The following is a 133,365-nucleotide window of genomic DNA, read 5'->3' on the forward strand; positions in this document are numbered from 1 at the left end:
ATAGCTGATTCGTTGCGATCCTGCACTGGCGACAGCTACCTGCAGGAAGCTGTTCCAGGTCTTCTGGAAGGCACTTGGATACTTCAAACATCCCCCGCACCGCCGCAGAACACCAAAAAGAACGGCCCGAAGCTGCATTAGAGGCTTCCAAGCCTACTAAACCTAGAAAAGTCGAACCAGCCCCAAACAAGGAGTTTATTACGGTTGTTGAGCTGCAGCGCGCAAAGCGGCAGTTGCGCAGAGAGCTGGGGTCGGATATCAGCGAAAGCAGCGACGACGAGGTAGTAGCTGTTGAGTGACAGTGATGAAGAGAGTTGCATGGAGGTGCTAGCCAATTGATTGAAGCTTTTTCAACGACTGGTAGTTGAGTTATTGCAGAGTTAAATGAGATTGGTGATGCCCTCATGCGTCATTGGAAGATGGCCGCCAAGGGGGGGGGTGGCCGCCAGGGCGGGTCTCGACTTAACCTGACGCGCACAGGCACACAGTCAGCCCCTTACTGAACAACCACTCACGTGTGAACAGCTTCTTCTAAGGGGGGTTGGGAAAAAGCAGCAGGGGCCCTAGGAAAAGGCGAGCAAGCGGCATGGGTATGGGCATAGGATACATGTGTGTCTATCCATAGAGAGGCAGCGACATGAAGGGTGGTGGTCTTTGAAATGGGCTGAGCAATTAGTCCCGAACCACGTCGGAGGATTAGAAGCCGGGCAGTATATACAGAGAAAAGGAGAAGGGAATATTTTGGCAACGACGAATACAATATAAGAGAGCGTCACGACATGTTGAAAGAATACAAAAGGGCATTTTGGCGCAATCACGTCTACATTACATCGGCAACAGAGCACGGAAGAACTCGGGTCTTTTGATTGAATCATTTCATTTTTTTTATTTTTTTTTTGGCTAATCATTCAAAGATCAATCTTTGACATGTTCAGATCTCGACCTATGCAGTTAAAATCAAATCGCTTGTGATGCTTTCGTAAAACGGCAACTCTGGCCGTGGCGTCTTTCCTGACGCTGTGTGGGCTTCTGTTGTGACTCGCGGTCATCTGCCAGCCGGCTGAAGTCCATGCAAATGTTTCTAGTGACCGTCGCGATTTGCGATGAGCCCTCGTTGTCGGGGTGCGGTACTCGGAACGATGCCCCATGCACCCTGATATTGTTCGTAGATTGCCGGGCGACGACCGAAGCGATGAAGGTGAATGAATGGACCGCTCGCTTGTGGGAGGTTTCGTCCCATTCATTCAGCATGGTACCTGAGAACCCTTGGAGTGCGTAGCCTCACGTCGTTCGGGGCCTCGCTGATATGGCGTCGCAGCACAGCAGCTGATCGCTAGGTGCGGGACGCCAACGTCCGTGGAGGTGCCCAGCCGATGAGCGCACTCCAGGCCTCTAGACCTGTGCAACCACTGCGAACCTCAAATATCGCGGTGGCCGCTGCTCAACCGTCGCCGGAACCATCCTCGCTTCCGAGCACAATGATTGCAGGATGAAGACTTCATCGTGATCGCTGGCATTGTTCAAGTCGAGGGTAGGACCTGAGCACGGTTGGCTGTCGGCGTTCTCCTCTGTGATGGGATCGCTGTACATTCCTCACGTGTACCGTAAAGATGCCCAAACACCGAGTGCGATGCCAACAGCCAGCAAGGTGGCGAAGACAAGGCGGATCCGGACAGTGAACATCCTTCGCGAATGGAACTCATTCAGCATCGTCTTCATCGTGGTGGTCTCGTCCTCCTGGGGAAACGGGAAGTCCGGGATGGGCTCTCCAAAGAACGAGCACAGCGGCTCCCACCCACTGCCCAATTTGTACTCGAGTAGTCGTTCTGCGGGCACCTTTTCTCGGATCGTGTTGTAATGTGCCTCGTACGCTCCCCTCATATTCTTCAGTATGGCCTCTCGTGTGTCTGCCTGGAAGTATTTGGCGAGTAGTTGCCGTGCCGTCCCGTGGTCGGATCTGTTCGCTATTGGCTCGAGGAACCTGGAGAACAGATGACCGGAGGTGGAGAAGAGCGGCGTGATCAGGAGCTCGTCAGGGTAGGGTTAACGTAGTTCACAAGCAAGCGGGCCACACAAGCGAGCGGGCCACTTCTTATCGCTGCTTATGTAATGATTTTCCCACCTTTATAACTTCTTTATCTTAAGAGATATAACGTAATCCACGGGTCACCCGGCCACACGGGTCACCCGGCCACTTTTCAGGTACTCGTACGACAATGTATAAGATAATTTAACCACAACGCCTTAAATCAATTGAAACTATGAGGAATCCTCTTCTTCAGAGGCAGATACAACTTTCTGACACGTACGAGCATTATGGCCGGGCTCGCCGCAGACGCCACATCGTCGCGCGCGCGTTTCTGGCCTCCTCGTACGACCAGTATTCTGACTCGTTTCCGCCCTTAACTGCTCCGTCGCGTCGATTTGAGCCTTCAAATCTTTTGCCTGATCAATTGTTAGGGACCCTCCTTTCTGTAGCTGTTTTCTTTTCGTACGACGACGGCGGCTAAGGCGGTCGTTTGCATCTCGAAGTTCGGCGAGGTCATAGCGCATAAGGGTCTGCTCGTGTACCATCATTGTGATTCCTTTATTAAGCTGCCGCAGGCTCTCAATAATAGACGAAGGAGAGCTATTCTGGTGTCGTACGATGCGATTTTTAATATACTCTGTCTGCGATTCGGCCTCAATTGGGTTATTCGGCGTCTTTGAAACCCAAGGGGGTGGCAGTCCAGCAGAGGAACCTGGCGGTGTTGGCGTGTGAAACTTCACATCCAGCTGCGAAATTACATAATTCGGGTCGTACGGTACTAGGCCAGTTGCTCTAAAGCCTGCCTGGATGTTTGACTTTGTTATCGCAGCGTCGTACGCCTTATAAAAGGCTGGGAGGAAGTCCTCCTTTGAGATGTGGGTAATATGCGCCCGCATAAGACCCTCGATTTCTTTACCGTACGCCCGTTTGAGAGGGCTAAAGCACCCAACATCGAGAGGCTGGAGCTTATGTGATGAATGAGCAGGCATACAGAGCGTCACAATATTCTGTCCCTTGCAGTAGAGCTCGAAATCGACGGAATGGTGGCTCTCGTGGCCGTCGAGGATAAGGAGGCGGTAGGTGCCCTTCGTACGACTCTTCGTATGGAAATCGAAGTGTTTTACCCATTCTAGACCTCTCTCGTTCGTCGTCCAGCCGTTATCTGAAAGCGCGATTACCCAGTCGGCCGGTAGAGGGCTATTCGCGGTCCAGGAGTCGAGGTGGACCTTCCCTGCGAATATGATATATGGTGGGATCGAATAGCCGTACGACGCGATGCCCTGGATTACTGTAACCCATTCCTGATTGCCTTGTTGTACGGCTCTTGGCCTACCGCGTCGGTCGGAGGTCGTAACGACAGTCTCGGCGGAGATCTTGCCCATCGCGAAGCCCGTTTCGTCAAAGTTATAGATGTCGTCATCGTGGATCCCGTATTTCGCGACTATGTTTCGTACGAGCTCAAACCACGCGCGATACGCGTCCGGATCTTCGCAAAGGACCCTCTGGTAATCGATTCTTCGATTAAAACGCGTACGGAGCTCTGGTCGTCGTCGTACGAAGGTTGAGGCCCAGTTCGTCCCGACGCGTCCCGCGTCGCGTTCGCGGAGTAGTCGATCCGCCATTTCTCGCACACCACTTAAGCGCGGCGGAAACGATCGCGAATCTAGGTCGATTATGTATCGTACGATACTGTCCTCTTCGTATGAGGTCAATTTCTGGCAGGATGGTCGGATATCGCGTTTTGGCTGTACACCACGTCGTCGGTCTTGGAGGGTCGTACGAGGGACTTTGTAGATCTGCGCAGCCTTTCGTACGCTTAATTTTGGGTCGGATTGAAGCGCATTTAGCGCAAGAATAAGATCACTTTCAATTGATTGTGGTGGCATAGCTATTCGTGGAGAAAATGAGGAAAGAAGAGAAGTGGCTTAAATTGGACGAAAGTGGCCGGGTGACCCGTGTGGCCGGGTGACCCGTGGATTACGTTAAAGGTCTAGTTAAGTTTATTCGTAAACGATAAGAATAATAAAGCTAGTTACACTAAAATTCAAGATCTAAATACTGGTTTAAGTAGTAAATTAAGAAAAGTGGGGGACAGGCTACATAAGTTTCTAGTTTAAGCGTAATATATTTACTTTAAGAATTATATATCTTAGATCTTAGTAGATTATGCTTATCGTTTACCAATAGAATTCATTTTAGCTTTATAACTTCTAAAATAAAGAAGTTATAAGGGTTTAAAAATCCCTATATTAGCGGCGATAAGAAGTGGCCCGCTCGCTTGTGTGGCCCGCTTGCTTGTGAACTACGTTAACCCTAACCCTAACCTACCACCGGAACTTGACTGTAAGCGCAGTCAACTTCCTGCCGGAATGACGGTCAGGGAGCGCTGCGTAGGGCAATTCAGGGGCTTAGAGCAGTGGTCTACGTGATTCAGCGGTTTGGCGATGTAGAGATTCAGACGGTTCGACCACCATTGTTGATATCATCAATTGAAGGCTTAGCCAGTTCTTTTGGTAGGAGCTTCTGTGTAGCTGGAAAAGGCGATAGTGATATGAATGAATCCAGCTTACCCGATGTGAGTCGGCTAAGCTGAGAGAGTGTATCCAGTGTGCCTCAGTGTGCTCAATGATCTTGGCAACTGAGCTCACTGAGCGCCTGCTCTATTGGCCTCGTATCTTGTTCCTCGTAATGGCTGCCCCGCGTCCCGTGCGTGGATCCAGTTCTGCTGGCTTATCCGGGACACTTGATCAGGCTGCGTCCCCTCTCGCCTGCCCAGTGGAACTCACTCCCTGTCTCTCGTCTCTCACATTTATTATCTTCGTCTCCAACCTAATTTTCCCCCTTTAATTAATTACCCAACTACTCGCTCTCTCCCCAATATGGGCTCACGACAGTCGCGCCAGTCAGCTCGAAGGAAAACTCCATCCCCACATCTACGTGGTGGCCCCTCACCTGGTAGCCGTCGTACATAATCAGCTTCCGGGGTGTGTTTGCCACGACCAGAGCAACCTCCTCATCGGTGATCTTGGCCGTCACGGACCCGGCCCCGTCGACGAGCTCGACGTAGCGGACCGTTCCGTCGTAGATATTGCGGACAGCCATGGCGGCCGTGTAGGAACCGCTCGAGTAGGTGGTGTTGATCTTGACGCGGACCGTGACCTCCTTCGACCCAACTGTTCCGCGCGTGACGAGATGGATGAGGTTGGCGCCCATGTACCGCGCCGAGCGGCCGTCTTTGGGCTTATAAGTGTTGACGACGGTTCCGTTGACGCCGGTGGCCGACCCGGTCCGCTCGATGTTGTCGAACGTCATCCACCAGCGCTGGCTGAGCCAGGCCTGGCTCGCCTGTGCGTGGCCGATGTCGACGTGCGCCATGCGGGTCCAGTAGCGGCCGAAGACTTCGCCGACGGTGATGTTGTTGCTGTCCGGGGCACTGTCGAGGACGCGCTGCAGTGTGTGCAGAGGGGTCTCGTTGGCGTTTTCCGGATACTGCACCATCAGTTGCCTCATGGCGTCGGTGCCCAAGCCGGGAATGTGATCCGGGTTGTTGGTAAGGTATGTGAAGAAAGGCCAGGCCTGGTAGTAGTTCTGTGTGCCGTCGGGGGTAGCGTCGACGATGACCCGGTACGACTCGCCCACGACCCTTCCCAGCTCTATGTTTGTGAACCAATCCCGCCCGCTCTGGTTGTGCCTCGCCCTGGCGGCCTCGCACAGCGGCGACATGACGTACATGTCCGCGACCCAGTTGGCGACCGTCTCCCACCAGGACCTGGCGTTCTGTTCCTGCTCCCATGCCCGCTGGTGGAAGTGCAGCGCGTGACCGTACTCGTGGCTCAGGAGGAATGCATCGTTCAGGTAGGTGTCCTCGACCTGGATCCAGGAGGCGCCGTGCTCTCTCGCCACGTTCATCACGCCTGCGACCCGGCCGTCGCCGATCTTTGGCACCGCGTCGATGTTAGTCTTATAGTAATTGCTGAACCGCTCCTGGCCCGGGTAACCCCGGTTCAGGTAGTACGACAAGCCCGTGGAGCGCCAGCCATGGTCGCCGATGAGGCAGTCAAAGGTACCCTCTAGCGTCCTGAGGGCCTCGTCAACGGCGGAGATCGGGCTCCTGCTGGCGTTGTAGAAGAGCCGGAAGTGGGCCGAATCTCTGTAGGTACTGCCGCCAGGCCCCGCGTCGGGCTGCGGGGGGAAGATCTCCGGGGGCGGGCCCGGCGGGATGGGGGGTGCTAGGGTACCATTCCCTGGTGGGTTGAGATCGTATGGCGGTTCCGGTTCCGTACCATTGACCGGCAGGGTGTCATTGGCGGCTAGAACAGACCTGGCAAATAATGCACAGTTTGTTAGCGGGGATGTGGTTTCCGCCCGAATGCTTGGCCGGCCGCGCGAGGGATGTATCGCATGCCCGGAGGCGCCGGTGACGGCTTGGAGTAGAAGTGCGAGAAGAACTTGGGTTGACAGAGCCATCGTGGGCGACTTCCAGCTACGCTAGCACGTGCTCACGGCTCGTTGAAGAGGGTTGGGAGATGGAAAAAGGCAGTCTGGTAGGTAGGATGAAGCCTTTGGAGCCCAGCTTTTAACATAACGTCGAGAGGTAGGTGAGTCATTAAGATTTCTATGTTACGTGTATTCAAGGATCCATTTCTTCTCCAGCCCCGTTCGTATTGTTCCCCTGGTTTTGGTACGCTTAATTTAAGTAAACAGGCCCATTTTCATGCAAAATCGGGCCTCGACGAATGACAGACGAATACAGTGCATTAACCGAATGTCATCCCATTGCCGATCGCTCGGCCTTGCCTAAATGCGACAAATACCACAGCCCCTTTCTGCAGCCCCACGCGAAGATTGGCAGCGTCATGCGACCCATCGGTCTCTCACAACCCTGGCTTCCAAGCAACAGGCGGTCGCAATGACGGAGCTCGTGATTATGTAATGATCATCCACGCAATGATCCAACTCCGGGGATTGGCACCGGGGAGCGTGTGACACATCACCCGCACCATCAATTCAAATAAACCTCTCACATTGCCCTCATGGCGACTCGCTTTGACCTCCCCCTTTCCCACATAAGCCCGCGGACATACGCGCCACCCACCAAGGTCCAGGTCAGCCGCCCTTCGGGATCCCCGCCGGCACGCCTGAGAATGTACGGTATGCAGGTCAAGTACGAAAATCCCGACGCTTCCGCCCTGGGCTAGAAACAATGTCCTGCCGCTATGGGGTGCTGTCGCGTTCAAGATCTGGTCCCTGAGCTCTCGAGCTGTCCACCAGTCGGCTTCTTCGTGTATACGGCCCGAGCGGCCGTCACGAGAAGTCAGAGCTTTATCTCGACCTGTCTTCACAATTGTGTCCTCCTCGCCCTGGATTTGTCTCCTCCAAGGAGTATTGCAGGACTCGATCAACCACATCAGACACGGCAGAGAAGTGCTCCCGGGCCTCACTTCGACGGCCCTGGACCGTTGGCTCAAATCCCAAGCCAATCTCCTATTTGGCAGCCGAAACGTGCTTGTGCCTAGCTAGTTCTGACATGCCAACCGTTATTGTCAATAAGAAGGGAAGGATCGCCGCGCCCATCTTTGCCAGTGGGTTGGTTTTAGGCATCACGTTCTCATCCGGCAACATATCCATCGCCTATACTTTGACAGCAGCGTTGTTGTCCCCGTCCCTCGGATATTGAGACAAATCACACAAACTCCACACAACACAACCACATCATCCAAGATGAAGGTCACTCCCCTCCTCCTCCTCTCGCCCCTGGCCGCCCACGGCCTCACTATCCTCGAGCCCAAGGGCGAGGTGATCCCCAACTCGTACATTGCCGTCCTGAAGCCCCTCTTCGGCACCGCGAGCGTCGACAGCGTGGGCGCAAGCATCGAGCAGTCCATCGCCGGCGCCGCCACCACGGCCGGCACAGCGCAGGCGACCACGGAAGACCCCATCTCGCTCGGCAGCTTCGTCGCGATCCCCCTCAACGCAACAAAGGAGGCCGTCAAGGCCCTATCCGGCCTCGCGCAGATCGCCTACATCGAGCCCAACTAGAAGGTCAAGACCCAGGCCGTCATCTCCCAAAAGGCCCCCGAGAACTGGGGCCTCGCGCGGCTCTCGAGCCGCACCCCGCTCGCCACGTCGTACAACTACGACGAGCGCGCGGGCAACACGTCCTTCGCGTACATTATCGACACGGGCATCAACGTCAAGCACAGGGACTTTGAGAAGCGCGCGAAATTCGGAAACTCGTCCATCGCGGGGCAGACGGGCGACGGCCAGCGCCACGGCACCCACGTGGCGGGCATCGTGGGCTCCAAGACGTACGGCGTGGCCAAGAAGGCGACGTTCATCGCGGTGAAAGTGCTCGACGACACGGGCAGCGGCACCATGACGACCGTCATCGAGGGCCTGCAGTGGGCGCTGCAGGACGCGCAGAAGAACAAGCGCGTGAAGAAGTCGATCGCCAACATGTCCCTGGCAGGCAGCCGGTCGCAGGCCATGGACGACGCGATCCAGGCCGCGACTGTCGCGGGCCTGCTTATCGTCGTCGCCGCGGGTAACAACAACACCGAAACTGCGGGATTCAGCCCCGCGGCCGCGCCGGGCGCGTGCACCGTCGCCGCGACGGATATCAGCGACCGCCGCGCCGGGTTCTCCAACTGGGGCGCCGTGGTGGACATTTTCGCCCCCGGCGTGGACATCGCGAGCACGTCCAAGGACGGCGGGTCGGTCCGGATGAGCGGGACGAGCATGGCCAGCCCGCACATTGCCGGGCTCGCGGCGTACTTGCTGAGCATCGGCAAGTACAGGGCGCCCGTCGATATGTGCAACTACATGAAGGGGCTGGCGACAAAGGACGTCGTGACGGACCCCATGGGGAGTGTCAACCTGCTCGCGTACAACGGGGCCGTGCTGGCCAAGAAGAAGGGCACCGCCTGAGAGTGTTGTACATGTAGTCGTTGTTTCGTGCGAGAAGGCCCTCCCTGGCTGGTTCAAAGACAATTCTTGTATATATCCTAGGGAGGTAGTCACAATCACCCAGATTTCGTCAACACACAGGAATACCAAGTTCTGAGCACACTAGTGATTGTTCGCGGCCTGCATCGCCACCAAGCCCGATACGAACAAGTACGCGACGAACATTGCGTGTCTTCTCTTCTCTTTGTCAATCTCCGCGGTTCGCGATATATCAGTGCTGTTCCAGGCCACCCGGCAGGTTCGTGGACTCCCAAGACTAGACTCATTTGCTGTCTTCTCTGATTAACGAGCCAATGGGCCGATCGAGCGCCCAACAGTGGCTGTTGAACTGGGTCGACAGAACATTTGAAGGGACAAGAGGCACAAGGATGCATGTTGCAATGTACATCTTCATTCTTATTTACAATCTGCATGTCAGACAGACATCATGTGGCTGGACGATGTCACACCACATCCCTGATGGCTGTCCCGTGTCCCTGATTCCGGGGGTCCAAACTCGCGCAGCCGGGATACTTCTCAACCATCTACAACCTCGGCCGCAGCGCCCTCTTGGCAGCACTAATCACACCCGTCGAGTTACCAGCAGCGGGGACCAGAGGCAGAACCGTCAGCACCGGCGCGCTCCACACGTCCCAGTCCGCAGCGACGCTGGGCTCTCCAAACGGCCGCAGCGCTGCGACGCGCATCCGGTACCGCCCGGGTTGGATCTTGCCCGTCTGGTTCGCGCTGTCAGGGAACCCGTCGTCGTTACCGTTGCTCTCGCCGCCCGCGGACCCGCTGGTCGTCGCGAGCCGCCCGAGCCACATGTACTGCTTAAAAATGTCGCGCGGGAGGTTATACCTGGGAAATGCGAAGACGTCGGACTCGTTGTCCCGGGCCGGGTCAAAGTACGACGCCTTGCCAGAGAAGGTCCACGCCGCGACCGAGCCGACGTACCCGTTGCGCCCGGGGACGGGGGGGTACTCCCACTGCTTGGCGTCCACATCGGCGGCTGTCTCGGTTGAGCCTTCGGCACCGGCCTCGTAGATGTCCCAGCGCACCTCGGCGGTGCCGTAGCTCGTCGATACGACGAGCACGGGGAAGTCCTGGACGTCGCGCGCGAGGTCAAAGGTGTAGTTGCTCTTCTGCTCGACGGGCACGCCGCTGCCCGAGGTGAGGATCTTGGGCGTGCCCTGGGGCCGGGCAAAGACGCCCGGGACGACGGCCTTGATGTCGGCGGCCGCGCCGGCGTAGGGGATCGCGAGGGTGTGCTGGCCGGTCTTGTCGTTGCTGGCCTTTATGATGACGCGGCCGCCGTAGAGCGGGATGCTGGCGGCGTCGACGCCCGTCGGGACGGAGAAGGTGAAGTTGGCAAAGCCAGTCTGGCCGGGGGCGAGGGTCAGGGAAGGCGGCATGGCGACCTCCGGGACGATGCGAAGCGGCTTAAAGTCAAAGTACCCCTTGAACGACTCCCTACCGAAGCCGGGCTGGCCCTCGATACCTGGCGTCCATGAGTTGAAGCCCGCGGCGGGCTCGAGACTGAACTCGTACGTGACTGGCTCTGGTCCGGTGTTGGTCAGCTGCGCGACCTGCTCAGCGTTGAAGTGCGCCGTGTCGTTGAGGGCAAACTTGCGCGACTCGAAGGCGAGCTCGGTCGTGGCGGCGAAGATGCGACCCGCGTGAAGGCCGCCCGCGCCTATCTGCACGGGAGGAGCGAGGAAGTCGGCGCTGACGGACCCGTTGAGCCCGTCGACCCAGGGGGCAGAACGGGCTGTCGACATGATGCGCGCTGACAGCTGCTTGGCCCAGTCCGGGTTGCCGCTCTTGCGCCCGCCGTACTTACCGACCCAGAGCGCGGCGACGCCTGCGACGTAAGGGGTGGCCATGCTGGTGCCGCTGAGCACCCGGTAGCCGCCGCCCGTGTAGCTGCTGAGCACCTTAACTCCGGGGGCGGCGACGTCGGGCTTCATCTGCATGTCGTAGTTGGGACCCCACTGGGTGAAGGCGGCCGGTCTGCCGGCGCCGTTGGCGTCGCGGAGCCCGACGAACCGCGTCGTCTCCTTGTCGAAGCTCGCCGTCACGCTGCTCTGGTTGCCGGCCATGAGGACCTTGACAATGGCCTCGCCCGCGGCGGCGTCGATGACGGCGACCTTGGTCGGCGCGCGGTTGGTGGGTGGCACGTACGGGGTCGCATTGTCCTGGTAGAAGAGGATGTACGGCGCGTTGAGCGAGGCGAGGTTGGCCTGCTTGGTGTAGAACGGGCAGCCGCCGTTGCGGACGAGGAGGATCGACTCAGGGGTCAGTCCCGCCGGGGCGGTCGCGACAGGCTGGCACGCGTCGGCGGCCACGGCCGGGTCGAGAGTCAGGGGCACGATGGGCCAGCCGGCAATGGTGTCCGGAAAGAAGTCGGGGCCCTGGCGGCCGCTGGCGGGCAGGTATGCGGCCTCGCTGTTCTGTGCGGCCGTGGTGTTGCTGCCCGACTTGAAGGAGATGGTAAAGGGGTACGCAGGTACCATGTCCGGGGCCGTGGCGGCGACAGTCAGGACGTTCTCACCAGCAGCGCCATTGGACATGAGGAACGCCCCGTCCTCGCCGTCGTTGCCGCCGGCGACGGTGACAAGAACACCGCGGTCGACCATCCTCGACGCCAGCTTGGCCCACGCGCTGTGGGTGAAGCCGCCCTTCTCGCCGACCGACGCCGTGATGATGTCGGCGCCCGAGTCAAAGGCCCTCAGGAAGCCCTCGATGACCATCTCCTCGTTGCTCTGCCCGTACGCGCCGATGATCTTGTACGCGAGGATCTTTGCCTCGGGAGCGACGCCGACAAACTGCGCGCTGCGGCCGGCGACGATGCCGGCGACGTGCGTGCCGTGGCCAAACTGGTCGTTGGGCTCGTCGTCGGGCTTGGCCGGCGAGTTGGGCCAGTCGCCGTCGCCGACGAGGTCGTAGCCGCCAATGACCTTGTCAGACGGCGACCCGAAGCCGCCTCCGAGCGCCTCGTGCGTCCACTCGACGCCGCTGTCCACAATCGCCACCATCGCGCCGGCGCCCAGGATGCCCTGCTCGTGCAGCTCCGCGACGCCCGTGAGGCCGTGGAACGTGTAGTTGGCCGCCGCCGAGTCGTCGGCGAAGCTGGGCCCTTGCTCGGGCAGGCGCAGCGTCATGATGCTCGGCGTGTACACGGCGGCGACGGGGGCCGAGCCGGTCTGCTCGCCACCGTCGAGCACGCGCGATAGAGAGTCGGCATCGCAGGCGTCGCACTCGACCGTCAGCGCTGGGAAGAGGTCGTGGTCAAAGGTCTTGGCCACGCGCATGCCCGGGGCCGCGGCGACGCGGGCCTTGACACGCTTGCCGCAGCCGAGGGTCTTGAGCTCGACAATGAAGCGCTTTGGGGCATCGGTGGCAGTGCCGGTATTGTTGTTATTAATGTTGTTGTTGGTCGCAGGGGTCGCTGCGTTGACTGCGGTGCTGGCGAGGAGCGTTGCGGTCGCCAGCCCGGCGAGGTTGTTGTTCAGGAACCGCATCTTGATGCAGTGGTCCTCACTATCCGAAAACGAATGTGTGAAACGAGTGTAAAGCTCGTCGCAATGTCGAGCGATGCTAAAGAATGTCTGGATGGTGATGAATCGACTTCCACGCTGACTGAGGTCGGGCAGCCCAGGACATGATATACCCCCCGGCCCCTCGTATTCCGCCCGTCAGTCGAAATGAGCACCACAATGCGACATAGTGATCAATGGCGCACCCCTGTTTCTGCATTGAGCCTGTGTTGGAGTCTCGCGCCTGGGTTTTCTCCACATGTGCCGAACAGCCGCTCAACTGCCGGCGTCATGGGTGGAGCGCGGGTAAGTCACAGGGAAAAGCATACGAGATCTTGGCGGCAACCCTGGCCCCTGGGGACGGACTACGGAGGCACATGACTCGCTGCTTGCCATGTGGAAGTTCTGAAGCACGACCAAGGACACTGACATCTCCTCTCGGGACTGCAAGGCACGATCTGTCGAGTTACATCGATCGACTTCAGCCCTCACAGTTTCAAGCCCTGCTCCGAGGATGCTATTTAAAGCTGGCTCGCAAGGCCCAACCCATATGACCAGACCCTGGGTCAAGCGAAATCGGCAGCACGTGAATTCCTTTTGTGGCTCAATTGATCCAAGCTTTCTGGAGTGCATCTTGCCGTATCCGGAATGGACGGAGCAAATTCGTAACCTAAAAGAGAGCGCGTTTATTTTCTATGCCTGCCGAAAGTTGTTTCTTCCCCTGACCCTCCATTTGAGTACGAGTATCTTCTTTTTCTGTTCATTTCTTTTTTTTTCCCGCCTATGGAAGCTTGCAGCGGATCTCTTTCAATCGCACACGCCTGTTCTCGAGCTGGAGCACTAAACAGGGACATACTATTGCCCCTCGCACTCTTCCTTTTGGGGGGGGCGGACAATACATGACCAGTATTCCGGCCCACCTCAACGGAACGTGCCGCCTCCGGAGCGTGGGCTTGCCAAGACCCGTCGCGGCACGCACGGGGCGCCGGGGGACGTGCTCTTCTACACGAGAATCCCCAACTGCGCGAAGCGGTGGGCACAATAAACAGGACAGCTCCAGTGGAGAAATGGCCGCGAGGTGTCCGGTTTCCTTTGCTCGCCGCCTCGCTGCGCGCACGTGAAGCCTGACGTTAGAAAAGGCTCTTGACGTCGCAGCTTCCCCTGCAGGCTAGCATCCGTATCCGAGCCCACCCTGCTCCTCCAGGAGGCGGCAACATGAGCTGCGATAGGTGACTCCATACACGGGGCAGGCATTCCCCGTTCCTGTTCTCTGTAGAACGGAATATTCTGTGAGTGCCTCTGCCTTTCTCTAAATGAGGCAGGGACACACTCAGGGTAAAACCTGGGCCAGATATGCTTCCTACATGTTTGCCTCCGTGTAACAAAACGTGCATACGTTAGCTCAAACCGCCGCGACGTTAAGAGACCAAAACTCTAGGACGACCATCGGAGCTGTGGAGGAGAACGGGGGTGGTTGTAGTATGCGCCGCGATGGCCGTCGTGTTATTCTAGCCCAGCGAGTAACAGAGCCCTTGCACAGAGCTCCCAGTCTGGCAGCAGCACAACTCCATTTCGCAAATCTGGAAACGCCACTGCCAGGTCCGTGTGCGGGAGCCGCCGGGCAGCACGGAAGGCGATTCTCTCGAGCATTGTGCGGTTCGCGCCATTCGACACACCATTCACGCCATGGCATTATCCGAAATGTCGACGCTCTGCATGATCGGCACGGCTAAGCTGATGCCTACTCAGTCTTTCGGTACATGAGCCCGGGTCCACCTGAACCGAACCGAGCACACTCCCGTGTGGCCTCCCCTGCCGTCCCCGGCCATGGGCGCCAGTGGCGTCCGGCAGCCTCGTCTTCTCGACACACATTGCCGCGCCACCGGCCAAGTTCCTCGAGATCGTGCTCGAATCCGGCGCGGATAGGCACCTCCCCGCGGCCAGGAAGAGGTCCTGTACGGCAGCGCCCGGTCGTCGGAGAAGTCCGCGTCCGACGCCACCGAGAGTTATGAACGCGGTCCCTCCGCTTCCTCGTCCAATCCAGTGCCCCGGGAAGGCGCCAAGAAACAGAGAGCCCGTGCCTCTCCTGTCCGAAAATCGAACTCTACTTCAAAGGTCCACCTCCACGCGGGCAATGACAAGGCTGCGCGACACGCACTTTTAGAGTCTGCCGACGGCAAGGGAAACCGATTACTACAACCTTGGGACGTTCTGTGGTGCCGTTAACGTATGCCATCAGGCCATCTTCCGGGGACAAGCTGATCAACGCGCTAGAGCTACGCAGCAAAGGGCCAAAGGGCGAGGCTAAAAGCAGTACTCACGAGAACAATGGAGGAGTGAAAGAGGTGAAGAGGTGGGAATTAAGAAGGAGAAGATGCATATCAGGCTATGTCCATCAGGAACCCCAAGTCTTCAGGCCAGAAAGACCCGCTCCCAAAAGCCTCGCCCAGCGACCCAGAGTCCTGGTTCCACCAGACCTGCGCAGGTGGCGGTTGTGCTTGTGCTCCGGCCCAGGGGGGATCTCCGGGCCCGGCAATCCTCTGAGGCAGCTCCCTCGGTGTGACCATCTCCGAGTACTCGCCCCGCGGCTCCGAAGCAGCCCGGGAACTCTCGACAACGTCCTCGTCCGCGACGTAGGTCTGGATGCTGCTCGTCAGCTCCGTCGAGAAGGCGGGATCCCGCGTGTCGAATGGAGACTGCCCGTCTCCGGCTCGCACCGGCACGCTCGCGGGCGCCGTTGCTTGCAGTGTGTGGGATAGCACCTGTGTCTGGGCGAACTGCCGCTCCATGTCCTCATGCTGTGTTTTAGCGCGGCATTAGCAAAAAGAAAGATGAAAAAAAAGTGGAAAAGCAGCTTGAAACTAGGGAAGGGCGGCTTACCAGTGGTCGTAAAGTTGTCCAGTACCTCATGAGCCCGCCGGTGAACTGGAGATGGACTCTCGCACGTCCAAGACGCTGCTCGTCAAGCAGTCGAAGCGCCAGACAACGTCGTAACTGCACGGCGGCGCAGACGTAGGCTCCGTATCCAATCATCGGCCACAGTTTCGAGATGGGAGATTGTCGTGCCAGATATTGCTCCGTCATGGTTGTCAGTTTCAGAGAGTGCTCCCATGCGCGCTCCGCTGCGAGCTGCAGCATTGGCTGGCTGAGGATGCGCGTTTGCCCCAGGCAACTAAAGACTGGGACGACCGACGAGTGGAGGTAGAGATTGCACAGCTCGTATAGATAACCAAGGGAAAACATCCGGCTGGGCTCTTCCGCTGATGGACTGGTCGTCCCGCGACTGGCTGATCCCCAGTCCCACCCGGGTAACTGGAGATTCAGGTCTTCTAGCTTCTTGTCGAGGATGCAATATTGCAGGGTCCAGTCGGCCGGGGTTCCACGGCTCCCATAGATCGACCGCCCAAAATTCTGCACTTCCCACCTGTTTTTTCTGTTGTTAGGACGGGCGCAGACGAATCTTGCAAACGAGACAACTAACCAGAGTCCTTGAACAACAATCAACACGGAGCTGAACCCGACAGCAGATTCCCGGTCCGGGTAGATAATGCCTCCCTTTTCGTCCAGATAGAGCGCGCGCGAGTTGGCGGCCACGTCGTCGGCACCAACAGGCAGCGGACGTCCAGCCACATCTGCCCAGCAGTCACCCGGGAACCGCGAGTTCTCTTGGCTGGTGCATCTGGTGAGCCAACAAGCCCAAAAGCACCCCAATCCAAGCTCCTTGTGGGCGGACCATGCAGTTTTGCTGGCATCGTCTAGATGGAGCAGCCGAGACGCCCTGTAGGCAATTGCTGTATGCAACGTCAACATAGTCCGGCCATGGTCAATTCAAACAAGAGATCCTCATACATACCCGTATGCACATTCGTCCGCTTCGTCTCACCCTTCGCGAACCAGAACATGGCTAGCACTTGGCAGGCCTGCACTACTTCTAGGCAAGGCCTGTCGGCCCTCCCCAGTGCTTGCCCGCCGGCCTTTTCTGCCCACTGCTGACTGATCGCCTTCCAGTCGGCAATTGACAAATCCAGAATGTCAATCTTGCCGTGGGACATGCCGCCAGGAGTGGAGGGGAGGAAACTGAGTGAGGCAGATCATCAGTCAACGCACCAACTGTCCGAGGAGTAAAAAGAGGACGGCAACAAAGGGAGTCATCAAGTTTCATCAAGGCCAGCGAAACGTACATTGAAGCAAACGCCAACACGGCGAGCACCACGTAAGGGCATGAGGCTCCGCTCTGGTAGTTTGCGATGAACTGTCTCTTTGGAAACAGCAGGTCGGCTTGGTAGTGCCGTTCAAAGTAGATTTCGAACAAATAAAGCGCTACCTCGGCCGAGACATGGACCGGAGAGGCGTCGCAAAGAGGCACTTCCCTTGCTGAATCTGGCCGCTCGCTGGACTCGGGCCCATGGGCTGAAGCTGCCAGAGGCAGTGTTTGCTCGGGATTGGGACATGGCGTACTGGACGAGCACGAGTTTTCCAGAATGGGTGAGGGCTGTTGGACTACAGCAGACGATGACCTCTCTAGAGCTCGTTCCAAGGCGAGGCGCTTCCGGTCTGGGGGTTGGGGATAGGAGCACTGCCTGCCGGCGCGGTGGCATCGCTGGCACACGGGTCGCTCGCGACTACATCTGAGCTAATCATCATGTTAGGAGTATTCAGCAGTGGATCCGCGGTGCAGCATTCAAGCTTCGACGTCGATAAATAGCATAGACGGACCTTTTGCTTGCGGCAGCGCACGCATGCGACGGCGGTCGCGTCGTGGGTCAGGTCCATTGTCGTTGAGCGCGGGGGTCGGCCCGATGATGAAGGCAGAAGTCGGCGTGGGTCCTGGCCAGCGGGAGGCTTTGACGAGAAGAGTTGTCGCACATTCATCGGAGTGAGTGTCGGACCCGGAGAAGGCCAGTGTAGGGACGGGGAGGCATGGGAAGGGTGGAGTGGAAGGAGCCGCGATGTTGGACGGGTGGAGTACCCTGCCGTCGCGCGCAGTGGCAGTTCGGGCCGAATACGTCTTAAATGGGCCCACCCGCCTGAACGGAGCGATGTCAGCACTGCTCCGTGAAACCTTAAGTACCCCAGGATACAGCAATTAGCAAGCCACGTGATCTTTGCAGACACGGCTGTGCACTCGGCGGCAGGTATTGGAGTCTTGGATAATCTTGGAGACTGGAGCTGGCCTGGGATTCTCCATACTCTGTCCTCCATGCTCCCTCCGTGCTGCGGACAATACTGAGTTAGGGTAATGAAATTGGACCGCAGGAGAGATACCTCAGGTTGCAATCCGGGGTCCCCAGACGGCACTTGCATTCTCTATTTTTAAGGTAAATAAGGCACCTTAGGGTGTCCTGAGCTGTAGTGTCCACTTCATATAAAGCACCCTTCCTCCGCCCGAACACGAACTTATTCTTGATAACATCTCAGACACCACCGCTCTGATCTCTGATCCACGGCACCACTACCACACTCGTCGACTTGCTCCAGTCCGCAGCATCACCATGGCCGCGATCGACAACGTCGAAGCCAAGGCACCGGTGAAGACGGTCACTCCAGACCACGTCGAGGACCGCGAAGGCGGCGTCCTCCTTTACGATGAGGAAGGCCATGCGCGCAGGCTGCCCGTGCCCTCGACCTCGCCCAACGACCCCCTCAACTTTGGCCCCTGGCGCCAGCGCCTCATCCTCGTCGCAGTCTGCATCTACGGCATCACCAGCTTCGGCATCGTCCAGCTCACCCCGCTCTTCTTCGGCAAGCTGATTCCGTTGTACAAAGCGCAATCGCAAGGCGTAAGCATCATCCAAGCCACCCTCACAATCTTCTTACTGGTATGGCGGCAAACCTGAACTGACGCGCGACTACAGGCATTCCCCGCCTCTCAAATCATCGAGCTGGCCAGCTACCCTTCGCTATGCATGGGCCTGGGCAACTTCTTGTTCGTCCCGCTCTCCATGGCGCTCGGACGCCGCTTCTCATTCATCCTTTGCAATGTCATTCTGTTGGGCGCCATCATCTGGGCTGCTCTCTCGGACTCCTTCACGTCCCACCTCGGAGCTCGTTGCCTCCAGGGGCTGACTGCGGGCATTGCTGACTGCTTGGTATGCTCTCCTCCGTTCCCCAGCACACATTGACATGCAAAGTGCTAACCCCTAGTCCAAGTTACCCATCATTGTGCTGGACATGACATTCCTCGACAGGCGCAGCTCGCGGCTGGTGGCTTACTGGACTCTAACCGCTGTCGGCTCCTCGCTGATCATCGTCCCCGTTCCCTTCATCGTCGAGGCCGTCGGGGGCAACTGGCGCGTCGGCTACTGGTACTTCGCGGGATTTGCAGCCCTTTCTCTGCTGGCAGTCGTCTTCCTCGTCCCCGAGATCTTGTTCCACCGCAAGGCAGCCCAGTTTGATGGCAAGACCCACGTGACGGACTCGTACGGCACGCACCGCACATTCCTCAGCCCCGAGGCTGCCCGCGAGGCCGGGTTCGAGGTTGACAACGACAACGAGTCTGAGACGGGTGCACCGGCCACGGAAAAGTCCTACCTTCGCCAGATGGCGCCCTTCACCGTCCAGCGCTCGCCCGTCTCCAGCTTCTTTGGCGCCTTTAGGGACATATTCACCTGCCTGCTGATCCCCGGCACCTTCTGGACCCTGCTCTTCAACAGCTTGGTCTTTGGCGGTCTGGTCGCGCTGAGTCTGACCTATACCGAGCGCCTCGAGATGGACCCGTGGCACTTCTCCCCCTCGACCGTGGGCACCGTCCAGGTCGGCGCCGCCATCGGATCCCTCGTGGGCCTCGCCTTTGGCGAGCTCGCTGAGCCGACCAGCCGCTGGCTCACGCGCCGCAACCACGGCGTCCGCGAGCCCGAGCACGTGCTCCCCAACTTTGCCATCCCCACCATCTCGGCCTTTGCCGGCTTCATCGTCTACGGCACCATCGGCGCCGATCCCCACAAGTACAGCTGGGTCGGCATCCACGCCGCCTTTGCCCTCTTCTACTTTGGCTTCTGCGCAATCTCGGCCGTCACGGGCGTCTGGCTGGGAGAGCTCCTGCCCCACATGTCGGGCCCGGCCATCGTGCTGACGTGCGGCGGCCGCAACGCTGTCTCGTTTGGCTACAGCAGCCAGTTCATCGGGTGGATCGGCTCCATCGGGTTCAGGCAGACGTACATCCTGTACGGCGGAGTCCTCTTCGCCCTCGGCTTCCTAGCCATCCCCTTGTACTTCATCAACCCCCGCATCCGCAGGGCCATGCGGGACATCAAGTGGCTGCATGCTTACTGAGCACGCTGGCGGACCTGTTGCTGGTTCAAAACTAGCATGAAGGAGAGGTTGTAGTCGTTGTTATCACCGGGAGTCTGGACGATAAGGATATTTGCAGGGCCCAGCTCAGTTTGGAGGGCTGTGAGTTAGCCCTAGAAGAAGCACGGGATCTATAGAAGGCGGACAGGGAGGGCATAGCTTGGTGGTCAAATCGTATGTTTTTCTGACAATATCTTGGATATCGTTTGCGAAATTGTGTCCCGTTTTCTTGTCACTGCTGCAGCAGCACATGCCAGCCAAAATACCAGCATCCCAGTTCACAAGATGCCATTAAAATTTGATGCTGCTTTACCAAACTGAATTGCGACACATCATTTTAAAAGCGATGCCGTAAAAACGCGCAAAATATTTATCTCTGAAGTGGATCAAGGCAGTGACAAATATGTCGGTACAGGTAACAAAAGCGACGTCAACAAAAAGCATGCACGACGGGCACTTTGATATAGCATGGCGCAGTTCATACATATATCCTCCAGTAGCGTGTATAGATGGCCCCATGGAGATTTTCTATTTTTGTCTTTGTATATGATGCATGTCCAACGATCGGCAGACCACCCCCATAATTCAAGCGTCCAGCTAGTCTAGTCACTCCCCACCCCGTTGGGAAGCAAGCAGCGGCGAGCTCAACGGCGCAAGCCCGAAACTTCGCGCCGAGTCCCAGGCGCTCATGGCAACCACGTCCCCGTCCTTGAGGAACGTGAGCTTTTCGTCATCGGAGCTCCTACCCAGCGGGACGCTCCCGCCCTCGGTCAGCTCGAGCAGGCATCCCAGCGTCCGACGAGCTGGGGAGTCGTTCTGCAAGTCGTTTGTCAGAGAAGTTGTGCGCGGTGTGCACCATGTTTATAGATAGGGCTTCTGACTGACCGGGGACGAGATTGTGCCGGATCCGATGAGATCACCCGTGCTGAGCCCGCAGCCTGACGAGGCGAGGTGCGCCAGCATCTGGCCGGGTGACCACCGGAGATCGCGGAGATTAGACTGCGACGTCAACAGCGGTCCATTGCTGGTCGATTTCGGCCCTGAAAGTTTGTCAGCTGTGTGCTCTTCCTTGCATTGTGGTTTCTGTACGGAGACTGAGTTGGACTTACTGGAGACAGACACCTCAAACTCCAGATCCCACGTGGACTTTTCGTCGCTGTGTCGCAAGTGCGCCGCGCCCGTCGATCCTCCCTTGCGGAGGTCTGCCGCAGGAGACGCGCACTTGGACCCCTGGAGAGTGTCAAGGGTCGTCACCCACGGTGAGATGCTCGTGGCGAACGCCTTGCCATTGAAGGGGCCGAGGGGGGTCATCTCGGCGAACTGGACATCTCTCGCGGACCAGTCGTTGAGCAAGACGACGCCGAAGATGTAGTCGCCGGCCTCGTCGGCGCTGACGGTCCTGCCCTGGGGCAGAGGCTGCGAGAGGAAGAAGCCGATCTCGACCTCAAAGTCCACCCGCTGGCTCTGCTGGAATGATATCGAAAGGGTCTTCGGATCTCGCACCATTCCGTGGGGGCGGTGGACCGGCTCGCCGTCTATCACGACTGATGAAGCTCTACCGTTGTAACCCAAGGGCATCGCATAGTGACTCGGCGGTGTTGCTGCTCCGGCAAGCTTACTACACTGCGTCCTAAGTCAGCGTTACGCCGACGTTTGTGATGCTGGGATAATCTTGGTTGCTTCTACCCACATTGTCGACATGCACATCGGCGCACATAAAGTCTGTGAAGTCCTGGATGTTGAACGGGCGATGCATCGTGGCAGCCGCCCGAGACACAAACACGTGCTCGTTCAGGCCGGCATCGACGAACAGTGGCGACGCGCTGTTGCCGAGCCAGGACTGTAGGCCATGGCGCAGTTGGGACCTTGCCTGTGCTGGCAACGCGGCAATCCTACCGAGGTCGTCGTGGCGGCCGATGGGGTTGTTGGTCAAGTCGGCTTTAAGCTGGTGCAGGCCTATATCATCCAAGAAGGACGACTGCTCAAGCACGGAAATATCGACCACATGGTCTCCTATGGCTGCGCCGACCCGTCTCTCGGCCTGCGAGAGTCAGCACGTAATTATCTTAAACCCAATATTATCAACGAAGGCCAGGCCAGGTACGGATGGACTAACATTTTCCACAGTGCTGAAGATACCAAAGGGTATGTGCGCCAAGGTGAAGGGGCAGCCCGGTGGGACTGGAACTGGGTGTGACACCATTGTTGGGGAGCAGTGGGGCTTGGCAGACTCGGCTCGCACTTGTTCCTGCACCGCCCACCAGGGGAGGGAAGCCAGACAGCAAGAGCTGCTATTAAGAGATTGAGAGATGCACGGGGGCGGCAGGTCACGCAGGGGGCAGACTGCCAAAGCTGCGAAACCGCCGGCCCGAATCCCCCCCGCGCCGACTCTCTGCGCTAGTGTAAACGTAAGCTAAGCTGTTACCCCAGCTCCCCCGCCCTTCTCCGCATCTCCATGTGGAGATGGGGTTCGGACCGAACTTCATGGCGATGCAAACAGCCTTTTGAAGTTCGCGATTCAAACATCCATGTGGGTGTAAACCAAGCCGGTGGTTTTTGTCGCTTGCGAGCTAATGAAAAGTATTGCTCACGTGTCCGTATTATCGCCGTCTAGATTTCCTCATTCATTTTCCAGAAACAGTAGATTTCAAAGCACAACAAAGCAAAGATGCTCCACCCTAACAATAACAACAACGCCATCGTCACGCCGGCTTCAAAGCCCCTCTCTCACGGCACCGAAGACTCAACCTTGCCATCATCATCATCTTCTTCTTCTTCATCCATGGCCCGTCCAAAGAGAGATTTCCAGAGCGGCCTGCCTCAAGCGCGCCGCTTCATCACAACTCACGACGACACCGGAAAGGCCATCTACTCTGAAGACCTCCCGGAGATTGTCCCGTTCTGGGCCGTCGGGCCCCGAGACGAGCCCGCGGCCTTCGGGCTCGTCTACGCCACCACCTCGACGCCGGTCCCGCTGACAAAGGACGAGGACCTGACCACCTTCCGGCGCATCGACGAGCAGCGCACCCGGGGCGGGCTCGTCCACAGCGGCGGGTCGGCCATGCGCTACGTCGACTACCCGCCCAAGGCGAGCTCGCCCATGCACCGCACCGTCAGCTGCGACTACGCCGTCGTGCTGTTCGGCCAGGTCGGCTGCCGGCTGGACTCGGGCGAGGAGCGCGTCCTGAACGCGGGCGACGTGCTCGTCCAGAGGGGCACCATGCACCAGTGGGTCAACCTCGGCGACACGTGGGCCCGGATGCTCTACGTCCTGATTGACTCGGCGCCCGTCGAGTCGGGCGGGGTCATCTTGAAAGAGGATCTCGGCGGGATGGAAGGGGTGCCCGAGTCTCACTGACCTTGGGTTTTCATCTCGCTTGATGGTGGTTGTCACCAGTTGCAGCATTGTTGATCGGAAGTGGGGGTTGTAGACTCGAAAGCCCATCATCATTGCATGAAGAGCCCCCCCAGGGCTAGTACTGTATAACCTATTGTACAATGTAGACTCCGCGTGGGGGACCAGCGTCACATACAGATTCAAAACGGGCAACGATTCTAGAGCATTGTTGAAAGCTGCGAGACTTTCATCAGCACGGCACGATTAGTCACTGTAGAGAAAAGGGGAAACTACCATGCGTTTACAGCAGACAAATGCAAAGCCATGCGCAAAAGGAAGCAGCACATGTTTGGAGCTCCAGGATGGTTGTGTTGCACTGGCAGGATTTCCGAAGCTTGGATTCCGCCGTTTCGGAAGGGCAAAGGAGGGGCCGGGCGTATCGGGTCAGTTCCTGGGGCCTCGAGGACGTCGGCCTTCCGGCCTCGCGCTGCGGGCGCCCGGCCTGCAGAGCTGCGTCCAATGCGACACTGCCCGTGCTAGCGCAGGTGCCTTGCGACTCAAGCAACACCCGTGGCATGATAATTATGTATGCCACCCACCCCTACAGATACAGATACATACGACTCGGGGGACGAAAGTCGCGACTCGATTCTCTTGGATCCGACGGTTAGAACCCACCGGCATCCAAACCTTCCTGGGCTTGTTACGAATTTGTGTGGCTGGTGGTGCCTCGTACATGTTTCTGTACCCTGGCCAAATCAATGGTATTTAAGAGCTTCCAAGGCTGTCTAGTCAGGTCATGGGTACCTCCAGAGAGTTTTTCCAAAATAGCTGCTCTAGCTCTGCTTGATGTTCTTCCGCCCATGTCGCAAACGGTGACGGGCACACCGCAAGCTGGGAAGGGCACTGTAGGACAAGGGGACCATGTGTGAGCTGCGGATGTGTCGAAGTAGGTCATGAATCAAAGTGCAGCCGAGAGAAGCGAATTTAAGAACGAACCACAAATATGGAAAAAGAATAGGGAGAAAAAAGAAAGAGGGGGAAAAAGGGGGGGGGATCTCTCAAACAAGCGCTGGAAAAACATAAATACCAACTCATCAACGCACCAAGGTCGCATGAGACTTCACTCATCATCGGTAAACGGCGCTTTGGCGCAACGTCTCGAAGATAAGGTAAGTTTTGGAAGCCATGCCATACATGCCTTGGACAGGGCTGCAGCCATCTCGTGCAGCCAAGAGCTCGCGGCGCAGGGGGCAGCTGCTCATAGTTTCGAGTCATTGAGAGTATCGCGGGGCGTGAGAGCTTCCACCATGGTAGTCGTGAGTAACCACCAAGCAAGAGTCACAAACTTCTGTCGGATTTCAATGTCATCTGATGTATGGTACAGGAGCAGGACCCCCGCTCGCCAAGGTTGTTTGGCCCCGGTCACGAAACACGTGGCACGGTCAGTGTCAGTACCGAATAAGCTCTACCAAGACGGAGAATGCGCGTCACCGCAGCAGGGGCCTTCTTGCTCGCGGGGCTCCGCTCGCTCGGTGAGGTGAGGTGAGGCGAGGGTCGATGCACTCACTGGCAATCACTTAACGCCCGTGGATATCGCTCAGGATGAACGTAACGACTCCGTCTTGATTTGCAGCAAACAGGCGCACGCGGGGCCAGACATCCCTGCTGGTTTGCCTGTGCTGGACCCGAGCCGAGGGCGACGGTGCCAGCGTGGCATGCGCGGTGTCCCGACTCACCTGAAGATGCCGTCCGCGACGCGGCACAAACACCGTGGTGTCGTGCGCCCACTGAAATGTCTGGAGCCTGTTCCATCCTTGATGATATGTACTGATGATCGCGGACTGCTGCTACAGTACTGCTGCTAGTCAGGCTTGATCCGAGCTATCCGTGCCGTGGGTGAGTCGAGTGCTTGTCGACATGCAGCGATCATCGCGGCTCCACAGCGAAAAGATCCCCGCTACATATGTCTGGCCATATGGCTGGGAACGGTACAGTACAACAAGACGCTGACCCAAAGGCAATGTCTGGCCGGGAGCCCATTTTTCCTTCGAGCGAGACAAACATGAGGATCGTGGCGAGCTCGGCCGTTCTGAGCGGGGATGTTCTAGAAACAAGTTCGAAAATTTCCCACTAGTGGAGGAGGTATCGGATTGTGCCCCGAGAACACCTATATGTGAGTATATTATGAGTGCACGTCCCGGGGGTCCTCTCGCCTAAGCATGTAATTCAATCTTAAGAAGAGTATGCAAATCCGCGAGTGTTGCCCAGTGCAGACGGCAATCATGTGTCGAGTCTTGGCGGGACGGGGAGTCGAGCTCGCGTCTTCTGGATGGTCTGCAGGGGAAGAGCGCGCTTGTGCTCTTGAGGTATCTGACTACCGTACTCGCTTCTCAAGCTAAATGTCTATGCGCACAGCGCTGAGCAGACTGCGGCCGGCCTGGTGATTGCACACGGTAGGTCTTCCGTATCAAGCATTGTTCAAGTCCCGAGTTTAATACTTTGGTCGCGTGTGCTTTGGTGTTTTGTGTCTACTATGCAGGCCACGAGAGTCGAGTTCTGCACCAGGTCATGTACTCCCGGAAAGGTTAACGGCACTCCTGCGTCGTCTCCACATGGCTCGTTGGAGATACATGCCCATGTCCGCCCGTGTGCACGAACACACATGGCTTGGTCCAAATGCCCGACTGGCTAGGCAGCCGGAGGTGGCAAACAAGTTCATTGACCTGGAGTACGCAGCACGAGAGGTCGCTGCGTGGTCGAGACACCCGGCACCCAATTCATGAAGTTGGCGTTTCCACGAGCACGCTCAGCACTTCCACCGGAGGACCGCACAACATGTGACCCCTGTCGACAACGTGGCAACGACTCGGAGTTTACGCCCTAGCGTCCAAGGGTGGAACGAGCAACGCTGTTTCGGAACCAGCCGTGTCACCTAGTATTGCACTTCCAAGGTTCGCCTGACTGCTGAGTCCAGACGGCGACGCCTTGTGGCCGGACAGTTTGTTCGTGCCGGACCAATGTCCATGTTCAGTATGGTCACATGCAAGTGCGGCGTTTCATGCGTGATGAGCGGGCCGGCGCATCTTGGTTCTAGCCGCCTGTGAGGAAGAACCCAGGGTGATCGGCGCTATAACCCCACAAAGGCGAGCAACGGCAAGCCAGCGGTGTCTGTCTGGGCTCTGGTGTTGTGGTGCTGGACAAGACGATTGATGAGAGTCGACACCGAAGATGATGAAGAGCAGTCGTCGCGAGAGAAAAGAGCATCTCGATGGGCAGTGTCGCGGCGGAGCCATGCTCCGGACGCCCCAGGGGCCAGAACGGGCACTGGACCTCGGCGGCAGGCGACATCAGACGGACCAACCAACCAAAGCCTGCCCTGGCGTCTTTCGCGATTCTGCGCAGGCCGTGGCCAATGGCACCTGCAGTGTCTGTCGTCCGAGGATGGCCGGGTCGGCATGGAAGAGAGGTCTTTGTCAGCACCGCACGCGAGACAGGGGGCCTGCGAGATGGCATCGTGTCCGGAGTCAGGACGGAGTACGCTGTGGACTGTAGAGTTGTTGCTAGCATGGGTGGCAGCATGCATTCTGACTCTTGAGGCCGCATCGTGATGCTGAAAAAAAGGGTTCACTGTTTGGAAGGCGGGGTCCGTGCAGGCCTGCACCAACCACGCCCACCAGCGCGTGCAGCGCCTGCCTGCAACACCTGCAACGACTGCAGGACCCCTGCACGTGCAAGTGAGCACCCCTCCAGCTCCCACGTACGTTGTCGAAGTTGGCGACTTCAATTCTCGTCCGCCGAGCCTGGTCGCCGCCCGCCTGCCGCCCGCCGCCCTTCCCGTCGCCCAGACAGACTACCGAGTACCTAATACGTGACGGCCTGCCTGGAGGTGCCCTCTAACGTTAGCTATTGTCGCGATTCGTGTCTCAGTCCCTCGCTCCCTCAGTCCCTCAGTCCCTAAGCACTTCCGTCTCTGAGCTGCCTGCTGCCAGGCGCGACGGCGGCAGCCTCCGCCTGCTGGGAGCCCTCCCGCCTCTACCGCCGCCGTGTGTGCCCACCTCCTTTTTCCAGCCTCCGGCCAGTCCTCCGTTCTCCGTTCTCCTGCCTCTCGCCAGCTCCCGTCGACTCTCGTCAGAGCAGGCTCAGCAGCTCGCTTCCCTGCACGCGCGCCACACAATCGTCTGCGTGGTCCTGGCCGCCACCCTGGCTCGTACCGTGGCCAAGCATCCCCAGCCCAGTCAGAGTCTCCTCCCACTGCCAGCACAGGCCTGCCGTTGCGCACACGACTCCATCCACAGGTCAGTCCATGGGTCTCCTCCGTCATCTTCTCTCGCCCGCCGTGCCGACTGTCATCAGTCAGTGTCCCGCGCCCGGTCTCCAGCCACGGCTCCTTTCTCCGTGACCTCGCTGGGGTGAGTCTCTGGCGCCACGACTGCACACCCTCATCACCCTCTCACCCCCTCGCCGTCGAGCGTCCGAGCGGAGCCGCATGGCGATCCTCTCTCCGTTTCACCACGAGCAAAACACCTCTCCTCCCGGGAGACCTGCTAACATTCTCTCGTGTGCTACGATAGTGTCGGTCTCGCAGCTACCAACGTCACATCTGATCTGCTGCCCGAGTCTTTCGCCATGCTCAGAAAGTAGTCAATGAGGCTAGGGTCATCAGAAAAAGGTTTTCTCATCAAGGCAAGGGTGTAGTAATCTATCGCGGTGCGCACGCGCGGGCGTGTGCGTGCTTGAGTCGCGATCGTAGGAGAGAGGATGCGGGAGGTCTGCACTCTATGCTCCGGTGGGACTTAGGATAGCGAGACACATTTCTCCACGGGAAGAGTCGCGTTGATAAGACCAAACCGGGGCGTCCCACATGCGTGAAGAAGTAGGTTTGCAAATTCCCAAGACGATGGGCGTGCAGAAGGACCATACATTTCATCATCTGGTATCAGGCACGGAAACCTGAACATTTGTCAGGTTTACGCGCGGTTAGGTTAGGGTTAGTCTGGAGCCTCAGGAAAATGATGAGCTCTGGCACCAGTGGCCACTTCTGATTCCGGTACTTTGCAAAGTCTGATCCCCATCTCATGCACAGAGATCATGGACGGACAAGGAGATCAATCGTTCTTGAGCAATGTATACTCCACCCAGCTTCTCGAATTTTAGCGACTCCATGCCACTTGAAAGCAGTCCCGGCGCCACAAGAAGCATCGTGCAGGTCTTGACAGGCGTTTTCAAGGCTCGGTCGGCACCAAGACGAGGCCAAAAAGAAGCGCTGCAAACGAGACGAGACCCGTTCCAGATTGCGAGGCTGCGAGGTTCATTCTCGTGGGCACAGAAAGCTATACAAATGGCCGCTTGGGCATCATATTGCTTCAGGATTGACATCTTGAGGTTCCGTCGAAATTGTTCTCCATGGTGTCTATGCGTTGCGCGGCGGGGATCTGGCTACTTGTCGGGTACTCAAACATTTCGGTGGGACGGTGACGCTGAGAAGAGATTCCATGCCTCGAATTCTTGCGGAGAAGACGCGCGGAGGCACGATCGAGTCCGCTCTGGCCCATCTGCAGGACCAGAATCTTCACATGGTCGTGAAGCTTGGGGGGAGCCCAGTGACGATGACACAGCGGACGAGGGCGAGGAAACGGGAAACGGGTGAGAGCTAAAGAAAGATAAGGCAATGAGACGGAATACTGGATACTAGGCACGCCTCGTAGGAAGGTCGGCTTCCCCTTCACTTAATAGCACCCTTCCACACAAAGCAGCAACTTCGCAACCACATCACCCGCAAACACCAACGCGATTCTCCCATCCCCCGGTGCTCTCGCTTCATCCCACCTAAAATCGTCATCCAAGCAAGCTATCATCGCACCCCGATACTTTGTGCCCATCCGGTGCGCGACAACCCCGGCATGATTCAGCACATACGTCTGCAGATCCTCGCGCCTGTCAAAGCTCGGCAAGTCTTGCCACATGGCAATCTCAAAGAGCACCAACCCGAGCGAGTAGATGTCGTGCTTTGGCTGAAACCGCACGTGGGTGCTGCCGCGCAGATCCGGGTGCTGCCACAGACGGAGCGGGGAGTCGAGATCGCGCGTGTCAATGGTGACTTCGCCCGGCTTTTCGTGGCGCGCGACGCCAAAGCCGACGATCAGGGGCTGCGCAAAGTCGATGGCGCCGTGGCCGATGCGGGAGCGGAAGAGGAGGATGTTCCAGCTGCAGAAGCTCTTGTGGACCCAGGAGACGCTCAGCAGCGACAGGAGGCCGTCGGCTATGGCGTGGGCGAGGCGGTACCGGCCCTCGAGCGTTGGCAGCGCGTTGAGGTTGACGCGTTTGGTCATGCCGAAGCTTTCCAGACTGTACCGGCTCATGGAGGGGAGAAGGGAGAAGAGCGGGACGGGCTCGCGATTGGGATCCGCCGAGGGGGGGAGAGGGTACACCAGGCCAAACCGCCTACTAGTGTAGGGGATGTAGCCGTGGCAACCGGGGAGTGTCTTGAAGTAGGGGTGGCCCCCGAGCTAGAGAAGCACGGCGAGAGTGGCGATCCGTTTCTCGAGGAGTTTGATGTCGATGTCCGTGAGCGAATTGGGATATTGTGCCCCTTCTACTAACACAGTAGAGCCGGCTGATTGTAGTTTGCAGAGAGTGCAGGTTTGCCTTTCCTGGAAGGGTGGCTCAGCCCCGACGAGTATGTCCTTCTCCCGGACGACCTCTTTCAACTCCGAGTCCGAGATGCCTCCGCCGAGCCTCTGTGCCTTGAGAACGGCAGCGGTGTGTATCTCCTGATATAGGTCAACGTGCCCGGCCTGTGCCGCCATTGTATTCCCAAGGCTTCGCAACTCCGTCGGCTCGGCTGCAACCGAGAGCATCTTGATGCTAACAAATCGCCTGGCCACCTCGGCTCCGTTACCACACCGATTAGGGACGGGAGGATCGATTCCAGCCAGTCATTGAGATCTTTCAGCGTCTTCAGTGTCTCGTCAAGCTTCACCTTATCACTTGTATCGTCGACAAGAGACCAGCCAAAGGTGACCTTGCGGAAGAAGCTCACTGCTCGGCTCTGCTCCCGTCGAAGAGTAGCTTTCGGGGGACGTGAACCCGGGCGGGCGGCTGCCGCTGTCGTGGCCCAGAAAGGTCGAGGACAACCCGGCCTATGACAATTTCCCCTCGCACAACAACATCCTCCGCTACGAGGAAGCGCTGAATGTTGGATACCGATACTATGACCGGGCAGACGTCGCCGCCAAGCCGCTGTTCCCGTTCGGCTACGGGCTGTCGTACACGACCTTTGCCGTGCTGGGCGCCGGCATCACGCAGCAGCGCGTCCTGTTCGCGGCCGCTGACGCGAACATCGGCATCACGGTGACAGCGAGGGTGCAGAACACCGGCGGCCGCGCGGGCAAAGTCGCCGTGCAGTTCTACGTCGCCGACTGCAACAGCGGTGATGCGGCCATCGGCGGTGGCGGCGGCGGCGGTGGCCACGCCAGGCCGCCCAAGGAGCTGCGGGCCTTTGAAAAGGTCGCGCTCGAGGCCGGCGAGGTGAGGGACGTCGTCCTGACGCTGGACAGGGACTGCGTGAGCTGCTACGACGCGGCGCGGATGTGCTGGGAGGCGCGGCCGGGAGCGTACAAGGTGCTCGTCGGGCTTTCGAGCGTGGACATTACGCACAGTGTCGACTTTACCCTAGACAAGGGGTTCACGTGGACTGGTGTCTGAGCGGCTGGACGTTGCTCGGTGAGGTCTTCCCTGCCCCAGACTATGAAATCATCTTAAACAATACGCACATCGCAGACATAGAATGCACCAGAGACGTAAGCATGTGTGAGTGCATATTATTTTTGCGTGTAAAACCAGTTGTCGCTCGAACGCCGAGAGATCACATCAACCCATTCCACCCTTCTCAGCCGACCGTCTGCCCCTCGAGCTCCTTCTCCGTCCACTCCCACAGCTTCTCCGCGAGCGCCTGGTCGTAGATCTGGGGCTTCCCGCGCCCCGTGACGCCGATCGGCTCATAGTACGTGCCGGACACGATATCCTTTGCCTTCGCCGTCGACGCCCAGAGTTGGTTCAGCGTGCCCGTGGGTACGTCGACGCCGATAACCATAGAGAGGAAGACAATCACAGCGCCCGCGAACCAGTTGCCGTCCAGCAGTGTGGCGGCGAGGTTGGTCCTGACGACGCCCGGGTGCAGCGACACGGCCGTGAGCTGCGGGTTGTGCCGCGCGAGCTCCCTCGCGTACAGCGCGTTGGCGAGCTTGCTTTGGCCATAACGGGCTCTCCCGGTCATCGCTTCGCCTGTCGTTTTAAGCGCGTCAAAGATGATGCCCTCGGGCGGCCCAAAGGCATGGGCGGCCGAAGAGACGAACACGACGCGGGCGTCGCCGTGCTGCTCCGCCGTCTTGAGGAGTAAGGGCTGGAGCAGCTTGGTCAAGAGCGCGTGGCCCATGTGGTTGGTACCAAACTGGATCTCGTAGCCCTCGTCGGTGGTAGCTGCGGGGACTCCCATGATGCCGGCGTTGAGGAGCAGGATATCGAGCCGATCGGCGCCGTCGAGGATCTGCTTGGCGGCCGTACGGACGGACGCAAAGGAGCCTATGTCTATCTGGACGAACCGGATGTTCGCGCCGGGGACCTCGGCCTTGATCTTGTCCGTAACCTCCTTCGCCTTAGCCGCGTTGCGGGCGGCGAGCCAGATCTCCTTGGGCTCGTGCTTGGCGAACTCGAGGACGGACTGCTGGCCTATGCCGCTGGTGCCGCCCGTTACGAGGACGACCCTGTCCTTGAGGGACGGGATGTCGACCTTGGGGTCAAAGGCGACGCTCTTGCTGCCCGATGCGCCCATTGTGACGGTTGCTTGGTGTATAGTCTTGTTGCGCAATGTTTACGATGAAAGGTTTAAGGCGTGGAGGACAGGACGGGCACAATATCGAAAGGGGGTCCGCAGCTTTTTCTAGTTGTCTCCCGTGCTATCGAATTCCCATCATCTCATATACTCTGTATGGCCGCGAAAGCACAGGGGCATCGCAAACCATAGATTGCGGTTAGCCACCACGCAGACCGCCAGGTTGTCGGGGTGAGGCAGCAGCACTAGACGTCACTAGGCGCATCTAGTATGTGTTTCCAGCTACGGGGCAACGCTATGGCCAGGAACTTAAGGTTTGCACAAGGGAAGCTTACAAACCAAGGTGCACACGGGAGTCTTACAAATCAAGGGCGAGCATGCGAGTCATGGTGGTGTTTAAGCGCGGCTAGCCTGGGCCTCGGCACTTGGTGACCCCTGCATATTGTGCATGTGGTCATCTCCGTGCAGCTTGAAGCATTGTTCTTTGGCATGTCATTCTTTGTAGGCTGGTGATGCACTTGATGTTGAAGGCTTCAACACAACAAACTACAAATGTTACTTGAGCCATCATCTCGGCCAACATCCCGAACCTCAAGCAGTTCCTCAAGTCCTTCTTCACGGGGCTGGGATACCCGCTCAACCTCGACGACACACGGGTCTACGGCAGCTCGCACGCGGGCAACAACTACGCGCTACGGTCCATCAAAGCCAGGGTCCTGGGGGTGTGGTGAAGTGGGGGCGAGTGCGAAGATTGAAGCAACGGAGATGCGAGCGGGTGTATCGCTCTAGTGAATGGATTAGGTACAAGAGCAAGCACGCGAGACACAACCTGTAGACTGCGATACTACATATTCATCTGGGGGCTTTGCGACATACGGGAACAGTATTTACATCACTCGTTTCCGTCTCTCAGCGCACTAGGGCTCTCTTGTACATTCTAGACTTGGACCTCATAGATTTGCTCAGCTAGCCATTTATAGAAAGAGTTGCATACATTTGTTTGACATTACATACTGTTCATTGAGAACTTGTCTTGGAGACCCTCCGTGATCCACCACACGCTCTTCTCCAGCCGTTTCACCAGTTGCCCTCCGACCCTCCGGGTATGTCCAGCATCTGGTTAGTGTTGACCTGTTCGACATATACCTCTTCGTTTGCACTGCCAGATGGAGTGCTGCTGCCACGTGGAGTCGGGCATATTGTCTTCCAACTCTCTAAGGAGATGACAAGCCGACTCATTTTATAGGCTGCTCGCTGGTGTTCGACACGAATTGATAACTTTTAAAATGATCTGTGATTATTTGTTAACTTGTGTCTTGTTTATGGCGCACCTCTCGCTCATACAAACAATGCTTAGGGATTAGTTGGGGTTGGCATAGTCGTCAGTTGGAGTAGTGCTAGGATAAGGTCTTTCTTAAAACCTTCGATATGGATGTCCTCCATCATGGGCAGCAAATTTATCAGGCGGGATCTTCGTTTGCTCTCCGCCCTGTGCTGTTCTGTCTTCCAAATGTGTCGTCTGAATCGCTGACACAGCAGGTATAAGTCCTCATGGTGATAAGTGTTCCTGATTGACTTAAGCGCTACGTACATCAGGCATTGTGAACGAGGTTTGCCTGCCGTATGTGTTGCATGCTACCGCTTATTGCGTCTTATGAAGCACCGACAAAGCTTGCTGGCTGTGTTTGCTCGGTTACGCTCGTTACGCATTGTTGGCCCTCGGCCTTCCAAAACCACCACTCAGGGGTGCTGTGGGAGGCATGCCAAATTGTTCACGCCCTCATCGCCTTGATCGATTGTATGCCCTGTTGCACATGACTCGCCTAACTGACTTTGCCCTGCGAATTGCAAAACTTTCCAGGACGTCGGCAAGACTTCGTGTCTTACGAATCGTAACATTCGAGGATAGCCAGTCTTGCTGTGGCTTCACATCACTGCTTGTTGCCAAGACCGGCCTGGCCTAACTACTGCGGTCTATCTAGAATGGTATGTGGAGATGAGCTCGGCGGGCCGGGTGCTGTCGGCCACCGAGCGCTGAGGGGTCCCTGCATGTCCAACCCGTTCTCCAGGGGTGGTCATCCGGCATTTGCGCATTCCGTCTGGCACGATTTTGACAGTTGGATCCACATCACAGTAGTAGTGCATCACTATATCAGGATGGCAGTTGGTCCACGTTAACTCTTTCACTGCTAAGTATTCGTTCACTACAGTTGCATTCTCGTGACAGAACCTGGCCCGTTGACCACCACACTCATGAGTCTCATCATTGTGGGCTTGGCCCTGGTCTCGTTCCTCTGGGCGGGGTCACAAGTGCTTTTTCTTGTTCGCAACTACAATGCCGCAAAGTCGATGGGCTTGCCTCTGGTTGTTGTGCCATATGATCCCGATGGTGTTAGTCTGGCTCTTGTTCTGCCCATGCCGAAGACACGATATCTGACATCCACTTTCCCCTCTCTAGTTCATTTTCGGAGTCGTCTCCGAGCCGCTGAAACCACTCCTCCGCCGGATTCTGCCCGCCTCCGCTCGGCGTGCCTTTGATCTTACACTATGGGGCTGGGAGTTCCACGACAAGAGCGCCATCCACGAGCGGCTCGGTCCGGCTTTTGTCATTGTCACGACTTCTCTGAATCGCTTCGTTACTGCTGATCCGGCCATGGCCAACGCCATCCTTGCTCGTAGGCGCGACTTTGTTCATCCAGACGTGACGACCAGCGTCATGGGGTTGCTTGGCCACAACCTCGTAACTGTAAGTGAACAACAGCCAGCATAATCTTGCCCCGAAGACTCGGCTGACGCAGTCATCCTGGGAAACAGTCTGTCGACGATTCCTGGGCTCGCCAGCGCCGCATCGTGGCGCCAGCCCTCAACGAGCGGATCAGCTCTGGCGTTTGGGCCGAAAGCAAGGAGCAGGCCAACGAGCTCGTCGACGCCTTGCTCTCTTCAACAACCACCGCCACCGGAGATCCGTCTGCATCCACCAAAGAGAGCATTACCGGCCTGCGAGCCATCGCCATCAACGTGCTCAAGCGTGTCGCCTACGGCCGGCCCGCACCCTACGTGCTCCCGTCAGAGTCGGCAGCCAAGCCCGCCCCGCACGCCGACATGACCTACGTCGACGCCATATCGCTCTGCACTGAGCTGCTGCTGTTCGCCGCCTTTGTGCCGGGTGCCATACTGCGCCTGCCGATCATGCCCTACTCCATGCGCAGGCTCGGCATCGCCCTCGAGCGTCTCCCGAAGCTGACGAACGATCTCCTCGACAACGAGCGTCGGGGCAGTGGCACCACCTTGACTAAGAAAGACGTAAACTTGGGCAGTGTTGCTACTCCAGCCGCCCCGGACACCATCATAAGAACCCTCGTTCGCCTCTCGGACGAAGCCAAGGAGCAAGAAAACAATTGTGACCAGGGGAACCAGACCAAGGAACCTGACAGCGGAACCGTCGGCAGCGGGAAATCGCAGTACCTTTCCGAGGACGAGATCGCCGGGAACCTGTTCATCTTCACGGCAGCCGGGTTCGACACGACTGCTAATACGCTCGGCTTCGCAGTGACGCTACTCGCCGCACACCCACAGTGGCAGGCGTGGGTGCAGGCCGAGATCGACGCCGTCCTCTACGCTGGGGGCGGCGGCACCGGCAAAGAGCTGCAGCTGCCAGATTATGCGGAGGCGTTTCCCAGGCTGCCGCGCTGTCTGGCCCTCATGGTATGTGCAATGCATCCTCGAGTCTGAGGAATTATCCGTGGAGATAGGATGATGAAAACTTGCCCCTTTGCAACAGCCGCTGATAGATTTTCACTGACAAACACAGTTCGAGGTCCTCCGCCTGTTCCCAGCAGTGACGATGCTTATGCGCTCGACCAGCACGCCGCAGACCATCCCCTGCTCCCGTGCCTACTCGACTTCCTCCTCCGACAACGACGATGATAATGCCGAGCTATCGACAATCACTATCCCTGCGCCCTGTGCCGTGTACATCAACACCATGGCCCTGCACGCCAGCTCTTCCGCGTGGGACGACGCATCCGAGTTCAACCCTGCGCGCTGGATCCAGCGCATCTCCACGGGGAGCAACGACGACGACGACGGTAGCGACAACGATGGATCTCGAGTAAAGGCAGTAAACGAAGAAGTAATAGTGGACCACAGCGCAGTCCTCGGTATCCCGCGTGGCGGGTTCCTCCCCTGGTCCTCGGGCCCGAGGAAGTGTCCCGGGCAGAAGATGTCGCAGGTCGAGTTCGTCGCCGTCATCGCGACTCTCTTTGGGCGGTGCAACACCGAGCCCGAGATCACCGGCGGAGATGCTCTGGGTGGTGGCGCGGAGGAGGACATGGAGAAGAGAATGCAGGCCGCGAGGCAGAGGCTGCTTGACCTGACGCAGGACAGCCAGCCGCTGTTCACGCTGGCGATGAACAATCCGCGGGACGTGAGACTTCGATGGACGCCTCGGTAAAGCGCAGGCAAGATGACCGTGGCTTCAGGTGCGCCTGGGGCACGGCATCGCGTGCAGCTGTGAAGACAGCGAGGGGAGCTGCATAAGCATTGCATCGCGGGAACCTTATGTGTCGACCATTGATATGTTTACAAGCATGGTACTACAGAGATTACCAGCTGCAATCACTTGATCTAATTTGTAGGCCCAAAGACCGACGCGGCCGTAGTACGGCTTGTGCGGAAAAGGCGAAAATGTTTGATGAAATTAACAGTAGACTCTGTTCCAACTATAAAACTTTAATTATTATTTTTTAGCTCAATCACGTTATAACGTGACAGTATGATATTTCGGTACTTAGGGGACCGCGATGTATATACCTGATATGCATTGGTTGCACCACCAGGCCAGTGTGGCGAGTGGGGTCAAGAGCCTGCGCTGCATTTCAAGCGCAATGTGACAGGACTTGGATCCTTGCTGTTGCTTGGATTGCGGCGACGCAACTTCTTCTCATCCCAGTGACCGGAAGTTGCACTACATTTTGATCCCCCATCAACCAGAATTTGTCACTTCAAGTGTTAGTGATCGGACTAAGCTGCAACGAATGTGTCTCGATAAAAAGCACCATGGCCATCTCAGACAATCCTACATAGATGAGGTTATTGAACAATGTAAATATCAACCATTCTTCATGGCGGCCCATGAACGACTACTCTACTCCATCTCTATCATGTGCAACTCGCGGCCCTACCTCAGTGCCAGTACAGTTATCTCGGTACATCTCGCGCCCCAGAATCCAGCTCCTTACATCTCCAGTAGGTCGAGAGTCTACTACGGGTTCTTGTGAGTTACATAGGTCTTCCGCTTGCTAGTGTCATCCTCATTGACCGTAGTAATAGTGATGCCCTTGCCTGCGAGGACGGGGTACTCTTCCCGGAGCCAGAAGGCCCTGGGCGCATTCCCGGGCTTCATCAGCACGTACGTGGTCCCCGTCGAGTGCTTGGCCAGCACCTGGCCCATGCGATTGATGACCTCGCGCCCTTCGTCCGGGTTGTCGTAGCACGAGCCGGACCAGTTCTCCTGCATGTCCGGGTCGTATACGAGACTCCACGCCTTGCCGACCCACTTGTCAATGTACTCCTCGCTGGGGTACTCCTCGTCGTCGCGCTTAGGGTGGCGGAAGAGGCTGCGCGGGGCGGCGGCGGTGGCGGCGCCACCGGAGAGCGTCGAGATCGCCTTGGCTGGAGCCGCATCTACGATGAGTGGTAGAGCGAAGAGGAGTGTTTGCGTTATGATGCTAGAGAACTTTATGATTGCGACGTGTTGGAGTGTGATTGCAGTAGAAGTCCTTTATGGCTGATGGTTGAGGGCGGCCAGTACCGAATGAGAACTGCTGGGCTGGAGGATTTTTGAGTGTTGCGCTGTTTTGTGGTGATTATTCAAGAGAGACTGAAGCCGGGTGGTGCAGAGCATGGATTTATACGTTGTTTAGGCATTGTTCAATTCGAAGTTAGGGTGTTCCGTTTGCGAACGATCTTGACGTTGACCTCATGTCAATCACTAATATCTTGACTTTCTAAAAGAGTATTGATGCCGTTTGAAGAACTGATCTGAGCCTATGAGCGACCCCTGAAGGCCCGCAGACGCAGCTCACAGCTCTGTCTGGCAGGTTTTAATCCTGTGGTAAGTCGCAATACCTTCAAATGAGCTCACAGTCTCTGCATCTGCGTGTTAATCGTAGCTTACGGAGGCTTCCCGTCTCTGCTTTGGAATAATCTACAATGTCAGAGTGTTACCTTGGAGAATGCAGCGATCTATGTTAGGGACGTTAAGCTGATCATAAATCCTGGCTGACGTCACTGTCTCTTAATAACCGTGTCGAGAACAGGTGCAAAACTGGGAGAGGTAGGTAAGTGATATTTAGGACAGCTTTAAGAATGCTCTGATCCTTCTCGGGGTAGATCATTGCTATGCAAGTTCTTTCCGAATCAGGACAGGCTGAGCAGCAGACTATGAGCCGATGATGGTTTTGATCGGGCTGCTTGAAGACCTCTTTCCTTTTTTTGCCCCTAGACAAGACGGGCTGGGCTGGGGGTTAAGGTTAGACCCCTGCTTGGGGCTGTCGTGGGTTAGCTGACTTTTGGCTGGCCGGAATGAACTCAACCTGGGGGTACCGGAATGAACTCAATGGCCCGTGCGCCCCACCCCCTTGCCCACCAGGAATGCGCGAAAGTGAGGGCTTCCCGGCGGAGAATGATGGTCAGGGCTTCCCTAGGATACTACTATAAAGTGACGACCGGCTACGGAGCGGTCGTTACTTTCTAGTGCTGAGGATGTTACTAGAAAGCAACGACTACTCCATAGCCGGTCGTCGCTTTCTAATGCTGCCATGGATACTTATAGGGAGGAAGATTGATATATAATGTATTCTGTGGATCTACATTGTCTACACTACTCTAGTCCCGGGATATCTTCCCCCTCGAGGTCGCTCATGACCACCCAGTATTTCGCACGCTGCCTCACTCCGAAGCTCTGCAGCTTAACGCTGGTACATATATGCTCGGGCGTTAGATTTAACTGCGATGCATTGAAGTGCGTCGCTCTCCAGTGCGAACGTAAGACGCTGTAGCTTAGTGTAAGAAAGCGGCAACCCGTACAGCAGAACCCTTTTAAAATAGGTAAATAGCTCACTGGCAGAAAGCCATCTTCCGGGACGGGGATACTGTATGGGTCGGCAAGTGTTGGTTGGGAACAATTCCTGATGCTTTGTTGTAGTGTTGTACCCTTGGTCCGGTGCTGGCGACGGAAATGTGAAGCAGCACCCTTGCCTGGCAGGATTCCCAGCCGACAGATAAGACAGACTGCGATGTTATAGTTCGGATCGATGTAAAGTAGATCCTCCACCCTTTGCAATTGCTCACTAATCCTCTCCCGTACTGTAGCTTCGGTCTCAACGTTCTCTTCATTTGTTTCCAACTCGTAGTCCAGCACGCCTAAGGAAACTGCCGTATCCGTGTGGGAAGTGCTAAACTCTCTTGGCTGAGGACTATCCCGCTGTTCGTCCATGAGCGGGTGGAGCGTCGTGTACGATGAACGAGCGGCAGGAGGCATTCGTCGACTTGGCTGACGTAAGAACTCATGCCAGCGAAACGACGCCCACTCATAGATACGTAATAGGGCTGGCTGGAGTTGCGTGGGGAAAGCCCCATCGAGTCCGTATGTATTCGCGCGCTGCATAGGGCGATGGCTGCTCTGCCAGGCAAAGACGGCATTGATGCTCGCGTCTGGACTTATGTCATCGTACCGGTTAAATGGCGTGGCGATTTCCGCGACCTGCTTCTCCGTTATTCCAATAACAAGTTGTCGGTACAGCTGAGGGGTCACACAAGTATCCCAGCATATGGATGTCGCCTTCCTGAAGATAGCTGAAAGTTTCGACGCGTCCCAAGGCCTTAGACCATCAATATCTGAGGTAAAGAGTAGAGGCGACGAGACTATGCGCTCCGCTGATGATCTCTGCATGAAGGCCGGCTCTTGTCTCAGTCTTGTAACGAAGGGACGGATGTACGCCAAATATCGGAACACAACTCGGCCGACTCGGAGAGGAAGGAAGCGCGCAACGTTGAATTCCCGATTGGTTGAACGTTTAGCTTTGTGATGCCGTGTAAGCGTCATTACCGAGCCGTTGTAGATGTATAAACCGCGTTCACCAAGTGCGCTGTTCTGGTATGTGAGACTAAAAAGCTCTGGTGATCGCCCAGTCTGGCCGCCTATCGTGTGGATGCAGCCTGCAAGGGATTCCAACAGCCTCTCTGCCTTCCTTTGGTATCGTAAGACTGCGCTTGCTTTCCATATGCCGCTCGTCTCGTCGAACAGCCCAGAAGCAGGAACACAAGCCTGCTTGAACAGCTGAACGTAGGCATGGGTCAGCTTATTATAGAGATGGCTGACGAAACTGAACCCATCTATAGTGTTAACTAGGTCGTCCTTGACCTTCGCGAGATCAACGTCCACCTGTAAACCAAGCATAAGCTCCTCGCAGAGCTCCTCTGCAAGCTTAATGAAGTATGCTGACAGCTGTCGGAAGGCGCCCATAGAGATAGTGAAGGAGTCTCCGTACGACACAGTCTGTAAATCGTCACTCCAGTAAAGGAAATAGGATGGGGTGTCTGTTCTAGCTATCACTCTCCCGTAGTCACGGAGGCTCAACATCTCGGGTAGGGGGGTCATTGACTTAGTTAGCATAAACCTATGTCGTACGGAATCAAGCCGCTCAAATTGCCGGTATCGCGGACGCTGAGGAATTCCGATGTGATCGTATGATTCGAGAGGGAGGGCATACTCCAGGAAGAGAAGCCGCTGCACATAGATTAAGGCTGAGAGGGTCGGAGTATACAGCCTTGCCGTTCGAAACCCTTGGCTATCGGATTTAATGCCGAGAATACTACTGAAGAGACGAGATGTGTTGAGTTGGGATGGCCGTCGATGAAGTCCTCGGTGCAGAAAGTGATCGCTAGCTTGAAGAGTAATTCGAGAAGTCGGCCTAGTGGTGGTTCGAAGAAGCTGGCCTGATGCTTAGGGATACTAGTGTTTTGGACACTATCCCCTGTTTCGCTCTGTCCGTCGCTGAAATCCGAGTCGCTCAAGTCCTCGTCAAAATAGTCGCTCTCATCTTCGTCCTCGTCAATATCTTGACTACTCCTCGTACTCGCCCGTTCGAAATCAATCTTGGCGGCTTGCTGATAGGTAGTAAATGACCGTTTTCTCGATTGTGGTTTAGCCGAGGAGAGGTTTGACGTGTTATGTTTCTGTTCTGTTTTATATTCTGGATGCTGGCTGGTTTTTGTTGCAGACCGCTCCATCGTAGGGGTTAACCGTGGCTGACAAGCCGGTTTCCCGGCTAGAATCCATCGAAGAAGCTGTTCCCCACTCCAGGCTTCGTGGAACCAGATAGCTCGAAGTAGCTGCTGCTGTTCTGAGTCAAATCGGACGGAGAGAAGGTCGTGACGCTGAAAGTCTGGTAAGCGATAAACACGGAAGACGAAGGCTATGAAACGCTGGAAGACCTGCAGATATCTGCGTCGGCTAGACTTTGCTGATACTAGAGTGAATGGCTTTGGATATATCTTATCCGGGTGAAGGCTCCGGAACCAGCAGAGAACCGAGCGGGACGTTCCGCGGGCTGTCTCCTCACAGCGAGAGAGTATCCAGTCGGCCATAGTAATGAGCCCAGATATCTTCACCTCATCTCCTCGTGTGCTGATGTATGGAGCGGTCGCAGGATGGAGCCCCTTTCCAAGGTGCAGGAGCCTAGTAGGCGGGTTCGAAGGTGTAGCTGTGAGGGCTACTAGTACTGCACAGTTGGCGCCCTCGAAGATCTGAGGCCATCCCGTCCGGTCAAGCCATGGCTTGCTCTGAGAGATAGCAGTCCGTTTATCATGCGGGTCTTTCCTTGCTATGTCGAAGTCCGAGACAATAGGCCTTCTAGGCGCCTTGGGAGAATGCCGTTCGGGTTCACGGCCGGGCACTGGCCGGACTGTACTCCCATCTGCACCAGTAACGGTCCAATATCGTCGATCAGGCCCGCCCGCCCAAGACTGTAGGTAAACGTCGTCGTAGAGCAGGCCGATTCGCGGCCGGGTCGCGGTTTCCCCGTCGAGGTGGTTGTGAGAGAGGTGCCTTGTAAGCTCGTGGAAGCTAGTCGTGAAGAAGACGCACTTGCGGCAGCTGAAGCCATCATAGATCTGGAGATCCGGATGTGGCTTGGAACCACAGGGAGGTAGAACCGCATCTGTAGGCCTGCGCAAGCCTTGAGGGTAGTTGTCGCGTATATGCTCTGTAAGTCCTAATCGGTCGGCTAGCGGAACGCTGTGCTTGTTCCAGAGATGTGCAGTAACCTGGGCTCCATGTGGTGAGATGGCGTGTCGGCACTCGGGTCTACGGCAGATCAGAACCTGGTACTCTAGATCGGCGTAAAGTTGTAGGTAGGTAAAGACCTGGTCGGGACTATTATCGCATTCCGGCCTCGTCGCTGATCGAATTGGCGATTGGTTCCGCATCGTCGTACTGTAGGTCGTCTTCTAGTGCCGGCATTGTGGACTGTCGGTGGGTCGTATCTGGGGAAGAAAGACAGTAAATTTGGGGTTAAAAGTGGACTCAAATCCGCTGGGGAAAGGGGCTGGAATGAGGTGGATCTACTACGTGCACAGACCTTTCGTAGGATATGACATGTCCTACGTGGGAATGAGAAGGACGTTGAGGTGTGCACGGTCGACACTGCATATGTGGGGCATATTAGACCCTGGAAGTTGACTCAATTACGGGGTGGAATAAGACAGTAGGAAGACAGTTCTTGCGCTCGCACATTTCGATCAATGCGGGGATGTCCTTTGCAGCCGAAAGACGTGCTCAGCACTCTCGTTCCAAAAGCCTTGTGGCCTATCATAACTTTTTCTGGGAAGCGTTTCGTTGCGAGTCCTTCTGGTCCTTTCCATCGTATTGGGACGGAGGGAAAGTACTCCCGGTGTACCATTATCAGAGAAATGCTCCGCAAAATGTGGAGAAGTACATAGGCACTCGACGCCTGATGGTTCTCATGCCTACGATAGTTGGATTCCGAAAACCGGAAGGCACCGGGCAGAGATGCATCAAATTGCTGAAGCCGTCGATTGAGCTTGTAGAAAGCCGTCCGCGAATCCCAGGGTGGGTGTTTTTCTGTCAGGCGGCCACCATCCGAACTATACCGGGAGATGTCCCCACAAATGTCGACCAGATGGATAAACCTGCTCAGTATACTGTCGTCATTGGTTTGGCGGGGCTCTTCTTGCTCGCAACTACGCGAGGGCAGCATTCCCGTGTTAAGCTCGATCTCTAGGTCAAACTTATCCTCGGAGCAGGGCAGTTGAATGCAGAGGTCCTCACGTTGAATCATGGTGACCCTGCCTTTCCCACACGCAAGCATGCGGTCCAGCATAAAGCAGCCAAACATAGTGCGCCGCATAATTTCACGTTCGAGAATCAAGTGCGGTTCCCGGGAAGGATCTTGGCCGGCACGTGCGTTTGCTGACCCGGTCGGCTCATCCACGAGGCTCAGCTTCAAGAACTGAGCCAGTCTGATGGCACCACCGATGGACATCCAGGCTCCAAGGGCCCCTGGTTGTGGTCCTGTCTGCCCCCATTCATAAAGCCCAAGCATGAGCATAGCCTGTACCCGCTCAATAGCAGCGGTCTCCGGGGTTGAGCCGAGGGTCATAGTCAGGATTTTCGCGTAGTAATCGGAAGCGATAGAAGGTTCGACTTGTGTTGCATGGGCCGTGACCGCACATTTCCTGGCTGACTATCTGTGACATTTGCCACATATTTGACCAGGTCTGCATGGAATCGCGCTGTCAAGCGAGAACTCCGAGAAGTACCAAGTTGAATTCCGGAGTAACTTCGGTTACGCCGGGTAACCTAGATGAACTTTATACAATAGGCGTACACATGTTTGAAGTAGTTGATAAATTCAGCGTTAAAGTCGGGTCTATGTCACATCTGACTGAACTCTCGTCATCTCTGCAACTGAGATGAAGTACGTCTACTACGCTTCCAGTCCTTCTCCGAACGTGAACACACTTATTGGGGCCCGGGAATCGTGATGGCCCCAATCTGGGCAAGCATCCCAAAGATATCCGGAAGCCCGCGCTCCTCAACAATCTTGCCGTCAGCAAATCTGTAGATGTTGAAGGCCTGCGAGGTGATCTGCTTGCCCGACGTCGGGGTACCTAGGAAATCCCCCTGATGTGTGCCCGTGATGCTGAAACGCGCGACAACCGAACTCATCCCCGCATGCGGAGAAGTGTGCGGAGTACTGGGGCTGTTTTCTCCACATCTGGGGCAGTCGGCCTCGAGAGTTCGGGCCGGCGGTTCGCGCCCTCGGCCGAACGCCCCCTTGCTTGGTCTTCCGCGCCGTGCATCTCTTAATCTCTTAATAGCAGCTCTTGCTGTCTGGTTCCCCTAGTGGTGGTGGTGCATCAAGGAGTGCGAGCCGAACTTGCCAAGCCCCTGCGCATCCACTACTCGTCAAAAATGGTGCCACATCCTGTTCCAGTCCCTCCGGGTTGCCCCTTCACCTTGGCGCACATACCCTTTGGCATTTTCAGCACAGTGGACAATGTTCGTCTGCCTACCCCTTTAAAACCTGACTGGTCCTTATCAAGGACAATGCATGGCCTCTGAAACAAGTACTGACTCTGACAGGCCGAGAGACGGGTTGGCGCAGCCATAGGAGACCATGTGGTGGATATTTCTGTTCTCGAGCAGTCATCCTTCCTGGACGATATAGGCCTGCACCACCTTATAACGGACTTGCGCAACAGCCCCATCGGCCGCCACGACGACCTTGGTGGGATTGCCGCGTTGCCAGCACAGGCAAGGTCCCAATTGCGACATGGTCTACAGTCCTGGCTCGGCAATAGTGCATCACCACTATTCGCCGATGCCTCCCTGAACGAGCGTGCATTTGTGTCTCGAGCGGCTGCCACGATGCATCGTCCCTTCAACATTTCAAATTTTACCGATTTCATGTGCGCCGATGTGCATGTCGACAATGTGGGTGGAGATCAACAACCCCTGACTATACCAATAGTATAGACTTTGGCGCGTAATGCTGACTCAGGACGCAGTGCAGCAGGCTTGCCGGAGCAGCGACACCACCGAGTCACTATGCCATGCCCTTGGGTTACAACGGCAGAGCCTCGTCAGTCGTGATAGACGGCGAGCCGGTCCACCGCCCACACGGGATGGTGCGAGATCCGCAAACCTCCTCGATATCGTTCCAGCAGAGCCAGAGGGTGGACTTTGAGTCCGAGATTGGCCTCTTCGTCTCGCAGCCGCTCCCCCGTGGCAGAACCATCAGCGCCGACGAGGCCAGCGACTATATATTTGGCATCGTCTTGCTCAACGACTGGTCTGCCAGAGACGTCCAGTTCGCCGAGATGACACCCCTCGGTCCCTTCAACGGCAAGGCATTTGCCACAAGCATCTCGCCGTGGGTGACTACCCTCGACACCCTCCAAGGGTCTAAGTGTGCGTCTCCTGCAGTCGACCTTCGCAAGGGAGGGTCGACAGGCGCGGCGCACTTGAGGCACAGCGACGAAAAGTCCACGTGGGATCTGGAGTTTGAGGTATCGGTCTCCAGTAAGTGCAAATCGGTCTCGGGGAAAACCCACAAGGCAAGGGCATGCCAGGCATTGATCCATGCTGTGGCCTTAGTGGAGAAGATTTAGGCGTGCTAGCAAGATGCAAACCTCTACACGGAGATACCTGCTCAGGTCGATACGATTTCGCCATGCTGGAAATGGACCCGAACTGTGACAGCTCATGAGCAGGACGACGTACGCTGTTGAAGTCTGCCTCCGAATCACGCTCCACAATCTTGTCAGCAATTTTGCAGAGCTTTATGTACTCAAAGTCCATAGGTTCATACGGTATGGGTAAGAATACTTGTATATCATATAGCTAAACAAATGCTTGAGACCATGACCTTGCGTATCTCAGTTCGAGAGGGTTTCCGACTAGATCATGAGTTTATTTCTTTTTGCCACATCGCCGAGCTAGCACTGACTGAGGAGCGAGCGTTTCAGACCACATAACCCATTACCCTTCGAGCGACCACTTGTGGATCCAATACCCAATGCTCTTTCAACTAGTTAATAAATAAAGTGGCATTCAGCCCCCAACTAATGGTTCTGTTCGTGAGTAAAGTGGGCCGGCAGCTGACTTTATCCGAGCCTCCAAATATGAGGCCCTTATAAGCTCCAACCAATCTTGCTTGAAGTCGGTCAGCAGCAAGCCTAAGGACGGGATAACTACAATAGCCAGGACAAACCTAGGTCAATCTCTGCTAGTATTTTGTTTGATGACGGTGGTCTACAACCGCAACTATATTCCGCTCTTTCCTTTGTGGAATTAGCGACGTAGCAGGGACCGCAATAATTATGAAATCCGTGGCCAGGGTCACTACAACACGTTAGTACTCAAGCAATATATTCAGTATTACACCTACTCATCGTATGGCCTTAATGATCCATTAAAGTTAGCAATACAAAGAGAGAGATCCAGCATCGACCAGTGTTTAACTTTGTTATCATCAGGGCAAAGCGCGACAATTTTGTAGTACTCTGTCGATATTGTTCCCCAAGAATCACAAGCTCGTTGGAAATCCCTGGGCCGCCAATCGCTTGGCGGGTCGGGTATTGCGACCTCAAGGCGAGGCAGCACAGAATAGCCAGAACGTTTGATACGAGTGTAGCTAATACTAGATGCTTCAGAAGTGTAATCATTGCTTAGGTTTCGTACTGTAGATTAACAACGTTGAGAGACGTATGAATCTCAGGGTGGCGGGAATTTGCACTTAAGGTGTACACAGGGCACATATTTGGGCCATGTAAGAACCTAGAATTGTGCCCTGTTGCATGAAGCCAATGATAAGTGGCAAACCTGACATGGTCGAGCTATGGTCCAGTTCTTAGGCCACATTCAGGCGCACGCTGTGGCTCTTGTCGTGGCGGCACCGCGCGCACAGTGGTGTTCGGATTATTCAGTAACGCTCTCAGACATGATCAATGTGAACAAACAAAGAAATTTTGACCGTTGGTCCTTGAGAACGAAGTGGCCAGCGCCTCGGCAGACACCTCTGACCTTCCCGGTCTGTCCACCGATCGACGGTCGCCTTTCCCGATGTGCCTGCGTTTCGACATCATTCTCCAGCTTCCGCGAATCGTCACTTGGACACATCGTCCTCGTGGCGGGTTTTGTGGTGGTTGAGGTCGCGGGCCGAGTCTGATGCCAAACGAGCCGCAGTGGCCCACGTCATACGCGTTGGGCAGGCTCCCGTGCTGGAAGGCGTAGTGCTGCTATAGTGACGCGACGGTGCTAAGGCCGACACCGGGGCCCACGACAAAGCGTGATTGCGACTGCGCTGGTAGACCAAGGAGGCACTAGCAACGATCGGAGCGAGGGCGGCAGGCCCAGGGCGGGCAGCTGCGCCGGGGTGATACACATGCGATAGGGTGAATGTTCAACTGCTTCGAAATCGCAAGTATGGGAATTTTCAGCAAACTCCAACGATGTGCCAGGCTGCCATATGTACACCGTTATCCGGTTTCTCGAATCGTCTTCATTTGTACCATACTCGCTACGATTGATCCTCGTGCGAGTACGTGCTTTTTCTCCATTTCCTCATAATGAGCTATGGGACTTCTCCAAGCCTCTTTGGATCTCCCAGAGCACAATTTAACTCATAATGTTCCATCCCGGCGCCTCGCGAGCCCGTGAGCCTTCGCTACCCACTTTCCCCACTGCTGAACCCTAAATAGGTAGTAGAAGCCAAATGTGCAAGCAATGTTGAACGAAATGTAGGCGAAACCAATCAGCCAGTCCGCCCACACCTGTGCGTAGTACATGTTGGATCTCGCCAGAACCTGGTTAGCAGACGAGAGTGGACAGTACGTGCAGTTGCTAGTGGCCTCCGGGTTGAGCAGCCTCCCTGGAGCGCCGCCGGCGAGATAGGCTTCCAAGTACATCCCGCATGTCAGGCCAGCCGGGGGCTGGAAGACCGCCAGCTCCGAGATGGAGCACTCGACCGGGTTGTCCCATAGCCCGGCAACGGCGACCCCGCGGACAAAGTAGGTTATCGGTGATACATAGTACATAAAGATCCAGAAGTCGGGCAGAGCTGCGGGCGGCTGGAAGACACCGGCAAAGAGGACCATCATTGAGAAGAGGATAGTGGCGATACGGCCTGCAGTCACCGTGTCGGGAAGCGACGCGATCAGCATGTGGGCAAAGGTCCCGGCAAAGATGAAGAAGTAAACGAAAAAAAGGAGCGTGAGGCCCTGCTCCTCCGCGCTGCGAATACCGAATACTGTGTAGTTGACAATGGCAAAACTCGTGATTCCGATGACAATGTGGAGCGGTATCTCGATCAGGATGTTGACAAGGATAAAGACGGCCCAGGAGTATACCCGCGAGTACCGCTCCCTGCCCTCATACAGGTTCCTCTGGATCAGGAACTGTGGCATGATCTGTATGTCTGTCAGTTCTGGTTCTTCCTGCCTCCGCGGCCTTTCTCTCATGCTGACCTGCTGTGCCAAACTGCTCAAGATGGGAGAGAACAGAATAATGGCGAAGATGGCATTCTGAACGCCCAGGATGGAAGATCCGGGTTGAAAGAACGAGAACCCTATAAGTAGGGACCCTAGTGTGCTCAGCGCAACCTTACTCCTAATGTAGGCTGGGCATCGCCAGTAGTGGCGGGTAAGCCGTAGGCAAAGCTGCGACATCTGCGTCCATAGAGATACCGCGGATGGATGGCGGCCGTGTTGTGAGTCGGCCTGGATACGCTCCGGCTGCCTGTTTTGTACTACATTTATCCGTCTAGCAAGCTGGTCTGAAACTTCCATGGCATGTGGCGACTCCTTCCAGACGTGCGGCCAGCGTTTCGCCTCGGTGTGGTTTTGGCTCCCGCTGCTCCCGATAACTTCCAGCACATACTCAGCCGGGTTCTCCGCCGTGCGGCATATTCGAGCCTTGTGGCTCTGGAAATATTGCACCAGCGTTCGTGCGTCCTCCCCAATCTCTCCAAAGTAGACCGCCCTGCCGCCTCGTGTGAGCAGTAGGAGCCGATCGAAATCACGGAACAGCATGGCGCTCGGCTGGTGGATCGTGCAGATGACGGCTAGGCCGTTGTTGGCGAGGCGCCGGAGCAATGCCATTATGGACAGTGCCGACTGGCTGTCGAGGCCCGACGTCGGTTCGTCGAGTAGCAGGAGTCTTGGGTTGGCAACGAGCTCAACGCCAATGCTCAGAAACTTCCGCTGTACGCCACTGAGACCATTTCCGGGACGACCTACGATGTTGTCACTGAACGCTTCCATGCCCAGGAGTCGGATGACGTCTTCCACTGTGTAGTTCTGTTGACCGCTCTGTGCAGATGTCGACTCGCGCTGGCGGAGGCAGGCTGAGAACTGTAACGCCTCGCGCACAGTAGAGGTCTCAAGATGAATGTCCTGCTGTTGTACGTAGCCGAATGTCCCGCTTGCCGACGCCGAGATAGGCTTCCCATCGAGGAAAAGCTCGCCAGACGATACACCGCCTCGCAGCCTCTGCGCCAGAGCGTCCAGTAGCGTTGTCTTGCCAGCCCCCGAGACGCCCATGAGCGCCGTTATGGTGCCGATATCAGCCCACCCGGAAACGTTGTTGAGTAGTTGTCGAGGTTCGCCCTTGATGGTAACGCTATAGCTTATACCCTTCCAGGCGAGTTTTGGTCGAGGTTCCGTGAGTAGGAAGGCGTTGGCGGGTCGTGATGGATGGAATGATACATCTGCTTGTGAGCCGACCAGGGTAAGAGCCTCCGGGTCCTGCCTGGATTTACCTTTGCCTACCCTATCGGATGATGCGTCCGAAACAAGGTCGCTATGAGATTTGAGACTCTTGGCCGGGGTGGCAGCCCCTAATTTGAGGTCCATGGCAAGGAGATGTAGCGCAAGGAAAAACACTAAGAACCCGAGTAGGATTCCGAGGTTACGCCAAAGGTGGGAGTATGCGTAGCCATAACTCGCCTCGAACCAAGCGTCGCCCAAGATATAAGTCTCTCCTGCGACTGCTCCAGGAATCGGACAAATGAAGGTCTGGCCTGTTTGACCTGGATAAGAGGGTATAAAACTGTCGCATGGGTAGTATACTCCGTGCGCCTGGTTCACTAAGAGCGCCTCGAAGGCGTATGCTAGTGGGTTGATGTAGGAGAACCATTTGAACCAAGGATGCATGTACTGGCTCGGGAGAACGAACCCAGTGTAGATGACTAAAGCAAGGATGAGAAAGCCAGAGATAGCCATTGCTTGGGCTAGCGTTGACGTGACCGTAGCGACGGTCTTAAAGACAAGGGACATGACTAACGTGGACACGAAGACGAAGAGGAAGAAGGTGAAAAACTGAGCCGGTGTGGCGGCTAGGCCAGACAGGAAATAGAGGAATAGGTTGAAACATGTTGCCACAACAAGCTTGACAGGAATATCTATCAAGATTCTGGCTAGGGCGTCGGCCGACGGTCGGTACAGAGAAAACGACACGTGTTTTTGGATAATCGGCCGATGTTGGTAGAGATTGTGCATGTCTGTTACAGCCATCAAGGCGTTCAGCAGAACCGCGAAGAACAGGACAGAGCCGTATGCGAAGAAAGCACTTGTCGAGGCAGGGGTGCCGTAGAAAATGGATCCAACAATCAGAGCGATAACGATCTGACCGACCAGAGCCGTCAGCGTCGAGGCCTTCGAGTTCCACAGCTGCTGGTATGATCGCCTCATGCAAAGCCACGTCTGCATCGGGAAGGATATCGTCTCAGGCGCTCGGGAACGCATGTACTTCATCTTCTGGAGTTTGCGAGATTCTTGAAACTCCGCGAGTGACTGGTCCGCCCGATTCCGGAACTCTCCGAGTAGCGCTTCAATCTCTGCCATCAGCTCGACAAAGTACGGGGACTCTCTCCAGTACTTTTCAAAATCTTCTGCAGTTCTCGGAATTCGCTCCTCGAAGCCATCCCTAGTCGCTCTATGAGCGGGGCTGGTTACCCCAACAATGAAATCTGCCGTTGTTTGCCTGGCATGGCGGCGCCAGCCCATTTTTTCAAAGTATTCAGCGGCGGCAGCGCCACGGCCAAAGAAGATCTCCCGTCCCTCATAAAGCACAAGAACCTTGTCAAAAAGGTCATATATGGCCTGAGAAGCTTGGGAGAGGGCCACTGCGTTTGACGATTGTGTCACTGGGCAAGCGTCAGAAGACTCAGAACTGATGACGGTTGTTCCTCTCGTTCGACAAAATGCAGCCATGCTTACGCTGTGAAAGCACCGCTAGGCTTCTCACGTACTTCAAAGAAGTATCAGCGTCTAGCCCGCGAGTCGGATTATCCCAAGACGAGACGGCAGCTCCAAAGAGGGCGATTTCCGCAATCGACACCCTTTTCCTCTCGCCCCCTGATACTCCACGGACGTAATCGTTACCAACGATAGTGTTATACGTGTGTTTGATCCCGAATACAGTCATGACGACATCGACCAGGTGCTTGATTCGGTCGCTTCTGGAAACCCCCGGCAGACGGAGACGTGGTGTGCGTGCAGCGGCCGCGAATTCCAATGTCTGTCCCACAGTCAGGTAGGGGAAATGCTCGTCTAACTCCTGGTTGTAAACTAGCTCTCCCCTGAATTGGTTGATCATTATATCAACAGGGATACCTTGAGCTCCGTTCATTAATTATGAATCTTCGAGTGGCCAAAAAGGCCTGAAGATGGGGTCTCTTGCTCACCACTGTATATGAGAGTTGAGCCACCTCCTAGCTGCAAGCCATCCAATTTTCCAACGATGGCTTTGAGAAACGTTGAACAGCCACTGCCAGGCCGGCCCAGGACAAGCAGCAACTCTCCCTTTTCTAAGACACCGATGAATCCCTGGATGATGGGCAAGGACTTAGTTTCCTTGCGTCGATGGAATTGCTGAAGCATCTTCGACATTGCACCCCTTGCTGTCCTTCGCTGTCTATTGAGCTGGCCATAGCCATGGACGCTGAGGTCCTTGAACAAAACCCCGGATCGAGGTGGGGCAGGAATACCCATTTCTGTTCTCAGATTAATAATGTTGCGGGTCCATCGCTCAAAGTCGAAATTCGGGTCTGACGGGTCGAAGGAAGAACCAGACATCGCCCTCGTTAAAACTGGCGGATTGGGCGTCGTTTGATCGCCATCCTCGTTGGAGACCACATGTTCCTCGGTCCTCGCGAACGCCACACTCTTTGGCGCATCTTTAAGGGGGCTACTCATGGTTGACAATTGTATGTGTTGCTGAAAAACAGACTACGCGTATCTCATCAGTGGATTTCAGGATTCAAGTTGCTGTGTTTCATTATTAAGGGTCGAATAAGCCTAATTAGCAGTTTTCACTTCGTCCTTGTGTCACGAATCAGGTCCCCAGTGGTACTTCAAGCTTGCGCAACGTGACAGGAATTCGATCTCTGGCTTTTTCGGCTTTTCCAAAAGGTACCAGCCCTGCAAAGGGGTTGAAGGGTTCATACAGCACAGGATGGTTCCGAAACACAAGGCTTGATACCGCTCAGAGGTCGTCCTGGATGTAAAAGTACTAAGGATACCCGCCGAGGGAAAGGCATATGGAGTGAACCAATCATGGAAACAGGATTCGGCGACTCCAGTCGTGGCGAGACGCCACCGATGTGCAAAGTAGTTTTGTTAGTGTCGCCTGCGTGACGCTAGGCTCATACAGCAGGCTTGGTAGATGCTGTATGAGACCCGAGGCGATCAATCATATCACGCTAATTTGACCGAGCGTATTTAACGTTGCACAATCACGATTTTGCCCTCCCCTTCGTATTGCGTGCATGTGATATCTAGGCCATGTCCATCGCCAAGACACTTGCTGCCGTCCTGCAAAAATATTGGCTAAAAAAGGCATGAGGTTGCACAACCAACCAATAAGTCATAAACTATATTCTAGCTCTCCTCAAATTCAAATTCATTCTCTCGGCCTAGATAACGCAAGTATGGAGGAGGTGGAGCAAACGTCGAGCATCGAATGACCGCCTCAGCCACATCAGCCACATCGAATGATGTTCAGTTGACCCCGCCATTCTCAACTGACAGCCGATGCTCCCTCCGGCCTGAAGTAGCTTCGGATCCACCGCTTCCTACATAAGTAGTCCCACTGAATCGGACATTGCATTCCTGCAAAGCTGATTGGATATATCCACCCTGGCCTGACAAAGAAGCAGATGCGAGTAGAACCCCACTGCGACCACTTGCCAGTTTCGGCAAGAAGCAAACTTACGCAGACCAGCCATACGCGCAATGCAATCTGCTTATAAGCTCTTAGGGTGCATGGTCATAGATAACTGGTAAATCACTGTAGACCCTCTCAGTCTTGGCATACCAGTGCTCGACAAAGTTTCTCGGCCTAAGCTAGGTACAATCTTGTCCTTGTCCATACGCCAGTGGCAACTCTCGGAGTTCAGCAGTGTATCGCCTTCCCAAGTTTGAAGCTGATGATGCCACGTTGTAGCAACTAGCTCGAAAAACTTCCTTGCAGGGTCACCTAAAGTTTCCACTCGTAATTAACGATGCCGCCCTTGACAGCTCCCTGAACCATTGATATCGCAATGTATTGCAATGGATGTGTCTTCTTATCCACGGCAAACACCGCGTCTTATGGTGGTGGCTACTTTGACACCCTTTTCGCCAATCCAGGACCCGGATCGTGGCGCATCCGGAACACTGCGGCAGCAGCAGTCTCGATGGCCTTCTCCGTCGCGTGGTCCGTCTTTGGATGCCTGTGGCTGTCCGAGTCCTAAGTCAGAGTGGCCGTGCCTCTTCGTTCGTGCTGCAGAAATGCTGCGTGAGGTACGGTGGTTCGTGGGCTCGTGATGGTCATGAAGCGCGGCCCTCGAGTCGGACCAGCCCACTGACCGGCCCCGCTCGAGGGCCGTGAAGGCCTCTCTGATAGCACTCGTAGTCGTAATCGACATCTAGGTGTCCTTGATCCCGTCCTGATGCCCCATAATCGTAGATGTCTTCGTCCATATTTTGCACAAGTAAAATGGAAAGCAAAGACAGAAGAGCGTTGCTTAGAGCCGAAGTAGATAAAGCCCTCAGTATCTTGCGAAGCATGGAGAGGGCAGACTATCTAACGACGATGTAGGGCGATTGATGGCACAGATTGTGGAGGCCTTGTCCGCCACTATAGAAGAGGTAGTTCCGGTTACAAAACCAGACACACGACACACCCCAGGTTTCACGGCGGAATGCAAATCCAAGTGCAAAGAGGTCAGTAGGATTCGAAGAATATGGCAGAAGACGAGATCAGAAGAGGACTGGGAAGCCCTACAGGAAAGCGCGCAGTGTGAAAGGCAAGCTTATTCCCAGAGCGCTCAGAGACACCCATCGCGAGAGAGTCGACAGCTGTCAGTCAAGGGGCCAAAGGGCCTTTGGTCGCTTGCCAAGTGGGCGAGGACAGAGGGGCAGGCGCTGCCCAGCAGAGGGTTAATATCCCCACTATAGAAGGCCACGACACATACGACCCCGACAGGGACACAGAGCTTGCAATGCCCCCCCCTGCCCCCCCCCACACACAACCACATAAGGCACCAGGCCCGTCTGGAATACCGAATTATATTCTCCGGATCTCGATAGACCTGTTGATACCACTACTTCAACCGCTTTTCAACCACTTCCTCTTCAGGGGGATCTGTCCTTTCAAGGAGTCGGTCACTATTGTGCTCAAGAAACCTGACAAGGACGACTACGGAAAGGCTAAGGCATACAGACCTATTGTTTTGCTAGAGACACTACGGAAGGTCGAGCGCATCAGCTACTATGTCGAGCAATATAAACTGCTCCCTGATGACCACATTGGGGCCCGTAAGACCAGGTCTACAGAGCCCGCGATCCTCACACTCCTCGAACGAATATAGAGGGCTCATGCTCATGCGGATAAGGGCTGGTATATGGTGACGACCATGCTCATGCTCGACGCCTCGGGGCTTTCGACAACGTCCACCACAATCGTCTTATAGAGTGCCTAAGCCGAAGAAGGATACCGATACCCATAGTACTCTGGATCCGGGAGTGGCTCAAGGGCCGGAGGACCAGAATCCGGTCACCAGAAGGAGAGTCCGCTTGGATACTCCTGAAGTACGGTATCCCCCAAGGCTCGTCACTCTCACCCACCCTCTGGATCTTCTACAACGCGGACCTACTAGAGGAAATCATTCAAGGAGAGGACGACCTGGACGTAACTACAACGGCGTGGGTCGACGACACGGGTATCTTAATCGTGGGGCCGTCGGCAGCAGCCAACTGTAGAGCCCTTGAGAGGATCCACGGGAAGGCAGAGAACTGGGCCTCGAGATACGGCTGCGTGTTTCGCCCCCGACAAGTACGAGATCATGCACTTCAGCACCCAGAGGTCTAAGCTGGGACAGACGGCCACGGCACCCCCAGCGCTGGATGTGTGCCTGCAGCTCCCAGGCGTGCCCCTCTTTCGGGACAAGAACAGTCAGCCGCGCAAGCTGGTGCTTGGCGTCCCTGAATTACGAACGCGCCATTTTGGGCACAACGTTGCGGCTGAAATACTTGACGTTCTTGATGCCTATGGAATCCGGGATAGAATTGGTTACTTCACTCTGGATAATGCAGAGAGCAACGATAAAGCTATGGAAGTAATTGGTGGCGAGCTTGGCTTTGTGGGATCGAAAAGGCGCGGCCGCTGCTTCGGCCACGCTCTTAACCTCTCTGCCAAGGCTCTGCTTTTTGGCCACTATGTTGAGACGTTCGAGGAGCAGTTGTCAGGTGCAGCAGCCTTGTCCGAGGCAGAGCACACGCTTTGGCGCCGCAAAGGACCCGTCGGAAAGTTACACAATCTAGTCGTTGATGATAGAAGGTCGGATCAGCCTACTTATCTGCTGCGGAGTAAACAGCGTTCCGAATTCGACATGTCTTCGGATCCTAGGATCAGAGCGAGCAAGCCCATCGATTTGGTTATTGACAACGATACCCGGTGGCTTTCTCAACTGTATATGATCAGGCGCGCCATCACTCTTCGGCCCTACCTCGAACAGCTCACTCTACCCTGCGCTCCTGCTAAACTTGCTTTGCACCGCATCGACGACAGAATCTGTCACTGAATTGGCAAGCAAAGCCGCATTGGGTACAATACCGAGCGTTTGACTCTAGAGCCGGCGCTGTGGAACTGATGCCTTGTGCATTCTTTGGCCTCCCATCCTGTGATGGAGACCCTGACAAGTATGCCGGCACCTGCGGAGAAGGGGCTCGCATGAGCTGCTCCGGCTGAAGGTTGGGCGCAGCGTTCGTAACTGGTATGTAGGGTTGTCCGGGCGTCGTCATCAAGAGCCCCCTGTCCTGTGTTTGAATTGGCATCGCTGGTTGGGTATTGTAAACCTGCTGCGGAGGTGGTGGCACAATCGCAAGGGCGCTCTGTTGAAGATTTTGGTTGTCTGTGGCTGCTTTCTTCATCGCTTCGTCGACGTTCCTGTTCTACCTCTTGGCGCCTCCGCGCCTCGACCTCATGCTGTATCTCGACCTCACGCTGAGAGTCCATAACTGCCTGCTTCTGTACTTCGTGCCTGGCAGCTGACCTGGACGCACCGACGAGTACGGCGGCCCCGAGAATGGGTCTGCGGCGGCGCTGGGACATTGCAGTGACTGGAGGTTAGAAAGCGTACTTGGGACGACAGAAAGACGAGGTCGGATGATTAGATGATCAGAGAATCAAGTAACTCGACCTCCTGGTACAGTCAGACTCGAAATTGGTGTCCGTGTAGGTCATGCATAAATAGTTCTGCGCACGGGCACCCTGGTCTTGGCACACCACGTTGATCAGTGGAGAGGTGGATAGGGTGGGGTAGAAGACAGCCAATTCGTGCTCCATAGTCGGTAATGGCTCGATTGAGATCCCTCGCTTATTGCATGGATGAAGGCATTAAATTATGAGAAAAACACACGATGCTGCAACCAAACGTTTCTGCACTTATTCGTTCTCGTCGATCGGCCGAACTTGAAGCACTCCAATACACTACTGTACAGTACTGGGTCGCAACGTCAGCCTCGCTTCCCCGCTTCTATGTCCGTGCAATCAACCCCGCATTTCCTTTCCTTGCCCAGCTGCTGTCGGACGCCTGCTGTTTCTGCCCCACTACGATCCTGATGCTCGAGGAGACATAGGGAAGAGACATAGTCTTTCATGACCAAAGTCGCATCACGCCGCCGAAAGCCAAAAACGTCAATCAGCCGAGATCCCCGGCTCATACTACGCTTGCAGGATGCGCCTCTTGGAGATCAAAGAGGATGGCAGCCTCAGCCTTCGGGAATATTCTCCAGAGGACGTCCTGCTTTATGCTATCCTGTCGCACACCTGGGGAGCCGATGACCAGGAGATCACCTTTCGAGACGTTCAACAGCATACAGGCCACCACAAAGACGGATATCAAAAGCTCACGTTCTGCAGTCAGCAGGCTGCGCTGGATGGCCTGAAACATTTCTGGATCGACACCTGCTGTATAGACAAGTCTAACAGCCAGGAGCTTCAAGAAGCGATCAACTCTATGTTTAGTTGGTACAGAGATGCCAACCATTGCTACGTCTTCCTCACCGATGTGCACAAAAATAGCAGCGACGACGACGACGACGACGACAGACCGTCACAAGTACAATGGGAGAAAGCCTTCAAAAGCAGCCGATGGTTCACCCACGGCTGGACACTTCAAGCACTCTCTACATTGTTTCTGCAATCCCCAAACACCACACTCATCAGACATGTCGGACCACCGGGGACACTATAAATAGACCTTTCTATTCAGCATTGTTCGCTACTTTCCTGTCACACACCTTGAGCACATTGTACTCAGTGCACATGGATCGTATGCCGTCAGAGATTCGTTGCATGGTCGCAGAGCTATTGCCCACAAGGGATCTGCGCACATTTCGCTTGACATGTGGGTTTCATGCTTATCATTTTTTTTTTCATATACTAGCGCGCCAGTTCTGCATTCTTGGCACACTGCGCTGTCTCAAGAGCTTCTTGAAGTTCCTCGACTTCAAACCGACATAATACACGCGGCGGCTCACCATATATAATGGGAAATGGCCCTCGTACTCACGCGAAGAGTGGAATCGCAGCACGCTGATGCTTGGTGATTAATATATGCCCATGCGACGATTCGATGACGAAGATAGGGAAGAGCCCTATTGTCGTTATCGCATATTTCTTCGGGATACAGATCAGGAAGTTGACCTCCAGATCGCCCGTGAGGTGTCGAAGCGCTTTGTTGTTCAGCTAATAACGGATGGAACTTTCACAAGAACTTCCCTTCTCTAGTGAGTCTTAATCTTAGTATATCCCCAAGGTCATTACCGATACCATACGGGCAAGATGTTATGCTTCTTAATCTGAAACCCCTTCGATTCCGTAGAGTACATGTTTCTAAAGCTTATCTTATCGGAATAGCGTAATCGCATTCCACTCTACGGTCTCTACATTTGAGTGAGACTATTATCCTCGGGGGTCAGTGGAGCTCGTGCCTGGCTGTCATCGAAAGCTCGACTGACATTTCAGTCCACATGGGAGACGTAGAACCAGCCTGATCAAGTAGTGGGAGGAACAAGAGAGTTCATGCTTTAAGGGTTTTCGTTTCTGGTTGTTTTTTTTGGTATGAAAGAGTCATGTGAAATGGTTCTTTCCTAATCCAGAAGCAACTTACTAGCCCTCTCCATGATGTAGTCCTGGATGAGCTGGCTCTCGCAAGTGCCATGTCGCAGGATCTCCGTCTTGAGGGCGAGGATCTCATCGCATAAATACTTGACGTGGGCCTTTAAGGCACTGTTCTTCTCGGAGAGCCATTGCTCTGTCTTCACGAGCTCTGTAATTTCACATTTCGTCTTGTCGCGATACTTTGTCGCAGCCATTCGGTTCTTCTCGCGTATCGTCTTCTTCTTCTTGTTGCTGCTCGGAAGAGCCGTCGTGTCCGACGGCGTAGACTGTGACGCGAAACTTGCCGTTGCATCTGGCGACCCTGTGTGTGGCGCCTAAGTGCTGATGTCGAAGGCTCCGGCATAATTTCCCCAGGGCTAGTGTGTATCGACGCGCTAGCAGAATGGCTGGCTACGGACATTAGCCACGAGTCTATGGCCGACGCGACGTCGTCAGGCGCCGTGTTCGAAATTTGTGAGGGGATGATGGTGCCGAAGGGAATTGCGTCGTGTGGCTGCAAGGGCGTATTGTACATCTCGGGACCAAGGTCCATGGTGAAGCCGCCGTCTGTAGCAGATAGAGGGGCGTCCATATGAGTGGAGTTGCCATCCAGGACCATCCAGGACATATCGCCAGACTTGAGGCCAAAGGTACCCCCGGGCCACTCATGTGCTGTATGTGTCGAATGTTGGTGTTGTGTGTGGTCTGTGAAGGCAGCAGCCATGGTGGCAGTTATGTGTGGTCGCCTGAGTCTTGCTCGCTTGAGCAAGAAATTTGTCCTACCTCCGTCGTCCTTGATCGTTCTTCTTGTTGTTGTGGCCGCGGAAGAAATGGGGGTCGAGGTGAGATGATAAGGTACGGCTTGATAGTGCGTGGGTCTTTCTGGATCGCTCCCTAGAACCGGCGCCAGCTCCCTGTTGTGGCAACGAACGCCCCGCTCGACAGATAAAGCAACGCCGGCCATTACGTTCTCATGACGACAACGCGAGTGGGGCAGCACAAGAGCTGTCTGCTTGAGGATACAAGCACGGCAAGTTCCGTGCGCGTCGGCCTGGGTCAAACGGCAGGTGCAAGTGGCTGGACTTGGATAGACTCCAGCTACGGCGGGCCCGCGCAGCTCTCAGCCTTTCAACGATGGCCCAGGAAATCACGAAAAGCGGGTTTCTCGGGATGATCCAAAATTCGCCGCTCTCGAAGCCGCGGGGAATGCGCTAATGGTGGGCACCTGGGACCGCTGTAAGAATCAGATGTTGAAATGCCATGCCTTGTGGCAAGCGAATGTGGGATCGAGATCTCAGGGATGACTGGCCCCGGCCTTGAGCCCACACAATCACTCCGGGCGCCAGCCGGGGTGGTCTCTCCGGAGCGCCGCAGCCAATTAAGGCGCCGCCAAATCGGCCACCGGGGGCCTGATTGAGGGGGCCGGCCTGCTTTCGGAGGCAGACAATCACTTCTTTGAACCGGGGTGTGCTGCCAGTTGTCTGCTCGTCATGGCGAAGGGGTTGGTCGGTCTCGGGGTGGATTGGTTGGTGCCCAGCGAGCCAGCCTGTTCCCAGTCTAAGTGGTGAGAGGTTGACGTCAAGACGAGCAGGTGAGGCAGGCGGGCTCGCAACGGCGGGGCGGGGCAACTGCCGTGCTCATGCGCGGGTGCACTTGGCTTGGTTTCATTCCAAGCTTGTCCCTCAGGACGCTGTCTGCTGACTGCCACAGCCGTCTGCCCCAGGTGGCCGGTCCGTCCCTCGCCCACGTACTATTATTGACGTGCCCGCCCCCCTCCCGCCCTCTGGCCCTGTCCCTCGGGGTCCTGCTGACATCTCGCTATATCATCAGCGCAGCTTTCCCCAGTTCATCTCGATCGCTACAACCACACTGATCGCGGCACGCAAGCAAACTTACTGTCCACGAACACTGCTTGTCATCAAATGACAAGACTACCTCGACAACTACGGCATCAGCGCCACCAGCCATGTCGGCTTACGACTACGAGGCCCCTCAGCGGCGATCCTACCGTGAGGAGGCACGCCTGCGCCCGGATCCCCGCTATGAGCCACAAGATGCCTACTATCGCCAGAAACCCTCCTCCCGACACGAGCTTGTGCCTCGCCCCCGTGAAGATAGCGACACCTCTGTCGAGGAGATCCGTCGCGACTTTCCGCCACCGGGCTACCGCGACATCCGCTGGGCTCGCTCAGCAGAGCCTGGCTACGACGACTACTACGCACCTGGGCGCGATTTGCGCACCCGTCAGAAGCCAGGCAGCGTCTACTACGAAGAGGAAGTGCGCACTCGCAAGCGCGTCCTGACCAAGCAGCAGAAGATGCTGGCTGCTGTGGTTGGAGGTGTCATTGCCGCCGGTGCTAAGGAGGCATGGGATCGCAAGGAGGCCAAAGACGAAGGCTCAGGCAGGATCGAGCGCAACCCGCTCGCCTCGGCTGCTCTTGCGGCGGGAGGTGCCTTTGCTGGCTACTCCGGCGCCGAGTACTACAACAAACACAACGACAAGGAGGACAAGAAGTCCACCTATATTGTGCACAAGGGCCGCGATGGCCGTGTTTCCGAGTATTACTCTGACGACGACGAGGACCCCAGAGGCCGCAAGGGCAACAAGTCCTTCCTGGAGAATGCTCTCTCTGCTGCCGGACTTGGAGGTGCCATCAAAGCCCTGACGGGCGGAGGTTCTGATCACCGACGTTCTGAAGGGAGAAGCCGCCGCGGAAGTGTCGAGTCGAGGAGCTCTCGTCGATCTCGCTCTGAAGACACTCCCGCCAATCGAATGCAGAAAGCTGCCAAAGCCTCCTTGGTGGCTGGCGCCGCCGAGGCTTTCCGCGTCTCCAGGAAACCTGGCGGTTGGAAGGGCGAAAAGATGAAGCGCGTCCTCACCGCGGCCGCGGGTGCTGCTACTATTGATGCAGCCCATGACCCCAGCAAGGGCCACAGCAAGCGCCACATGTTGGAGGCTGTCATTGGCGGCCTTGTTGGCAACCGCATGCTCAACGGCTCTCGCAAGGACATCGAAGAGGACAGGCGCACTGGCAGGAGCAGGTCTCATTCTCGGTCCGCTGGAGATTCGGGCAAGACCGGCCTTGCTGCCCTTGCCACTGCTGGTCTTGGAGCGCTAGGTGCCAAGAAAATCCTGGACAGCAAGGATCGGTCTCGCTCGCGGTCGCGGCGCCGTAGCTATGACTCCTATGGCAGTCGATCTCCATCGCCACGCCATCGCAGCCGGAGCCGGAGCATTGTTGATGGTGCTCGAAGAAGCTTGGCCAAAATTGGTCTCGGCGGCGGTCCCGACAATCATTCTGCCCGTGGTGGCTACATGAGAGGCGGGAGAGGCGACGACTACTACGACCACCGTCGCCGCAGCCGCTCTCGCAGCCGAAAGGGTGGCCGATCTGGTTCTGTATCAAGCAGTGATTTAGGAAACTCGGAGGACGACGAGAGACAAGCTAAGAAAATGAAAGGTAAGCAGATCCTTAAAGCAGGCTTGGCGACAGTTGCCACCATCCACGCAGCCAATGAAGTCTACGGCTCCATGCATGCCCGCAATGCAAGACACAAAGCCGTCAGGAATGGGCACCTGAATCCAACGGAAGCCAAGAAGCTCAAGACCAAGGCCATCCTCCAAGACACGGCCTCTGTTGGTATTGCTCTCATGAGCATCAAGGGTGTCTTGGGAGAGATGAAAGAAGCTAGAGAGAAGACCCACGAGGTCAGAGAATGGCAGTCAGAGAAGCAACGTCGCCACGAGAGACGCATGGAGCGGCTCCGGGAAGCGAACCAAAATCGTGAACCGAGATCGAGGGCTGACGACTGGTCTTCATCAGCTCCTCCGCGGGCCGACCGGTACGATGATGCGCCGCGTTACACCGATGGAAATCCCTACTCAGCCTCTATTCCTGCGCCGCCAGTCGGTCACGACAGGCGGTAGACCATCAGCAAGTTCAACATGACGCTTTTGTTATGTCGGTCTCGGGCACTCTCTGATCGTCGTCATGCCCTTCTGAGGCTGCATCCTTCTCTCCTGCTCTCTTTCACGCGCATCTCTATCTCTCTCTCATTCGCTGCCGATTTACGACCCTTACGAATCATGTAAACACTTCACGACACAGATGTTTTAAAAAGAGGGAGCCTGTTTCTGCGCAAGGAGTACCGGGTTACTAAGCTATCTATGGTAGCCCAAGTGGTCTCCATTGTCTCGCCACGGCTGTTTATCTTGGACTAGACGTCAGCGCCAGCCAGCCTCATGAACTGCTTTCTTCTTTCTGCAAGTATATCTCACCTTACTGATCATAATAATCCGTGTGCTAGACCGTCGGCGGCGTCATCGTGATGATGACCGCTACTAAGGCTGAACGAGCTAGGGCAACTGCCTCACGCCCGGCTCTCCGCCTGTCGGATCCTTGTGTGGCACGACATCCCGATTGGCTCAGCTCTTTTCCCGACACGATCGGGGCATGCCACGATCTATTGAGGGATGCGGGGATTTTTAGTACGTGGTAGATTTAGGATGGTGTGGCCCAGGTCCCTAGCACATCCACGTGGTTCCTGGGGATGCCCACCTGCAGCCTCCCCAAACCCCGGCACCTCACTCTTCGAGTCTATACTAGGTGGGGGCGACGCTGACTACTTGAGACAAGCTTTGTAGCACAGCAGGTACTATAGAGATGTGGGATGACGTGGCATCTGGCTGCACGTCTCGCCTATCCTTGGAACAACCAGCAGGCAGGAAGTGGACGTGGGTTTTCTTTTTTGAAAGACTTTGAGGATCTGGCTCAGAATGAGAGGGCTCTTGGTGCTTACGACTTTTGACGACCATATATAGTTTTTCCCCTTGAAGACAATATAGGGCAATCTGGATTTTCTCGCACGACAGTTGTGCTTGCACAAGTGAGGAGGAATCGAGAGAAAATGGCGCGAGTGGATGGAATCCTGCAGCGAATGCCCCAAATACTGTTTGCCCGAGACGATCTCATAACGGTAGGAAATCTCAAGTGGAAAACCAGCTACATGAAATCCGCGAGCAAGGGGCCAAAGGGGGGGATGGGAATGGAGTCCATGGCATGGACAGGCTTGTCGATGCGGTCATTGTGCATGATGCGGGACCCCTTGGCTGTCAGCCAAAGGGCCTCCGAGCTGGGTCCAAACTGGCATGGAACAACACACATGTCGAGAGGCCTGGTCTGGGCAGGGGAAAACAAAGATCCAATCTGCGCCGCGTCACCCTCCCACCACCAATCTGGCCCTAGCACGCAACTGGTCCTTCTGGTTCCTCTCTATGGCTTAGAACGTGAATTGTCGTGGCACTAGTCCAGGAGCTAAGTTACACGCTCTACGACACTTTTGTGTTGGCGGGGCGAGGGACGAAGACACAACAAGCACTTTTGGTAACCAGCCCCGCGTGGATGAAGCAGCTATCAGAAGAGCTCAACTTCAACGATGCGATGGGTGTACTCCATGACTACAGGCTTGTCGAACCTACAAACATGTTCCAGGAGCCACAAAGATACAGTATACACAGTTGTCTACATTCTTGGACGATTCATATATTGAACGAGAAGCGGGACGGTTGCTTGAATGAGCTTGCAGTTGAAAGTGTGGCATCACAGGTTCCTTCATAAGAAGAAGCCGAATATTAGCTTCTTCAGAAGAGGCTCATACCGCATGCGATCCAGTCTTGTTCAACAGTACAAACGGACCGAAAACAGCCTCGAGCATCCGGTACTAGTCGTCAACATAACACATCCGCCATCCATACTCTCCGCGTGTGTAGAGTCTCGAGTCTTGGCCATAAAATTACTGAAACTAAGGCGTGTTGAGGCCTCCACGGGATCCGAAAATACAGATACTCAGGCTCCAAGCCCATGGATGCGTCCTTATCACCCTGAGACAGACGCATTGTTCGTCAGCGACATCTACTATAACTATTTCATTGACGGCCCTTTCCTGCCAAATTTGCCTCTCAGACCGTGGGTCGCCCACCTTGTAATCGATGAAGGATTGCTGATCCGGCGGTTTGCAGGGTCTCTTTTTCTCAGCACTGCAGACTTCGGTATTCCGCAGCTGCCCTCTTTGAGGAAGTTGTCCATTGCAAGCCTTGAGGACGAAGACATTCACGTCAACCCAGCACAACGACTTCTGGACCTAGTTCCTGATTATCATGCTCTTTCAAGCATCGTTGGTGGAGTTCTCCTCTCAAGTCTCATTTTCGCAAGAACATCGGCTGTCTTACACCCCATTCTCTGAGACGATTCGCGACGTTGAGACCTTCCGTCGGCTGGGCAACATGCGTGCCCGAGATCATTGGCCAATGCGCCGTACATCCGACGCTTAGTGGCATCAGAAGCAAGTATCCGGGCTGGGCCTTCAGCTGCCGCTGGCCGGGGAAGCCAACAACTCATCTTGTTGTCAGTAGTGATACGGGATCGAGTTTCTCTGTCACATCTCCAAGTCCTGCCGAACGGCCGTCGATGCGGGACTCGGACCATTGTTGAAGCAGCTGAAAGCTGAGCGAAGTGGCCGGAGTAGCCAGAACCTTGGATCACTAAACCGCCGAAATCACTGGCAACATTTACGCTAAGCAAGCCACAGATGCGATAAACATCAGTGCTAACAATCAATGCATATTGGCTAGCCCCCGACGGTCAAATTTGTTATGGCAAGATGTCGAGGAACAGGTTACCTGGCGTGAGCCGTAATGTGCAAAGCGGGAAGTCGACAGAGTCGAATGAGAAAGCTGGGGTATATTGGTTCTTTAGACTGGATGCGGCTTTCCCGAACATCTGTAACTGAAATCATCATATTAATCGTACCGGCTTCTCGGTTTTCGTTGGAAGGATTTACGTATTACACATGCATTCCCATGAGCCACCTTGATTGCTATCCCATCCTATTAAAGAGAAAGGTTCCTGATGTGCCAAAGGCAGATGAGCCAGCATGCGCTAGCTAACATGCGGCTCAGCCCCAACCTAGATATGACCTCAGCATGAAACTTATTATTGCGCCCAATGGGTAATTAACTCCTAATGGGAGCGAATGAAAATGCTTACTTAAACAGCCACTTGCTTTCGGAGATTCGATAATCTGCAAGTTTCGGGCATCCGGTGGCCTGTACCTTTTCGGAACTCCCGCCTGCTCCTCCGCGCGAGCAGGCACACTCCGACCACTCTTCTGCCTTGCGAGACGGCAGCCTCTTGAAAGCTGCCGATAGGCTTGACGGTCCTGTCCGTCATGTGGGGCAGAATCGAGGCTCACTTCCCGCCCGAATGAGTGGCCAGGCTGCTAAAGTCTCTGGGTGAAACAATGCACCTATGGCCGCATGAACACTTGCGCCTTAAGTATTGCTGCTAGTGCGGCTACGGACGCCCCCATCGCTCCTCCGTGGTGAAGTTTATTAGCGTCGACACCCTACTAACTTAATTTATAGAAACATATAAAGTAGCAGCTGTCTAGTACTAAAATCACGGATTCCCCCTTTGCCTGTAGAGCAGTCTGATGGCACTAAGAGCGGTGGTAATAGCAATTAAGCGGACTCTTTGCATCGGCTGTGACCGTGCTGCGGTGTTCTCCTTGGCCGGAATTTAAGCGCGCAGGCCTACGAAGCGCAGGGGCACAGGATGAAAGGCATGTGTGAAACAGCCATGGAGGAGCATCGTCAATTCGTCTCCCGATCAGGACGCGGCAAAGTTAGAAAGGCCAAGGCTACGAAGTTCTACCTGGGCACATGCGGAGGATTGATACATTGTCCAATGCGAGGCCATCACCGACGAGTGGCTGGACCAGATGACCAATGCGCCCACATTGGACATCGAGGCAAATCACAAGTTAGGCCAGGGCGATGCGATTGCGGCGGCACTCAACTTTGGCATCTTTGAGGGCACGATGCTCCTGGGCGTGTCCTAGGAAAATTACTAATGGAGTCAGGATCAATCGCAACACTTGCGTAGTCGTGACGGGACCTCCGATAGGATTGTTGCCCAGTGTGGCCTAGTGAGGAGCTTGATCTCCACGTTACCCCACGTTGTTCTGGGACCCCGACCGACTCCGGCTTACCCCAAACCGAACTATGCGCCCGGAGTGCGGGGAAGCCTTCGGGCCGAACGGGGTCCCCACGCGAGGATAAGTACAAGGGGAGGAGGCTCGCGGTGCAAGACAGACCAGGACAGACCAGGACGGACCAGGACAGGCAGACAGACATACAGCCGCCATGGCCAAGCCTGCAAGCTACATCCTCATCAAGGACGCGACCGTCATTGCCGAGGCGGGCACGAGCCCGTTGGCGCACCACGACATCCTCGTCCGGGACGACCTGATCGTGGCCATCGGACGCGACCTGGCGGCGCCGGCGGACGGCCCCGTGACGACGGTGCGGGTGCCCGGGTGCATTGCGGTGCCGGGCTTTGTCGACGGCCACCACCACATGTGGCAGCAGCTGCTCCGGGGCGCGGCGACCGACTGGACGCTCTTCGACTACACGGTGCACATGCGCAGCATCTTCGGCAGCCTCTTCACGCCCGACGACGTCTACCTCGCCACCCACGCCGCCGCCCTCAGCCTGCTCAGCAACGGCGTCACCTCGGTCCTCGAGCACTGCCACATCATCAACTCGCCCGCCCACGCCGACGCCGCCGTCCGCGCCCTCAAGGACGCCGGCATCCGCGCCACTTTTGCCTACGGCTTCTACCAGAACCCCCCCGTCACCGCCGGGCCCGCAGACGGCTCTGGCTCCGGCTCCGGCTCCGGCAGCCTCGCGGCCGCCCCAAGCTCGTACGACCCGGCCTTTACGCACGAGGCCCGGCTCGCCGACGCCGCACGCGTCCGGGCCGCCTACTTTGGCTCCAACGACCCGGCGCGCGAGCTCGTGACGTTTGGCGTGTCGCCCGACGAACCCGAGTCGCAGCCCACGGAAAAGACGGTGCGCGAGATTGCCGAGGCCCGCGAGCTGGGCGCCCGCCTCATCACGATGCACGTCGCCATGGGCCCCTGCGACGGCGCCCGGCGGCACATTGTCCAGCAGCTCGCCGACGCGGGCGTCCTGGGGCCCGACCTCGTCTTCAGCCACGGCGCCTCCTTCACCGACGGCGAGCTGGCCGCCATCCGGGCATCCGGCGCGGGCATCGTCGGCACGCCCGACACGGAGCTGCAGATGGGCATGGGCTTCCCCGTCGTCTTCCGCGCCCGCGACGCCGGCTGCAACGCCTGCCTGGGCATCGACATCACGTCCAACCAGGGCAATGATTTCGTCGCGCAGATGCGCCTGGCCATCCAGGTCCAGCGCGCCTTGCAGAACGAGCAAGGCGGGGGGCTCCCGACCGTCGTGGCCCGCAAGACGGCAGAGGTCCTGCACATGGGCACCCTCGGCGGCGCCCGCGTGCTGCAGCTCGACCACCTCGTCGGCACCCTCGAGGTCGGCAAAAAAGCTGACCTCGCCCTCGTCGCCTGCGACGACCTCGAGACCCTCCCGGTCACGGACCCCGTCGGCGCCGTCGTCTTTCACACCTCCCCGGCCCACATTAACACCGTCATCGTTGACGGCGTCGTCCGCAAGTCGGGAGGCAAGCTCGTCGCAGACACCTCCAAGCTCAGGGACGACATCAGCCGCCGCGGCGCTGAGCTCAATGCCCTCGCGGCAACGTGCGACCTGACTGAGGCCCGCGTGAGGTGGCTCAAACTGCTCCGGGGGGAGCCTCTCTAGGTCACGTGGTCATTAGTATAGTTTATTCAAGTTGCATGCATGTATATTTATTCATTCCCTTATGCCAGCTTCATGAGTGATCAATGGCCCTCAATTGTGTGTGATCTTTGTTCTATATGTTTGTATTGTATGTATAACGTAGTCCACGGGTAAGTGAGCCACACGGGTAAGTGAGCCACACGGGTAAGTGAGCCACACGGGTAAGTGAGCCACACGGGTAAGTGAGCCACTCCTTATCGCTGCTTGTGTAAGGATTTTCTAACCTTTGTAGCTCCTTTATTTTTAGAGATAAAGGAACGTAGTAAATTATATTCTTAAACGATAAGAGTAATTTACCTCTCTTAAGAATACCTTTTTATAATTGTAGCTTCTTTACTACTAAACTAGTAATCTAAAGAGTGTGACGACCCAACCAACAGGTCGCAGGATCAGGCCAAGGACAAGGGCGGATCATGCACGCGGGGCAGGCACACCCCGAGGTTCTTATGTAATCACGATTCTTATGTCAGCAGGACAACCAGGAAGGATATGTGGATCGCAACATATCCAGCGATCCGGGATATGTGGATCGCAACATATCCAGCGATCCAGGATATGTGGATCACAACATATCCAGCGATCCCAACACAGGACACGATGAAGGACAAAGGATATATAGGGCACGAAGGATCTCCTTGTAGACAGTCATTACCTTTGTACTTCAGCGATCAATCTAAGTATCAGTTTCACCACACACTTGAACTAGTCACTCAATTGCCGAGACTGGTATCTCTTCCCAGAGACACGACAACCCCAAAGAGAGAACGACAGCAGTGTTAGTTGTTATCGCACAGGCTTTACCTATCTTGCAGAACAGCAACCCCAGCGCCCTGCCAGACGGTTGGCCCCGGAGGCAGGATCGTGACAAAGAGCTATAGTCTCCACTTTTCCTACCTAGCTATAAGTAGGTATTTTTAGTATAAATAGAAAATTACTCTAGTATTAATAGTCTTATCGTTTAATAATAGAGAAAGTTCTAAGTTAATAGCCCTTAAAATGGGAGAGTTATTTATATATAAAAAAGTCGGCTTAATGCGGCGATAAGGCAGTGGCTCACGTACCCGTGGGGCTCACTCACCCGTGGATTACGTTATATGTATGTATGCATGTAACGTAATCCACAAGCGACCCGCCCATACAAGCGACCCGCCCACTTTCTTCCCTCTAAACAAATCCTCAATCTTTTCCTTCATTCTCCCACCATTACCTCTTATGGCGCAATCTAAAGAACACGACCTTATCTTAGCGCTAAACGCGCTTCAATCAAACCCGAAATTAAGTGTTCGAAAGGCTGCATCAATCTATAATGTCCCACGTACAACCCTCCGAGACCGACGACGTGGCGTAGAGCGCAAACGTGATACCCGACCACATAACCAGAAATTGACCCCGTACGAAGAGGAGAGCATCGTACGATACGCAATCGACCTAGATTCGCGATCATTTCCGCCGCGACTTAGTGGTGTTCGAGAAATGGCGGATCGACTCCTCCGCGCACGCGACGCGCCGCGTGTCGGAACGAACTGGGCTACAAACTTCGTACGACGACGACCTGAGCTCCGAACGCGTTTTAATCGAAGAATCGACTATCAGAGAGTCCTCTGCGAAGATCCGGACGCGTATCGCGCGTGGTTTTTACTCGTACGAAACATAATCGCGAAATACGGGATACACGACGACGATATCTATAACTTCGACGAGACAGGCTTCGCGATGGGCAAGATCTCCCGCCGAGACTGTCGTTACAACCTCCGATCGACGCGGCAAGCCAAGAGCCGTACAACAGGGGAATCAGGAATGGGTTACAGTAATCCAGGGCATCGGGGCGTCCGGCAATTCGATCCCGCCGTACATCATCTTCGCAGGCAAGGTCCACCTCGACTCGTGGACGTCCGAAAGCCCTCTACCGCCTAACTGGGTAATTACGCTTACTGAAAACGGCTGGACGACGAACGAGAAAGGCCTAGAATGGGCAAAGCACTTCGACTTTTATACAAAGAGCCGTACGAAGGGCGCTTACCGGCTCCTCATTCTCGACGGCCACCAGAGCCACCACTCGGTCGATTTCGAGCTGTACTGCAAGGACCAGAATATAATCACGCTCTGTATGCCTGCTCATTCGTCGCATAAGCTCCAGCCTCTCGATGTCGGGTGCTTCGGACCTCTAAAACGGGCGTACGGAAACGAAATCGAAGGTCTTATGCGGGCGCACATTACCCACATCGCGAAGGAAGACTTCCTCCCAGCCTTTTACAAGGCGTACGACGCTGCAATTTCGAAGTCAAATATACAGGCAGGCTTTAGAGCGACTGGCCTAGTACCGTACGACCCGGAATACGTCATTTCGCAGCTAGATGTGAAGCCTCATACGCCAACACCGCCAGGTTCCTCTACAGGCCTCCCGCCACCCTGGGTCTCGAAGACGCCAAACAACCCGATTGAAGCCGAATCGCAGACTGAATACATCAAGAATCGTATCGTACGGCATCAGGGTAGCTCTCCTTCATCAATAATTGCAAGCTTACGGCAGCTAAATAAAGGAATCGCAATGATGGTGCACGAGCAAACCCTTGTACGCCACGAACTCGCCGAACTTCGAGATGCAAATGACCGCCTTAGCCGCCGTCGCCGTACAAAGAGAAAGCAGCTACAGAAAGGAGGATCCCTAACAATTAATCAGGCAAAGGACTTGAAGGATCAAATCGATGCGACGCAGCAGTTACAGGCAGAAACGAGTCAGAATAGTGGTCGCGCGAGGAGGACAGAGACGCGCGCGCGACGCTGTGGCGTCTGCGGGGAGCCCGGTCATAATGCGCGTACGTGTCAGAAAGTTGAGTCTATCTCTGAAGAAGAGGATTCTAAATAGTTTTGATTAATTTGAGGCGTTGTGGTTGAATGCACTTATACATTGTCGTGTAAGTGCCTAGAAAGTGGGCGGGTCGCTTGTGTGGGCGGGTCGCTTGTGTGGGCGGGTCGGTTGTGTGGGCGGGTCGCTTGTGGAGTACGTAACTATAAAAGTACCTACTTATAAAGCGAGCGAGACTACGTAATAGTACTACTACCGACTATTCGTACAGTCCCCAACTTGCAGAAGGATTTCTTCCCTACTCTTCAAAATGCCCGCTAGGGAAATAGGCTTCCTGACCGTTTCGATTCCAAATTGTCGTCCTATTATAACGGACCCCGCCCTAGAACTATGCGACTCCTAGAATGTAGCGACGGCAAGTTCAAGCTGACGAAGGACTTGATTCACGATATACCCAGATATGCCATACTGTCACACATATGGGGCCTAGATACCGAAGCGGTTACCTTCAGGAACTTGGTCGACGGGACTGGGGAGGACAAGACTGGCTATCATAAGCTCCGGTTCTGCGCGGAACAAGCGAGACGCGACGGCCTGCAATACTTCTGGGTGGATACTTGCTGCATCGACAAGTCCTGGTGCACGCGGTGTGCTTTAGGTACATGTCCGAGGGAGCAACAGTTGCTACAACGGTCAGGCTGTATCGGCACGGGCCCTTGATACGATAATGATGATATTCGGGTACGTACGGCACGCGGCAGGAGGATGGGAGACCTGTACTGTGGAGGATCTTATGCCACGGGGGTCTTTTCCAGATTATCTCTTGGGTTCTTTATATGGCACGTATGGTACCAACCCCACGCTTCTCCCGTGCCGGGGTGGGCAATGCCGGGATGGAAATGGTGAGGAGATCAGAGACACGGGGAGGGGAAGAGAACTGGGGTTAGTTAGCTGTGTACGCAGTAGATCGATGCAATTGTTGGAGAAGGTGGTCTGGGGAACGACTGACAAGGGGTCCGAAATGTTGAGAACCTGATTGGAATGTTGCGGAGCAGGAGTCGCGGAGCAGGAGTCGTGGCTGTTCACGTCTCAGATACCCAGGCTCCCTTGCTGGCAGATCTCTGCCATGCTCAGTAACACTCACAACAATACAGTAGGTACACTGGAGTGTACGTTTGTCGATGATATTGGTCTGAATTATGTTCTTATGACTAGCTGACTTTTTTTACTACAGAGGATAACGTAATCCACGGGTGAGCGGGTCACACGGGTGAACGGGTCACCTTCCAGTGACTCGTACGATAATGTATAAGAGAATTCAACTACAACGCCTTAAATCAATTGAAACTATGAGGAATTCTCTTCTTCAGAGGCAGATATAACTTTCTGACACGTGCGAGCATTATGGCCGGGCTCGCCGCAGACGCCACATCGTCGCGCGCGCGTTTCTGGCCTCCTCGTACGACCACTATTCTGACTCGTTTCCGCCCTCAACTGCTGCGTCGCATCGATTTGAGCCTTCAAATCCTTTGCCTGATCAATTGTAAGGGACCCTCCTTCTGTAGCTGGTTTCTTTTCGTACGACGACGGCGGCTAAGGCGGTCGTTTGCATCTCGAAGTTCGGCGAGGTCATGGCGCATAAGGGTCTGCTCGTGCACCATCATTGTGATTCCTTTATTGAGCTGCCGTAGGCTCTCAATAATGGACGACGGAGAGCTATTCTGGTGTCGTACGATGCGATTTTTGATATACTCTGTCTGCGATTCGGCCTCAATTGGGTTATTCGGCGTCTTTGAAACCCAAGGGGGTGGCAGTCCAGCAGAGGAACCTGGCGGTGTTGGCGTGTGAAACTTTACATCCAGCTGCGAAATCACATAATTCGGGTCGTACGGTACTAGGCCAGTTGCTCTAAAGCCTGCCTGGATGTTTGACTTTGTCATCGCAGCGTCGTACGCCTTATAAAAGGCTGGGAGGAAGTCCTCCTTTGAGATATGGGTAATATGCGCCCGCATAAGACCCTCGATTTCTTTACCGTACGCCCGTTTGAGAGGGCTAAAGCACCCAACATCGAGAGGCTGGAGCTTATGTGATGAATGAGCAGGCATACAGAGCGTTACAATATTCTGTTCCTTGCAGTAGAGCTCGAAATCGACGGAATGGTGGCTCTCGTGGCCGTCGAGGATGAGGAGGCGGTGGGTACCCTTCATACGACTCTTCGTATGGAAATCGAAGTGTTTTACCCATTCTAGACCTCTCTCGTTCGTCGTCCAGCCGTTCTCTGAAAGCGCGATTACCCAGTTGGGCGGTAGAGGGCTATTCGCGGTCCAGGAGTCGAGGTGGACCTTCCCCGCGAAGATAATATATGGTGGGATCGAATAGCCGTACGACGCGATACCCTGGATTACTGTAACCCATTCCTGATTACCTTGTTGTACGGCTCTTGGCCTCCCGCGTCGATCGGAGGTTGTAACAACAGTTTCGGCCGAGATCTTACCCATCGCGAAGCCCGTTTCGTCGAAGTTATAGATATCGTCATTGTGGATCCCGTATTTCGCGATTATGTTTCGTACGAGCTCAAACCACGCGCGATACGCGTCCGGATCCTCGCAGAGGACCCTCTGGTAGTCGATTCTTCGATTTAAACGCGTACGGAGCTCAGGTCGTCGTCGTACGAAGTTTGAGGCCCAGTTCGTTCCGACGCGTGGCGCGTCGCGTACGCGGAGGAGTCGATCCGCCATTTCTCGAACACCACTTATCCGCGGCGGAAACGATCGCGAATCTAGGTCGAGTATGTATTGTACGATACTGTCCTCTTCGTACGAGGTCAATTTCTGGCAGGGTGGTCGGGTTTCTCGTTTACGCTGCGCGCCTCTTCGTCGGTCTTGGAGTGTCGTACGAGGTACATTATAGATCTGTGCAGCCTTTCGTACACTTAATTTTGGGTCTGACTGGAGCGCCTGAAGCGCTAGAATAAGGTCGCATTCAATTGATTGTCGTTCCATAATTACTGGTGGAGAAAAAGGGGAAATAGGGTAGCCCATACGGAAATGACGGAAAGTGGCCGGGTCACTTGTGTGGCCGGGTCACTTGTGGATTACGTTAATTAGTTGAATCAGTCGTGGGGCCTTGCTGTCAGGTTTAGTGCAGCCAAGGGAGTTACATAGTGCTAATAAGTCTACGCACAGTCTTGAGCCATAATTGGGTCAAAGAAGTCCGTGCGGAGTCTACGACTTTTCTGCATTTTACGGACACTGGATCGCGGTCGCCACTGAGTGGCGACCGCGATCCGTGTCCACAAAAAGCTAAAGCAGGTGCAGATGATGGAGATGCTGACGTCCGGGATGGAGACGGGGATGTAGCTGGGCCTTGGGATGCCAGAGACTGCAGGGACGCCAGGAACAGGGACAGGAGCACCGACGACCGGGCCAACACTGACGCTGATCAGGGGTCCAACAAGGGGGGTGTTGACAACCGGGGTTGGGATGGCTGGAGCAGGCGCAGGAGCAGCAACAGGAGCAGGAACAGGAGCAGGAGCAGGAACAGGAGCAGGAGCATTGCCCAGCACCCAGCAAGCCTCCCAAGAGGCGGCGACCCAGCCCGTTCGAGGTCAGCTGTCCCTGGTGCCACGCTCCTCAACGCCGACAGCGCGCTTGCCCTTCTGCGGGGCGGCATAGGCGCTGGCGAGGCAGGTAGCCGAGGTAGTACCCGAGAACGTAGTCAGGGTCGAGGTGATGGTGCTCGTGACGGTCTGAGCCACAGCGGGAACAGTAATGGTGTTGGTGTTGATGACAGTCACGGCCCCAGGACCGGTGACGGTGACGGCCGATGTGACGGTCGCGGCAACACCAGCTGCCTTGGTGATGGTGGTCGTAGGCACCTTGACGTACTGGCCGCAAAAGGGAACGAAAGATGGGTCAACCAGGAGGTTGTTGACAATGATGTTGTAGGGAATGCAGAGAAGGTTGTTTACGAGCTGGCGCTCCTCGAGGACTACGGGAGCGGGCAGGGCAGAGATGCCGACGGGCAGGACTGCCGCAAAGAGTGTGAAAGCACGCTTGATGCGAGGATAGGCCTTTTGTTCTTTGAAAGAAAGACTGGCGGTCAATGAGGCCGCTGGATAAAAGTGATGACTGATGCTGATGATGGAGAACGAAGAGGCTTCCCCCAATGAACGAGGACTGCCATGCGAGGTTTTATACAAGACGACAGATCGAGGCAATCGGGGAGCCCGCGTCTGTCATCCATTCCTCGTCACCGATGAAGCCCTCGTCACCGATAAAGCCCTCGTCCTGCCACGGACAATCCCGCGGCTCTTTCCAGGGTCTAGGACCAGTTCCGGGCGAGTCTAGATGGCCTGTCGAGAATGCCAAGCAGCACTGACCCTGACAGGCCACCCTATCTAGCCAAACCATCCAAACTCTCCTAGGCTGCGAGGGTCAATAAGCGCAGCCCTGCTGTCTTGGCACTGCCGTAGGGTCGCGGGCGGACGCAGGTCCGGTCCAAGATCCAACCTTAATTCAATGTCTCCCGACTGGGCTGGAAGGCGAGGCCGAGTCATGCGATGCTTGCCGCCCCATCCGGATTGAGCAAGGGCATGGAAATTGGCAGTCGAGATCTTTGGCGCCATTCTTGGCGCGGGTAATTCCTCGTCGCTTGATCCACCACTCACGTCACTACGTGGCCAGCTGCGTGCTATTGACTGTGAGACAAAGAATGTGGGGAAGGGCAACTGAGCTTTGAGACTCCACCGTCACAGTCCCGCGGTCCAGAGCATAGGGAGGGAGACCATTCATCGTGGTGGCGCTGGCATGCGTCACGAACAAGGTTTGCTGAACCAGTACGTAATCTCAAATGCTCATATGGTGCTCTTCCACGGCCCTGGACGTGATGGATGACTGCTGTCGTGCTAACCGGGCGGGGTTCTGAGGATCGGGTACAGGCAAGGAGGGATATCGTCTATCGGCACGTGTTGTGCCTGCACTCAGGGTGGTCTAGATCTGGCGTGGTCGGCGTGCTCCCATGCATCTCAGCCAAGACAGAACTATCCCCTAACATAGCGCAGGGTAGGTGGCTGGGGCCTACAATGTAAAATGTTGATCGCTTAGACGTACTGCTTAGTAAATGACATTATCACGACGAATCGTCCGAGACTATCTTGACCACCCACGACTCGCACACTGCGCGCTAATCAGACGATACGCACCTCCTGGGCACTCTGCTCCCAACCATGCTCCAGCTTGAATGCGTCCCCGTCTATATACCCATGCACAAAGGCGGTCCCGACCATTCGATACTCTTGGCAGCTGTCGGAAGTCGGCCTCAAGACGAACGTAGTCGTAATACCCACGGGCTTGAAAATAAGGTCACCAGGCCGGCTTCTCACCGGGATCCACGAGAGATCACAGTCTCCAGCTAGTGCCAGCTGAGCTCCGTGAATGCCAAAGTGCCGGATAAACTCTACGCCAGCCTCGATCTCCGTGCGACTAGGCCCGGGAGTTCCGTCAAGTGTCTCAGATTGCACTCGTAGCTTGGTCCCGTGCGGCATATTAGGTCCTGGAACGAGGATCCTCATGGCGGCGCGGTACCCTGCCCTGATGTGGCGTGCACATTCATCACAATCTGTCAACTGGCCATTATTTGAGCTTTGGGTCAGTGCTGCGTGATCATCGTGAGCCTTCCATGATGTGGTGGCAAGGAAGGCCCGAGCCAGAGTGTAGGTGACGTCATCCTCTGCCATCCCCTGCGACGAAAGGTACTCGGCAGCATTTTGGAACGCCTGGCCGGCTGGGTGGGCTTGTGCTGTGGTCGGACTCCTGAGGAACTGCTGGACATGCTGGGTCGGCCGCCTCTCCACGAGTCCGAAGCTCCTTGATATTGCTCCGATTGGAACAGCCTTGACAATTAGGACCCGGTTGTTGTTCTGGAATCTCAAGACCGATGCAGCCGGGCTACTGAGCTTGATACGAGTGTAAGGAGAAGTCTGGACGAGGCCTGTCGCTTGGTGCCTGGGCGCCCACATCGGCACCCACGACGGCACCCCTTTCTCGGGCGCGATGTCTGGCACGTCTCTCTGCTTGAGATACATGCTCAAACCGTCCTTACTAAGCATGGCCACGGCTGTGTCCACCAGGACATCCTCGAGCGACTTTGAATAGTCGGCTTCGATGCCCAGTGCCTCTCGGTCCTGCGCTAGGCTAAGAAGTGCATACACAGCATCTCTCGGGTCACTGCACAAGGAGTTGCGGAACCAGTGGAGCAGGTCGCTCAGGTTGAGTTGTGTCTCGGTCATGACCACCCGCTGTATGCGCCACAACATTGAGACGTTCGAGAGGTTTCGCGCGTCTTCGTCCGAGAGTCTCCCCCCATTGGGTAGTCGTCGATCCCAGAGCTTGAATAGAAGAAAGCCGCAAAGGATCAGGATGGTTCGCTGGTCAAGAGTCCTCCCGCCTCGCAGTATCAGCACTTTGGGATTAAGCACGTTCTCTTGGACCATCCATCTGCGACGACCCCACGAGCCTAGCAGGATTCGCATCAAGCCTCCCCAACCTTTGTGAACAGGTAACGGGCTCCGAAGCCTTTGCCGAAGTCGACTGAGTTCCGACGTCGCATCCGCGTGATCGGTCGTGTCGATTTCGAGCCCGCCATCATCTTCAAGCTCCGCGTCAAGCGTCATCAACCATTTCCACATGTCGTCGTGCAGGTAATGCGTCCAGAAAGGAGTGATGTACTGGATTGCAAGCGTATCCAGCAACGAAATGGCTTCCTCATCTTCGCTCGACTCCGGTCCAGCATAAGTGACCACCAACATGGCTTGTCGGTAGATGTCGCCCATTCTCTTGACTTGTGCTTCCTTGTCCTTCAAGTCCTTCTGGTCGATGCAGATCTGGTCGATCCAGAAACGCTTTGGCTGCACGTCGGACCTCATCAGATCCTTGAGTGCGTTGTGCAGATTCCGGGTGAGTGGGAGGACACCCTCTTCATCTCCTGCTGTGCTTCGGACTGCAAGTTGATAGTCGATCTGGTCGCCTTCCCACGGGTATGAGAGCGCGACATATTTCGCGCCGGGGAAGTCGACGTGTTCGATACAGCACTGCAGCTCTCCATCTGCAGTCCCGGTGTCGAGGTGCAAGATGCGGATCTGGCTTTTCGGTAGAGGCTGATGCTTGTAATACATGGCGTCGCAGAAGTGGAAGACTTTTGGCGCGTACTATTCCTGCAGACAGCCGGGCGTGGTTCACAAATGAAGATACGACACTCGGATTCTGATGCGGGACAACAGTTCGAAAGAGGGGTCAGGCCTCGCTGATGTCCCGCTTCGATACAGTCAGCACCAATGAGAGACTCTCGAGACCATAGCCATGCATGAGTCCTCATGCATCCCATAGAACAACATGGTATTTGTAAACTTGATCCATATTAGAAGTATCAGCTGCTTAATTCTCTTCCTCACCACCAGAGCCGTTTCCAGTCTTGTCCTTTGTCCTATCCGGGATCTCTGAAGTGTCTTCTGCCCCATCGTCTTCATTGCCAACATTACTGGGCTCCTTTTCCGTCTTCCCTCCCCCCTCCAGCATCTTCTGCTCTGCAGGCTGCTTGCCCTTTTTCCGAGACGACGACGACTCCTCATCGCCCTTGTTGCCCTTGGCATCATCTCCCCAGAACGACGGGATCAGCTCATTGTCCGCCTGCCCCTGCTCGTAGTCCCTCTCGCGACCCAGCATGCGCCGAGCAGCCTCCTTGCCTACTACGGGCATCGACGTCGCGCCCTTCTCCTTTGCCCTCTCGGGCAGCAGCTTCGGGTCGAGCAGGCCGACCTGCATCAGCACGCTGGCCTGGTCCCAGTAGACGTGCTCGTGCTGCAGCTTCCCGGCCCTGACGGCGACGATGCTGACGATCATGATCTCGACGCGCCGGTTCGTGGGCGGCACGTTGGGCAGGATCCACGGCATCTCGTGCGTGTGCTTGAACGAGACGTGCAGCTCGTCGACGACGCGGTCGGCGCCGATGGTGCGGGAGACGGGGGTGATTTCGAGCGAGTCTGGGTGCGTGTTGACAAAGAAGTTAGAGTAGAAGGACTGCAGCTCGCTGGCCCCGATGCCGCCCGTGAGCGTAGGCATGTGGGTGACGTGCGGCGTCGCGTTGCTGAACGTGGACATTGTCTGCTTCAGGTTCTTGCTGAAAAACTTGGCTATTTTGGAGTATATTAGCAGCCAGGCGCGACTGTGTAGTCTTCCTTCAGGGCTGCCACTTACCCTGGATGTTGGTATCAACAATTTCCTCGAGGTCGATGTCGATCTGGAACGCCTTCTTCGCTGCACTCAAGCTGCGCGTCCATGCGAGCTCGGCGCTGACGGGTTCGTACTCTTTCAGATCGTGCTCAGCGAACCCCGGCTCAGCATCGTAGCTGTACGCCGGGTACTTGATGCCGGGCAGCCTGCCGCCGACACCGAGACCGGCGTCAATCTGGCGATGGCGGGCGCGGTCCTTGCCCTGGATGCCGACCATCTGCGCCCGCTTGACCACGCCGACGTCGCTGCCGGCCAGGTGCACGAGGACCTGGATGCCGCCGGGGTACCGCGAGTCCGGGTCTGGGATTTGGGTTGGATAGTATGCGACGAGGCAGCCGAGGCGGAGTTCGTGGTTGTTGTCGAGGTTGTGGAAGTGCAAGAGACACGCAGAGGCCGCATCGCCGTACGCTGTCGTATTGTGCTATGGTCAGCCAGAGGGAACCCCGGACTAAAGAGCGGACTGCTTCGTCCAGTCGACTAGTTGCTTAGCGCCCTCCTGACTTACCAATTATGCCAAACCGCTCACAAGGCCCCAGCTCCCTGCGGCTGATCTCGTGCAGCTTGTTGGCGTACTCGGAGCCGCCCTTGCCCATGGACAGATACTCGACATCGAAGCCCTCGCTGCGCCACTGGGCCAGGGCGCGGCTGTCAAAGTCGTCCGTCTCGGCCGTGACGTAGAGCTTGGACGGGCTGCGGGGGAAGTCGCTTGAGAGGAAGCTCTGGTCGAAGCGGTTGACGGAGCGCGCCATGCTGCCGCCGAGCACCTGGATGCGCCGCCCGTCGCGGTTCTCGGCAGCGACGTCGATGAAGCCGGGAAAGTTGATGTTGACCATGTCGTGGGTTGTGCTGTGGATTGTGTTGTGATGCTGTCGTATGTTGCTGCCAGTGGCGTATATCGAGAGTCGCGAGTCGCAACAGGGGCAAAAGTAGATTCACCCACGCAAGAATGCTCAGCCGGCCCCCCAGGACGACATGTGGTATTGTCGGCCATGGTCACATTGTCTCGTTCTGACGTCGGCAGGGTGCAGGGATTGGATCCGGTTCCTGGGCTGGCAGATCCGCGGGGTCCACGGCGGAAGTGGCCGGTTGTGACGTCATGGGCATACGTTGCTCCATCGCACGGCGGCTCACAGAGTTCTGCCCAAACCTAAGTGTGCCAATTCAACAGTGGTGATGGAGGAGGTCCAAAGTGATGATGATTGATGAAATACATCATTGTTGCATAGTGCAGCACGGGCGGCAGTCGAATAGTGCTCGGGGGAACATCCGCATTTGCGAAGTATGGATACCGACGCGCTACCAGCATATGAGACTGAAGACCTGATTCCTTCCCCGCCTGTTCTACGGACTGAACCTTCCTAGCGCCTCAGCTGAGTGAGCTCACCCTGGACCCATCCATAGAGGCATATTGGTGATGGCCTTAGCGATCGAGGCCCCGCGCTGCAGCTCCCAGACCTGTACTCCCGCTTAGTTGTCCTCATAACCGTCCCAGTAGTTGTGAGGTGGGAAGTCGACCCTTGCGAGCTCCTCCTTCTCCTGATATCGCGTAGCCCAGAAGCGGCCGTCGCAGCTTCAATCCCCGGACGCTCTCACTCCCGGAGGACTCCCACCATGTTACATTGGAAATTGTGTTCTCCTTCCTGCTTCCGACGCGTCAATCAACTAGCAGCTGAAGGTCGTGGAAAGCGGCGGCCGACCCTGAGAGTTGCAAACGCTACCGCTCTAGGTATTATCGGTGCTCTTCTATCTTCAACCCACATCCGCGACGCGGAATAGGTGACGTCCACGGAAGCCGACGTCAGCAGTCACACTCGGTCGGCTTCGCCCTTCCTAGCTCCTCGTACCCGCCTATGTTCTCAGCACGGAGACGGGGGGTTTCACCTTAGAAGTCTACGATGAGGCTCGGGATGGCGCCTTCCTTCCCCGAGTTCCGGAGACGTGTCCAAAATGTCTCGGCACCTGTACGGCTATCTCGTACCTGCAGTCGATCGCGAGCGCCGAATTCGGCTGTGGGGCAAAAGAGTACCCTGCGCCGGCCGCAAGGACGGTGAGCTCGGCCCAGGCCCGGGACTTCCGCGGGAAGTTCAAAAGTCCATCCGCACAAAACTTACAGTATGGCTTTCATAGAAGACTCCGAGACTGTGTTAACCCGTAACGTGACTCGACCTTTTCAGTATAGACGTTACGTAATACTTCGAGAAATCGAGAGCGAGCTGAGACAATTTCCTTATGTACTAGACATTGTAACTATCCGACAATAATAGTTGCGTCCAAATGGCGGGTGCGCAGTTGTACTTCAATCTCCACTAAGGTAGTGTTCCGGGAACTCGAGCAATACGGTCCTCGGTCAAAGAGCATCACAAGACGATCGACACTTTCTTTCTGCTCGGTTTTGTTCTTCTGGATAGCCTGATCCGGCAGGTATGTGACGCGGTTGTAAACTGGGTCTGGCATCATAAAGACGGTAAGCTCACGTTAATTCACTCGGTCCAAGGCTAGCTGGCGCTGTCGGAATCGGGGAGCAAGAACAGGAAACAAGGGAGGCTACGAGCAGCTACTATATAATTGCGGTAGAATAGGAAGCCTGAGCTTGTGATTGCTCAGTAGAAATGATAGGAACAATGAACGGCAATGGATCACTGCTGAGTCAATGTGTGTTGTGGTTGACGAAGGAACGGCAAGCCTGAGTTCCTTACCGCTCCGTTGGAACCTGCATGGCAGGCCTGAGTCAATTATTTCTTAGTACGAACAATAGGTAAATGGTAATGGATCATCGTTGATTCCAGAAGTATTGATGCGCACTTGAGTCTCATAATAAACACCCACAATCCCACCGAGCCTGGCCTCCATCATCTCAACATGTCTCTACAGCCAGCTCCCGAAAATCCGGCTGCCGTTCGAAGTTCCTCTCGTGACCTGCAGAGATTGGCTCTCGACTGTGCGATAGAAAAGTCTGAGCTCAGCACAGCTACGATGATAAGGTCTGAACTTCATTGTTTTATAGGATCAGATCTTGGCCTTATACCCCTAACATCATTCGCAGCTGGTAGTTATAACAGTTCAGGGCGAAAAAGAGATTTTTGGGGGGCCGCATAATCAGACCAAGAATAAGGACGGATCGGCGAGGGAGATCCCAAATTCTTAGTAGGCGCGAAGCTGAAGACTACACGACACCATCATCGCAGTCTAGGGGCATGTGTCCAAGGTCGATGCCCATATGCTCCCATCCTAATTCTGCAAATTGTATCTATGGTTCCATCTAAGCAACCAAACCTATGGAGCTGTTGTAGTGCGAAACGACGACTGAGACATGTCGAGGCCGGTATTCGAACGCATGATCCAGTAGTCTGCCCTACCCATGGTATGAGACGTCGCTTTCGCCAATGCTTGTTCCAGCAGCTCATCAACCTAGACGTGGTACGGTCAATGAACTGACCCAAGGTGCTAGGGGCCCTAAGCAACGAATATCACCAATACCTAGTGTTAGAATGCCGAATTTGCCCCTGAATTCTAGTCGAGATAGGAGCCGTCTGAGGTTCTCCAGGTCTACAGGGGATGCTAAGCAAGTAATTGTTCTGTTGGCCAGGGCTGGTTATTCGTATCACTGGCCCTCCATGCATATAGATAATGGCACAGCCACCGCAATCGAATAGAGGTCGTACATCAAAGATAATATTTACGTGTTGACACTGTCAATTTGTTAGATTGCACGGCTCTCGGCAAGTAAACTTTGGTGTTGATGTCCAATCATGACAAATTATCTCAAGATTCGTTATATCAGTCATTTATCCCTGGACTATTTGAAGTCAAATAAGCAGTTTCATTTGGCATACCAGAACAATGGTATCAGTTAAAAGTCAACCACGTACTTCCCGCTCCTAAAGGGTGACTCATACTCAGTCGCAGGGCGCTGTGGAGGTGAAAACCGCTGTGAATAAAGAGAGTGTTGCGAAGTCCGGGTGCAACCTGAAGCCCGAAAAAACCACGAAGAGGAAGACCATTGCGAATCAAGCGAGCTCTGCGAAGATTAAGAGAGCCCCAAAGAAGACCACAAAGGCGAGGGGTACGGCGAAGTTTGACAGCCTAGAAAGCGCGGTGAATAGCGAAGGGCGTCAGACGCTGCCTATTTGCACAATGCGCGACGCTGCTAGTGACGTAATCGCGGAATGGTGCAGTCGAGACTGGCCGCAAGATCGTGCACTTTCTCGTCTAGTACCTGAGCTGGGACCTATCCAGACAGAGGCGGAGGCTCTTACTCATTCAGAGCTTCGGGAGCGCCTGATAGAACTGGTCACCAACTGGGTGGATCGAGGGCTGAGTAAGGACACAGAGAAACGCAAAATCGATATACCCAGTCAGGGCAAAACGATAACTACAACGTTCTTGCTTGTCATTAGGTATATGTCCAAGAATGTCAAAGACATCGAAGACGGGAATCTTGCAACACGGTATACGATCTCAATGGCAATAGACAGATGGGTCATCCAGTCTCGGTGTCCTAATTATGCAGAAGAGCAATGGAGTTGGAAGCAAAGTCAATCCCAGTGGGCAGTGCGTCCATTCCAAGAATCGAGGTTCAATCGATATTATGATGCTGTTGTGAAGGATAAATTTAGTGAAGTACAAGTCGATTTCCAGAAAGAACTCATACAAATGGAAAAGCAGCAACAAGAAGATCGAGATGCGGGAATACAAATTCTCACTACCGAGATTACGACAATTGAACAACCCGAAACGACTGAGGATCCACAATGGACAAATGAGGACGACAGTAAATGGTTTTGGGGACCGGGAGGGTCCTTGGATGAAGCAATCAAGACTTGGACAAAGAAAGGACTACAGAAAAAACTGATCGATGATTATGAACAGGATGGGTGGATATATAAGCAGCTTCTAGTTTGCCTTATCGCCTATATAAGCCAACAAGACTTCAAGTCCTCAAGGAGTCCCGCACTATTTGCTCGCTGTCAAATGTGGAGGAGGGCTATAGACTAACCCGTTGTTATTAACAGCGTCAATTACGACTATGTATACGACTTTTTCGAAAATCTCGATACCCGAGTAAACTACACGCCCTCTAAGCTACTTAAAATGGATTGGGTTTGGGGTAATTGGAACTATGTATGGAACGTGAGGGTTTACAGCCATAGCCGTAATAGGGCGCTTCTGGTTAACCCTAATGCTGTTTTGTTCAAAAAAGGAGCAAAACTATATATAACGAAGCTCGATAACGAGAGTAAAACCGTGGGTGAATCTGTCATTGACCTTCCGCGCAAGGCAACGGTCTATGAGGTTATTTGCCAGATCAACTTTTTCTATGCTAGGGAAAACAAAGCGTCAGGGGGCCTGGGCGAAGCAGGTCGCTACTATAGTCATCGTTGGGATCGCCATTATGTGGACTTAAGCCACTTTGAGAAGTATAATGGTAAACTAGCTATGGGGAAACATTGGAAACTTGTGGTGCATCTTTAGAAGAACTCAATGGATTAGCGACTAGGGAATGGGTAAAGGGAACAATCTTTAAGCCGGGTTGAGATTTATCGCAGCAACTTACTAGGCTGCGCCACTACAAAAGTAATATTTGGAACGTATGGATCGACGAATACTGGAGATCACGCCATATATGCAATGTCATGAGTACACACCTCGATGCCTCTCTCATTCTCTTGAGGGACATGTCACGTTATATGGATGGTCCGTGCATGTACCAGATCTCGTGCGGAAAGGGCAATAAACACCCAAAGGTTGACACGCGTGAGGCTGCCAGCGTCATCTGCAATCTCTATTTCCTTATTTAGCTCGCGCTCTGTACAACTGCGACCTCATCTGTCCGACGCCTCAGATCTACGGTCGACCTGTTCCCATCTGAGCTAAGTCCCGCCACATAATGCCTGCGTCGGAATTGAAGGACGCGCTCGTGGGCTTTCCGCGCTTGTTAGTCTCGACCGCGGGAAAAAGGTGGGGACACAATGTTGGGATCACCTTCCCTTCGTTATTAGACAATACATAGCGGTTTCGATGGATCTCTTACCTACGATAAATAGGTCCTCGCTCGTCCAATGGCCATCAGTGAGCGATGTCAGGTCATGGGTAGGTAAAGGGGACGTGTACGGACCGAGAAATTGGGATCATGGGCCAAAATCACCTTTATATTATCACCCTGGCCAACTAGTCTGCTCTATCTCGCCGAAGCGAGCCTCACTGGCAATAACACCGAACCTAGCAGGCGGTAAACTCCCTTTGCTAATTAGGTAGGGCATCAGCTGACTCAAAAAAATGCCAAGGGAGTTCAGGAATGCAACTGTGCTAAGACAGAGGGAACCGAGCAAGTGCACTGGTCGCGCTGCACAGCGCAATAAAGGGACTGGCAGCGTTCTCGGAGGTGATTCCTCGACATTATTACAGGTTTCCGATGAGAAGGAAACGGGTGTTGAGTAATACAAATTTCGTAGCGCCAGGAAAAACCAGCTTAGGTTCATGGACGCTGCTGATTAGGCACAGCAGACCAATGACACAAATCCGAGTCGCCATCCTCCATACATTAGTTTTAGGTGGCGCGGACAAAGCATCCATTCGACCTTGACGTCAAGTAAAAATGAAAAAGTGGTAATCATCCCCGAAACCTCATAAGATGGGTCGGTTACGATGATAGCGATAATAGATGGGATCCAGAGGAACTTGGGTTGCCATATTTTCTTCCTTCGCGTAGCCCGTCATGTCACCATGTCACCTGCATCCGCAGAGTCTCGTCGTAATCAACTTCACTGAGTCCAATTTTGCTGCACGATGCCGCGCCATGGTCCCATTGTATCAAGTATGGCCGTACCTATCGGATGGTTCCCAAGACACGCCCGCTGGTTGGAGTGCGTGAAGGGCTGTTACAAGTGCGAAAGTTTCGTCCCAGGGCTTCAAATAATGAAACACTTGGAGAAACACGAGTAGTTGAGGTTCCAGGAAGAGAAGGCCGAGGGCGACATGGTTCGCCTTTAAGCGAAAATGACGGGAATGCAGGCTCGTGTGTCCGAAGCGTTCTCTCGTCTCGCTCGCCTACGGAAATAACAGCGCTCCCTGAAGAAGCGTACCGAAGTCCTAGCTTCCGCGGATGCTGGGAACCTAAATTGGATTATATTACATAGCGGAGATGTGCCGGATTCCAGCTGCTGTGGCCGCTTCGTCGGAGTCGAAGCGCAGCGGATGCTACGTTCTCGCGGCCATGTGCTGGCTCCGGGGTGTTTTGGCTTCATCTGGTGGATCGAACTGGGTACGATTCTAGTAGTCCCTGGGACTTACACTCTGACGACACTGCGCATCGGGCGAGTCTGGTACGTAGGGTGATATCCATCTGGGGGTCACGCGAAGATTAGGTAACCGAGGACCGATGCCCAGGCACTGGCGGGTCGGTTGCAAACCATTTGACAGTCAGTCAGGAGCCAGTTGACCACAATACATATCTCTGAAAATCGGTAGTGAGGACAGAATGAGACGTAGAAATATTTGTTACCCAAATACTTACCTAGAGCTATTGTTGCCATCGGGTCCTTATTGTGGTCCAGATCCCAACAATGTTAAAGAAAATTCCTGGATATGTTATAGCGGAGGTTGCCCGCCGGATAGTTTCCGCATGGCAGCGAGAAAAGCAAGCGGGCTGATTCTTTCAACGCGGAGCAATCTTGGATGGCATTTTCTGTAGTCTTATCATCGTGCTCCTGTGAGCAAGCTGAGGAAAGATGTAGTGATACCCGAGCTTTTCAAAGCTGGGCCCTTAGCCGGCAGTATACCTACTAGCACGGCGCCGCTCCCCCGATCGTCGATTGTTTCCTTTTCTCCCCAGAACAGTCCTGCGTGCGAGTGCAGACAGGGCCTGCCGACGGCTGCGTTATTAGAAACCAAGCAACTCTATAGCCTAGCTTGGGACGGCGAGAAACATCGACTGATCCGTCCTTCAACACGACGGGGTGTCAGTCCACTTCTAACGAGACGTCAGTCAAAGGGTGAGGAAGCTCACCAAATTATGGATTTCAAGTGGTTGGCCGAGCAATAAGCAGACCTGTATAAGGGGAGCTGATCAAACACGCTAGTGCGAAGCTGTACACCATCAGGTGCGATACGGCCGGGCGCTGCCACACGACGCAGCAGTTTGGATGGAGTAGTACAAAACTGGGGCTGTTTGATACGAGAGGGGATAGATAAGGTCTATAGAAGAAGCACAAAAACGGCGGCGGGTTACTTCTGATACGATTCAAGGCTTGGCGTTTTACTCTAGCGAAAAGATCCATTAATTCGGGTCCGCCGTGCGATGGCTGCGGCTGTTACAGGCGCAGCTCAAATCACCTACTTTCAAGCATCGAGTTGCTTGGAAAGTAAGGTCCTTTCATCAGACTCTGATAGTGAGCAAGCATGTACGTGTAAACCTAAGTTAGGTATCAAACTTGTTAGTGGCGCTGGAAGAACACCGCACGAGCATCCAGCAGCTCATACCTGATCCCCCGCTAAGTCAGGACTGAGATCATCATACAAGGACGGTGCCGAGTTTCCTGATCATCCCCGTTGCAGGTGCTCGCTAACTATCGGTAGATGAGCATCTATGATACTAGTTGTTCACCTAATCATAAGACATGGTACACCTATACGTCCCCTTATAGCCCGGCTAGACCTTTGAAGGCCGCTGTGTCGGCCCAAATTTAGGAACAGGTTGGATGACATCACAACAGTAGTCCTCCGTATTCTAGGCCCGAGACATTTAGCACCTCGTGGCAGCGCACCGATTGCAACCGGACCAGAAGGCTGCGCGTCGTCACAGGCAGAGATTTGTTCGGTCACAACACCTGGTTATACGTTTCAATATCTGTGGCATTCGGATGCACAGAACTCCGACTCTCTCATGATGTCATCATAGGCGAGACGCTCATGTTCACATCAACATCTCACAGAGGAGACTATACGACGCAAGTGTAAGGATGAGGTGAAAATTACCTGTATGCACGAACCTTGAGAGGCAGGCATGGTCTGCGCGCACGGTAGGCTACGGCAGACAGGCGACGAAGTGCTGGGTCGATTGGCCACCGAGCCTATTCGGAGATGACGCTGGCCACCTTTTTCTCTCCCAAAAGACTACAGTGTTTGCAACGCCGCCCGAAGACGACAACTGAGACATGTTGGTTCTCTAGAGGGCCGAGATACGGTACAACGCGGATTGTGCTGACAGACTCACGGTAGATAGCGAAACCAGCAGCAGGAGGTGGTTGCTCATGCCCCTTAGCTTAACATACCTAAGAGCGATAACGATGTCGCTTTGTCGCCCCCAGCCTTGGGGACGTGGCGTCACCAGGCTCCAGTGATTAACTTTCCCAGGCCGTATGATAGACCAATCATGTTCGCACCAGTTCAAGTGGAAGAACGCTGGGAGACACGCGGTTAGCCAATGATAGTGACATCCGGCACCTCTGTCGTTTCTCCTGCTAATCCCTCGAAGTGTCGGTGGAGATCCACCTGGACCAGCGGTTGGTAGGACCATGGGCAGTGGGATTCCGGTAGCAAATTCTAACACGATTCCGGCTGAAATTGGCGGAATGACTCCAGACTTAATTACAGCGGCGAGATGATTTGTGTGTATCTGTTCTAAAGATACCACTGGGGTCTGCTGATATGCAAATAGCAGAGCATCTAGGCAGCGCGGAGCCCTAGTAAGAGGATTCGGCCTGGGTATCTTCTCGGAAGCTTACCAACGACACCTGCCACACAGAACGTCGGCCTACCTGAAAGCGTGGTGTAACGGATTTTGAGGTTACGTGACAGAGATCACAGGGCCCCTCCCAGCACACAAGCTGTTGGAAGATGCCATTTAGCGCTCGAGCCCCCCGGCCGCTGCCCCAAATGTCACATGACCGATGAAACCCCGCCTTTCGAAGTGCTAGACAACGGTGATCATATTATAACTCAATTTTCTAGTACTTATAATGTAAGGACTTTGTTCCAAGGTCATGTATCACTATGCAGTTCTACGAAGACATAAAGTGAATGTGTTCTCCCCAACTTAGTTGAGTCCATCTGCAACAATCCCACATGCGTCTTGAAGCACGGTTGTCCGAAAAGTACCCATTCTCGCGGTTCCAATGCTCTTCAGGCGATGGGCAATACATAGCGTACATTGACGAAAAAGAGCATGTCATACTAAGCAGGTATCCGACGGGGAAGAACAAAAAAGACGATTCCATTTATACTGGTAAACTGTCTGCAGAGGACGGTGAGCAGTCGATGTCTTTTTCTGAGGACTCTCGCTATTTCCTGCATGAGGAAGGCAACGAAACAGTTACCTATCAACGTCTAATCGATGTTCGCGAGGGCACTTCGAAGACGTTACCAGTTCGAACACACTACTCTACTGCAGGCTTCATTAAATGGCAAGGAGAGCCGTGTGTGGTTGTTTGCTGCTCAGAAACAGTCGAAGGACCGACTTCAATCCAAATATATCGCGTACCGAATTTATCATGCAGACTACATTATTCGAAGGAAGAGCTGATAGAACCGCTGAACAAACGGCTAATCACAGGCCTCTTGCAGTTGTCGGATAACGAGATTGTTCTCGCAAATGGTCGACTCTTTCTCTGGACGATAGATAATGAGACAATGGAGGAGATAGATACGAAAGACCTGGAGATATCTAACATTTCTCGAGTCGGGAAAACAAATTTAATTGCAGCCTGGGCGGATGAGGAGATCAAAGTTGGAAAGATAAAAAGCGTCAGGGACATCCGTATTTCTCCTGTACCGATACTTTGAATCTTGCAGGACCTGTTAGAGATATGCGCGTCTCAACCGATGGAAGAAGGTTTGCTCTTGTTACCGCACCAAGTAACCGTCAATCCATGCAATTTGTAGAGCACTGGACCCGTAGCGAGTTAGACGAGTTATACGACTACGCAGGCAAGCTGCTAGCGGGACAACGTTATCAACACAGCTTTTTTCAAGGTAACTAGTATATATCAGGCTTCTATTACTATTTGTAGTACATGTCATCTTTTTAGTCTAGTAATCTCCACGCCTTAGAATTTAGGTAGACTTATATTCTACTATTTTATTCGACCCCGGAACTCAGTTTACGCCTGGCGGCTAGGAACCGATTTCATCACCCAGGCTGTCGTATGCCCGTCTCATCCTGGTAAGGTCTGGAGGTATAAATCTCTAACTTGATAGGGTACTACGCAGCTTAATATATCATTCCGCCCTAGTTTGAGCCAAATTCCAGGGGCCTATATGCCTGCCCTCCATATGCGATGTCGGGTGGCCTTACTGAAGACAGACCGCCGAGGCAATTTCTCCACCTATACGTAGAGTAGAAGCTACGACGGCGAATTAGTCGAGAGATTTGTTTTGAAACTATTAAGATTTCCATAAATACATGTGAATTCCAGCCTGCATTGATCTGGTAGGAAGAAAATCCACGGCACGTCTCGGCAGGCACTACTACTTGTGTATGGCCGATAGATGATGTGTACCAGAAACCGTACTAAGGCGGCCCAAGAGCGATCACTCAGGAACGTTGTTACGACTACAATATGTGTGATTTAAGGAAGCATGAGCGTCAAAATGTAAGCGCTTGTACACAATCCCTTCTCCAAAACCGTCCACAATTCCCAATCAGTGGGCACCTTGGCAGGCCACTACGCAGGATGAGCGCATGGAGTACAAACCTGACACTAAGCTATAGCACTTGAGAAGCACGTTATACTATGCCGAGAGGCGATCACAAGGCGGCATGTTGAGAAGCGGCAAGAAGGCCTGCTAGGTGTGTGAACGTGGCTATCAAAACTAAGAGATGGAAAATCTGATAGCTAGCTCCCACAAGGTCGAACCTATATGGAAACCATCTCTCAGGGATCTGCAACCACGACGTCAGTTTTGGGTATTCAGGCAAGGAATCGTAGGCGACGCACCCTTGAGGCATAGACAGTTGCGGCCATGAGATTAAGCAACGTCGTGCAAGCCAGCCACCGAAGGGACAGATAATTTCCCAGAACGGCCCAGCCCTTAATTTGAAGGCCATATAGCAGGGATGCGAGTGAGCCCAAGCCGGATATGCTGTAGACAAGTACACGCCACTTTCTAAAGGCAGAAAAGCCAAAGTTATGGCCAAAGATGAACCCTATATTCAGAATAGCCGTAATGATATTCTTGAAACCAAACGGTAAATATACTCAGATGGACTGCTAATAAAGCAAGTTACTATTAAGCCGTAGAATCTCTGCAGGTCCGGGAGACCTGATAGTCCGTAACGAACTATGGGTGCATTAGCACTCCAGACGAGGACCACAATACCCATATAATCGAGGCGATTACAGGCCCGGGCCCAGCTGCGACTGTGATTGGACAAGAAGTGGAATATGTTCTCAGCGTCAGCATAATCTCGCAGGATAATTCGAGTAACGGGCTTACATAGAGGAGCACGCAAAACAAAAGGCCACTCCGAAGCAGTAGCGCGATCTCGTAGGATGATACATATAATAGAGAAAGAAGGGGATAGTAGCGAAAGTAATACAGCCAAGCGTGTGTGAAACAATATTGACAGTCTCGTTATGCATATACAGATCGCTGCGTAGTATCTGTATAAAGACCCAGAAATTGGCCTACAACAAGATTAGCCATGCATTAGCCGAATTTTCAAGCGCACGTACCGATATCCAGACAGTAGGAATTCATTATCCTGCTGCCATGATGGAATCTCATGATATAACATAAGCTTCTTGGATGACAGCTGGCCCTGTGTATGATTTCTCTTCCCGATAGGTGACATTTCCAATTGTTCGGAAGCCAACTATACAGTAGTGGTGAAGTAAGTTAGAGTATTGTTAAGCAAGTCGATAAAGTATAGAGAACGATAACGTAGCGACCTGGAGCTGCAAGTTTACTTATCATACTCCTTAGTGGAGCATTCACTGTCTGCGATGGGCAGCCTGGTTGTTTATCTCTTCTGTGGGGTATTGTACGACAAGCATTATTCTCCTTTTATGCTCCTGTGTTATGCCACTCCGGAACTCAAGAGACCGGGCACTTGGGCCACCGGACGGCCGCCCTTCTCTTTCAGGCGATAGTTGGCACCTAGGGAGATCATGACATATATATTGGCCCACCCTCCCGTTGGAGCTCCTGAACATTGAGACTCCGTTTCGCAGGCGATCATACGTCGATAAGGCAGGGACCGAGAGTTCTAACATAACGCAAAGTCCTCCAAAGATGCACCGAACTACACCCGCTTCCTCGAAATGATGCACTAGTGCTACTGCCCAGAAATAGCTACTGTCGATCAGCTTCTGCCTGTGTCACACCTTTTCCAGTCACCGGAGCTCTAGCTAGTAGCCCGTCCGGTTCCTCAAGGTCTGGTCGATTCCCGTCTTTCCTGGCTTCTACTTTCTTGTCAGTCTCCTCTGACACCAAATCTGCCAGCTGTTCTCCTTGGAATGGTCCACGAAAAGGCGCACAACGGAAGTGCTCCCGCCCAACGCAGCCAATTGCTGCGCGTTGGGGCTTCTCTGGTCCTCCACCTCCTCTTCCTCTTTCTCTGCAACCCGTCCTGACTCACCAGGCGGCGAAATTGGTTGCATAATAATCCAAACCGCTCCATGCCGCCACTTATACCGAATCCATTGTGTATGAATTCCCCGATGCGCCATTGACATTGGTCGGAAGCAACTGCACCGCCGGCAAGCAGGAGCATGGTGACCCATAAACGCAGCCACGTGGAGTGCCGTGAAGCCTCCGAGAGCACGGTTGTTACAGTCCACTCCGTTCGCCAGGAGATGGCCTGCGACCGCCTTGGCGTCAGTGACGGTTGCCATGTGGAGTGCCGTGGTCCCGTCTCGCGCTCTCAGCATCGTGTCAGCACCACACTTCCAGAGCAGCTCCGTCATGCGTCCTTCCATCGACTCCATCGCATAGATTAGGGCAGTTTCTCCCCAGCGATCCGCTGCGTTGATATCAGAATCTCGGTATAACAGGAGCCGCGCCAGCTTCGTGCCGTTGTTCCAGGCTGCCCAGTCCTCCGCGTTGATATTCGCCGCATCAGTAGCGAGACCACTATAGACCAGGAAGGCCTTAGCATGATTGACTATCGGACCCTGCGTGCAAATATCGGCCCTGTGGAGGATCGATGTGTCTCGGCTGTCGTACTCGAGCGCCAGCATCGTCATCAACCTGGAGGCCACAATAAGTAGTAGTGAATCAGACACTTCTTGACCATAGATACACTCCCTCTTCGCTCTATGACAGCTCAACATTAGATACGAGATACGATTTGCAGGATTAACATAGTAGCATATGGGCGTCGACCTTGGAAACATGCGTCCAGACTGCAATAATGGTGTCGTATAGTCTCCAACTTGCGCCGGTTAGGAAAATTGGGGTCCCCTTGTCAATGTGTCCTTATCCACCCCTTCGAAATCTTCCTTCCGCCCTATTATTAGAACTACCAGCTGTAATGATGGGCAAACCGTTAGGCGAGGACCTGATCCTATCGAACAACCAAAGCTCAGTCCTTATTATCATAGCTGTGCTGAGGTCAGACTTTTCTTTCGCAGAGTCCAGAGCCAATATTCGCAGGTCACGAGAGAGACTACTGACCACAGCCGGGCTTTCGGCTGGAGAGCCCAGTTGAGATGGTGGAGGCCAGGTTCGGTAGGCTTATAGGTGTTTATCATGAGACCCAGATTAGTACTTCTGTAAGTCTGCTGACGCTCCGTCGGCGTATGATCACTTTCGCTTAAATCTACAATGCGTCTCTCGTCGGCACCCTCCTTCATATGAGAGACTTGCTTTTGACCTGGAATGGTATAGCAGAACTTCATTATCAGAGTCCCCCACAGCAATCTGGGACTTCGACCCACAGGCACCGGCATCTTCGAGCAGATCGTCGTTCGAGCCGTCGTCTATCACTCCTGGTGACACCTCGGACGTAGAGTCTTCGTCATACCACTTATTAAGCCACACCTGCCGGAAGAGGAACTCGCTCAAGTAGTGAACGTCTATCGTGTGTATTTCCAGTCCAACGTCATCGTCGACGCGTGCAACCCAAACCCAAAAACCTTCACGATGCTGTCTATGTGGAAGATGGGCTCTAAGGAACACCTGACGCGACAACCATCCTTTCCCACTTGGACTACAGCTCGCGTATGTACTCCTAGCGAGTGAGCAAGTCCGCACATAAGTGTGAGTAAACATCGACTCCAGCACCTTAGGGTAGATCATACTGTATCACTAAGGGAGACTACCGCCGAGGGCCATGGTCTCGTGACGCTATTCTTCTTGGTGTACGCGTCCCTTATAACACGATCGAAATGGTACCTCTCCTCGGGGCGCACGAAGACAAACACCCACTTCGGGCGGATCTTGTAACAAAACTCCGAGAGAGCACCACAAGCTTCTAATAAAAGTCTCCAAGCTCACGAACATTAGATAGAGTGATGGACTTACTTGCGAAAATGCCCCAGCGCTCCGTCATCTCCTTCATCTGAACATACAGCTGATCTCTAATCGTAGACTCTATGAGCGCATTAGGAACTCGCACGTCAGGGTAGCTGTGAGCGAAGGTAGGACGCCTCCCTTGTATCCGGCAACCAAGCACATAATCCCATTATAGATCTGAATACGGAGGGGCTGTAATGAGATCATTTGAATGGTGAAGCTTCGGCTCCGATGCGCCACAGAATCGTGGTTCCCGTTCCTCGTTGTGCAAGAGTTTCGATGCAGCGATCGCCGTGGTGGAATGACGAGGCAGTAAGAAAGTGGGATTGGAGTCACTTGACAGGTAACACCGGCTAGCTCAATTGCTATGGCGGCACAATGACTGGTGGGCACAGCGGCGTCCTGTGAAGTAGCCAGGTCATAAAGTGTGTTTGTATGATAATCATGTGACTTAAACGTGCTCTTTGAAGGCTGCGGAATAACGCACCACAATGGAGTAATGTTGGTAGCAGCCGGCGTGGGGGCCTGAGATGCGGGGCCAGCAACGGTTCCCCACGCCAGCCTACTGCTGTGGTTGAAGTTGCCGTTGCCCCCGAGCTGTGCAGATTCGTTTTCGTCGTCGTTGTCTGTTCCTGTGAGCCGCGCCTCTTTCCAAGCTAGCAGCAGAAACCACTCGTGACCCTTGATACATAACACTCGTAGCGACGGCACGTCGGTCAAATTTGCATTGCCAGCTGATTCTCCCCCGTTTCCGGTGCTGTGTCTGGTTTGGCCTCGGCCACATTGAAGCATTATCCGAGGATGTAGATAATGACGTGTCACTCTCCAGCCGAAAGAGCGTATCCAGAGATGAGATGACATTTTCCGTGTTCCCAGCTACAATCCATGATTCTTATGAGTGATCTATGACGGGCCGTTGGACTGTTTGAGGCCAGTCCAGAACAGGATGCATGAGCATGGCCAACCTCTTTAGCATCAGGCAACTAGCCAATCCATGAAGACCTCCTAGGTCGTTCTCTCCTCGCGGATATGTTAGAATCTTTTCCTTTTTGCGTCACCACTATAACCCAGTTACGAACCGAAAAATAACAGATGGCCAAGAGAGTAAGCCCCATGAGAATGAGTGACCCTAGGATTGAGAATACGGCAAAGCTGTACGACGCAGATTGGCAGGCGGTATTGCTGGCGAGGGCGTCGGTGGCCAATCCAAACTACATTGCGGCTAGGTTAATGGCCAAATAGACCGTCGTGCTAGCCACTCAGGCAAAACGATCTTGAAAGAAGATACTATACTGATTCCAGCTAGACATATAGCTGCGTAGTGGTGTCTGAAAGAAGTAAATCTTGTTCAAGCGGCTCAAGCGGAGGTCGCCGTAGTGAATCCGCGAGTCGATGTCTCGGTAGATGTGCTCCGTGTCGACTTCCACCACAAGCCTCTCCCAGTCCTGCCAGTCTGATATGGCCGGGATTGTGCGCTTCTAAATGTGGCTCTCGTGGCGTATCTGTGCGGCGTGGGGAGAAATGAAGCCGAGCGCCGGCCACCGTAACCCTGGTGCTTGCTATAGCGAGAGGTACTCAGGCCAGAAGCGCGGCTCGAACAGTAAGGACGGGATTAGCTTGAGAAATGGGCGACCTTCGGAGTGGTTGTTGACCCAGTTGTAGACCGAGTCCATGCCGGTGTTGCGGATCTCGGCGGACGTAGACATGGCTGTATGGGCGTTTTGCCGTCGGCCTTGGCTGATGGGAGTCGATGCAGGCAACTGACGTGGGCTTAGCTCTTTCGCGGCGAAATCCCTATCTGTTGTGTAGAGTGACCGAGCTGCAGATGATAGCTTGATGAACGGTTGGGACTATTCTATAGTGTTAGAGCCAAGACTTCCTAAATTTCCTGCCAACTTTTTATAGACGCCATGCCAAGTGCGACTGTTCGTGCGTTTAGCGTCACACTCCGGCGCTGCCACGGACTTTAGTGTTCGCTACAATTAGCCCCGTGAACACATCCGTGTCCACGCAGCATGGGGCCGCCAGTCAAAATACAAAGACCCCGCGTCACGACTTCGGACTTATCGACATTAGCTCCGAGCCCGCGGTTTCACCAGTGCCTGCACGACAGACGGTCACAGGGTCTAGATCGGCAACTAGGAGGGGCGACAGGTTCGTTTTGTTCGTTATCAGCCGTGTCTCATTCGTAGGCGGGTCGGCAAATGGCTATTGTTGCCTGTGAGGGTGTCGGTGAGCGCGGGGCGCCGTGCTGGCAGAAATATGCTGGCGATTGTGTGGACTTAGTGGTATATCTTTCGCATGCCAGAACCAGCAATTTCAATTTGGTCGGTCGTGGTTTTAGGAGTGGTCCACATCTGAAGTGAGGCATATGCATCTTCGACAAACACTTCGGAGACCTGGCATGGATTGACTTTGACACTACAGAAATATCCACGCCTGGGCGGACTGTTCCTGCCATGGCTTAATTGATAACATGCTGGGGCAGAGTACGTCTGCTTGTGACGTGGCCGCGGCCGGCCATCTCCATGGTGGTCTCACGGCACCACTCCTCGCCTCGAAAGCTTTTCCCTTGTCACAGGGAGTTTTGCATAAGCTCATTTCCAAGGCCGCCCTCCTCTTTCAGATAGACAACAGCCATGACGTGAGAAAGGCGGACGCTCTCCAAGCATACGGCATGGCATCGACCCTGTGCCCTATTGCTGCTAGACGCCGGCGAAGCAGGACTGCATGGCTGCAGCGGTCTCGCAAGATTGTGTCCTGTCAGTCGAGGCAGCTGTTCAGATGTGTCCGCTCAACAATCGGCCCCAAAACTGGCGGGACTGTGGAATGTCATAATTACTACCTGCACTCGTAACATCCCAGGACAATGTAACCTGATGTCGTGGTATGAACCTCACCGTTGCTCCCCTAAGCCAGCCTTGCATAGACAGGCCAGAAGATCGTCCGTGTGAATGCCGACCTTGCCCGCGAGCTTCATGATGGGGGGAGGTGTTGCTACGAGAAGAGTGTCCGAAGGAGGGGCCGGGTCGGAGCTTTACGTCGCGGTCCAGAAACCCAGAGGAATCGGCGCTGTGATCAAGTTGCCGAGCGTCGACCGGTCAGTGTTGGCGGCACGACGCTTCGCAGCTCTCACCAGGCCATGGATAAGAGTTTTACATTTTTGTTTGTTGGCTGAAAGCACGTGTGGCACGTTTCTCAAGGGGATCCCAGTCGGTGTGGAGGACTAGCAGATGGTCCAGCAAAACACCGCCTGCGATAGGCTCCGAGGAACCGTGTTCAATCACGTTGAGACTTCACCCAGCTCTAATGGCTGCGCATGGCGTTTTCCTTCGGGCTCCTGTTCCAGAACAGCCCTCAGATCGTCGAACTCCCTGCTCAGTAGACGAATCTGGGATACATCAATTATGGGAGAGCTAAGCCAGCAGGCCTCTGGGCCTCTGCACCTCTGCACCTCTGGACCTCTGCCTCGTCCGTGGCGTTTTGATCCGCCCAAGTCGAAGACAAAAACTCAGGTGGCGTGTAGGGCATGTCTGCCATACCACTTGAAGCTAGGGTGTTAGCTCAGCGCCTGCCGGTGTCGCAAAACAACTGGAAGGATGCCAAGGAAGAGAAACCCACTTCCACTCCCTTTTACGCCCGTCTTTCATCATGTTGCACCTCTGCACAATTCCGCCTCCCCAAAGACAGCTCTGGGTACGAGACTAAGATTAGTGCGATGTTGTCTCCGCCTTCATCTTTGGCCCACTTGTGAAATACGAACGGGCTCAAGCGCTAACGTGTCACCAAGTGGTCAAAAAGGATAGGACGGGGGGGGGGTTTTCTGAATGCCAAGACGCTAATCAGCTGCATCCCCACCCACGCCTTCGTATTGACGATGACTTCATTCTCAACAACAACGACGTCATCGTCGTCGTCGTCGCCTCAAATTGAAGCTCTGAGGCCTTCTCGCGATGCACTACATGCTGCAACTTACCCGATAGTCGTCGTACTCAATTTGACCAAGTTACACGATGCCCGGAGTTGAGCATGATACGCCCACCCGGGCCTCCGTCCGTGCCGTACTACAGTACCTGCAGTGGACTGGATGCCTACCTAGCAGCAACAACAACACCGACAGAGACCCCAGATGCAGCCATCCAGAGCACACAAAGGAGGCCGTTTTCAAGGCTTTTGGTGTTTCTCGTAGTCGCGGTTATGCCTGGCTCAAAGAAGCGCCTCTACAGGAGTGCTGGGCTCCAAGAGACACGTCGCCGTCGCGCGACGCGCCGGCCAAAAAGCGCTGTACAGACTGGGCATCTCGCCGCAGTACAAATAACCCCCATATCACAGAGCGGCGAGGGCGCCCTGTAGGCTTCACTCTAGAGGACGGCGAGGACCTCCACCATTGGCTAATCAGCCTCCCAGAAGACGATAAATACCAGGGCTTCAGGCTCCCGTGGCCCGTCGCAGCAGCAGAAGCAGACATCGACATCCACGTCTCAGAGCGAACAATCCGCCGCCGCATGGGTAAACTGCAGTACGGCACCCGCAATTCGTCGCAGAAGGACGGCCTAGACGATACAACGAAGGCCAAGAGAGTTGCCTACGCAAAAAAGCAGCTTCTCGAAGGAAGCTGGGATAGCGCAGAATGGCGGAGAACCTGCTTCTCTATGGACGAAGTTCATTTCGGCTTTCAACCTGCACTGACGACAAAGGTCCACCGCCGACCTGACCAACGTAACGAGCACTGGGTCGTCCAAACCAATGACCCCCAGAAGAAGAAGAAGAAGTTCCAGAATGCCCGCCGGACGATCAGAAATACAGAGCAGGATGCTGCAGGAGCAGATAGCCTAGCGGACGAGAACGAACAGACTCTTCTCCATGCTGTCTGGGCCGTTGGATATGACTTCAAATCGAGGCTATATTGGTACACGATCCCGACGAACAAGAATGGCAAGATGACGGCGGCAGTACTTAAACCAATTCTAGGCCAGCTATTTACGGAGATACAGCAGCATGTTGGGCACGCGGGCTTCCGCCTATATATGGACAGCGATAGTAGCCATCACTCTAACGCAATACGTGACTGGTGTAAAGACAACGACCGTCACATCGTGATAGGCCCAGCCCTCTCTCCTGACCTTAATTGGGTCGAGAGCTCCGTCAGACGCATCAAATGGCACGTCAAAAACAGCCCCCATTTGACGACTGACGACCTGAAGGCAGTCATCGAAGCAGGGCTTCAAAAATGCACTCAAAAGAAGGTCAACGACGACCTCAATAGTATAAAGCACCGACTTGAGCAGGTGATTGCAGCAAATGGCAATAGAACGAAGTACTGAGCTGATTGGGCAGAGGCTTAAAAAACCTCCACTTTTGTATGGAATTTGAATGGACAGCTGGAAATATTGTTAGCGCCGAGCAAAATCAGGGGGTCCCCCCCGTCCTATCCTTTTTGACCACTTGGTGCGTGGCCATTGCCAACGTCATCTGCTGTCATTGTCGGTGGTAGTGATGATGGCCGAGGCTTCACCCTGGCTGCTCGAGCTCCTGGCAAGATTGACGTGAGAGTGACGGCTTGGCACATGATGACATGCAAGGTATTGTCAATCTCTGGCAAGACATTGGCCCGCCGACACGCTCAGCTGAGCTGTCGATACCCTGGCGATGCTCTTTCGTCACAGCTGCACATGTCAGCGTTACTCGCGATGGCTGTACCCAGGCAGTGATGCGTAATGTACGTATTATTGACATTGCGGCTGTTCTCACTGGCGACGGACGGGACCCCATTCCCCCGGGCCGGGACCCGACGCTGTCAACCACTCACCGGCTCCGGACGGCACCAGCCGCCTTCCCCACACTCCCCGTGTTCTCGGACCAAATGCTCCGGCACACAGTAAAGTAATTGTACTGTACGAGCAATTTTGACATCATCTTGGGCTGCTGCCCTACTGCCTATTTTACATTACCACCGCCGCGCGATATCCCTGCCCCCAACCGCATTGAATAGCCAGCTGATGCCAATCATGAGCGTCCGCCGCCAGCTCCGCGGCCAGTGGAAGATGCTGCCGCTCCGCCAGGCCAGCCACGCAGAGTGGCCCGTCCACTCCTCCCGACCACCGATCACGCCGTCGTGCTGGCCGAGGTACGCCAGGTTGGGCTTTTGCTTGTACACAAAGGACGGGGCTTGCAGCTCCTCCTCTTCGGCCGCGTTGAGCTGCCTCGCGAGATACTCTGCCTTTTGCACCGCCACCTCGGCCAGCGTAGGTAGCGCGTAGCCTTCGATGTCCGCGCAGTCGCCCAGCGCATAGACATCCGGCATGATCTCGCCGTCATGCCCTGTCTCTTTCCCGTGATATTTATCGCCTGCTGCCTCCGCGCACCTCACGCGGAGCCTCCTGTCTGTCACAATGCGCTGCAGCTTGCCCGCCTTCTGTACCTCCTGCATCTTCTCGACCAGCGGGTTCACCCCATTACCCGTTGCCCAGATGAGCATCCCATACCCCAGCGGGCGGTCCTCGCCGTGCTCCTTGGTATAAATGACCCCGCCCTCCACTTTTGTAATATGGCTCCCCGTCTCAATGTGCACGCTGCGGCTCTGCAGCTTGTGCAGGGCGTACCCGGCGAGCCGGTCGTCAAACGTGCCCAGGATCACGGGCGCCACGTCGTGCACCTCGATGCTGAACAGCGCCCCACCACCACCACCTTCCTCTCCGCTGGTGTCAAGGTGCGGATACAAGAACCGCAGGTCGTGCTGCCACAGGTCGTACAGCTCGGCCGTGGCCTCGTTGCCAATGGCCCCGCCGCCGACGACGACGACGCGCAGCATGTCGCGCTGCTGGGTGCGCGTGAGCCCGGGAGTGGACGCCGCGTCGAGCATCTCGAGCAGGCGCTGCTGGATCTGCCGCACGTCGTCGGTCGTGCGGAGGAAGTGCGCGTGCTGGACGGCGCCGGGCGTGCCGAAGGTCTGCACGGTGCAGCCGGGGGCGAGGATGAGGATGTCGTAGGGCATGGTGAAGGTATGGGAGTGGGAGAGGTGGTTATCGGCTACGTCCGGGACCGAGGGGCTGCAGTGCAGCGTCTTGCGGGCAAAGTCGATGTCGTCGACGGTGGCTTTGTAGTAGTGCAAGCCTGAGACGCGGTTGCGGCGGCGGACTGGCTCCTCGGCGAGTCTGGTCAAATGCATCAGTGTCAGGGACATCACGTATTGTCGTTGTGGCCCTGCGGGCATCAGGGCGGTCTAATAACATTGGTGGCATACCTGAAATTGATCATGCCCGCTGCCGCACTCGCAAGCAGCGGTGTGTACTGGATGGTCCTCATGGGCGAGATGACAGTGACATCGTACTTGGCGAGCGACAGCTCGTGTGCGAGCGTGAAGCCACCCCATCCACTGCATATAATGGCAATTTTGCTTTTGGGCATGTTGTCTAGGGCCATGAAGTGATTGATGACGGCCTTCTCAAGGGTTAAGAGTCGTGTTTGTTGTCCGTGTGAGAAGGCTCGGACCAGATGAAGATATGAGGACGCCTCCAGGAATCTCTGGGTCCCGTCTCCAAATCTCCACGTCGATTGCGCGGCCTTGCGGCAATGATGCATGGAAGTCCTGCCATCCAAGTCTCGCCATGATGACGAGTGGTCGACCGAGCGTTGTGACATGTACTCCACGCCAGAAGATATCCACAAAGCCAAGCACGTCACAAACGAGGGGTTCTGGGTGATTTTTTGACAATTTATTGGAGGGCCATTACTTGCTGTCTCCATCCTACGAGATCTGCTTCTGGTATTACACTTAGATCGCAGTAAGTAAATTAGAGGGGATAATGGTCCACAGCGGACCTGCATCTACGACGCGTCGTGACTCAGTGTTGGCTAGCACGTGCCCTGCGCCTCTGTTTCTCTGTGCTATCCAATCATGGAATTGGGTTGCCGCCCAGAGCTTTGAAGAGCTTTGAATGCTTGCCGTCTTCATAAGCAATCGGATCAAGCGAGTAATGCGCTCCAAAGAGGTGCCCAACAGCCGGCCGCCCAAGCTTAGGCTCAGGAATGCTCACAAACACCTTGGAATTCTGGTCGTCAAAGCCCGAGGTCTTGTCCTCGAAGTTTGAGATGACGCCTAGCATGGCGACAAAGTCGACCCTGTGCGCAAAGTGCTCCGTGGTGTGCGTAGAGTTGCCCAGGTACTGGATGGCCCCGTCGTCGACGACGCGCCAGTCCATGCTGGGGTTGGCAAAGGGGAACACGCGGAGCTTGGTGCGCATGTCCTCCCTCTCGGGGGAGTCGTCTGGATAGTCACTCACGAGCTGCTGCAGGGTGAGCCGCGTGAGCAGACAGCCTTGCGAGTGGCAGATGAGGACGACCTTGTTAGGCTTAACCGAGCCGTCCTTGGGCCACAGCGTGTTGTGGACCTCGTTGTAGAGGGCCTCTTGCGCGGCCCTGCTCGACTCGGTGCGCTGGATCAGCTTGTTCTTGGAGTTTTTGTGGTCCTCGACGGTCGAGTGCTCGCCAAAGCACTGGATCATGTCCCAGAGGATGCCGTCGCTGCGGTTGAAGACGCCCGTCACCTCGCGCTTGAACGCGCTGCGGATCTTGCGGCACGCCCCCTCGAACCAGACCCGCTCGTTGCCAATGCCGTTGATGTAGATCCACTTCTCGCCAATGACATCCGGGTGGGTTGGGCCGCTGTAGGCCGCCACGTACGTAGGGGAAGGGGGTTGACCGTTCTTGAAGTCGCTGTCGATCTCAATGTTCATGTCGACAGTCGAGATCGAAAGGGGTAGCTTGGGCAGCAGGCCCAGCGTGATGATCTTGCCGATTGTCAGGAGCACGCGCTGGATCTGTGCGCCGACGGCCTGCCGGTTTTCTGGCTTTTTCAGATCGAGCTCCCAGTACTGGTTCTGAGGGCTTTCCCCAGGTTTGCCCTTGGTGTTGACTCCAGAAGGCCGGACAACGTCCAACGTGAAATTGAGCAGTTCGGTGGTGTGATTGACTAGGTACTCGATGAGGCCATCGCTGGCGTCGTTGGTGAAGATGCTCTTGACAATGAGGACCACGCCGCCAGATCTCTCCACCATGCCATCGATGATGCTCTGCGCGATCCAGAGGGTGGCCATGACAATGGCTGTGGCACCCGCCGACCTGAAGATGGCCGCCGCGAAAAGAACAGGGACGCTGAAGAAAAAGTGGTAGAATGGTGCCACCATACGGTGGATGGCGTGGGAGATGGCGCGGACGATCATATTGGCGGTGTTATGAGCTCTAAGTCTTGAGTCTTTGTGGTGAGTGTGGTCAGTGTTGACAGACCAGAGCCGAGGGGGTGCCCAGGTGATAATATAGTCGGCGAGCAATAGATCACGCTATCCCTTTGGGACGGACGGGAAAGGCTGTGTCCGGTCTCCCGTCGACTGTGTCACCCACTAAACTTTGGCATGTCTGGCCCGGCCCGTGTCTCACCCGTTTGTGTGTGTGCCCCGAGCTGTGGCTTGGAACACCTCCAGGCACACTACACATGCTGGGGGGAGACACCGTCTTGTTATCTTTCAGCCGCAAAACCCTGAACAGAAATCGACCCTGCCCAAGGTTTCAGCGGCTGAGGTGCATGTCTTGCCATGCAGCCGTGCGCAGTCAGCTGCGCCGCGTTCCAATGCAACTTATCTGCGTTAGGCACAATTGACTTTCCGCCTATGTATGCAGAGTGAGCCCTCCGCATCGCGGCACTCCTCGTGCATGAGACATTTACAAGCTCAGCTGCAACCGACTTGCATGTGGCTGGCTGAGAGCAGGAGCAGCTGCTTATTTTGCATGTGATTATGGCGTTCGGGAATCAACACCACATGAGATTGTTGTGTGAGAGTAAGAATGCGACGCGACCACCAGGGAAATTCTCCGTAGGCCAGTTGTCACTGGCGCTATTCAATGACATCTAGAATGAGCTAATTACACGCTCCCAAATTACGCTCCCAGATGATGCTCTTCGCCATGTGAATTACGAAAAGAAATTTGTCTCCGCGCGAGATTTTGGCAAGCTCACAGCTAACGAACCAACACCTGGTCCCCCAGGGCCTCGCAGCAATAGCCTCGAGCTGCTTCATCCCTTGCTCCGAATACCCATTGATGCCATACGCGAGCTGCGCATCGCTCAGCGACGAACGCAGGAACGCCACCACGACCATCTTCATCTCGAGGTTGGCAATGTGCATGCCCAGACAGATCCTCGTGCCCCCGCCGAAGCTGAAGTCGGCCTCCTTCATGGCCGTTGTGGCGTCCGCCCACCGGTCCGGGTTGAACGTGTCCGGTTCCGGATAGACGACCGGGTCGCGTGAGATGCTGAAGCCCAGGGGTGACACAGTCATGCCTGCTGGGACGAAGTAGCCGCATATGTCGCGGCCCCCTTTGGGCTGGTGATTGACACAATGTTAGATTTCAAGTGAAGTGGCAGGGTAAAATGTGTACACGTACCACTTTTCGCTGCAGCGGCCCCGGCGCAGCGCCATACAACCTCATGACCTCGAGCATGAAATAGTCGAGATACTTCAGCTTCGCAAGGTCTTCAATGCCCGGCTTTCCAGGCAGCCTCGCCTCGTCAATCTCCTCGTCCAGCTGAGCCTTGATGTCGGGAAACTTGAACAGCAGCCACAGCATATACGCCAGCGTATTGGCAGTCGTGTCGGTTCCCGCGAGCATCAGGATCACGGCGTTGGACAGGATCTCGTGCTCCGAGATGCTGCCCTTTTCGCGCGCCTGCGTCTCCAGCGCCCTGTCGAGCAGGATCGTGGTGGTGGTCGATCCCGCGCCGCCTGCGGCTACCCGTGCGCGATAGTCGTCAATGTACGCCTTCGCGACCGAGTTGAGGCGCGTGGACACCCCGCGCAGCGTGGAGAAGGGGAAGCAGGGCAGGTGTCTGGTCTTGGACCAGTCGCCCTGCCATAGAGCGAGGCGGAGGATGTTGAGCGGCATGACACGCTTGATGTCTTTGATATTGGTTCTCCTGTATATTGTAGCTTGGGATTAGGTATTTTGAACCCGTGATGGAGACAATGGTAGCTGGGATATGCTTACCTCGCCAGTCTCCAGCATCCCCAGGGACGAGCCCACACTCAGCTCCCCCGTCACATCAGACGTGAAGCTCTTGAACCACTTGACAAGATCGACGTAGCCCTGCTCCCTTCTCTCCCTCTCTCTCTGCCGAATCAAGATGTCCACGTACTTTTGGATCAAGGGCTGGAAGGTGATCAGGTTCGACTGGGAGACTGACTTTGCGAAGAGCTTGCGCCACTCGGCGTGGTAGACTGGGTCGGCGGTCGTGAAGACGTTCTGGGCCTCGTCGAACGACGCGTCCTCGTAGAATTGCGTCTTGAGGTACTCGCTGCGGAACTTGTGAATCTCTTTGGCAGCCTTGGGGTCTGAGATGGAGACCTCGTTTGGTGTGACGCGCACGATTGGGCCTGCGAGCATCGGATTGTAAGGTCAGGTGTTAGATAGAGTGACCAGGGACAAGATCAGGGGTTGAATCCATCTACCATAGCGCTTGTGCAGGTCGTGCAAAAAGTACATCCTTGTGCCGCGATGGATATGGTACACGACGGGCAAGCCGGTGAACTTGCTCCATGTTGGGCCCGGCAGACTAGCCAGCGGGCCGGTCAAGCCGACATAGACGTGGTACTAGTAGAAGGTGGCCATTAGTCCTCTATAGATCCTGCCTTCTCAAGCAATGGAAGTGGTCCCGTACTGCTGTATAGGTAGCCGCAAATAGCCCAGCACCAATGCCGGCCACATTGACATTGATGGCGTCCATGGTAATCGTACTTGTGTTGAGGGCTGAAGCTGTGCGAGCGCCTTGTGCGTTGTGTAGATACGAGACACTGCACGATGTCCAGCAGAAGAGTGGATAGAGCCTCTATAATGCCGAAGGCTGCGACGAGAGGATATCAAGATCTTATACATGTTCTACTCCATACCCACGGCTGCCAGGGTCCCCTCAAAGTCCATGCAGCATCTCCAAAGGGCAAAGAAAGCTATGCACGACACGGCCACAGATATATTCCAGATAAGGACCTCCTCGCAGATCCCATCAGTCAATACAAGCCATTGCTCAGCCTGATACAGCCCGGTGCCGCAGGTGTACTACATTGGCCGCGGCTTGCATATGCTCAAGGGGAACCCCTCTTCATGCTTGTTCCGCTAACGTGGTGGCACTCATTCGGGGATTATACCCTTTGCATTATATCATCTGCTTTTGGCCTTGGAGCTTGATTGCAGCCACCAGCTCGTCCCTGACTGGAGGGTACCACATGCAAGCAGGGTCGCACAGCATGCGGGCGGGCGCTTCATATCGCATATTGCTGGCACCAACAACATGCACATCACACCGGTCTGAGGCCAGAAATCGTGGCTGCATGGCACCTCGCGGTGCAACGGTGTTTCTTGGCCGAAGCCCTGCGAAGTCCAAGACTACAAGTCCAATGAATACGAAGTCCGCGTAGTGATTGTAGTACCTTAATCGCCGCAAATCCGGCGTGGAGGTCGTTTCTTGGCTGAGTGAGTAATTGGGGCAGTAAAGGCCAGTATCTATCACCGCATCTAGTACGAATTCATCCGCAATTGTTGGGTGAGTCTTTTCTTGCCGCCCTTGGCTAATGATCACGGGGATGCGATGACCTCGAGCACATCTCGCATGCCATCACGTCAAGAGCCGGCCATTTCTCATCATGTCTTGAGCCCGGTTTTGGACGTCGTTGAAGCGCATGAAGCCGCATTTCTCGCTTTCCAGGTGGTTGATTAGGCCCGCGAGGTTCTTAAAGTCTTGGCGGTAATCCCGCTTAGGGCAGTGGTAGAAAGATTGCTGGTCTGCAGCAGGTGATGGAACGACGTAAAGATCAAGGTCAGCACCTCAAGGCGCGCCGGAATGTTTGTGAGTCAAGCTACGGGGAGACTTACGAACTGGGGAGCCAAGGTGCTGGTTGAGGCCTTTAAGGGTGGTGAAGGAGCGGTGGCAAAGATAGCACTCATAAGCGTAGCCGTTCCAGGCGCGCCCGGTGGCTTCCTACGAGTCGGAGCCGTGCCAATCAAGCAGGTTCTTGGTCATGACGCCATGGCTATCTTTGGACCTGATGATACGGTAGATCTGGTCGCGATTGAGATTCGGTGCCTGTGGACAGGAGCCCGTCTCGATGTGATGGATGAGACCGGTCGCTGTGGCGTAGCTGCGGTCACAGAAAGGGCAGGCAATGTTGGTGCCGCGATGGATGCGCGAGTTGAGGTGCTGGGAAGTGGACCATAAACTCGAGCAGCGGTCACCCAAAGTCAGACATGCCCCCCACAAACAGCCAGGGCAAGATCGTACTCTTGTCTATCCACCAGCATTGCAACAGCATTCTAAGCGCAGTCCCTCGTTCTAACAGCTTGTCTGTCTGATTCCTTGCTCCTAGGTCGAGCCGCCTGACAATGATGCTACTTCTTTCGAGGCATTTTCGACCGTAGACTGGGGGGGACAATGCTCAAGGGTAAATCGTTATGGCTCGGTCAGCATTGACTGCAATCACCGCCATTGCCATCCGTGACAATCTGCTATGCCACATTGCCCGCCAGCCCATCCTCTCCACGAAACTCTCTCCACCGATTAGTCGACAATACAAGCTCAGTACATCCCTTGAGCAAGAAACCCCATTTCCGCATGAACCCGTCACTGACCTCCCAGCCATGCGTGCTCCACGGGCGATCGCCCCAGACCACCAGTCCTCGTCGTTCGGGATCGTCGTAACCATCATACACACCCTTGCCGAGATCGTGCGCTAGATCGTAAACGTCTATGCAGTGCGCAAGTCCAATGATGTTGTCTCGTAGCTGTGGGACAGGGATCGCTGCGAAGATGTTCAGCCAGGAAGCTGCCGCCACTGGTAGCGTCGTCCGCACAGGCGCGTACAGCGGTGTTGCCGGTGCGTCACTGTCGTTGGACCAGGACTGGGAAGAATGGGTGCGCTGCTGTAGCTCAAGGTTCGTCGGTTGCAAGTCGCGAGGTACCCTCGCGTAGTCGGGCAGGTTAATAGCTGACACTGGCTGAACGCCTAGTGACTGTGGGCAACCTGAAGGCAGCAAGCCCAGTGTGGAAATTATGGACATGTTAGTTATGATTGCGTGGACGGCATTGTATTGTACCAGGATGATGAGCTGGTGGTCTACCGTCATGGGAAACAGTAGTTTCTGGATAAAGCCAGTGTCGATTCGGATGCAGGCTAGAGTCCATTTGTAGGTACGTGAATGATCAGTTCCAGTGGTGCTGTATTCCAAGAACGGTCTCAAGAGCTTGATAGACGGCAGCCTCTTTGCAGAACTGGTGTTGGCGAGCCGCGGGCTTTTATGCTGAATCTCAACAGTCCGAATCCCCTTGTCTTGCGCAGCTGGCGTATTATGGTGATTCTTTCTCGGCACGAGAAGTCCAAACCCGCCCCACGGGCATCGGAGCGCCTTGCTTGCGAGCTGCTCACTTTGGCGAATAGCTTTGCGCTGGCCCTACGACTTTTTAGGCCAATAGGTCGGATCTTTCCTCGTGGAGTGACTTACGCCATGCCTGCTGTCTCAACCGATTCTGGAACTTCTTCCGCGTGCGCGAAGGGATGGCCGTCGTGACATGGTCTGTATCTCCAGTGAGCCCGGTCCAGGAAAGAAATAAAGGCGAGGAATGAGTGGGTCTTACCGGATTCCAAGGTTCCGGCTCCTGTCCCCGCGAACATCACTTGTGGCTGCATCGGGACGCGTGGGAGTCTGCTCTTGCTCGCCTAATGGCACGGTCTTGAGATTTGACTGCACTCTGTGCAAAGCGCCCATGGTTTCCACTGCGAGTAATCGCGTGCGGCTGTTACGTGCGGAGGAAAAGGCATGACTGTGTGCATGTTTGGATGCTTACACAACCCACTTGGACAAAGACTGGGGTTTCGAACGAGGCAACATCACTCACAAATGCAAGGGCGTTACGCGCTAGCACCAAATGCGGCGCTCCTCGGGGGAGGGTTGTGCCGTTCTGTCAGCCACAGGGAAACCACGACATCGCAATGATTGGCTGCTCTGACTTCCTGACAACAGTGCCTCTCCGCATGTTCTCGCAGCGTCTCGCACTAGGACTACTTCGGGCCATGCACCAGCGCGCGCTTGAGATTGCTCGTTCAAGCTGTGCTCTTTTGATTCGGCAACATGACACCACGGCTTGTCCCGTCTTGTCAGGATAGCGGGCAGTGCAGGTGTTGTCCAGGCAAGGTGCATATGCATCCGCTCAGTCATGAAAGTTTCTCGGTCGAGTAGCCGTAAACGGTGGTCAGCGGCTGCAGGTCAAGCTCCATCTCAATACAGGTAGTCTCAAGATAGCGGGCTTGTATAGCCAAGTCGTCCCAAGGTAGGATGCGGGGAGGAATGGATTATGTTAGCATTATCATGTTTTCTACATTTATTAAAGGTTCTCTCAAGGTAACGTTACTTCCCTTACATATTCTCTATATTGTTTCCTTTACATGCCTATTTTCAACCCTAACCTATATACGGCCTTGACTCAACATTTGTAAGTTCTTTACTAGTGACACTCATCGTTTTTAGGGACCCTTTATTCTATTACTACTAACTTATGCTTTAGGAGTGAAATTAAGCCGTCTTAGCAGACAAGTCGTTTCCTCTGTTTCTGTACAGATAATATTATTAGTTTATGTATAGTGGACGCGATTCCTACAGATCCCGCATCGAAGCGATACTTGAGAATTGATCCCGAGTCATTACGTCTACGATCCCTTGCTTCCTTTTCTTCATCTGGGCAATGATCTCTTGTCTCGATCTCCAGACCTATAAGGTTACGGAATATCTTGACAAGCTTGGAAATAAGGATGCTATTGTTCTCTTCTAGTATTGGGAGTTCCTTCTCACAGAAAAGCTCACTGTGGACCATATCGTCCAGAAACTTAGGCAACTCAGTTTTCAGATACTCTTCGTAATTTTTGCTTTGGTGTCTTTCGCTTTTTATGGTGACTTTTCCAGTCTTCTGGGTACCCCTAGGCTTCGTAACATTCTTTCCATTGACAGCGTTTGTAATCCCTGCAGCTCCTGTTGTCCGAGTTTGAGAATCTCCTTGAAAGCTGGAGGTATGTTTTCGATTACTAACAAATGCCATTGATCCGGGTCCGGTATTTCTAGTCTGCGTTGCCTACTTAACTATATATCTTAACACTGTGATGAACAATAAACGTAATGAACTTCGAGACAGTTTGTCATGACTGTATATTAATATTATCAATAATCGTCGACAGCCATGCAATACGACGAATTGACAGTGCAAATACGTAAATATTATCTTTGATGTACGACTTCTATCCGAATGTTGTGGCTGTACTATTGTTTATCTTGTCTGGAGGGCCAGTGATATGAACTACTAGCCTTGACCACGCATAGTAGACGATTTTCTAGGGGAGGAAGGAGCGCTCTGATATGTTACTTCTTCGAGGTGCTGAGACAACGGTGATCCAATGCAATCCACCCATTCGCCCATTGTTCGTACTAAGAAATAATCAACTTCGGCTCGCCATTTAGGTTCCAACTGAGCAATAAGCGACTCAGGCTTGCCGTTCCTCCGTCGACCCCGACATCTTTAACTCGAAATCAATCCATTACCGCTTTATTTTTCTCACTATTCCTACTGAGAAGTCACAAGGTCAGGCTTCCTATTCCACTATGATTATAGAAACGGCGCGTAGCCTCCGCTGTTTCCTGTTCTTTTACCCAATTCCGACAGAGCCAGCCAGCTTTCGACCGACAGAATCGACGTAACTTTGACCGTCTTCATACTGTCACACCCATTATACGACCACGACAACCTCCAACTCCGCCCCTCTTATTATACAGCGGTAGACGTGAACTTCCTAAAGGGTTCACTACTGGACTACAGGGTCCTTCGATAGGAAGATAACTTAGTTCCAGCCTCATTTCCTTTAGCGGCGCCCTCCTCGAGCCCTAGGCAAGCGAGCAGAGCTTGATTCACCTCCGTGTCATCATCCTCTACTATATCCTCGACCTTCGCCGATAATCTAATCCCTAACCACTTGGTATCCGTTCGTTTCGCCTGAGCGAATAATTACAACCAGCTCATAGCGCCCGGTTGGAAAGTTTTGACCCATCCAGCAGATGAACTGTGGTTGGAGTTTCCAAACTATCCATTGTTCTTCAGCCAGTGTCTCATTGCCAGTTGCACGGCTTGGCGCATTGAGAAAATGCCGAAGTCTCCCGCAGCTATACGGCCCGCGTCAAGCAGATCCTGTACGTCCCTCTCAGAGGCACCGGTTGAGCTGTTACCGCCTCTGTCTCCAATTTGTGGTGGCTTGTCCGATTGGAAGTCGCTCTCGTTGCCTTGGTCGGCCCCGCTAACTGCGCTCGCGTCTGCGTCGCATGTCGGAAACTCAGTAATCGATTTCGGAATGTTGTCGCGGTCGGAGAACGCCATGAAAGAGGGCAGAGCAGTTGCTGGCGTGAACACTTTGCAGCTGGTGGGTTCGAGGAACCCAATGACAGGCCTCCAGCAGGCTTTGATTAAGTCTGAGGCGCTGCAGTCTCGTCGGAATTGATAACATCCGTCTTGAAAAGAGCTGCATAGACCTCTTATTCTGTTTCACGTCTTGTAGTAGGCGTTCCTGTGGGATGTGTCGCGGTATGTACGCTGCCGCCCACACGATTTTGAGTGAATTGTGCTCCAGTATTTTGCCGAGTTTCTTCTGAAGCAGGTTCACAGCCTGCGTCCCGCGCATTGCACTCAGGGACAGAGTGTCGCTGCATTTGATGCCAAGAGCCAGTGCAGTGTCCTTGTCCCCTATGGTGACCAAGATGGAACCGTGGGAGACGTTTGAGAGGAGGCCCAGAAGGCTTCTCTGCTGGACGCCGCTGCCAATCCCTGGTGTGGTGGAATCGGCCTCGTCACGACTGAGAACGCCAAGTTTGGTCACACAATCTAGAACCAGTAACCGGCAACTGTCGACGGGCCGAGGAGCCATTGTGTAATGCGCTGGGTAGCTTCCAGCTCAGTTGCCCAATAAATCTCCTATTTCAAGCAGATCGACGATAGCCTTGAGGTCATCCAGTAAACCCTCACTCGTCTCCTCGCCTATCCGGAACACCTACGGCAGTCTGCATACTTCATCCGCTTGGAAACAGTACCAAACAGCAAGTTACGACTTCCCCATGCCGGCAGGTCCAGGCAGCGCAACACGGGAGCCAAACTGGGACCTGGCGCGTTCCAGTATTGAAACCTTTAGGTTTAGGGTTAGGGTCACTGCTGATCCTCCCCGCGGCGGGACGCAGTCGGGGTCAGGTTTGCAGAGAGGTAGATGACGGCCGATGGGGAGCTCATTAAAGTCGGTAATCGCCTGATCCTCGAGGCGGGATCTGCGTCAGAAAGAAAAGACCATATTGAAGTGCGTCAGCTATTCGCTGTTATGTATCACCACAGACCACCCCGCCATCTGGTTGCTGGTGCAGGCTGGGACAAAGTAACTCCACGAGCGGCCTTTTGGACTAAGCGTACTTGAAGGTTTACTACTTGCTTTCCAGTTCGTGAGGTACTATAGCGTCCGTTGACCTATGCTAAATAAAACCACTGGAGTGTGCTGGCCAGAAGTGAAGAAGCCATTTACATTTGTGGCCCAGGACAATAACATTTGTCGCACCTCATGGTGGAGGCAAATGACCCGGTTGACCATTACATAGAATGCACTACTATAGTGTTGTATATTACAGTACAATACTGTAGCATCAACGAACTTGCAGCTCCGGGTTGCTTGATGATCATTCGCCATACTTGATGGACTTGTCCTGCTTATTCGTCCCGACTACTTCCGACAAAACATTCGGTATCTGTTAAATTTGGGTGAGTCATGGATGGTCGGTTACATTGGTCGAAGTCACTCCGTTGCTAGTGTACCGTTATATACAGGAGAAGTAGTGCCAAACCGTAGTAGACACACTTAAGTACCTGTCATCCTTGTACTTGGCCCTCAACGGTTGTTACATAAACAACAGTATCCGACACGTCTCGGGTGGGGGTTTCTACTGTGCGCCCGCGAAAAGAATGGAACGGCGGCCAAGGCGGATGAGGTTGCCCCACTAGCTGTGCAGTACTTCATGCTAATTGAATTCGTTTCTGTTTCTACTCCCCTTCCCATCACTGCATTCTATTTCCAACATGTTGCAAGCTACCCCAATCAGAAGTCCAGCCTCGCCGTGTCATTCCGCGCGTACGAGAAGCTCGATTCCGCTATATGGCAGAACGGCAAAAATCAGACGTTAACTCTTGTTGGATGATGAGGGGTTTATGACTCAACACCCCTTTCCTCCATAATCACAATTCATGGAGATCTCTCGCGGTGACGTGGTTCCTGATTGACTGCCAGTCCCAGAGACTGACCGGTCAGTGCACCCCAGATGGGTGTCGCCCCCCTCGTCGTACGGCATCCACAGTCTGGCTTGAGCGCCACTAACGTACCAGACGAAGAACAAAGAGGATCGAGGATTTTAAATCGGCATGATCGGCAATGTCGTGGTGTACTTGAGGATGCCAAGATACTGCTTACTTACTCTATCCAGACCCTGAGTCTGTTCCGGACCCTCTCGCTCCTACTTCTATTCCAATACCAGCGTTGTCAATCATTACGGCGCACGGTGTCAAGTTCACTGAAAAATTACATGCTAATCGACATTCAATATAATCCCGACTACGGCTGCACCAATTACGATGTCGACTTCACTATGTAGTAGTCACCTGGCTCGAAAAGGACTCCACCGCTGATTTTGCTTGCACATTCTATACTGGCAAAGGCTGCCAAGGGAAAAGTGCTGGTGAATATCATGACAGATGTGTCAATGGAGTCAACCAATTTGAGTGTGTTTGGTGCAATTGAGAGTTGAAGTAGTAGGTTGAAGGGACTGCCGACCCCAGATCTGCAGCTTCGACGAGACGGGCTTCGCGATAGACAAAATCTCTGCGGAAACTGTCGTTACGATCTACTATCGCCGCTGGAGGCCAAAGGTTGTATAAACAAGGGAATCGGGAATAGGTCACTGTAAAGCAGGGCATCGCGTCGCACAGCTATTCGATCCCGTCGTATATTATCTTCGCGGGCGTGGTCTACCTCGACTCGTAGACTACGAATACCCCTCTACTGCCCGACTAGGTGATCGCGCTTTCAGAAAACGGTAGGGCGAGGAACGAGAGAAGTCTAGAATAGGTAAAGTACTTCGATTGCCGTACGAAGAGTCATACGAAAGGGAGCTCCCGCCTCCTTATCCTCAACAGTTAAAAGAGCCACCATTCCGTCAATCTCGATCTATATTATAAGGAGCAGGATATTGTTACGCTCTATATGCCTACCCATTCGTCATACAGTCGGGCGCTTTAGCCGTCTTAGACGGGTGTATGGTAAAGAGATCGAGAGAACTCATATCACTCACATCTTACAGGAGGACTTCCTCCCAGCCTTTCAAAAGGCGTACGACACTATGATAACAAAGTCGAACATCCATTCAGGCTTTAGAGCAAGAGGCCTAGCACGGTACAGTAGCAGGTTACATAGGCGGCTAGGGGCCCTCGACACGAAGGCGCTCTTAGTGGGCACATCTCACTAAGAACCTCGAGCTACTCTGGGCCTTGTCCAACTCTGAGCCTAGGCCTACTTTGGGGTGGGGCGAGGGTTCATGATCCAGCCTCCGGGGTCAACCGTCTGGCTTGGCGCTGGGGTGGATGTTCTACGCTCTCGACTTGTCGTGTTTATAGGGGCTCGTGTCTCTTCGGTAGAGATGTCACTTCTGGCAATTGGATACTAGTTCAAGTGTTGGTAGGAATGATGCTTAGAACTCTAGGTGAAGCACAAAGAGAGTGACTAGCTAGGGTCAAGGAGATAATTTCGTAACCTCGGGGAATTTCGTCCGGCTCCGAATTATTAGTTTATGTATATTGTTTGGGATCTTTTCGCATGCTTTGGAGTGGCCGCGGAATATGACTCCAGGTCGAAGATCTGTCCGGAGTCTTGCTATGGATTCTTCGTCTGTGTATTTGGCTTCTTTCTTGATTTCCAAACGTATAAGTTCGCGGAAGGCCATCAAAGTTTCAGAAGCCACGAAGCTCCCGTTTTTAACTCTTGGCCAGATCCCCACGGTATAGAGTTCATTTTGGACTTTATTATCGAGGAACTCAGACAACGCAGTTTTCAAATAGTCTTCGTACCCGTGCAGCTCCTCTTCTATAAGTTCTCGATTATCTCTGACCTTGCTTTGATGTCCTTCTTGTTTGGCAATGCTCTTCACCCTCTTCCTCTTCGTGCCCGTCTTAGCTCTTGGTACAACATTGAGCCTCATAGGACTCATTTTGTTCGCAGTTCCTTCAGTCTTCGGAACGCTCTCTTTGATTATCTCCGTAGCGCTCTTCGATTGGAGAGACAAGATAAAGTCTTTTATCACCCAGGAGTTACGGCCAACTTTATTCACCGCTTGGGCCAGTGGCAGCAGGCGTTCGGCCTCAATAGCCCCGGTCTGCTCGAGTATGAATCTACCTACGAGAGCTGCAAGCTGTAGATAGGGTTGGCTCGTTTTGTGGCGCATCTCTTCGAATTTGTTCTTTCTATTTCCCACTTTCCATTTTCTGATTATGTTATCGAGTCTTTTGGACAATTCATCCGGATCCAACTCCTCCCGAGCCAGATTCCGGCGGTACTTTTTGAAAGTCTTCCAAAGGGGGTGAAGTGTTTTAATGCCGGACCATTTTATCTCAGTTAGTTCGCGGGTCAAGTCTTTCATACACGTGTGAGCTTCAAGTCGCTTAATCTTGTGCAGCCTGCTTTTTCCAATTGAGTCAATAACCTGTAGAAACCGGAAGTTTTGCGATACTTGAAACTCTGTTTGTTCCCATGGTTGAACTCCTATTTGTTCCCATTGACCATTGATGCACGAACGAATCCAGAGTTTGATTAGCGATGCAAGGGCGTAGTATGCCTTCGCGTCCTCAATGCTGATTTTGGCGTATTCTCTCGCAATGTGCTTAGTAACGAGCGTGAAAAATGCCCGCAAGTTGATCTGATCTATCCCAACTTCAGCCTCGATCAGTTTCTTTACATCTTGATTCTCGGCAAAAGCTCTAAGCTTCAGCAACAGAGATTCCAGCGGTAATTAACTGGCCCTTCTCAAGGCCTGATCTCGTTCTTTTTTAAAGCTTGCCAACTCGTGGATCTCAGTCCAATCCTTTGCAACAAGCTCTTGAAAAGCTTGCGTGACATGGTTTTGCATTTTAATAAGAACCAGTACTTTCAGCTGAACCCATTTGTACTCCTCCGCCGCGTAGGTTCCTGGGTATATGTACCCACGAGCCAACTTGGCAAAAAGGAACTAGCTCCACGTAAAAGGTTTTACTGAGTCACACGATGTCACGTATCCCTAACCTAACATTGACCAAAGGATGTTTACGGAACCGCCAAGACTATCTAGTTAGAATGAAAAACACAGCGGATGAGACCGCCCCGAGCACGGTGCGCTAGCCGTCGGTCATCGCAGACTCAGCGCCAAATTAACAGGCGACAAAAAAGGGTACTAGTAAGCGACAACAAAAGAGTACTAGGAACCTATACCTGAGGAACTTAGTACTATAGTACCTTACTGTCTGATTCCAGGGCGCTTTTTAGCTAAATCCATGGGACCCACGCGCGCCACACATCTCCGACAGCATCCCTGCACACCGTGAAGTCTCGCTCGTTCTCTCTCTGGACATGTCATAATCAACGACAGGTCTGTGCACGTAGCAGGTCTATCTTATTCTAGCCCCATTTCCCGCGAATTTACTCAACACTCTTTACCCTAAATTTTCTTTCTACCCCCATATTTTTCACTCAATGTGATCCACCGATAAATCCAAAAAAACAGACAGCAGCCGGGTAGCCTCTAGTAGAACGATGCGCAACCAGTCACTAACCGACTTTGCGACCACGCTGGAACGCGGAAAGGATCCCGACCCGTCTTAATATACCTACAGCTTTACGCCGACCTGACATACAATGTCCTCATCTGCTGTAGCCCCGAATGCCGACACGCTATTTCACCATACGGAGCCCAGTGTCACGATCCAGCCTCCGGGGTCAACCGACTGGCAGGGCGCTAGCTTGCTGTTCTGGAAAGGTGGGTTGAGCCTTTGTAATATCACTAACTCCTGCTGTCGTTCTCTCTTTGGGCGTTGTCGTGCCTCTTCGAAGAGATATCAGTCTCGGCAATCGAGTGACCAGTTCAAGTGTGTGTGAAAATGATACTTAAATTGATCGCTGAAGTACAAAGGAGGTGACTATCTAGAGTAAGGGGAATCCTTTGACTATACATCTTTGTCCTTCATCGCTGAGGTTACGTGGTCACCCCCTCCTGTATGACGTTCATGCTTCTGGTGATGACCGTCAGTCTTGGCGTGGTGACGGTCATGTAGCCGTCACGACAGCGCGTATTGGTGTGAAGCTGGGCGTGGCTGACTATCGCCACGTGGCTATCGAGCTAGGTCGACACATTCGAGGACTAGTTATCCAGCAGCTCGAGGTTGATATGGGGGATGAGGCCAACTGTGACAACCCGCAGAACTTTGAGGACCGGCTTACTGGCGAAGCACGCAGGCAGAACAAGGTCGAGTACGTTTGGGGTTTACAGGCCACGATCGCGCCCCATGTGGCCAGATCGGCTTGGCAGCCCTGCGAATGCCCCTCAGGAGCGACAAAGACTGGAGTAATGTTGATGCTTCCCATTCCGCGAATACCTGGACGAGTGGAGGAGGACGAGCTTCCGAGCACCAATTCGAACATGTGAGGACCCCCGGGGCTCGGAGCCACCGCCAAGATGCATCCGAGCCAGCACTACTGGCGAGGCCGGGCAAGTGCTCCTGTGTCGGACTGTTGATATCGCTGGAGGAATGCTTCTTCGTAACTCTCAGCAACCAATCCTATGTCCCCTTAGAAGACCACTTTCGGTCTCTCCATAGAGCGTATGGTTGCAGTGCCTTCGGAGTCATGGATCGCTTTAGAAAGCCGGGTACAATACATAGTAGTTCACCAGCATTTGACGAGACCTTAGGCTGCGCCGCCAAGTGTGCGGCAACGGAAGATATCTTGACAAGGATAGAGGTGCACTGACCAAATGTCAAGCTGCCGTCCAAGAGTGATACACGCGATGGATATGCTTGAAAGATAGAACAGGCTGGATCATATCTGTAATTTGGCTATCGTGAGCGCCCAACACACGACGCGAGGACCCCGGCACAGTGGGGCTTTCCAAAAGGAAGAGGTCGTCCTTGAGTACGCCTTCGTGCACCTACCTATTAAAAATGGCCTTCACGGCATCCTCCTCCCATCATAATATACAATAGCTTTGGGTTTTCTCAACTCATTGGTGTTCTTTGAATTCCATAGAAATCCACTACCGGACTCTCTATTCGAGCGACATCTAGCTGGTGTCCTGAACGGAGGTGGGCGGGAGACTGAGAAAGCGGGCCCACCGTGATCAGCGAGACGTTGCCTGCAAACGATGGCCAAGCATCTGGTCTGCGAGTGTGTGGAGAATACCTCGCTCCATATGCATGGGTGCTCTAGGTTCTACGAGGCACCGGCTCAAGGGCGGCCAGCTACGGGCGGTCAAATCAGCAGCGGCAGCAGCAGTAGAAGGCTTCCGAGGGCACGTGGACCCATACGAGGCAGAGCCCCCGGTGGGCGGCAGTCCAACTATCACGGAGCTGCAGGTCTACTCCGGATTCTGCTGTATAGCGTGCCGATTCGTGACAAGAAGGCGGGAAGAGATTCAGAAGCACCGGGCTACAGAGGCGGTCAGCCATGATCCCAGCCAAAAGGACTGTTCGGCAGGCATAGGCCACGCGCATTGGAAAGAAGTGCGACTACAGTCGTTCTCGTCGGCAATGCACCGCACGCGGTACTGGATCGTAGGAACGCTGGCAGCGGGGCAAGCTACCACGCATGCAAGGGCGGAGCCGGGGCCGGATGGCGGCGGTGGAGGTCAAAACTGTGAGGCCAAGATGGCGGCAAAAGTGGCGACCGAATATGCGGAGCGGGGCCGGACAATCGACAACGAGAGCGGCGTCGACTTTGAAGTCGCCGTGGGTCCGCCAGATGGGCCGGCCGGCAAGGACATGGCCGAGCTCCAGCGCGCAGCTGGTCTGCATGCCAGCTCTGTCCAGCATCCAGAAGGCCCTGGTAATGATCATCGGAGGATCTCGTGTTGTCACGAATTAGGCCTCTGCGTATCGCATTACAGGTCCAGAGGGATTGGCGCGTGAGTATAATACTCGGCGTAATCTTCTGCATTTGGTGGTGCCTTAATTGAGAATCTGACTTTAGGTCGTTGTGGTGGTGCCCAGCATGGCGGGGGAACACACAAAGCAGAGGCGGCTGGGCTTGGCTGACACGATTCACCCCCGCCACCAGGATTTCGGAGGAGGTGGTGTTGTGCTGGTTGGTGCCCATAACGAGAAGGACAGTGGCCAGCCCATTCTGACGAGCTGCAGCTTGTCGAGTTGCTAGATGGTGCTGCCTGCCCACCTACCCAAGCACGAGCTGATTCCCACGCGCCGCGCTGGCCGCCGGCCCACACCCTTGTCCACTAGAGTAGCCGCTGCACGTGGGCCTCACCGCCGCGCGCCGCTCCGTCTCAATCATCGCGCCTGTCAAATCGCGAAAACACCTGCGCTCTCGTCGCTCTCTCAGAATAGCTCGAATTCGCTCCTTGTTCAAAGCCGTGCGCGCCTCCGCGTCTGCGCGTCAGTCAGCACCTCGGGCCGCATCACCCGCCCAAACCAAGCCCACACACCTTTACAAGCTTTTGCTCGCCTGCGCCGCGCATAGCAGCCGACATCCATCCTCTTTGCCTGCTGCAAGTCTCATATCATCGTGGGCAGCATCCCTCCTTTTTGCCACTGGATTGAGACAGGGTCCCCTGCCGCGTGCGCCACGCCAGTGTAGCTCTCTAGCTGCGGATCTTGTCGTAGCTCCTGCTGCGCCATCCGCGCAGCACTTGCCACCACGCCTCCGAGGCTGCGCGCAACTCCAACGCGGCGCTTTGTTGCAGACTCTCCGCTGCTGTCTGGGTTTACTTGCTCTATTTTCCTTTACAAGAGATCGCGCTGAGCTTCAACCGTCCGAGTTCCATCCTCGGCTACCGCTCAGCCGTCCACGCGACCCGGACACGTCGCTTGAATCCCACGCGCGAATATCAGCATAGCAAACAGGTAACGACCCTACCAAAGGAGCACGCCAATCTTCAAGGTTCTAAGAACATACGATTCTGCAGCAATGGCCACCGCTCGCAAGCGGCCTCGGCCGGAGGAGTCCACTGAAAACGTGGCCGACTGCCCGTTCACTGTTATACATCCGGATCCCAATGAGAAGGAGAAGAAGACAAAGCGCCGCGGTGGCGGCTCAGAGGATCGGCCCGTGCCTCCGCCAAAAATTCACCTCCAGGTCTCGCCATTCTCTCCCATCGGCAAGTTTAACGCCAAGGACAACACCATGGACCGCCACTACCAGATCGCTCCGTTTGCCAAGTGGATGGACATGACCAGATATAACAGCTTCGTTTGTACGCGGCCCTCCCTCATATCACCCCCTCCTTTGTCTCAATCTGTCTTGTGATGTCTCCTGCTTCGTCCTCTGACAACTTGTACCTTGATCGATACTGACATGCGGGTGCATAGTGAATGGTGTCAAGTACCACAGTGAAGGCTTCGTCTTCGTCGCAAATGACGACACTATTGAGCACCAGAACCCCGGCGAGTCCCGTCAACCTAGAAAGAAGTCGGATGACAACTGGGTCGCAAGGATTCTCGAAATTCGCGCTGCGGACGAGCATCACGTGTATGCGCGCGTCTACTGGATGTACTGGCCTGACGAGCTACCGGCAGGCACGACAGAAGGAAAGCGGGTCATCAAGGGTAGACAGCCTTACCACGGCAACAACGAGCTCATCGCTTCCAATCACAGTAAGGAATTTTGCGCGCCCAAACTGGTGTGTATCGCGTGGATAGCTGACATTCGTCGTCTTTGCAGTGGATGTCATCAACGTCGTCAGTGTCACGGCAAGCGCAACTGTTCATCAGTGGGACGAGACAAATGAAGATGAAGTACAGCCGGCTCTGTACTGGCGCCAAGCCTTCGACGTGCGAACCATGGACCTCTCGGTATGCCATCCACATTCGCACAGGACTCTGGAAATTGCCTGCTATTGGGACGCTGCTGACTCATGTATTGATAACAGTCCGCCGAAGAACGTTGCCGCTGCAACCGTCCCGAAAACCCCGACAAGAAGCTCATTGGCTGTACCAACAAGGAGTGCCGCAAGTGGCTGCACGACGATTGCCTGGTCCACGAAGCTCTCCTCTGCACTTTCGCACGCCTCGGAACCAACAAACCTCACAAGCCGGCGCCCGTCAAGGACGAGCAAGATAATGAGACTGGCCGCCGGCCTCTGTCACCCAGCGAGTCGGGAGCAGCACCAACGGCGGAGCCTTCTATTGATGTGAAGCCCGAGGAGCAAAACACCGTCAAGATGGCCGATGTCGAGAACGTGCTTCCCATTATCAAGACGGAGCGCACGGGACAGGCGCCAGAACCGAAGAAGAGAGGCCGCGGCCGCAAGTCAGATGCCCAGAAGGCAAAACCATACGAGGGTTATTTCTCTGCCACCATTAGAAGTGACGCCAGTCCGCCAGTTGTCGAGATTACTGATCTGCGGGAAGAAGTGACCGGTGGTCTCAAGGAGTGGACGGAGCGTCTTGACTGCCTTGTCTGTGGTCAGCCAATCCACTAAACCAGGAAACTCTAGCATCTGTTGGCAGAGTTTTGCTGCAGGCATAGACGACAAGGACGATAAAGGTCTGTGGACCAGACGATCGGTAGACGAGATCTCGCGGGCTCGCCCAGTTTTCGAGGCAAGAAGGAAGCCGACCGGACCTAGGTTACCTAGGGATCCTTCGCAGCATGCGTAGATAATGTCCTCAGACCTGCCTACTGTCTTATTCCACCCCACAATCGAGTCAACTTCCAGGGGCTCACACGCATGCAGTGTCGATCATGCACACCGCGATGTCCCTCTCATTTTGGTAAGGCTTTGTTCACCATTTGCGGGCGCAGTACATCGATTTTGACCGATATGATCGCCAAATGTATTACAATAACAACGTGAAGCTCCTTTAGTACGGCGGATTTGGATGTGGCGAGCTTCTCGATGAGGGGCCCATGGTGATTGATGTTGATAAGGAGATCTCGGCTGCCCAGTACGTCACGGGATGGTACCGCAACCAGCGAAACAAGATGAAAACGAGCCGTGAGGTGCCTTGCTTCCATTTCGGGGTACAAGAGCGCCAGCAAGCCGACAGCAGCACAAGCAATGCGGGTTGAGTGGGTACTCAGGGTCAGCCTGCTGGAAGCGGCGGATATCAGGAAGGCAAAACTCAATTACTACACCAAAGCCGTGCACCGACTAAGACCGATGCAAGTATCGTGACTCCAGATTCCTGCTACGATCCCGACTGCTACAGCGAGGCATCCATCTATCACCACATGCAGGTCCTTCATCTCATCCACACTCTCTGCCACGGATCCTTTACAGTCTCTCCTGCCCTCCTTAACTCCTCTCCAGCCCAGTTCGCTTTTGGTCTTCCAAGCGCAAGTGCTTACGGACCTCGTGGTGTCGGAGATTCTTTGTGTCTTTCTTGACTTTCTCGAAAGTTCGAACATAAGCAGGCTGGAGATACTCTTCAATCTGTCCATACGTCTTGTATAGACCCTCGACCAGTTTTTGTCCAACCATCCCTCAATCACGTCACGATCTACGTTAGGCAAGGTTTTCATAGTTCAATAGACAAGGCAATACTTACGTGGTTTCAAAGTCCATTCATTAGCATGGTTATGCAAATTCATAAGTTCCACATCGTCCAAACCTCGGTCAAACAACTCCCAAATGTCGAGAGTGTCTGTGTGCTACTTTCTCTTGAACGTCGTGCCGCGTGAAAGGTTCCTTTGTGCTAACGGCACATGTCAGGGCTTGCCCTGTTGACTCATCTAGAAGGCCGTGCCCTCCGCGCCACTATTATGACGACCTTATCCGCGCATTCGCCTTTTGCGACGTCTAACAGAGATAGATGGAGCACAGCCACACAGCTATCGCGCATCTTCTGGAGCGGCAAATCGCCCTTCGCAAATACATAAGCAGGCTCTACCAAAAGAGGACGGCTTTGATCTGGAGGCTTATTTGTCCTGTTGCGTCAAAATTCCAATCAAGTTGACCTGCTGTCAATTTCGCCATAATATTACGAAATCTACAAGTGCAGAGTATACACGCAGAAATGTAGTCCGAAAGCGGAAACGGGTCTTAGGGTAATGACCTACGTGCCTCCATCTTGAACCCGTGGTCCGCGATTTCAATATTATACATCAGTGGTAAACGAACAATAATTAATGCATGCTCTTCACTTCTCGGCATGCCAGGGGACAAGAGTCAGGCGCCAAGGCAAGGCCCCCGAGAATCACGAGGGCCGAGCACCCCGTTCTCTCGAAACGATAGGAGCCAGTCTATCTCCCGTGCCAGGCACCGCCACAAAACCTTGCAAGGCCTACAAGTGTCGGAAAAGAATGAGAACGAATATAATCGGTTGTAAGAGCCTGCCACTTACGCGAACTTCTGCCCATCAACACCAAGATCATACCATACACCACACTATCATCATAAGTGACTCCACAAAACACAGAGAGCACCGTCGCCGATTCAGGACAGCATACCTTCCCAGGGTTTTGGGGCAACAGATGGTCTGCTCCATGACGCAGTCAGTATCCTCCCCATATTGCGCGCAGGACGTTTATCGCCCGTCCCCACTGCCGCGCATCTCGACCGATGCAGACATCGAATCGGGTGTTAAACCCGCGCAAGATTTGAGTGAGCGCTCGAAGCTCTGGGCCGACATCAATCAGTGCGGTTGGGAAACGGGGAGCGCGATACGTCTCCCTCACGACAAAGCCATGCGCAAGGCTTATATCAAGTGGCAGAAGCATCTGCGCAGTAAGGTCTTGCTTCCGGACCCCAGTGCGGGGCAGGGGAGCGAAGTGGCGATAGGAATGGATATATATGATGCCTATCTCTTAAATTCCAGCTCCTTTATACGGCTACAGGTGCGCTTTCCCTTAAACATCTGGACCAGGCAAGCGCTAATGTTACGACCGGCACCGCTTTCCCCAGATCACGCAAGATCTGGCCACAAAAATGTATTTCTTCTGGGTGACAGAAGGCCCTATTGGTCAATCAGGCCAATTGATCAACACCGCTGAAAGCCCAGACTTGGGGGTACTATCGAGAAAGTTCAGCTACCACTTCAAGCGCTATACTGGCAAGGCGTGGGCACGACGCTACACTGTTTTCCCAGATGAACCACGAGTCAGGCGGTACGAGTTCGTAGAGCTCGACTACGGACAAAACTTACATTTACCGGACCTACCCGACTATACGGCTCTGCACTCGACTGCTCCGGACGAAATCAAAGTCCTTCTGGACTTGGCGTTGTATGGCAAAGTATCAACCTGTAACGACCAAGCCCCAGACAACGGAACGTCATGGTCACCATACACGGCGCCTTTCAACCAGCTCAGTCGCTATACAATATATCTCGCCTTCCGGATTTTGAAGAAGATACAAAGCCTGCTGGATAGCAGCGGCACTTCTCTGAGCTGGAAGGCTTTGCAGCGTCATACAACTCGCTACAGAAAGCAAATTCCGCTGTATCAGGGTCACAGAATCTTCACACCAGTGATTTCAAGCTACAAGGCATTGTACCTCGAGTTACGGCTTCTGTACTCGCTGTGGCCCAATCAGCAGGAGATTTCGCGGACCGTGCACGTTGTTACGGAGCGCGCGATGGTGGACTGGCGGTTTCACGGTGCACTCGCACTGCCATGGCACCATGCTTATAGTTCCTTGAGTCACGGTTTTAGACGCCTGGAAGATCCTACATCGACCGAATACAGGGAACTTTGCCAGTATTTATTCGGCTCGAATCAGCCCACTCACAAGATGAGCTTCAAGATCAAGGATATCTACCAAGTCTTTGTCAAAACCGGAGCGAGAAACGCATATGATGACTGGATTCAGAGTCGCGAGGACCGCGACACCGAGGAGCGCCTGCTTTTATGGCACGGTACTAGGCTCTCTTCGCTGCATGGCATCTTGGATGTGGGTCTGCAGATCCGACGGCGTGGCGTCTTGTACACTGGCACCATGTTTGGTGAGGGTATATACCTAGCCGATTCATCGAGCAAGTCAGCAGGGTACTGTCTAACCCGAGGTAGCACTGGAGATGGTGATGCGGTTCTGCTTCTATGCGAGGCCGACGTCGGAAAAGCTCGCTTACAGAGTGACTCTTCCAATTATTTCGCTCACTTAGATATCGCGGCCTCGCGTGGCCAATACAGGTGCTTTCAAGGGCTTGGTAAATCTCAGCCAGTGCGTTGGAAGAGTACCACCTGGGATATGCGAGCGGCACCTGCTGCCAAAGCAGGTGCTGTGCAGCTGGTAAGTTGACGGATCCTGTAATGCTAGCTTCCGCTGCGTAGAGCTTTCTGGTGAGGGATATACCTTCGCCACGATGGGAAAGGAGATATCCCTCACAAGAAAGCTCTACGCAGTCCAGAACTCTTCGTTTGCTGAGTGCCTCTGGCACGAGATCACTTTATTACATCTTCCGGCAGATGTAAGGTCACAGTCATTGAAACACCAAGCTGACGGTTTTCATTATCATTTTCTAGCCCGACACTCGGATTCCGTATTATGCATCGAACTCGCGAGGGGATTTGAAATTTAACGAATACGTTATTTACAATCCCTCGCACTTGACCATTCGATACATTCTTCATCTGGAAATAAGTACTGCCAGGTAATTGAAGGACGGAACAAATTGAGATCCCGTAGTCCTGTTACGTTTGATAGAGACTCAGCACCGGTGGGCAGCTAGTACTGAATATAGAGTGAATGTAATTGAAGTACTTCGTCCTCTAAAATGAGCTAAGAGCGCACTGAACAGGCGATTCTCTGCAGAGACAGATACAACACTAAATCAATCAATTCATCGACGTCCAACAAGTCTGTCCTTGGCGAGGGAAGCTGAGCGCTGACCTCGTCATCTTATTCCACCCCAGAATTGAGCCAAATCCCATGTCCACCGGCCCCACATGTCCGGCAGGATCCCTGCATGTCCCGACGTCCCTCTCATTCTCTCAGGTAGAAGGCTGGTCGGCTCCATCTGAAGTGGGAGGAAGAACAGAAAACATGGGAGGCTATAGGCAGCTCTAATACGATAGCAGTAGTTGCCAGGACGACGATATCTCTCCAGCCTCGTCTACCTATACAGGGTCCAAGGAGCCGGCTACTCCAGAGTACGAGGCAGACGGAGGAGATGACCAGGTTGAGGATACGATGGCCTTGTTAACGAGCTTAGCTGTTGTGCTCTGCAAGCGGTTGTCATCAGGGAGGACGGGCTCGTTGTTGAGGTTCGAGAATGGCATGAAATCTTCTCCTGCGCCATCGTCGCTATCCTCAGAGCTTGAGTCGGTATTCTTGCGGCGCGAACGCCGTGTTTCTCGTGATGCCGTGTAGGCTAGGGACTATTTGGGCACTGGTGTATCGCAGAATGTCCTGTAAGAATGCTACCGATGAGGTTCCTGGTTGTTTAAGTCAGCAGAAGCACCCTCAACAATCATCGCTATTCCGCAATATGGTTGATTCATCTACACAGCGCGTAAGCGATTATGTCATGGCGCTAAGTATCGCTAACTAGCTACAAGGGAGCTTACCACAACCGTTGGCCAATCACTTCCTATCTCCGGCATAGCCGCCATGCTCTCTTTTGGTCGTGAAGAAGACGTACTTGCAGAAGCCAAAGGTTGGGACAGGAACTATAAGGCGGTAGATGTACATCTCTGGGACTGCGGAAGCCTTGCGTATATGCTCCGTAAATCCCAGCGGGTCGGCTAACGGAACGCTGTGCTTATTCCAGAGGTGTGCAGTCACCCGGACTCCATGTGACGAGTTGGCGCGTCGGCAATCGGGGCTGCGGCAGGTTAAGAGACTGTATGTTGTTCGACGTAAAGTACAAAGAGCTGGTCGACACTGCCATCGCCCTCCAGCCTTAGAAGCTAGGTTGATTTGCGAAGGGTTCCGAACGATAGTGGCAAATCCACGGCTGAGAGTGGACTGAACCTCGGGGGACAAAGGGGCTGGAATGAGACGGATGTGCTACATAGACAGACCATCCATAGGACATGACATGCCCCTCAAGAGAATGAGAGAGACACTGAGGTGTGCACGGTCGACACCGCATATCTGGGGCATGTGGACCACTGGATGTTGACCCAGTTCCGAGAAGGGGCGGGGTGGAAGAATAGTGTATAGGGCTGCACACCAGCGGCCCACCAGGTTACGAGCTTCGATAGTCCCTAGAGGCCAGTTGTAGGAGGCATCGACCTCCTGCAACAACGCCTTGATCAAGCCCATAGGCCAGAGAGCAGACTAGGGTACAGTCCCGGAACGTTTTCCTCACGAACTACTGCAGCTTCGTCTTCCCTCTCGCGAGCCCTCACGACTTCTGGCGCTTTGGTAGCCGCCACCTTCGCCAGCAGCCTGTTTCGGTGCCCGGGCCTAAATATACGTATCGCGGTTGCCAGCGACTTCTTTACAATCTTCTGGGTATCACGACCTCATCAACAGCGTCCGAGTAGAGGCAACTGACCACTCAGATCCTGATTGACACTGTGGCAATATCCCAGGCGGCATCGATGGACTGGCCTCGATTCAGAGGTCCCATAGAGGACAAGAGCACTAATGCAATATGGCATAGCTGTCCAACCAGAGGGAAACAGAAGACATCAGGTTTTGATAAACGTTTACCAGCTGTATGAAGCTACATTATGATGTGGCAGGCCCCGTAGAGCGTTAGAGAGCTACGATCGTCATATTAAGCTCGAGACAGTAGCAGCACGGGTAGGGAAGACGGTGTAGTCATGCACTACGCATGTTGTGTAGCTCTTTCTGTCCTCCTCCATATGGCATGTAAGGATGATTCGGGAAGTCTTTCCAGAAGCGACCCTGCTGGTTGTCTCCATGGTCGTATTCAGCGAGCAACACACTCCCGAGTAGCTCGGTTATTCGGACGTCTAGCACATCGTAGAAATTTCTCATTGCTTCCTTCCAAGTAGGAAACTCGGCATCACTAGGTAGTAGGCGTGGTTGCAGCTTTTGGTGCTGAGTATGGTGGCCTTGGTTACGCTAATGTTGTCAGTAGGGGTCTGTCTGGTATCTCTAAAAAGGAGAGACTAACGTGATCCAATTGAGCGCCATGGCTTCCAGACAAGTCCCGCTCTCTGCAAGACGATGTCGGCGGCAGCACCAGATCGGCAGCCGGCGGAGGTAGTGACGGCCTGACCAACCCGCCTACAATCAATCAGAGCGGATACTTTCCCATCCACGACCGCCCCTTGGCCATCTCCATCGAGACTAAGACTCCCGAGGCAGGCGAGGGCGGTGCTCTTGCGCAGCTGGCTGTGTGGATTTCGTGCGGCCATCGGAGGGTGTACTAGCTGACGGGCACCAGCCCTGAAACACTGCGGCTGCCCAGTCTACCTTTTCTGCGTGTGGTAGGCCACGCGTGGACTCTAGGCTTCGCGATTGATATGGGTGATAAGATTGTGAATCGTATTGTTCAGTGGGCCTTGATCTTTGTGCAATGGCTGACCGTGTAACCTAGGCTCTTGTCGACTTTCCTCACGAGATCGGACATACGAGGACCATAGTTGGGGCGTATAGGCTGTTGGCCAACCTGCGTCGTGTCGTCGAGTGGGCGGACGGCCCATACCGGGAGTGGTTCGGGAGAGTGGTCTTGGGGTTGGATAGTGGGAGCGTGTAACACTTTGTCTTCGGATGGAAGTGTCTATAGTAGGTCTGTCTGTATATATGTAGATATATGTACTAGCCTACATATAGGGAGCAGAAGCAAGCACTTGCCTGAGGATGAATGACCATCTGCCTTGTTGCTACTTTGCATGGCCAAGATTGATAGGAATGATGGAATGACACGAAGTATCTGGCGAATACTTAATAAACTCCCGTCCAGCTTGGCATCTCCTTCTTGGAGCTGCCGGGAGCATGCCTCGTGTTCTTGCATTGCCCACGTGATTCTCTACGTCTCTCTGTCTCTCAACTCGAGATTCTGGAAGGATCCGCGCTCATTTTGGTCCTCGACCTATGGGATCGAATGAGTATTCTGCACAGAGATGGGTTCTACTGAAACCATTGTCTGCTGAGGGAGGAGAATCACATAAAAACTGGACCTTCAACATTGACTCGAGCGGACATAACCTCGGGTGTGGGGAAGCACTTGAGTGAGCCCGTGTCACATACCCTGGATTATTGCCCTGAATGCAATCTCCTATTGCTATCGAGAACCGAGGCAATTCCATCTTGTGGCAAACATAGGATGAATTATCACTTCAGTTGTGCGATAGGTACAGTACCTAGACGTAACTAATGGCTTTATTTCCTCTCAGTTCGATATAAAGCGACAGTGAGGGGCATTACATAGTCAGCCCGGTGTTGGGAGACACGCGGTTTGCTAATAAGAGTGACGTCCGTTACCTCTGTCGTTGTCGTTTCTCCTACCTGCCGTTGGAGCTCCGCCTGTACTAGCGGTAGGTAGGACTTGGCGGGATGACTGCAGACCCTGCTCCAGCTGCGAGACGATTTGTGCGTGTCTGTGCTAAGGATACCACTGAGGTCTACTGAAATGCTAACAGCAGAGCACCCAGGCAGGATGGAGCCCTAGTAAGAGGATTCCGCCTGGATATTACGACCGGGCAGGGCAGGAGTGGAAACCATTACACAAGTAGAGAGGTTTATCGCGAGCCCGCTCGAACAGATCCGACTTTATCTAGGTGAGTAGCTCGAGGGATTAACGGTCGATGACCGTCTCACCAACATGCTTGGCGGCATGTTGAACGAGCTGGCGGCCGACCTTTGGGTAGACGGCACCAGATACAGCGTGCCAACCTAGGTGGTGGGCGTGGCACGGGGAATGGAGGATTATGTCAGCTAAACAATCCACCAGTACGTATTTGCATTGGTGTGCATGAAGCTCGAGCACAAGAGCAGTTAGGTCGCGATAGCTCCCCCGGAACACGCTGCTCACGGATGTGAAACACCTCTCTTCTCCCCCTTACCAAAAGCCTTGGCCGTTCCTAGGACTTTAGGGCCTCTGCCTTACTCGTCCAAACGTGTTTGAAGTCGGGTGCGTCCTGCATGTCCGTCGGCGGGCCGCACTGTTCTTGGCTAAAGTCGCGCTGCATGGCTCTGTGGAGCTCAGACGACATCAACACATGCGGCAGCAAGGCGACTTCCGTTGAAAAGGTGCTCACTTGTGCCGAGTTGAGAAAAGCGTGGAAGTTTGGACTGATAGGCAGTGCCAACGGTCACCAGTCTGCGAGTGATGGCGTTTGGACCACAGCAGCATCCCGTGACCTCCACGGCATACCCGTAGCACGAGCCAACAGTACAATCGCCATGGCGACCACGACAACCCAGTATGTCGTAAGGACAATCATCTTGCCGGCTCGGGACGTCCGCACCTCTAGATCGGAGTCACCAAGCTGAGTGTTTTGGTAGTTCCTCCACAGCTTCGACTCCTTGCGCAGCAACCCCATCGACCAGCGCGTATGCAGATCCACCAGCCCGAGAAACGCGACGGTAAGCACAGCCATGACCGCAAAGTCGGCCGGCGTCGCCGTGATCCGCCACAGCGCCTCATATGTGACGATGTACACCGCCCACGACATTGGCCGGCTGAGCACCAGCGTCCACACTAGTCCGCGGAAGCACCGCGCCATCCTCAGCGGAGGACGCGTCCAGGGCCCCAGACGCTCCATGAGCAACAAAGCCAGCTGCACGGTGCCGCTGAGACCGAGGCTGAAGAAGCTACACGCCGCCACGTTACGGATCATCAGTGTTGTAATGCCCGGATTCGTGCTCATGGTAGACCAGTACAGAGAAAAGGTGAGGCCCATCCAACCCACGTGGTGGACCACGTCTTGCGATCGTGGCGGGAACGTCCTTGCCAGGTCGTAGGTATACATGGCAGCTGCGAGGAGCCTTTCGAAGCCTGGTTGTCAGCATCTATGTCCATGACCTGGTCGTTGGTGTGTTGCTGCGGGGCATACAAACCATGTCGACCTGGCTGAGGACTGGACGCCATCCTGATCTAGAAGGATGGCGACGTCGGAATATGACAGGACTTTTAGGGATGCCCCTAGGCAGTACGCACTCGCTGGCGCAGTGGCTATGCGTAGGACGATGAGTAGTTTCGTGCGAGAGGGAAGCGCGGGCCATCGCTGTCGTAAAAGCTTGAGGAACAATCTCCACGACGTGAAGTCGCTTGCCAAGGCGACCGCAACAAAGCAGGCGCAGAGTTGGATTTCCCACCTCTCGACTTGCGGCATCGTTGGCGCTTTCCAGTGGAACACCGTGTCTGAATATCGGACGTTGGTGTGTTCAAACCTGCAGTAGGCTTTTAAATGTCGAAGGCCTCGGCTGGGTGGTCGCTCGCAAACTGAGCCGACAGGGCCTATCTTGGTTATTTGTTGACATGCATGATCGATACATTGGCTGCGGGTCTGATCAGCAGTGTGGGTGGACTCGGTGGAATACTTGCTTATATCAATAAGCAAGATGGTGTGGACGGCACCCGTTAACCGCGAACATAGTAGTTGTGTTGTCGAAAGCCACTCTCTCGTCCGCCCAGATTCCTGGTAGACGATGGTCAAGAGGACCTCAGACTATGTGTAGATGACGTGAAGGGACTGCTGGCGAACTGGCGTATGCTCATGGCTTTTGGCTTTGCAACATGACCAACCCTGATTTGCGGGCATTTCGAGAGAGCCCAGCGGCCGGTGTCGTCGTAGTCTCGCCGGAGGTCCACACCATCCTGCAGATCTCATGCCCGGTTTGGGTTGGGAGGCTTGCCGGCGTCAGGGGCCTCCGACGCTTGCAAGCGATCAACCTAAGCGCGCGACAAGGCCGTCCAAGACTCAAATCTGTGATAACAGGCCTGTTATGACCGCTTGTCTGATTGAAGGACAGCTTGAAGGGCACCCTTAGTCCAACAGTCTGGGAATGCCGCTGACCGGCTGCTGTCGTGGTTACTAAGGTGAAACTAAGCAGATGTGAAGGTGGTCTCCATCAAGGCCATGCATCCCGTCACTTGGCTCGCGTCAAGCATGGCCCCCGTGAGGTTCGTAATTGCGTTCGGTTTGCAAAGCTGGTCAATAGGAAACATGATG

General features: G+C 54.5%; 36 protein-coding genes across 36 annotated transcripts in view; 13 read left to right on the forward strand and 23 right to left on the reverse strand.

Moving 5' to 3' along the window:
* Window positions 1-4,888: 4,888 nt before the first annotated feature.
* On the reverse strand, window positions 4,889-7,064 carry B0I36DRAFT_370458 (uncharacterized protein; the record flags this gene model as incomplete). Its single annotated transcript, XM_046159912.1, has 2 exons — window positions 4,889-6,350; window positions 7,054-7,064. 2 exons carry the CDS (start codon window positions 7,062-7,064, stop codon window positions 4,889-4,891), a joined length of 1,473 nt encoding a protein of 490 aa, XP_046003925.1.
* A 469-nt stretch (window positions 7,065-7,533) lies between these two features.
* Window positions 7,534-8,066, reverse strand: B0I36DRAFT_60874 (uncharacterized protein). The gene has a single exon (XM_046163091.1). It carries the CDS (start codon window positions 7,966-7,968, stop codon window positions 7,630-7,632), a length of 339 nt encoding a protein of 112 aa, XP_046003926.1. The 5' UTR covers window positions 7,969-8,066; the 3' UTR covers window positions 7,534-7,629.
* A 17-nt stretch (window positions 8,067-8,083) lies between these two features.
* B0I36DRAFT_257934 (cuticle-degrading protease from Paecilomyces Lilacinus) lies at window positions 8,084-8,956 on the forward strand (the record flags this gene model as incomplete). The annotated part of the gene is made up of 1 exon (XM_046151047.1): window positions 8,084-8,956. A coding segment is annotated over one exon (873 nt), but the record flags the coding sequence as incomplete, so codon positions are not given.
* Window positions 8,957-9,366: 410 nt separating this feature from the next.
* Window positions 9,367-12,591, reverse strand: B0I36DRAFT_342736 (peptidase S8/S53 domain-containing protein). The gene has a single exon (XM_046156105.1). It carries the CDS (start codon window positions 12,496-12,498, stop codon window positions 9,520-9,522), a length of 2,979 nt encoding a protein of 992 aa, XP_046003928.1. The 5' UTR covers window positions 12,499-12,591; the 3' UTR covers window positions 9,367-9,519.
* A 2,303-nt stretch (window positions 12,592-14,894) lies between these two features.
* Window positions 14,895-16,565, reverse strand: B0I36DRAFT_378638 (uncharacterized protein; the record flags this gene model as incomplete). Its single annotated transcript, XM_046160712.1, has 4 exons — window positions 14,895-15,311; window positions 15,394-15,937; window positions 15,995-16,304; window positions 16,367-16,565. The coding sequence occupies 4 exons, from the start codon at window positions 16,563-16,565 to the stop codon at window positions 14,895-14,897; spliced, it is 1,470 nt and encodes a 489-aa protein (XP_046003929.1).
* Window positions 16,566-18,005: 1,440 nt separating this feature from the next.
* Window positions 18,006-20,079, forward strand: B0I36DRAFT_300635 (major facilitator superfamily domain-containing protein; the record flags this gene model as incomplete). The annotated part of the gene is made up of 3 exons (XM_046152029.1): window positions 18,006-18,293; window positions 18,369-18,602; window positions 18,664-20,079. 3 exons carry the CDS (start codon window positions 18,006-18,008, stop codon window positions 19,783-19,785), a joined length of 1,644 nt encoding a protein of 547 aa, XP_046003930.1. The 3' UTR covers window positions 19,786-20,079.
* A 330-nt stretch (window positions 20,080-20,409) lies between these two features.
* B0I36DRAFT_370463 (putative 2-hydroxyhepta-2,4-diene-1,7-dioate isomerase) lies at window positions 20,410-22,006 on the reverse strand (the record flags this gene model as incomplete). Its single annotated transcript, XM_046159913.1, has 5 exons — window positions 20,410-20,619; window positions 20,689-20,843; window positions 20,913-21,426; window positions 21,494-21,844; window positions 21,920-22,006. The coding sequence occupies 5 exons, from the start codon at window positions 22,004-22,006 to the stop codon at window positions 20,410-20,412; spliced, it is 1,317 nt and encodes a 438-aa protein (XP_046003931.1).
* A 579-nt stretch (window positions 22,007-22,585) lies between these two features.
* Window positions 22,586-23,161, forward strand: B0I36DRAFT_378642 (uncharacterized protein; the record flags this gene model as incomplete). The annotated part of the gene is made up of 1 exon (XM_046160713.1): window positions 22,586-23,161. One exon carries the CDS (start codon window positions 22,586-22,588, stop codon window positions 23,159-23,161), a length of 576 nt encoding a protein of 191 aa, XP_046003932.1.
* A 3,778-nt stretch (window positions 23,162-26,939) lies between these two features.
* On the reverse strand, window positions 26,940-27,701 carry B0I36DRAFT_60925 (uncharacterized protein). The gene has a single exon (XM_046163092.1). The coding sequence runs from the start codon at window positions 27,462-27,464 to the stop codon at window positions 26,994-26,996; it is 471 nt and encodes a 156-aa protein (XP_046003933.1). The 5' UTR covers window positions 27,465-27,701; the 3' UTR covers window positions 26,940-26,993.
* An 805-nt stretch (window positions 27,702-28,506) lies between these two features.
* On the reverse strand, window positions 28,507-29,502 carry B0I36DRAFT_356760 (uncharacterized protein; the record flags this gene model as incomplete). The annotated part of the gene is made up of 2 exons (XM_046157673.1): window positions 28,507-28,831; window positions 29,060-29,502. 2 exons carry the CDS (start codon window positions 29,500-29,502, stop codon window positions 28,507-28,509), a joined length of 768 nt encoding a protein of 255 aa, XP_046003934.1.
* Window positions 29,503-34,179: 4,677 nt separating this feature from the next.
* On the forward strand, window positions 34,180-36,721 carry B0I36DRAFT_342751 (cytochrome P450). Its single transcript, XM_046156106.1, has 4 exons — window positions 34,180-34,364; window positions 34,432-34,719; window positions 34,788-35,678; window positions 35,785-36,721. Exons 1-4 carry the CDS (start codon window positions 34,227-34,229, stop codon window positions 36,424-36,426), a joined length of 1,959 nt encoding a protein of 652 aa, XP_046003935.1. The 5' UTR covers window positions 34,180-34,226; the 3' UTR covers window positions 36,427-36,721.
* Window positions 36,722-37,236: 515 nt separating this feature from the next.
* B0I36DRAFT_356762 (uncharacterized protein) lies at window positions 37,237-37,901 on the reverse strand (the record flags this gene model as incomplete). Its single annotated transcript, XM_046157674.1, has 2 exons — window positions 37,237-37,658; window positions 37,889-37,901. The coding sequence occupies 2 exons, from the start codon at window positions 37,899-37,901 to the stop codon at window positions 37,237-37,239; spliced, it is 435 nt and encodes a 144-aa protein (XP_046003936.1).
* Window positions 37,902-39,367: 1,466 nt separating this feature from the next.
* B0I36DRAFT_378644 (uncharacterized protein) lies at window positions 39,368-40,635 on the reverse strand (the record flags this gene model as incomplete). Its single annotated transcript, XM_046160714.1, has 2 exons — window positions 39,368-39,398; window positions 39,557-40,635. 2 exons carry the CDS (start codon window positions 40,633-40,635, stop codon window positions 39,368-39,370), a joined length of 1,110 nt encoding a protein of 369 aa, XP_046003937.1.
* A 140-nt stretch (window positions 40,636-40,775) lies between these two features.
* Window positions 40,776-43,657, reverse strand: B0I36DRAFT_356763 (uncharacterized protein; the record flags this gene model as incomplete). Its single annotated transcript, XM_046157675.1, has 2 exons — window positions 40,776-42,367; window positions 43,009-43,657. The coding sequence occupies 2 exons, from the start codon at window positions 43,655-43,657 to the stop codon at window positions 40,776-40,778; spliced, it is 2,241 nt and encodes a 746-aa protein (XP_046003938.1).
* An 815-nt stretch (window positions 43,658-44,472) lies between these two features.
* B0I36DRAFT_300648 (uncharacterized protein) lies at window positions 44,473-45,874 on the forward strand (the record flags this gene model as incomplete). Its single annotated transcript, XM_046152030.1, has 3 exons — window positions 44,473-44,559; window positions 44,644-44,994; window positions 45,069-45,874. 3 exons carry the CDS (start codon window positions 44,473-44,475, stop codon window positions 45,669-45,671), a joined length of 1,041 nt encoding a protein of 346 aa, XP_046003939.1. The 3' UTR covers window positions 45,672-45,874.
* Window positions 45,875-47,651: 1,777 nt separating this feature from the next.
* On the reverse strand, window positions 47,652-52,599 carry B0I36DRAFT_279620 (ABC-2 type transporter-domain-containing protein). Its single transcript, XM_046151456.1, has 5 exons — window positions 52,421-52,599; window positions 51,746-52,282; window positions 51,279-51,674; window positions 48,528-51,205; window positions 47,652-48,470 (listed from the first exon to the last, which is right to left on the reverse strand). Exons 1-5 carry the CDS (start codon window positions 52,503-52,505, stop codon window positions 47,685-47,687), a joined length of 4,482 nt encoding a protein of 1,493 aa, XP_046003940.1. The 5' UTR covers window positions 52,506-52,599; the 3' UTR covers window positions 47,652-47,684.
* A 3,292-nt stretch (window positions 52,600-55,891) lies between these two features.
* Window positions 55,892-56,752, reverse strand: B0I36DRAFT_60971 (uncharacterized protein). Its single transcript, XM_046163093.1, has one exon. The coding sequence runs from the start codon at window positions 56,653-56,655 to the stop codon at window positions 56,119-56,121; it is 537 nt and encodes a 178-aa protein (XP_046003941.1). The 5' UTR covers window positions 56,656-56,752; the 3' UTR covers window positions 55,892-56,118.
* Window positions 56,753-57,280: 528 nt separating this feature from the next.
* Window positions 57,281-57,799, forward strand: B0I36DRAFT_257873 (heterokaryon incompatibility protein-domain-containing protein; the record flags this gene model as incomplete). Its single annotated transcript, XM_046151045.1, has 1 exon — window positions 57,281-57,799. One exon carries the CDS (start codon window positions 57,281-57,283, stop codon window positions 57,797-57,799), a length of 519 nt encoding a protein of 172 aa, XP_046003942.1.
* Window positions 57,800-58,568: 769 nt separating this feature from the next.
* On the reverse strand, window positions 58,569-59,431 carry B0I36DRAFT_370473 (uncharacterized protein; the record flags this gene model as incomplete). The annotated part of the gene is made up of 3 exons (XM_046159914.1): window positions 58,569-58,597; window positions 58,718-59,042; window positions 59,123-59,431. The coding sequence occupies 3 exons, from the start codon at window positions 59,429-59,431 to the stop codon at window positions 58,569-58,571; spliced, it is 663 nt and encodes a 220-aa protein (XP_046003943.1).
* A 7,445-nt stretch (window positions 59,432-66,876) lies between these two features.
* Window positions 66,877-68,463, forward strand: B0I36DRAFT_300658 (uncharacterized protein). The gene has a single exon (XM_046152031.1). It carries the CDS (start codon window positions 66,911-66,913, stop codon window positions 68,396-68,398), a length of 1,488 nt encoding a protein of 495 aa, XP_046003944.1. The 5' UTR covers window positions 66,877-66,910; the 3' UTR covers window positions 68,399-68,463.
* Window positions 68,464-71,571: 3,108 nt separating this feature from the next.
* Window positions 71,572-72,332, forward strand: B0I36DRAFT_342795 (uncharacterized protein). Its single transcript, XM_046156107.1, has 2 exons — window positions 71,572-72,180; window positions 72,253-72,332. The coding sequence occupies exon 1, from the start codon at window positions 71,634-71,636 to the stop codon at window positions 71,961-71,963; it is 330 nt and encodes a 109-aa protein (XP_046003945.1). The 5' UTR covers window positions 71,572-71,633; the 3' UTR covers window positions 71,964-72,180; window positions 72,253-72,332.
* A 3,987-nt stretch (window positions 72,333-76,319) lies between these two features.
* B0I36DRAFT_342813 (heterokaryon incompatibility protein-domain-containing protein) lies at window positions 76,320-78,271 on the reverse strand. Its single transcript, XM_046156108.1, has one exon. The coding sequence runs from the start codon at window positions 78,166-78,168 to the stop codon at window positions 76,432-76,434; it is 1,737 nt and encodes a 578-aa protein (XP_046003946.1). The 5' UTR covers window positions 78,169-78,271; the 3' UTR covers window positions 76,320-76,431.
* Window positions 78,272-78,633: 362 nt separating this feature from the next.
* B0I36DRAFT_279634 (dienelactone hydrolase) lies at window positions 78,634-80,514 on the reverse strand. Its single transcript, XM_046151457.1, has 3 exons — window positions 80,037-80,514; window positions 79,496-79,939; window positions 78,634-79,431 (listed from the first exon to the last, which is right to left on the reverse strand). The coding sequence occupies exons 1-3, from the start codon at window positions 80,362-80,364 to the stop codon at window positions 78,677-78,679; spliced, it is 1,527 nt and encodes a 508-aa protein (XP_046003947.1). The 5' UTR covers window positions 80,365-80,514; the 3' UTR covers window positions 78,634-78,676.
* A 3,151-nt stretch (window positions 80,515-83,665) lies between these two features.
* B0I36DRAFT_356770 (uncharacterized protein) lies at window positions 83,666-85,764 on the forward strand (the record flags this gene model as incomplete). Its single annotated transcript, XM_046157676.1, has 7 exons — window positions 83,666-83,849; window positions 83,929-83,979; window positions 84,003-84,405; window positions 84,544-84,956; window positions 85,004-85,035; window positions 85,576-85,625; window positions 85,704-85,764. 7 exons carry the CDS (start codon window positions 83,666-83,668, stop codon window positions 85,762-85,764), a joined length of 1,194 nt encoding a protein of 397 aa, XP_046003948.1.
* A 5,510-nt stretch (window positions 85,765-91,274) lies between these two features.
* Window positions 91,275-92,264, reverse strand: B0I36DRAFT_378649 (hemolysin-III related-domain-containing protein; the record flags this gene model as incomplete). Its single annotated transcript, XM_046160715.1, has 5 exons — window positions 91,275-91,409; window positions 91,465-91,673; window positions 91,736-91,887; window positions 91,964-92,119; window positions 92,203-92,264. 5 exons carry the CDS (start codon window positions 92,262-92,264, stop codon window positions 91,275-91,277), a joined length of 714 nt encoding a protein of 237 aa, XP_046003949.1.
* Window positions 92,265-100,931: 8,667 nt separating this feature from the next.
* Window positions 100,932-102,391, reverse strand: B0I36DRAFT_378650 (uncharacterized protein; the record flags this gene model as incomplete). Its single annotated transcript, XM_046160716.1, has 3 exons — window positions 100,932-101,309; window positions 101,355-102,138; window positions 102,228-102,391. 3 exons carry the CDS (start codon window positions 102,389-102,391, stop codon window positions 100,932-100,934), a joined length of 1,326 nt encoding a protein of 441 aa, XP_046003950.1.
* Window positions 102,392-102,682: 291 nt separating this feature from the next.
* Window positions 102,683-104,252, reverse strand: B0I36DRAFT_342824 (uncharacterized protein). Its single transcript, XM_046156109.1, has one exon. The coding sequence runs from the start codon at window positions 104,203-104,205 to the stop codon at window positions 102,880-102,882; it is 1,326 nt and encodes a 441-aa protein (XP_046003951.1). The 5' UTR covers window positions 104,206-104,252; the 3' UTR covers window positions 102,683-102,879.
* Window positions 104,253-104,789: 537 nt separating this feature from the next.
* B0I36DRAFT_356774 (cytochrome P450) lies at window positions 104,790-106,760 on the reverse strand (the record flags this gene model as incomplete). The annotated part of the gene is made up of 6 exons (XM_046157677.1): window positions 104,790-104,874; window positions 105,074-105,363; window positions 105,425-105,886; window positions 106,025-106,410; window positions 106,486-106,627; window positions 106,695-106,760. 6 exons carry the CDS (start codon window positions 106,758-106,760, stop codon window positions 104,790-104,792), a joined length of 1,431 nt encoding a protein of 476 aa, XP_046003952.1.
* Window positions 106,761-108,532: 1,772 nt separating this feature from the next.
* Window positions 108,533-109,162, reverse strand: B0I36DRAFT_258072 (uncharacterized protein; the record flags this gene model as incomplete). The annotated part of the gene is made up of 2 exons (XM_046151055.1): window positions 108,533-108,825; window positions 108,910-109,162. Coding segments are annotated over 2 exons (546 nt in total), but the record flags the coding sequence as incomplete, so codon positions are not given.
* Window positions 109,163-112,145: 2,983 nt separating this feature from the next.
* B0I36DRAFT_356776 (uncharacterized protein) lies at window positions 112,146-112,980 on the reverse strand (the record flags this gene model as incomplete). The annotated part of the gene is made up of 2 exons (XM_046157678.1): window positions 112,146-112,596; window positions 112,649-112,980. 2 exons carry the CDS (start codon window positions 112,978-112,980, stop codon window positions 112,146-112,148), a joined length of 783 nt encoding a protein of 260 aa, XP_046003954.1.
* A 5,040-nt stretch (window positions 112,981-118,020) lies between these two features.
* Window positions 118,021-118,807, forward strand: B0I36DRAFT_356777 (uncharacterized protein; the record flags this gene model as incomplete). Its single annotated transcript, XM_046157679.1, has 2 exons — window positions 118,021-118,141; window positions 118,437-118,807. The coding sequence occupies 2 exons, from the start codon at window positions 118,021-118,023 to the stop codon at window positions 118,805-118,807; spliced, it is 492 nt and encodes a 163-aa protein (XP_046003955.1).
* A 2,266-nt stretch (window positions 118,808-121,073) lies between these two features.
* On the forward strand, window positions 121,074-123,023 carry B0I36DRAFT_61116 (uncharacterized protein). Its single transcript, XM_046163094.1, has 4 exons — window positions 121,074-121,582; window positions 121,698-121,982; window positions 122,050-122,180; window positions 122,258-123,023. The coding sequence occupies exons 1-4, from the start codon at window positions 121,297-121,299 to the stop codon at window positions 122,807-122,809; spliced, it is 1,254 nt and encodes a 417-aa protein (XP_046003956.1). The 5' UTR covers window positions 121,074-121,296; the 3' UTR covers window positions 122,810-123,023.
* A 2,234-nt stretch (window positions 123,024-125,257) lies between these two features.
* On the forward strand, window positions 125,258-126,613 carry B0I36DRAFT_437087 (uncharacterized protein; the record flags this gene model as incomplete). The annotated part of the gene is made up of 3 exons (XM_046162883.1): window positions 125,258-126,278; window positions 126,432-126,559; window positions 126,587-126,613. 3 exons carry the CDS (start codon window positions 125,258-125,260, stop codon window positions 126,611-126,613), a joined length of 1,176 nt encoding a protein of 391 aa, XP_046003957.1.
* A 2,858-nt stretch (window positions 126,614-129,471) lies between these two features.
* On the forward strand, window positions 129,472-129,979 carry B0I36DRAFT_402404 (uncharacterized protein; the record flags this gene model as incomplete). The annotated part of the gene is made up of 3 exons (XM_046161725.1): window positions 129,472-129,611; window positions 129,633-129,726; window positions 129,786-129,979. Coding segments are annotated over 3 exons (393 nt in total), but the record flags the coding sequence as incomplete, so codon positions are not given.
* Window positions 129,980-130,713: 734 nt separating this feature from the next.
* On the reverse strand, window positions 130,714-132,162 carry B0I36DRAFT_402412 (uncharacterized protein; the record flags this gene model as incomplete). Its single annotated transcript, XM_046161726.1, has 3 exons — window positions 130,714-131,083; window positions 131,298-131,447; window positions 131,565-132,162. The coding sequence occupies 3 exons, from the start codon at window positions 132,160-132,162 to the stop codon at window positions 130,986-130,988; spliced, it is 846 nt and encodes a 281-aa protein (XP_046003959.1). The 3' UTR covers window positions 130,714-130,985.
* Window positions 132,163-133,019: 857 nt separating this feature from the next.
* The window catches only part of B0I36DRAFT_378653 (signal peptide peptidase-domain-containing protein), a gene marked incomplete at both ends in the record, with an annotated part of 2,396 nt that continues 2,050 nt past the window's right edge, over window positions 133,020-133,365 (reverse strand). Inside the window, one exon of the mRNA XM_046160717.1 lies at window positions 133,020-133,085. Coding sequence (XP_046003960.1) covers window positions 133,020-133,085 — 66 coding nt within the window. The remainder of the gene's footprint in view (window positions 133,086-133,365) is intronic.

The sequence above is a fragment of the Microdochium trichocladiopsis genome, assembly GCF_020744255.1.
Source record: "Microdochium trichocladiopsis strain MPI-CAGE-CH-0230 chromosome Unknown B0I36scaffold_19, whole genome shotgun sequence".
NCBI classification, from domain to species: domain Eukaryota; kingdom Fungi; phylum Ascomycota; class Sordariomycetes; order Xylariales; family Microdochiaceae; genus Microdochium; species Microdochium trichocladiopsis.

Excerpts from the sequence above, each read along its gene's own strand:
- B0I36DRAFT_60874 (XM_046163091.1), bottom strand. The coding sequence starts at position 7,968 with ATGGGGTCTTCCGTGGTCGCCTGCGCTGTGCCGGCCGTGGTGGCGGCG.
- B0I36DRAFT_342736 (XM_046156105.1), bottom strand. The coding sequence starts at position 12,498 with ATGCGGTTCCTGAACAACAACCTCGCCGGGCTGGCGACCGCAACGCTC.
- B0I36DRAFT_60925 (XM_046163092.1), bottom strand. The coding sequence starts at position 27,464 with ATGACGGAGGAGACCCATGGACTGACCTGTGGATGGAGTCGTGTGCGC.
- B0I36DRAFT_342751 (XM_046156106.1), top strand. The coding sequence starts at position 34,227 with ATGAGTCTCATCATTGTGGGCTTGGCCCTGGTCTCGTTCCTCTGGGCG. Across the intron at positions 34,365-34,431 it reads TGCCATATGATCCCGATGGT|TTCATTTTCGGAGTCGTCTC; the intron begins GTTAGTCTGGCT and ends TCCCCTCTCTAG. Across the intron at positions 35,679-35,784 it reads CGCGCTGTCTGGCCCTCATG|TTCGAGGTCCTCCGCCTGTT; the intron begins GTATGTGCAATG and ends TGACAAACACAG.
- B0I36DRAFT_279620 (XM_046151456.1), bottom strand. The coding sequence starts at position 52,505 with ATGAACCCTTCAACCCCTTTGCAGGGCTGGTACCTTTTGGAAAAGCCG. Across the intron at positions 51,206-51,278 it reads CCTAGCGGTGCTTTCACAGC|TGACACAATCGTCAAACGCA; the intron begins GTAAGCATGGCT and ends ACGCTTGCCCAG. Across the intron at positions 48,471-48,527 it reads TGAGCAGTTTGGCACAGCAG|ATCATGCCACAGTTCCTGAT; the intron begins GTCAGCATGAGA and ends ACAGACATACAG.
- B0I36DRAFT_60971 (XM_046163093.1), bottom strand. The coding sequence starts at position 56,655 with ATGTCCCAGCGCCGCCGCAGACCCATTCTCGGGGCCGCCGTACTCGTC.
- B0I36DRAFT_300658 (XM_046152031.1), top strand. The coding sequence starts at position 66,911 with ATGGCCAAGCCTGCAAGCTACATCCTCATCAAGGACGCGACCGTCATT.
- B0I36DRAFT_342795 (XM_046156107.1), top strand. The coding sequence starts at position 71,634 with ATGCGACTCCTAGAATGTAGCGACGGCAAGTTCAAGCTGACGAAGGAC.
- B0I36DRAFT_342813 (XM_046156108.1), bottom strand. The coding sequence starts at position 78,168 with ATGAGGTCCGACGTGCAGCCAAAGCGTTTCTGGATCGACCAGATCTGC.
- B0I36DRAFT_279634 (XM_046151457.1), bottom strand. The coding sequence starts at position 80,364 with ATGGTCAACATCAACTTTCCCGGCTTCATCGACGTCGCTGCCGAGAAC. Across the intron at positions 79,940-80,036 it reads TGAGCGGTTTGGCATAATTG|CGTACGGCGATGCGGCCTCT; the intron begins GTAAGTCAGGAG and ends ACAATACGACAG. Across the intron at positions 79,432-79,495 it reads TGTTGATACCAACATCCAGG|CCAAGTTTTTCAGCAAGAAC; the intron begins GTAAGTGGCAGC and ends ACTCCAAAATAG.
- B0I36DRAFT_342824 (XM_046156109.1), bottom strand. The coding sequence starts at position 104,205 with ATGATCGTCCGCGCCATCTCCCACGCCATCCACCGTATGGTGGCACCA.
- B0I36DRAFT_61116 (XM_046163094.1), top strand. The coding sequence starts at position 121,297 with ATGGCCACCGCTCGCAAGCGGCCTCGGCCGGAGGAGTCCACTGAAAAC. Across the intron at positions 121,583-121,697 it reads CAGATATAACAGCTTCGTTT|TGAATGGTGTCAAGTACCAC; the intron begins GTACGCGGCCCT and ends GCGGGTGCATAG. Across the intron at positions 122,181-122,257 it reads TGCGAACCATGGACCTCTCG|TCCGCCGAAGAACGTTGCCG; the intron begins GTATGCCATCCA and ends TATTGATAACAG.